The sequence below is a fragment of the Lycium ferocissimum genome, chromosome 7 (assembly GCF_029784015.1).
Source record: "Lycium ferocissimum isolate CSIRO_LF1 chromosome 7, AGI_CSIRO_Lferr_CH_V1, whole genome shotgun sequence".
Lineage (NCBI taxonomy): Eukaryota > Viridiplantae > Streptophyta > Magnoliopsida > Solanales > Solanaceae > Lycium > Lycium ferocissimum.
This window is the reverse complement of record NC_081348.1, coordinates 10847347-10960734: the sequence shown is the minus strand read 5'-3', so window position 1 is coordinate 10960734 and position 113388 is coordinate 10847347. Positions and strand designations below refer to the sequence as shown.

The window sequence follows — 113388 nt, the reverse complement described above, 5'->3', positions numbered from 1 at the left end:
TTTTGGGAAAAAGGACATAACTAACTTCACTAAATATTTATATTTAATAGCTATAGTTTAGATTAATTACATCCTATAGCTAAGAATAATATGTTAAATACAATTAATAGCTACATATATATATATATTTAAAGTGGAATACTTTATCATAATTATTTATATATTTTTTTTTATCTTTACTGTTTATGTTCTCAGCCTACGACCGCCGCCGGAGCTCCGGCGAACGAGCTCCCGCCACTACTATGCCGGCGACGATGACGATCGCCGTCACAATGCCTTCCACCGTTCACTGCTCATCTTCATGCACCATTCAATATGAACCACCGCCAATACCAGATCTGAACGAGCTCCGGCCACCACTGCGCCGTGACCGCTGCTAACACCGGATTTGAGAAGTAAGTTGTTGTTGTTGTGCTAAGGTTATGTAACGGCGTCATTGATTATCATCATCTCATCGTCCCAACTAGAAAGCTCCAACTTTGAAGCAACCCATTTTCTCAAATCGGAGTAGAGTCTTACAACAAAATATGGTTGTTCAAGCTCTCTCCACAGTAGCAGCTCCTTCAAAGCTCAACTACAGAGTACCCACTTCATCTCTCTGCACAAAACATCCATTGGAACCTAAAATTTGCAGACCCAATGGTGTGGTACTCCAATCAAATTGTCTCTTCAGTCTTACCCGAAATTGTCGAAATATGCTTACCAGATAATTGTCCAAGTTCATCCCTTAAAAGTGAGTAGTCAATTAACATTAGGTAATTCCAAATCCGGTCGTTTTCCAGTGCCGGATCTGGAAAATGGGTATTCATTAATTTTTTTTAGCATACAATCCGGTGTATTCATTAATTTTTTAGCATACAATTTAGTGTTTGGGGTGTATTTTATTTTTTGTATTCTGTATTCGTTAATTTTTAGTGCAAAATTGTGTTTGGGGTGTATTTTATTTCTTGTATTTTGAAGGTTTTTTTTGTATAGAACGGTTTTAAAATATAATAAACTGAATAAGGTGTAAAAATAGCTACAAATCAATATAGTTGAGTTGAATAGTTGACTTGAATACAACTTAGTTGAATACATCTGACTTGAATACATCGAAATCTGACTTGAATACAGCGAAATCTGACTCAGCCGAATTTTGAGTACAATCCGAATTTGGATACAATCTACTGTAATAGGCGTGAATACAATCTAATGTAGCTACGAAATGTAATTAGCTAAAATATAGCTATGCTACATGTTTTACCCTTCAAAGTTTGCTGTTTATGTAACTTTCCCTTAAAAATATCTCACCCGTCATTAAAGTTTTCAAATATACCCGTATCTTAACGGAAACCCGCAACATAACCCGATTTTATTTTTAAAGCTGCTCTATTTAAAACCAACTCAACTACATAAAAAACCCATATGCGACCATTTTGTTCCCGAGTCCTACATCTGGATTCTCTAGGCACAGAAGCGGGCAACCCATATGCGTTTTTTGTTTAGTTAGGTTGGTTTTAAATGAAGCGGGTTTAAAAATGAAATCGGGTTATGTTACGGATTTCCATTAAGATATAGACATATTTGAAAACTACGGGAGGGATATTTTTTTACCCAAAATTAGTTCAGAGGATATTTTTAGCCCTTTTTCCAAAGTAGAAGGGCATTTTTGACCCTTTTCCCTTAAAAAAAATTGTAGCATAGGGAGACGTTGACGACTTGAGAAAAACATGTAAAAGTATCAGTCAACTCTAGATGTTGAGATTGAGAGAAATGTATACATTTTGCATAGTTATATTAGTAAACATACTACAATAAAAACCTCTCTATAACAAAGATCATTGGGTTCGAATTTTTTTTGCTATTATAGAGAATTGTTGTTATACATCTATAACAACATTTGCCATTTAAATAATAGTTGGCTGTTATAGGAAAAAAATATGCATAAAATCTATTTTTTTTATTTTTTAATGTTGTAAAAAAATAACAAATTATTTAAATTTTAAATCTCAAAGATATAAATGCTTCACTAACTAAACATTAAAGAAAATTAATGCAATTTCAATAGATTCATAACTGAATGTATACAGTTTTAAGCTCTAAGGCACACATTTTAAATCTACAGTATTTGAAAAATGAAATTGTTTCAAGATTGATGGGAGATATTTTATTGTAGCTTGTTTCCCAGAATCCATTCTCTTAGTGGTGATATAACGCTTGAATTTACGAAGGTTTACGTCTAAACCTTCGCTCCGTTGAAGAGAATCTAAGAGTTAAACTGTTGAATCTTCTAACCCAGTCCAAGTAACAATATGTTGAGGTTGTTCGTCGGCACTTTCATTGCCATCTTCGGCTTCCATATTCTCTTGTTCTCCCACTCTAATGACATGAGCAATATCTCTTTATCAATGAAAGCTTCAATGATAGGAAATGTTGCATCAAACTCCACATATCTATTCATATGTAATATTCTGTCATAAATATAGTATATTAAGGTATCAAATTAAGTATTTGGTCAAAATTTGTACTAGTTATTATTGGTAATCATAGATATTCTATTTTTATAAAGATGGTTCATAATTACATTCTCCGAAAAGAAAGGAAAAAAGGTAGTTGTTATATGGGAGTTGATTTTACAAAACGCATACTACTATAAAGTTGGTTATTGTTGTTTTAGGTAAAATGCCGTTATACGTAAATAAAATATAACATAAAAATTAGTTAAAAAATCTTAGGTGTTATAGAGAGATCTTTTGTATACGTGAATGTTGTTATTGAAAGGCCTGACTGTATAATGATGAGGAAAAAGAACATGTTCCCGAAGGGCTACTCACTATGACAATGCTTTTTTACCCTTACAATAATGAGGCATAGGATGTATAACAATAGTTACTACAAGACTAATGAGAAGACTATAGTCAGGCATGATATATTCCACTGTATTGCTTTTGCCATGTGTAGATCTGTCTTATGTCCTTTTCTTTCATAGTTGAACCTTACTTATGAAATTACTTTGGTGTTCTAAGGTGATGGCAAGCATATTCAGTCAGTTAATCAGATATGAAGTTTTGAAGAGAAAAATAACTAAATTAACATTTATCAACCTCAGAAGAAATGAAAATGCATGTAAACTCAATATTTATACTAATACCTTGAGTAGAAAAATTTCATAAAGGTCGAAATCTTTGAGAGATGTATATCCAAAGTATTAATGACAACAGAAGAAAGCTTTACCAAATTTAAAAGACAAATCAATAACGAAGGTACCTTTTAGAATGAAGGTGATTTTTGTAAGAAGTTAGACCAACTTAAATCAAATTTGAGATACCAATCTAAGAGTACCAGAAGAATCGACACTCTCTTATGCTACGCGTGATTTTGCAATATATCAAAAACAGATCAGGACAACAGTCTTAGAACCTCAGTAAACAGAATCATGCATTAATCAAGTTGATACCTAAATAAAGCATCTATATTTCCTGTGTTTGAAGCTACTACATAGTAGTTAAAGTGTTCCAGTCTAAGGCCAATGTGAATTGATGGGTAAATTTTTCCAAGCTATAACTCCAAGAGTTACCTAACCTTGATGACAACCGTCATTTGTCTATCTAACATATAACAAAATTCTGGAATATATATATTGATAATGTGAATATATGAATATATTTGTCAAATATAAGCAGATGGAACTAAGAGTAATTAATCTCATATGCTAAAATGAAAGTCTATTCAAGAAACCTAACAGGAAGCGGCATATTCATTTACATGTATATCTGGAACATTAAGGACACAAAAAGAAAGGTTAAATAACCTACATAATATATTTGTTACTTCAAATTCCTTAGTTCCCAATATTTGTTCCCTCTACTGATCGGTGTTGTATAGCCTAAGAATCCAAAAGTCACAAAATAAAGAAGTTACTTCCTACAATTAGGCAACATAAAGATAGCTAGGGAGAAAATCTAAGTTACAGGAACTTTTCTTTTCCCTAACCAAAACTCACTTAATAAGGAAGATACATCTTGCAATTATGCAACATAAGACGGTCGAAAAGAAAATTTGAGTTACATTATATTTCAATCGTGTCAATTCAAAAGTCAGATCAAAGCCCAACTGTAGGCACTTAATCTAAGTTACCTTATATCCCAAACGTGAATCCAATAGTCAAATCAAAGCTCACTGCAGGTACTTAAGTAGACTGACCTTTACATCTTTTTTCTAGCGTAAGTGATTGAATTTTCAGCCCTACGCTTGAAGATTCAGATGCAACAACTGCTTCTTCCATCTCTGCCTCATTTATACTTGGAGGCTTCATCTTTTTGGTGTTCCTTTCTTTGGTGCTCTGTGGAAATATTTGTTCCTTTTCTGCATAAGACATAATTAACAGAGCTATATGTGTGAAATTAGAGCTTCTTTAGAAGGACTTCCTTAATTGAATTTTGAACAGTCGGTCCGACAACATCTCATGTACATGGTCAACAGGCAGGAGTTGGTTCTGAAAACTTAAAGGGTCATTTGTCATATTTAAAATAACTAATAAAAATGAAGTGGATATCAATTTTTATATAGATGATGTTTTGGCATGGTAAAATGATTTAACTGTGGCTGCACAACTTTGATGGAAATAGTAAAATAAGATATGTATGAAGTATTACTAATACATGTAAAAGGAGTAAACTTGAAGAAGGTTGTGATACATATCTGGTCTGCTGTCATGGAGAGCATATTTTTAGCTAGTTCACCAGAGATATATGTTGATGTTGAACCACTACCATCAATCAAATCAATTTGGAAGGTGTACATGTACCATTGCGAGTTATAATACTTGTACATGCATGCTATATCCTGTAGAAATGGTATTTATATGTAAGGAGAAAGCATATATCGGGGTACTAATTGTATTTGTCGATTATACTGGTGTATTGAAACTGTCTATAGTCTCTCGTGTGCTTTTTCTGTTTGCACCCTAAACATTCAACCACACAAAACTTCTGCAGGTTGTTTGATATAAACAGTTTTGCCTCAACGAAGAAAACTCCAATTTGTGGGGAAAATGAAAAATCACATTTATATTACTTATCACTTTATTTCATGAATAAACTTATCCACTTTTAGATATTTGCAAAACTTACAGAAGTTTTGTGATGATATTTATGCAATGAAGATAACTTGCTGATGAATAGGGGATACTATCAGTGAGGTGGATGACCCGGAGAAACAGCCTGATGCATAGCTTGAAAGCAGGTTGCCCTATCGTTAGATCAAATGCAATATGCTCTTCAAGTGCAAGTTAAAGCTAAAAACTAATAGTGAAAAGTCGGTACCAGTTGATGACCTCCAATGCTTATGGGTAAGTAGGATCGATGCGTATTGTTGAGTCGAAAGTCTGCAGCGAAAAACCTGTATGGCACAATGTTTGTGTGATGTTGTATTTCAAGTAAAATAAATATTTTAGTGAAACTTTTGATACGTCCATACCATATAAGGGGATATTCCTATACTCCTCCCAAGGATTATAGGGAACTCCTTATCATTTTCTATTTTAGCTTGGAGTTCAGTTCTTTTAACTTCCCCAAAGTCCTCCCATAAAGTGAGAAGAAACTATTTATTCCTGAAAATGCAGGGAATACAATACTAATTTTTTTAGCATCCTTTGTAAGGTTATATGTACATTTTCAATAGGAAAGGAAGGACATATATTCTACAATGTTGTACTTATTGATTATTGATGCAGGCTATGCGTCCACCAAACACAGTATGTGAGGGACCTGATTGAGTATCAGTTCCGTTATCCAACGCAGTAAGTACAAAAGGCAAGATATTTCCGTGGGAAACTCCTTGCCCAAGGGATTAAAAACCACAACCTACCCCAGTAGGATTTTAACTCCACTACACCGAGCAACTTCAGGTTATAACTCTATCATAAGCTAGGAACTAACACTCATAATTCCTCACCTTTACAACATTGCTTATGTAACCTTGGAACTAACTCCCATTGTCCCTCAACCCTTGCAATACTTCGATTGGAAGCAACACCACTTAGCTAACTCTAGCTAAGGACACTAATGTAGTTAGACTAATCCTAGCCTAATGTACCACTCAACAGCTTGAGGAAACACACTTCCAACAAGCATCCTTTGAGACTTTTGATCTACCTACAAACAGCTTCCTTTAAAGAGAAGAGTAGGTTTACAATTTAAGCACAAACGAACAAAGACTCACAACAATATAAAGAACTTAGACTAAATCTCGTGTCTGGATGAGGTTCTTCAACTTGTAGGTGACTTTGTTCTTGAGAGATATTGAGAACTTGTATCGACAGCTTTAAACGATTTAGATTAGGTTTTCAAGTCTACCAAATATGTTGTCATCATGTTGTATATATAGTGGGAGCATGTGCGGTGAAAAGAGACCACTCTTCAATTTTGACCTAAAGCATGGGTCAACTCATTGCTGTACTTTGTGTGCAGTGAGTGGCACAGCTTTACAGCTGTCTCTGCTGACAGTGCAAGGTGTACAGAAAGCAGATTACAAACCAGGTCTCTATCTAGTTCTGAAACAGTTTGACAATCATCAAAACACGAATGCACTTGGAACTATAAATTATCAACGACATTAACCTCTCGGCACCTATTATGATTGAGACCTGCATATTTTGGTGGGCCACAACGAAGAACGTTTTCCAATATACCTACTAGTAATAAACAAGATAAATAGTGTGTTCACGTATAAACATATATATTTCAGTGTACTAATACTTAGTAGGAACAGTATACCAATTTCTACAGAAGGATGAGGCGTCATATGAGCAATGCAGTAAAAAAACTGTGATATTCAGTTTGATTGATGGCAGGAGTGGTTTCTCATGCTCATCAGTTGGCTCGACATGTTCGACTATAGTTTTGTAATCGAGTACGCCGTAAAATATGTGTATGAGTATGTCGTATAAAGTGGACGATACTCTCACTCTTGCAGTGGAGATCAGATATGTGTAAGAAAGTATCAACTTGTTGGCATAATGTCCAATATCATCACTATACAAAACTGTCTGATTTATTGCTCCTGTAAAATTTAGCATGCATATGCGATGCATGTAAATTATATTTTTATATAAAGAAAGTTACATGTTATTACTACAGATGAAATTACCTCTTTATCTTCCAAAATTAGATTTTGAAATCTGAGTTTCTTCTCCTGGCTTTCTCGCTCGCTGGTCATGTCTACAATTTGGACTTTGCAAGTCCAATTCAAAGTGTCTTGTTATTCGATCGATGTTGAATCTTAATGCTATATGTCTGGCAAAGATATAACTTTACAATAGTATCGAGAAGAAGAGTTATACAAATAATTAGTGCTCCCAACAATCCAAAAACGTGTCATCTTTTACTCAAAAAATACAACAACAACAACAATGACTCATCAAGCACCTTCAGGTGTGGCTGAGTTGGTTTGAGGGGAGGCTTCCCTAAGGGAGGTCGCGGGTTCGAACCCCCCCTAATGCCTTCTCAGTCGAGCCTGTCGCACAGGGCTTGCCTAGTGCGGTTTACATCCCCTGTGGGGTTTGCGGAGCTAATCCATCTGGGGGTTTAAAAGAAGGAGAGTTTCCAAAAAAAACAATGACTCATCAAAAACAACAATTCTATTCTAGATTCATCATTATGAATGTCTCTTCAAAAGAAGGAGACAATGACAAAACTAATATGTAATCCCTAGTACGCGGTTACACTTTTAATACATGATTTCCTAAATGTATTTGCTGTAAGTTAGAGGCAAAAACTACCAAAATACATCAGAAGGCAGTAAGACGAATGAACATGGACGTAATAGGATAGTACGAGCTTTCAAGGAGTACGAGCTTTCAAGGAACATGACTTGCATATTGAAGCATCAGACTGACATAACAAACTGGGTACAAAAACCAATACCTTTACCTCATATGAATAACATTGAATATAAGAGAGAATATTGATCAGTTGGGTTTTTTCTTTAATAGTATCTAACAATCAAGAACACTAAAAATTCTGCAGTAATATTTAGTGTACGTAATTTAACATTTTGGCTAAAGATTTATATATAAGATAAACTTTAATTAGCGATGAGTCAATTTCATTGTAGAAGCCCTGTAGGAGTTGATTGACAGAAGCTCATTCTGAAAAAGTTAATAGACAGAAGCTATTATTTAAGAATTCTCTTTGAGGATAACATCTTAATTTTTGGTAATGATAATCTAACCAAATTAGGAACATGCAAGTAGAATTATACGCCAATCCCAACACAAAAGCATCTATCCACCCTAAAAGAAGTAATTTTGTTACACAATCAAAATCAAAAACTGTTGTATATTTTAAACAATTGTATGCAGCCATGAACGAAATCTAAAACTAATGGACATTCACCAAATTTCCACAACTATTGTATGCAGCCATGCACAAATCTAAACCTAATAGAGATTCACCAAATTTCCACACACTAAATTTTCATTACCAAAAAACCATAAGTGAATTAAACAAAAAAGGAATGATGAAAGAACTGACCAAAAATAAGAAACTGAAACCAGAGAAAAAACACTAATACAATGGAAGAAAGGAAGAAGAAACAACATTAAAAAAGAGAGAAAGGAAGGCTCAAGAACATACCTATTTCAATCTTGACACAGTGTTGAATATCTTTTTTTTTTTTTTTTTTTTTTTTTGAAAGAATTGAACCAGAGACCGAGTTCAAAATTAGATTGTTTGAAATCAGCTTTGACCTTGGACTCTTTGATTAAACAATGATGCGATTGCTGTTGTACACGCGTGGATATAAGGCCTTTCCACTTGTTCAACAATCAAATAAATTGGGCCACAAATGGCCAACATTTTAAATCCCTTGAATGTACTCTCAAGTCTCAAGGGTACTTTTTGTACAACTCATTAGAGCTATGTTCGTACACATCCTTGTTGGCTTCTAAATTATATATATATATATATATATATATATATATATATATATATATATATATATATATATATATATATACATTAACTTAAGGTCTTTAAAAGAAAGAAATTCATAAACTTTTTATTTCCCTAAAACGACGATCGAACGTTTACGTATCATCGATGTATTATTTTTCATTATTGTATGCGTAGAAAAAATTATCGGGTTACATATAAAATATTGACGTTTAGGTCTTGACACGTAATCGTTGGTCGAAGTATGAAAAAAACACTAAGTGTTGCAAAGAAAAGATTTATTAAAATAAGATGTTTAGATCTTTTTATAGAAAAAAAACACTAAGTGTTCCTTAAATGTGTTATTTTTTAATGCGTAACTTTATTTCGAATATGTTGCAAAAAAAAAAAAAATCGCCTAAATCGGACGTCCGAGCACAAAAAATCGCGTATATTCGAAATAAAGTTACGGCTTAAAAAATAACATAATTAAATCTAAAACCCTAAAAACAAAAACTTTTAAGCTAATGACAACGAGTCTTCGAACAAATGGACGTATGTATATAGATAACCTCAACCTAAAGTTTTCAAACAAAACTTACTTCGAACACTTCGGCCCTAAAATGACGATCCTAATCGTTCATCGATATCGCGATGTATCGCCATTATTGTGCATTTAAAAAAAATATCGGGTTCTATATAAAATATTGGCGTTTCGGAGCCTTGACACACGACTAATCATTGGTCAAAGTATGGAAAAAAAACACTAAGTGTTGCAAAAAATAAAGTTGGCCAATTTTTTTTATTTTTTATTTTGTACAATTTCTATGTAGCATGAAATCTTCAATATAAAAAAGTTAATCGCCCTATAACGCAGCATTTTTTATCACAAGCAGCGACTTAACCGCGCTAAGCATTTGATTTAAGTCGCTTTAATGCGCTAGGTGTGCCACTTTTGTCACTTTTTTTTTGTTGTATTTTTGGTTCAAAAAAAATTTTTTGGGGTCATTTTGGTTCTGGACTCTACAATATTGGCCATCCCCGTCTCCCACCCCACACTTTCACTACGAATTGGCCATATTTTTTAATTTACTCAAAATGACCATATAATCCCATTCATTCTTTGGAAAATTACCCTCATAAGCAGTGATCGCTCTACTGAATTCATACTCGTCTTCTTTTTCTCTAGAATGTCAGATACACATTCAACATTAATCAATGATTTGCAGCGGAAGAAAAACATATATTTTCCCATAAAAATCAGAACGTTGGAATAAAAGAAAACGAAAACCCAAGTTGTAAAGATTTACACAGTGTATATCCATGTATATTATTGTGTATATCGATGTATATATTTCTTATATTCCTATGCATGTATATATGCACTATACACAAATATATACTGTATATATCCATGTATATATGTTCATATCCTTGTGTATATCCATGAAAAAGTTGGGAGGAAAAGAGAGAAAAATAAGAAAAAGAGTATTCTCATCACAATTTGTAAAAGATCTTCCTATTTGTAAAAAGGACCATCAATCCTCCATTACACCTCCTCCCATCATAATTCATACCAGATTTGAAGGAGAAAAAAAAACTGACGGAGAGCAAGAGAAAGATAGAGATGCAGAGATAAAGAAAGAGAGATTGAGGGAAGGGCGTTTACATTGGACTAAAGCAAATTGTGGAAGAAGAGGGAGTGAGCTAGATCGAGAGAGAAATATGGAGAAAGATAGTGAGATAGTGAGAGAGGGAGAAGAGGAGAGAAGGCGCGCAGCAGGGATGTTGAATGAATACAATTGGTATGGAATGAGAAATACATCTAGGGTATAGCTATATAGTGTAGCCATATTTTTTAAAACGAGCAGATCACGTAATAAAGAAAATATATGGCTATAATTAAATGATTTTATTTGGGTTGCTGGTCTAGTTATTTTTTTTTTTCTTTATCATCATATCATCAATTCTTATGTCTCCGAGGGCATCCATATTATCTTGTTCATGCTCCAGTTGTCAGGCATAGGTGTGCGGGTGGGTGTTGTTAGACCCAGATCGGTGGATAGAATAGCAATTTATATCCTTAAATAGGGCGAAGTGCATAAAAACCCACCTCTCGTTTGACGTTTATTCAAAGTTGATTTTTTTTTTTTTTTTTTTTTTTTGGCAAGTTAGCTTTTTAGGCATGCTTCGGACGGTCGCATTTGAGTTTGACAACTTCAGACATTTGTATCTGATGTGGCCTTGTGAAAGCTAAAACATAAGATGTTTTGCTGAGTCTGTGTGTGTCTAAATTTTTGTATGTGCCTAAATTCACAAAGAGCAAACTAATTAAAGAAATCTACTCCAAATAAGCTCAAATTTGAAACATAAGTTCCATATATCATAAAGAGCAAACTCCAATCATCAAAAGAACAACAATCTAACAAACCCATTTTGTAATAATAGTGATTTGCATTGTTTTCAAAATCCATTTGATTTAAACTCACTTTTTATATTTGAAATTTCTTCAAAGAATTATATTTCAATTGCTATAAATTCAAAAAAAAAATACTATTGTAGAACAACTACGAAGAAGAAGAAGTAGCAGCACCAGCACCACCTGAGTCACTTATGTCTGAAGTATACCTAATAGCGGGTATTCATGCAAAATACAATAGGTGGGTACCAGCTAAATAGGGTGACTAAAATAGGGCGCCCATGAATTTTTACTCGTAATAGTCTTGAAAAATCCTTATCTTTAATTTGCACATCTTAATTTCCGTGGACCTGTGGTCTAATGTAAGCACAAACATAAACACCTGATACTCTTATATAGGGATACAATTTCCTTCTATAGAAATAAAATGGTGATGAATAACTTTTACCCTGCATTGGTGGACTTGTTCTTTGTTATGGCTAATGGGGTGATCCAGGTCAAACTTTGAAACAATAAGCAGCTGCTACAGTTGGTTGTTAGTGTTTCAATTATGCCTTTAAACTATAGTAACTTTATTTTATTGCTTTAGTTTTTTTTTTTTTTTTTTTTTTAAAAAAAAAAACAAATCCTAATTAATAGTTTGTTAGTTAGCTATCTCTATCTTCTAGTAATTTATTAATTGGAAATAAATTGTGTGGAGATATTCTAAGCTAGGGTAGTGATTATCTTTTTACTGTTTTTCGTTATTGTAATTCCTCTATAAATATAGAGCTTAACAAAGCTAAATAAAATAATTTCCCTTGCCTGCATTGCCAGTATTTTTCTGTAAATCTTTTTCTGTTATTTCTCTAATCTTTTTTGTTTAAAAAACAATAGTTAGCACTTAACACATATATAGGTTCCTTTCTTGGCTCATCATATTAGTTTTAATTGTCCATATGAACACTTTCCGAATTTATTCACCTAAGAAAAGACACCGATTTAATAGAAGTACAAGAAAAAGCGACACATGCTCTCTTCGTTTTCATTCACTTGGTTGTTGGTTGGCAAAGTGTTGAACAAAAACTGGACTAGTTAGACTGAGAATTTGCCATGCAGACTCATCCATCTTACTAATACCACATTAAACATGTCTTTTGCACTTTTCTTTCGTTGAACATATTATTCTAAGAATGTTTCTATTGATGTCATCGTCTAGCTAGACTGAGAATTTGCCATGCAGACTCATCCACTAATACCACATTAAATATGTCTGTTGCACTTTTCTTTCGTTGAACATATTACTCTAAGAATGTTTCTATTGATGTCATCGTCTAATTTCTATGTTCACAGACTCCAGTCGGGAATCTTCAATGTTTATAATGATTAAAGTCTAGATTGGTCAAGCATATTTAACAAAGTTTATTCTCATTTTATGGCTTTTTGCACGATATGAGGTGTAAAAAATTTGAGCTTTGTATTGAAAGCAAACCGCAACTTAGTTAATTAGCTTGTGCAAATCCCCCGTAAATTGATATTGTTGAGAACATAATTAAGTATTTAACACTTAAGCTTTCAGATGATATGGTCACACATTTCAATATGGTATCAGAGCAGGCAGAAGTCTTGGAATCAAATTTCACCGCCACTCGTTATCAAAAACAATTTACACGTGTTTGACATATGAAAAAAAATAAATCAGGCCCACACGTGAAGGTGTATGGAGAATATAATTAAGTAAATAAAGTAGGTCGTCTACATTTGCTAAGCCTTCTGCATTGATATTTGTCTTGTATAAATTAGTGCTCCCTCAGTCTCAATTTATGTGATTTAAAATAAGTAGATATTTATATGACTATAAATTATTTCATTAAAAGTATCATAAAATTTAAAATTATATTATTTTTAAATATAAAAATATTTCATTTTATTTTGGAACAGACTAGAAAGAAGATTGGATTACATAAATTGAGAGAAAGTATAGTATTATTATAAAATAATCATTTTGGATCTTGTAGCAATCAAATGGTGACATGTGAAATAGTGGGATAAAATAGTAAAGAACATTCTCAGAAAATCCCAGGTAAGTTCTGGCTATGATTAAGCTTATTTCCCTCAAAGCCATCTTCCAGCTTGCTCACTCTCTGGCACGAACTCGATTACAAAAGAGGGTTTCTTTTTCAACACTCCAAAAGTCGAGTTTGAGTATTTTCTTGATTAGAAAACTGCTAAAAAGACACTTTCCAATTTATGGGTATAAGTACTAGGATTATAAATTCTCTTTTCATCCCTTTCATACTAGGGATAAGTGGTCTAGCAACGTCTATATCCCATTTTGCGTCATTCAAATTATTGATTGGATAAAGCTCAAATGGACAAGAAAATGTCAACTTCTTTCACTCAAATCACCTTGACTCCTTGAGCATTTCAAATAAAATGGGAAAATTGGACGTTTTGTTGAGTGCTTTTGTTAAGAAAATGGAATTTAAGTCTACCTCATCTTTAATATAGTGAAATTACTTAGATTCAAAATGTCGAATATATATTTGAATTTTTAATATAAAGAATTGAGCCAAAGTTAATGATTTCGGATGAACTCATAGCTTTAATTGTATATCTGCCCCAATTCCGTTAAAGTAAGCTCATAAAACAAAAATTGTCCATGACTAAATAATGAGATTATAACTCATACTTTCAACCAATGTGGATTGAGGACCAACACTGATTAAACAAGTACAAAGATGTTTGGCTCCGATACCATATCTAAAAAAAAGAAATTATGAATCATTTCAACCTTAAAAACAAACTCATGAGCTAAATACCGGTAACAAAATTCATATAAAGAAACTACAACATATCCCTCAAGCAATGTAAGACACTTTTAAAAGTTTTTTTGCCTCGAAAACACTCCAAATGAGGAAAAGATTGATTGAAAAAGACTGGTGGGAATCTACAACACAACAAAATGCACCTTACAAGATAACGCCACGCAACACACAAATCACAATGCACTACTATATATTTTTTTAAAAAGATTATGAATAGGACAGTATTTTGGCTTCGGATGAGAGCTTTACTTTTGTGTGAAAGGGAATGCAAGCTTGCTGGACGGCTGGACCATTTGCTTCATTTTCGTAATTTTAACACTTTGGTCTCATTTTTATATTCAGCTGGGAGACAATGACAGGAAAATCGACAGTCTGGTACATACATTGTTAGAATACTATTTTTCAGTCACTTTGTTGCATAAAGTGAGAACTCATATGAATTCTGAAGGCGGTGGATTTTTCTTTTCCTAAATTTCAAAGAATCATGCCCAGAATCGAGGTATTAGCTAGCTAACAAATTGAATAAATTTCTTGCTTTTAGATTTTCATTAGGATGTCAGAATATTCTTATTTAGTTAATTCATAGGCAATGACAATCACCAGATTACCGTCATTTATAGGAACCTTCTTTCTTCTTTCTTTTTTTAATTTCTTATTTGTTATAAAATTGGAACCTTCCTGTTAGCCTATTACGAGTCATAGCCTGTTTGATTAAGTTTTTAAAATTTGCTTATTTGAAAAATATACTTTTACCAAATATTTTTAAAAGTAACAATTTGAGTTTGACTAGTCAATTTGAAAAACAATTTTAAAAATATTATGGCACTTGTGCTTTGACCAAACTTTTAAAAAGTGTATCTTCAGAAATTAATTTTTCCAGCTTAAATATAGTTTCTTCTACTACTCAGTAAACTTATTCTTTTTTCTAAAAGCTTTGATCAAACGCGTCAACTATCTAAATAGTCATCTTTTCAAAAGAAAAAACACTTTTGGTATACTTTTTTATTTTAAATAAACTTGCAGTCGATACCACAAAAAGTAGTGCGCAGTTGCATGCATCAGCTTTTTAAAGAAAAAAAAAATTGAAGCCGCTTTTGTTTGCTATTAGACCGTCATTCACGATTTAGGGAGAAATGTATAAAACAAACAACAAATGATTAGTCAATTTTAATAGGAAGAGTGATTCAACATTTTAACCTCCATTATTTTTAATTTTGATATGTTATAATTAAATTCTAAAGATTGCTATCATTAGATTAAGCCAATAATTGTCGCAGAGAAGAAGCCATGAGGTACTTCTCACTTGACATACGAGCAGTGTGGGATATGTGATTGGTACAGACCGATTTCAATTAGAGAATAACATTTTTTAGCGCGGATTGCCTTCAAAGGCAATGGTATTTAATTTTTGGCCCTCAAATTGTTGGTCTTTAATTTTTGGCTTTCGCTTAAAAAAGTGATCAACAATCCCTGAGATTTCGATTCGAACTCCCGCTCAATCAAAAATTAAAAAGAAAAATCACAAGGCAGAGTTTGCCTACAAATTCCCTTAAGGTAGGCGAAAAACTCTGTCTTCCGATTTTTGTTTTTTTAATTTTTGACGAGCGGGAGTTCGAACCCCGACCCAAAAATTTTTAGGTGAAGGGCAAAAATTAAAGACCACCCCCGAATAAGGGAAATCATGCAAATTGCCCGGATAATCCCGCTCTCCCAGCCAAGTATTGTGTTGATGATGAATTGATGACGCAGCAATACATAGTTTCAACTTAAAACTCTTGAGCTTAAAACTCTTGATTTAATTATAATGTTTCCTAAGAGTTCAATGATATATTAAAAAAAAAAAAAAAAAAAAAAAAAAAAAAAGAGTTCAATGAATTTTTTATGAAAGAAAATAGAAAGTCATTTATGGTTAAGTTATTATAAGCTAACGTCATTTTGTTCTCCAACCTAAAGTATACAAAATTGTCTAGAAAAAGCGAGATAATAACAAGTGAATGATTTCTTCTACAATGATGGAAATGTTATCTCAATCCAATACCACTAACCTGAACCATGAAAAAAAACTTGAGCTCAAAGAAACAATTCAACTGGTAGAAAAATATAATTATTCGAATTGCAATATCGTGAGTTTGAATCTTAATAACCTCTTAATCATTCTTTCTCATCGACCACACTCTAGTCTCTTGGTGTAGGAAATTGCTTGTTGTCTTTTTGTTTCTCAAATATGCATTTATAGATAAATCGCAGGCAAACTTCAAAATTCTCTGAAATAGCTTGGACCTGAGATAAAATTAAGAGCTAGCTAGTTTTGTTGACGAATTTTGACGTGTGATTTTGAAAGACTACAAAGGAATACATGAATAGATAATTCTATGGAACGAGAAACTATTTACGATAACCCCTAATCGATAACTTAATGAAAATCCATATATAATATAAAGGCAGGCAATAGATTTATCTTTTTTCTCATTTTTTTGGCAATTTCTCCTACTTCTCTATTTACTTATTATTATTATTCTACAAAAATAAATGTGTCAATTACTACCCCTTTATTCATTCCCATTCTTTAATGTTTATACGTAAATGTCTCAAAATTTACCAATCCACTCTTTCCTATTCTTTATTATAAAAAAATTAAAAGTCTCAATATTTATTATTTACTACTCCAACCTAACCTTTCAAGAAATTAAATTTCTTGGAGATTTTTCAAGAAGTTTAAAAAAACTCAATTATCTTTTTTCTCAAATTTTTGACTCAAGTATATTATTTTTCCTATTTATGTGCTATTGTCAATCTCATGCATTGGTCGTTCATGTGTATTAACCCAATCCGTACTCATGTTAATTGTCCGCTTTTACCAAAAAGAGAATCTGTATGAGCCCAAATAAAAACCTATACTAATAGAATGAACTGAAAAGGCACAGTTTTATTGACCTTAATGAATTATGACGATAATGGTGTATAAATTCATTATCATCGTTTTTTCTCTCTGTAAAGCTCAAGTACAATCTCTTTGGGTTGCATATTTTATCAAAACATAGATCATTCTTTCTTAGTTTTGAAGATGCTAGAAGTTGTAATGTCCAATTATTGTTTATTTTTAATATTCTATTTTTGTTGATCTTAGTTGAGATATGGTACTTTTAAAGTGTGTTTGATTTTTTTTTTATTTTTTTTTTGGGGGCTTATATTGTAGAAATAGAAATATCAATTGTGCTCAGTGTAGTAGTTTTTGATGTTTCCTTTCTCTTTTTTTTTTTTTTTCTTGTTTCAGTGATTTTGGTTTGTGTTTTTTTTTTTGTAGGTTGATTGGCTTGTGTAGTTACAGCATTTGAATTATTTTTCTTTATGAGGATATTGTTAAGTCATCTTTTGATTGGCATATTTCTGGAGCAATTGTGAATTAGAGGATGTTTAAAGTCACGAGGAATAGTAATTGATGTATCACTACCTTCTTGATAAAGTTTTGATTGATCAAACTATTATATGCACCTACAAGTTAGTATCTCTTTTTTACCTGAAAAAAAAGTTTATGCCTACAAATGTGATTTCACGTGATAAAGAAACGAACGTCAAATAGTTTTATGTTTTATCATTTATTTTTATTAATTTTCCTTGCACTTAAAGTCTTAAACCATGTACAATAATTCAAGTGCATGTCAAAAAGTCTTTCTTCAACGATCTCTTTTTCCATTTCTTTAACCTTCTTTTACTTCCTTGCTTTTTAAATAGTGGGTGAAGTTTTTGTCTCTATAAAATAAAATTGAGTAAGGTGTTGTTCAAGGAAAAAAAAGCTTTTGAAAGATTCATTTATGTGAATTCCGGTCAATTTTGTTGTATACTTTTGGAAAAGACTCTTTCTCTCTACACAAACAAAATTAGTATGTGACTTCCTATACCCTATTTATGATCGGAATTTAGTAATACAATTTTATAAAATTTTAGTAGTTGTATACTCATCCAACAATGTTTTTGTTGTGCAAGTATTAAGTAATTTTATAATATTTTGTGGTTCAGAAATAAAACAAGGGAGGTGATTATTGGAGAAAATTGGTGGCAGTAGAAGTGCATAATATTTATCATGAAACAACTGCGCTGAACGCCATCAAATTCACTAGTGATAAATAATATTATCCGTTTGATTTATGTGAAAACTTGATTTATTTGGACCGGAGTTTAAAAAAGTAGAGATGACTTTTAAACTTGTAGTGTAAAATGAGTCATATATATTTTGTGTGATTATAAATTATTGCATTTAAATTGTTTCCAATATAGAAAAAAGGTCATTCTCCGTATTTTTTTATTTGGACTAATAAGGATAAATTGAAACAGAGGGAGTACTATGCTATTACAAACTAAGTTGCACAAATAATTTAGTTTTCCTATACCGTCATATGTTTTCAGTTCTTTGTCGATATCACCCGTCGTTATTTGCGAGCTACTGTAGGTAGAATTGTTTGTTTTCACACCCACCCTTCGTAGCCCAAAAGCCTAAAATTCAGCAAGGACGTGAAGGCCATATCTGGGCAAATAGAATGCTTCATTGGCCAATAATTTGCTAATTATCGCAATATTGTGCCGACCACTCTGTCAGGGGACATTAGCATAGTTTTTTCCCAAATTTGCAAGAGTCCATTCTCACAAGTCAAAAACATGTCCCCAAATATAACCAATAGGGTGACCTAGTCAGTAGTGTTTGCTTAGCTCCTAATGCCAATCAACAACAACAACAAGCCCAGTATAATCCCAAACTTATGTGGGGGTCCGGGGAAAGAGTAGAGTGTCTGTAACCCCCACCTTGAAAGGTAGAGGCGGTCTGTTTCCGAAAGACCCTCGGCTCAAGAGAGAGGAAAGAAGACAAAAAGGTCGGATAGGCCAAGCATATCGAAAACAATATGAAAACAAGAAATAACAAAAGCGAAAAAAGTCATGGTGAAACGTTGACAAAAGAAAGAAAGGAGCATTAACTACTATAGATAAATAAGATAATCAAAGTACAACGGCCCAACAAATATAAGCGACGAATCAAATGCGAGAAATCAAATGGCAATAAACAAATGAGCAAAACTACAACTACTATGGTGAAAGGATAAGCCACCTAACCTTCTATCCTAATCTCGAGTCCTCCACAACCTCCTATCTAAGGTCATGTCTTCTCGTGAAGTTGTGCGAAATCGTGCCATATCCCGTCTAATCACCTCTCCCCAATACTTTTCGGCCTCCTTTACCTCCCCGAAACCGTTCCATAGCCAACCTCACACACCTTTCCGCACCGGGAGCATCTATGTCTCTCCTCTTCACATGCCCAAACCATCTCACCTCGCTTCCCCGCATCTTGTCCTCCACCGATGCCACTCCCACCTTGTCTCGATATCTTCATTCCTAATTATATCCCTCCTAGTGTGCCCACACATCCACGCAAAGATTCGCATTTCCGCGACTTTCATCTTCCGAACGTGAGATTTTCGATCGGCCAACACTCCGCCCCCCCTCGTACAACAAAGTCGGTCTAACCACCACTTTGTAGAACTTGCCTTTAAGTTTTCTCAAGTGGCACTTTCTTATCACACAATGACTTCCGGGAGCGAGCTCCATTTCATCCACCCCGCACCAACACGATGTGAAACATCGTCGTCGATATCCCCATCTCCCCGTATAATAGACCCAAGATACTTGAAACTTCCTTTCTTTTGAATGGCCGGTACCAAGCCTCAATTTCTATCAAAAGTCGTGGAGATTAAGAGCTAATCCCCACGCGGTACGCCACCAAGGTTGAACTCGCACTTCAAGTATTCTCGTCTTGGTCCTACTCAATTTAAATCTTTAGACTCCAACGTCCGTCTCCAACCCTCTTATCGTTAACTTCATTCATCAGTCTCGTCAATCGTGACTACGTCATCCGCGAATCTACATACATTGAAAGCACCTCACCTTGTATTCTCATCTTTTCCATCTAAGGCTAATAGAAAAAGGCAAGAGAACGATCCCTTCTCGCAACCCCATCGATATACTCCGAGTCTCCTCCTACCATCCTTAATTTTGCCTTCTTAGCTCCATCATATATGTTCCTTTATCGCTCGAATGGACATAAAGGGCGGCATTCACACCATTTAGCCTCCGAGCATCTCTCCAAGACCTCGCTGCACTTTGTTGTGGGCTTCTTTTCCTAGGTCGATGAATACCGTGTGCACAAGTCTCGAGAACATTGAGAAATTGAATAGACAATTATATCAAACCCACCAATCTCCTTACAATATGAATGGCTTAAAGTAGTCGATGCGCCCGGATAGAAATCCAATAGCCGGTTCTGAGAAATAGACACATCTCCTCTCTGATCGGACGGAATTCTCACACCACAATTTTCCCACACTTTCATAGTGTGACTTAGCAACGACAACAACCTCTGCTCTTGCTATATATGGTTGTTGCGGCTTTGAATGTCTCCTTGTTCTTAAAAATACACGGAATCATTGTACTCCACTTCCATTCTTCGAATCTTCATTGTCTTGAAAATGACATTAAACAACAGTCTAACCACTCCAAGCTGTTTTTAGCCTTGTTCTCCAAAATTCCCCAAGAATCTCGTCGAGTCCACCTCCTGCTTCCTCTTCCATATCCTACGAACGACTCGGCTTCCTTTAACCTCCTCAACCTTTATACTCTACAATATCCAAAGTCGCGACGCCTATCGAGTGCTCCAAGTCTCCCAACACAATGTCTCTGTCTCTCGGTCCGTTCGAAGTTCATGCCATCTATGCGTCTATGTATCTGCGAGTTTCTGTGCCAACACTTGGCCATCCTCGTCCTTGATGCAAAATTGATCCAAGTCGCGTGCCTTCCTCTCTCCGCCTTGGTGAGCTTAAATAGCTTCTTATTCTCACCTGTAGATGGATAATTCCTCTAGTTCGCATAAAGGCGTTCAAAAAGTTCTTGAAGTTTTAGAGAAAAATTCTTCTTTCGCCTCCTTTCTCGCCATCTTATACTTTTCCCTGTTCGTCCGCTTCTCTTCATCATCCTTGCTATCTACCAACTTCACATCCTAATGCCAATCCAAATACAATAATGCCACATTGCATTTAATTAAAAGCTACGTTTATTAACTCCCGTTTTTCTCTTTTCATTCTGTTTCCCACCTTTCTGATGTTTCCATTTGGATTTGGAGGGACCCCTCCATGCAAGCCCAGTGGGCTTTTAGAGAGACGTGATAAGAACGAGAAGAAGATAAGCATACATGTCAGCACTCAGCAGTCAACATTCTGTCCTATCAGAAAATATCCCCCATAGTATACAATTACAAATGTGTTCTCTTAGAAAAAAAAAAAAAAAAAACTTAGAAAGAAGAAATCACAATTGAACGTGACTTTATGAAAAGGTTTATTTTGTGACTCTTACAACAAATAGGAGTATTAGTTATCTCCCCAAACCTCATCTGGTGGAATTATACTAGGTATTTTATTGTTGATACAATTAATATTAGTTATATGAAGCTTCTTTTTATCGCATAAAAGATGAATCCAAAGTTTGCGGACCCAAAATTCTAAGATTTGTGTCCACGTTTTGGTGAGATAAAAGAAGCCTCGCACAACCAGTATCAATTGTGTGAGGCACATAATATTTTTTTTTTAGTTTTGTGGGCTCATTAAATTGTCAATAGATCACAATTCCGAGTAATAATATAACGGATTAACATATTAAAGCGTGATACACCTATGTTGTGTTTAGAGAAAAAAATCGTACAAAAATACTCGGATAAAAATCTCGGTACCGAATTTACTATACATACTTATAAACTTATAACTTTGAAATTTAATATTTATTAAAATTTAATTATATATATATATATATATATATATATATATATATATATATATATATATATATATATATATATATATATATATATATATATATATATATATATATATATATATATATGGAGAAATACTAGCTCAATTACTGTATATTTGAAATTATAATTTAGAATTTAATAGTTTAGTAAAATTTTCACATATATACAAATATTTTATGGTGAAAATATGCTCAATTCTCTTGTATTGTAAATTTAGTGTAAATATCGGCTGTGACTTATTTTTTAATTTTTTGGTTCAAAAGTTGCCCTAACTTTTTTTGTTGTCCGGTTTGATCTTAATTCCAATATTGGCTAGTATGTGAAAAACATTACAAATACCTTCTGTACTAAAAATCAGAAAATTAATTAAAATAGAGAGAGATTAGGACATCACGGGCCGTCGAAATGGTCCCTACAGGCTACAGAATCATTCTCTTTTTTTCCTTCGGTTGGGAGCGCGTTGCTAATTTTTGGATAATTTACGAATAGGTCCCACAAGTTTTAGAAAAAGTGTTGGCAGCCGAACTACTTATAGCCGTTTATCAACAATCAAACACATCATATTCAAATTCTTGGAGGAGACAGAGCCACACAAATTCAAAATGGATTACAGGTAGACAAGTACTAAACAGAAAAATAACAGCTCTTTGGGACTAGTTTCTAGATATGCATAATTTGTTCCCCGTTTAAATTGAAAATAAAGAAACCGTTGATTGCATTATATACCCTCCACCTTTTAGTTAATTACATACTTAGCTCATTTTCGTATGTTGTTAGTTGCACATTTAGGTGGCCCTCCGTATAAGGCAGAGCCATGTGGTTAAGGATATATATATTTTAGATTAATTGTTTACTCCTAATGTTTATGTGTAATAGATGTTGAATTTTATTTTATTTTTTAAATGTTTTTTTTTATCATATGGGGGGAGGGAAGGGAAAATAAGAAAAGGGATTACAATGTGGGGATTCGAACCCTCACCAACAAGGTGAAAGTTTAGGTAGCCAACCAACTGAGCTACTAGATCCCTACAGAGATGTTGAATTTCTTTAGCTTCTATGTGTTTATTTTCTTACTAGTGTCGTTTGGCGCGTGCTGTTTATTTTGCGAGCAATTTACAGGATTTCCCTTCGCTGGGGGTGGTCTTTAATTTTTGCCCTCAAATTGGTGGTCTTTAATTTTTGCCTTCGCTAAAAGTTCCTTGGCTTCGGGTTCGAACTTCAGCTCAGTCAAAAAAATTTAAAAAAATCGCAAGGTAGAGTTTGAATTCGCAAGACAGAATTTTGGCATGAAGGTAAAATTCTGCCTTAAGGCAGAGTTTTGAAGGCAAAAGTCTGCCTTGCGAATCCAAACATCTGTTCCCTTTTTTTTTTTTTTTTTTTTTTTTTTTTTTTTGACCGAACTGGGGTTCGAACTCAAAACATAGGGGTATAAGGCGAAGGATAAAAATTAAAGACTACCCTAAATGAAGGGCAATCCGCGCAAAAAAAGGTCTATTTCCTTACTAGTGTCATTTGGCCCAGGCTTACCGACATTAAAATTCAATTTGTAGATATTTTTAATTTTTTTTTTTATGCTCTTGGTTCTCTATTTTTGTAATATCAATTTGACAATTTCGAAAGATCTCTAAAATATTAAAGTACAGAAATGTATCTGAAAGCTAATTGAAAATATCTTCTTAATTTATATTTTTTTTTAAAAGAAAAATAAAACAATTGAAAGCTCTTCTAATTTCTACTTTACTAAAAAAAATTAGGATTAAAGTCTTTGGTGATCCAAATCAATCTTTTTATATGTTAACTTGATCTCATTTGTTTCTTCGAATTGAGCCATATTGGCGAACTTATTTTTTACCATAAGTAATTACTGTACCTAATTAATATAAAAAATATGTAATGCGAAAATATTGTCTTATGATGATACCATTAAAGTTAACTTATAAATAACTATAAATAATTAAAAACGTTGATACTGCAAGATATTTTTGTAGATGTTCTTTTCAAATTAAATCACACAAAAAATACTAAGAAGTCAATAAAATTAAATTGTTTATATTTTAAGCTTTCTTTGTACTTCCAAAAGATGCATGTTAAAAAATAATATATTTTTTTCTCTTCCTTAATTTAATTAACCATTTTTTGAAATGGTCAAACTTAAATATTTTGTGCTAAATTATATAAAATATTGATTATTTGTTTTAAAAAAACATACTTTTGAAATTGTCTAGTATTATTATTTTTTGGAGATCAAATCGTATTTTCTTTAACTATAGTATTTCTTCAAACTTTTTTCATAATATATATATATATATATATATTAAATTATTTTGTTATAGTTCATCTTTTAATATAGTAATTTATTAGATAAATTTTATGTTAAAAGTCTGCACATGTAAATTTTGACTAATGAACTACCGTAGATTAGAAATCATTTTTCAATTGAGACGAATAAGACGAATAGACTATAATTTTCATTTTTGATACATTTTTAAAGTATTTAACATGATATAAGTTATTTGTGTTTATTTTTTTAATTTAAAATTTAATCCTACTTTAAGTGAAATCTTTGTTAACTACTTATGTTTGCTTGCATGTACGACACAAAATTACAGGAAATAAAAAAACATACGTTTAATCGGACGAATGAAAATTTAAAATAGAAAATGATAAATGGTAAATAACATCAATAAATAATATATAATATTATAAGAATAATATTTTAGTTCAATAATTAAGCCTATTATTAAGATATAATTTGAATGACAAGATAATTCTCTACGTATTTATAATAAACTTTTAAGGAAAAACATTATTGAAAACAAATTAATAATATACTCAAACATGTGTGTGTTGGGATCACTATAATCTTATCCATGACATCATCATTTTAGTGGCTTGAAAAAGGACTTTAAAGTTCTTAAAATTTAAAAAACTGTGTGAACATTTATAAAGTCATAAAAACTTCAATTATAAGTAAAAAGAGACAAAAAATCATGTGAGGGCTATAAAAATTTGTGATTCTCCCTTATATATAGTAGTAACGTTTTAGATTCTCTTACTAAAAGCTCCACCAAATAAAAATATCAGAAACATAGTACCCCCTTGAGTTTTTTTCTCTGAAAAATTCAATTCAAGTTAACAGCAAACAGGCTCCTTTGTGTTTCACATCAAGCAAGAATTTACTCTTAAGTTTTATCCACTAATATTATTCGTTGAACATGCTAATTAAGAATTGACAACCTGACCAAAAAGCAGGTAACATGTAGAAATTACTCCGAGCGTACAAAAAATTATTCACACCATTAATGAATAAAACTGAATTCATTTAATATTACTAGTATTGAACAAATTAATAGGTAAACTTCAGCTTCTGGTAAATTTCATAGCAAAACTCAAGAACATGTCGGAGCTCGAAACAAGCATATATGTTGCAACATTCTATTGCCCTCCAAAATACTTGTCATTTTAGAAAATCATGACAGAATTAATTATTTTCTTTCACCTTTATCCTTACTCTAATAAATGTGAATAGAGATTAATTTGGTGAAAAGAAAAATAATATTAATTGAGTTAAAAGAATAAATAAAGAGAATTTAGTCAAATTATTCTTTTAGTTAAAATTTTCTTAAGGCCGTGCTATAAAGATAAGCATGCATGACAAGTAAAATGGACCGGAAGGAGTGTTCATAAAATTAAATTTGTTTTCCTTTTGTGTATATTTTCTTTTGATCATTTCATTAAAAATATAAGTTCGTTTATCTCTGTTATAGTAAGGAGTGAGGAAGAAGCAGGGTTGGTAGGTTAGTTTGTGGCAAATAAATAATGCTTAAAGTGGGTAAACTAACTTTAATTTTCTCCTTCTTAAGCTAAACAAGAATGGCCAATTATTAATGCTTAGTCACTCATCAAAGTTATTTTCGTAGATACAGATTCAAGACCTTAAATCAGTAAATACAAAATATTCAAGACTATAATCAGCTAGTTTAAGTAAAAGGCAGTGCAATGTCGTACCTATAATTAATAGACGGTGGTGAGAGTTGATGAATTCAGGCAGTTTGAATTATGGCCTAACAAGAAATTAAATTAATTTGTAAATAATTGAAAAACAAAATTATTGCTATATATCCGTTAATTGATATGATTTGTGAGTTGAAAAATAAAGCTGAATAGGCACAAAAAGAATATAAGAGTCTGCGTGCATGTCAGATAATTGCTAAATCATAGAGGTGGAAAATGGAAAAAGATGGTCTACTTTGTTTAAAATATTTATTTTATATTTTTCTAAGATCCTAAAAGATTTATTTTAAATAGTTTAAGCGCGTATTGATTATGTCCTACTTTTGGACATGTACAACTTGGACCTATGTGGTAGATTCATTTGAAAATTCCGAACAAGGGCAATCTTGGAATTTCACCCATGCATCTTCTTGCTATATTTAGACTCGAGAGACTCCAAGAAATGAAGAAAACAGAGAAAGAAAGGAAAGAACAAAAAAAAAAAAACATCAAAGAAATATAAGAAGAAGAAGAAGAAGAAAATTGCAAAGTAAATTCAAGAGATTATTATGAAAAGCAAAACCCAAATGGGAGAAGTGATAATATATGTTGATGATTATGAATTCTTTTCTACTTCAACATATTTATGTAGAATTTGCCATGATGAAGAATTTGAAAGCTGTAAAAATTTAGAAGCTCCATGTGCATGTTCTGGAACTGTCAAGGTAATTATTATTTAATCTCTTATCATTTAAATTCTCTTCTGGTAAATTAAGTTTCTAATTGAGCTGGTTAATTTGATAAGTATTTTTTAGTGATCACATATTTGGACTTTTGATTTTTCAGTATGCGCACAGAGACTGTATTCAAAGATGGTGCAATGAAAAAGGGAACACAATCTGTGAAATTTGTTTACAGGTAACAAAATTTCTCTTTTTTGATAATTCGAATTCCAAGAAATGAAATTAGTAAATTGGACAATTTCCGTACAGAGCAATTATTCTCTTCTTTATATTTATCTGAAACCATTTTTCCTGGTTTAAGGTTGCTTCCTCTGTTTCTTTTTCCCCTACAGAAATGGGTCAGGCTTAGCACGTTTTTTTTTACAGAACAAATAGGCTATTTTATAATCATAGTAAAAGATAATTTCCAAGTTGCAATTCTAATGGGTGAATTTTTTTTTGGTACTACTGTTTTATTTTGTGCGAAAGATTTGGAGTACGAGGTTTAAATTATTTAATTTTCAGTATTCATATAGGCAACAATACGTCAGGTTTAATAAAATTAGTATATCTGAAAACTACTAAGTACTTTATAATCGGCGTAATTAATTATAATGTTACGTAAAATAGGACGAACCCGATTGGGCCAGAAACGACAGATAACTCACATATGACAATTGACAGCAATCAGAACACGCCTCTTTTGAATATAATTACAAAAAATGAAATATATATATTAGATAGTATATATCTCATTCGTCTATACTTATCCACTTCTTGACTTGTTGCTTATTTCTTGACGTTCAGTTTAAGCCACCCAATTTTCTATTAGATTCTTTTTAATCTAATTTGCCTATCTATTTAGATTGTTCATGCATTATTTTAAAAAGTTTAACTTTTATTCAACATGTAAAATTATATCGACAGTTAAAAGTTCTCAACATTGTTAATCTACTTATATATATAAGTTGAATGCACTTTTGAATGTCTTCCTCTTTAAAAGTTGCTGACCAAATTAAAAGTTTCTTTTATGTACTCTGTATGTATATGAGTAATGGTATAAAAGTGATGACAATTTTAACGTTGCAGAATTTTGAACCTGGATACACGGCTCCACCTCCTAAGAAGAAGGCCCACTTGGTTGACAATACAGCTGCAATTATTAGGTATTCCACCAATCTCCTTCTTGGATTTTTTTTTTTTTTTTCAAATAAAAGAAAGAAGACAAAAGGACCCTATTTAGCACAAATATTATTTTAGACCAGCATTTGTTGTATTTAAGATATTTCTTTTGTCTCCTTCATTGTACCTGATAGACAGTTAATACATCCCTAAAGATACTGCCGGGGATGTCTGAACATTGTTTTTATTAAATTAATAAGTAGTCGTACAAGTTTAATAAGCATAACATTTGCCATAAGGGGCAAAATTTAAATGACCATTACTAAAGCACTTCTTACTTAATGAATTTAAGTTACATGCACAGACAGTGCAAAACTGTCGTTGGGACCGTATGTTAGTTACGTTTTTACCAAATAATCAATTAAAGATTATCATAAAAATGTACTTATGATTATCCTATAAACTACTTGATTGTGTAATTATTTTTTACGCTGTCGGTGAATAGATTTGTTGAAATGTTTGAAACAATGTTGTATTTATAGAGGAAATGTAGAAGCAGATATAGAAAATGGAAGGGAAAGAGTGGAGTCAGATTCAGAAGAAGGAAGAGAAATGTTGGTGAGAAGTCAGTATTTTGAATGCTCACAAGCAGCGGATAGAAGCGCCTCTTGTTGTCGAACTATTGCTCTCATAGTAAGCACTTAAATTTTGTATCAATGCTTCAGTTTTAGCCCATCTCAACTTGTTTGGAGTTGAGTTATAGTTATTATTTTATCAATTCTTCAAATTTGTTTTATATAAGGTCCAATTGGAACTTGCAGTAATACTGGCTGTTCAGATTGTGAAATCTTGACCATTGACTTGTTTTTTTGGAAATGTAAACTAATGTAACCCACTATTTATTGACAGCTCTAAAACTCATGTGTTTGAGTGTTGCTTCATATTTATTATGGAAATTAAAACCAACATTCAATTTATTCACTGCTTTCTTCTTGCGATTTGCACCCAAAATCATGAACCTAAAACAGCCAATTTCGGTTATCTTCATATGCCATATGCATCATGCACTAGTTCGTGATCCTACGTGGTCTTTAATTTACTTCATTATCTAATTAATTGATCATTAATATGGTATTTATTAATTAATATGGTGGATCTCTTCATTGATTTGATTTTGCAGCTAACGTGTACCTATTTAACACTCTGGCATTGATTTAATTTGACAGTTCACAATTCTGCTTATGATGAGACATACGTTAGAGGTGCTTAATGGAGGAGCCAGGAATTACCCCTTTACACTTCCAACAGTAAGTGAACCAATTTTTTTGATTGTGATATTATGTACTAGATTAATAACTTGGCACCAACTTAACTTTTCTAACAACTACTACTGCTTAACAACCTTATTTGTCCTATTATTTGCAGCTGCTAATTATAAGATCCACTGGAATACTCTTGCCCATGTACATTATACTCCTGTTAATCACAAGGATTCAGATTATCATTAGACATCAGTATCTGGTAAACTCATTTCTTTATTTTTGTCAACTCAATCATTTTCAACCTGTATGTTAGCTTCCATAAACACAATCTTATTTTTTTGTCGTTTCTTTATTTAGGATTCAGAAGACAGACTATCCAACTCTGACCAAGACAACTAGTACAAGTGTCCAATTGCATATTCTTTTCATTAACAGTGTAATTTGTATTTCTAAGCATCATCCTGATGCTTATCTAATTGGTTTTTCCCCATACACGTGGGGTAATTAAAGCTTCAGGACAGATTCCTGGGCAGTTACATCATTATTAATACAATTACATTGCTTCTTTTAACAAACAACTACTCCAACTTACTACTATTACTTATTAGCTTACTGACAAAGACAAATACGAAAGAGAAATACTTGTATATTCCAGTTAGGCCAACGACCTCGGCCAAACTACTCTTGCGATCCAAGTCATATGGAAGAGAAGCCAACTTTCTAAAACGGTTAGATATTGCCAACAAACTAGGTTGTTTTGATTTTTAATTAATTTGTAAGAAATCACTTTCATGGATGGAGACAACCTACCCCTCCATGCACCTATGCCAATTACAGTCTTATTAACTTGTGAAATCCGCTACCTATATGTCCATGCGGGCAAAACTTTTCATAGTAAAGATAAGAAAGAAACATCGGAACATCTTAACTTTTTAAGACTTTAATAAGCTGACCTCGCCAGAGCATGTTTCTTTACAAAATTGGCAATTGAAAATAGTTGCAGCAGAATCCTCCAGAAACACTATGGAGTAAGAATGCACATATAGGCACTGTACATTAAGGTTGCCTTTTCAATTTTGTTCAAGGAGTATTCTTGCCCTGTTCTGCAATCCATTCAACTCACCAAGAACCACACCCTTTTTGTCATCAAGTTTATTATGTATAACTAAATTTATCAAATTTCGGAGCAGTGCTGCTGTCTTTCCTGTCAAATTCTCGTAAGGGGTTTCTTCAGATTGCTTATTGTGGCCATAAATCTCAAGCTCTTCAGATTTTGCAGCAGCTCTCTGAAGCACATCATCAGGAAGTCCTGAAAAGAGAGATATAATGAACGTGGCTTAACAACCTAAAACTGAAAAATAAATGGAGACCTAAGTTCACAGAAAACAACCCTCATTGAACCACAAAGAGAGATCGAGTCCCCTGAACCTTTATGAGGTGGAATGAAAGTGATACACAAGCAAGACTTCATGATGCAGTAGAAAGAATTGAACACATACCAGCCAGCCGTGCAACATTGACACCATAACTTTTAGGGCATGCACCTGGTGTCAACCTGTAAAGAAAAGTAACTTCCTCGAGACCTCCAGACCCTTTCCCAATTTGGCATGCCATATGGCACAGCGAGACCTGCGCAACCAAAGAAATATCATTCCAAATAAGTGCTACTGAGCATCAACTTTAGCAGCTTAATAGTCGAAATCAAAACAGCAAAGAAGCTAATGAACATCACCAGAAGGTATCAGATTATTAGCTATCTGAATCTAATATGCTGCTAGCTATTGGATGAAAATGTTCAGTCCAAATGTTTGACCCTTGAAGCAATGCATCTCTTTTCTTTTTAAACGATGCAATTTAAAAATGGCAATTCAAAGGCAAGTGAAAGATCAAACACAGTACCCTGGAGTCTTTCTGATAATCAACAGATAATCGATGATAGTGGGTAGAAAACATTCCTCGACATTGCACCTTGTGAACAAAGTGTTCGAGGACCGATTCACTGCCAACAGGACCAGAAACATAACAAACATAATGATCTTAGGTGAAAATGATTGAGCAAATAAGGCAGAGAATAAAATCCACAATATAACAAAACCAATAATGTTTTTTTGTACAATTGGCACATACGCTATTGCTTGTCCATCAGAAGTAGATGTACCACGACCAAGTTCATCGAGTGCCACGAGTGAGTTACGGCTTGCCGAAGACTGCAATTATTGATAATTGGTCAAAGCAAAACAAATGTTAGATTACTTCATGGAGACGACAGTGTGAAACTAATATCAACAATCCAGTTCTGGTCTCCCCATTTTGCTCGTAATAGCCCCTGTCTAAGGCCATCTTAGCAAACACCATAATATAGGGCGATTATTAATCTATTTTCACTCTCAATTAAATAGCATTATATCTTACAAAACTGAATGGCAGTCAAGCAATAGATTGATAACAGCCTTTTAGTTGACATTAATATCAACCTCAATTTGCTCTTAATACCACATCTAAAGGTCATCTAAGCAGATAACCATAATATAACTTGATTATTTATTTGAGTTTACATAATTCTCTCTCCCTTTCACTCTCAGTCGAATGGTATTATATCTAGCAAAATCAGAAGGTAGGCGAGCAATAAATTGATAACAGCCTCTAGAAACAATAAAATCTCACCAGCATTGAAGCAGTTTCCAAGAGTTCAGTCAAGAATGTACTTTGGCCTGCCATAATATGATCTTTGGCCCCCATTCTTACAAATATACGATCAACAGGTGATAAGTCAAACGATGATGCTGGTACATCAGCTCCTACCTGAGAAGCATCAAGAGCTTTTAGCCATGAATAGATGAGAAAACTCTAATCTTCTTCTGGCATAACTCACCTGGGCCAAGATTACAGCCATGCAGACTTGGCGCAAAAGTGTTGATTTCCCTCCCATGTTAGGACCAGTGAGAAGGATAAAGCTGGCACTTGGAGGACCCCCAAGGGAAACATTGTTGGAAACAAAGGTTCCCTTATCTAGAGAATCGCTTCTAAGAACAGGATGTCCTAAACTTTCAGCAAGAAGAACTGGCACGTCATCTTGACTTGGCACTGACTTGATGTTTGGACGACATGTTGGTCCCTCGTAATAATCGCTTGCAATTGATAAACTGATCAAAACATCCAATTCTGCAAGAGATAACAGCCACATTTTTTATGTAAAAGATCCTAATTGTGTTTCATTAAGCTCCATTTGTTTTATACCTGATAATATAGCAGATGCTCTTGAACTAAAATTCTACCAAATATAAATTTACACTTCATGAGCAAAAAGCTCCTTCTAAAGTAAGAGATAATAGTTATGTTCATCATCTAATGCTCACTAACCTCCAGATTTTACTCTAATTTGAAGTCAAATGAACATAGAACCAACTTTTTTTTTTTTTTTTTTTTAACTTTGAAAAATTGGTACAAATTAATATGACCTCCCTCCAAGTTTGTTATAATCACAGAGACCTTTCCTCTTTTCTGGAATGCCGACGCCCTTCTGATAACTGTTGCTTAAAAGACATCTTATAAGATTAAGAAAAGGTAATTAGTACTATAAAAGAATCACCTTTTTTCCTCATAAAAATAGTTACCTATTAATTTCAGAATACACTATTATGGTTTCTTATCTTTCCTCAACCTTCACTTCCCTTGTTTCTTTGCATATAGAGATGAGGCACAAGCAAAGAGAGACTTCTTAATGCACTTATATACACATACACATAGAGCTTTTTATGTTCCTAGTACACTGTTCAGCTGGGGCAGAGTACTTGTATTGAGTGGGCAGACTGACCAACCTACTATAGATGAATGCCATCCTATTACATCACAAACGGGAGGACCAAGCGGATCAAAATAACGAATTTTCCAGCTCCAATTTTCTTAAGGAAAGAATACAATCAAATATGCATGAAAAGCAACACAGGTAACTTCCATGGAACATCATGTAGCTGCCAAAAAGTATGCAGAGAAAACTGAGAACCTGAAAGTAATCTATTCTTTTTCCACCATAAGCAGGTATGATTTTGTTTTTCCGAAAGACTTTGATGGATTCACCATTACGCACTAATGATATTACTGCTCCAAAATAGGTAAAGAAATAGAGGAAAAGAGAGACTTAAGGTAATATCTGATTTCATGTCCAAATTAAGGGTCAACAATACCTGCAGTGATACTAACAAATTCTCTCCACTTATTATGATGTTCACAAAACCGTCCTATCAACCTCCGCAAAATGCTTTTAAGCTTGGATTCCTTCTCTGAAACAGCTTGTGAGAGCTCTCCAATTAATTTCTTTAAGACTGGATTCCAGTACCTGAAATAACCCTGCAAGGAAAATAGAAGATCAGTAATGGCACATGGCTGGAAATATTGCTTCTGCAACCTATTAAACCAGTTTCAGCACTTCAAAAAACAAAGCAGGTGCATAGCTACTGCTAACCAACAAACCAAGGAACTAATCTACTACTTAGTGGTGATCTACTTGTTTAAATCTAGAACGAATACCAATACACCAAATAGTAAACTCCTAGTGTCGTTCCTTTGAATTCTAAAATCGCCACACCTTTACAAAGATTAAAGGAATCTTCATGCTCTTCATCCAACTCAATACAGATAACCACATAAAATGAGAGAATGTCACATATTTTCTGTGTTTGTAAGGAGGGACAATATAACTCATAAATAAACTAGAAACACTGCAACTGTTGTTAAGATGCTAAGTTGCTCGGACTCTTCGAAAGTGTTGCCGCACCCGTGTCAGATCCTCCAACAATACACTACTTTTGAAGGATCCGACACGCACCCGACGACATTTTAGGAGAGTCCGAGTAACTTAGTTAAGATGCAGCATCAACTGCATGCATGCACAGCTCAATAAGATAAAGAACATGGGCTAAACAGTTTGATTTAAATTAGCAATCTTCTACAAAATGGTTTTGAAACCATCATCTATGTCGACTCGAGCTTCATTTTAATAGTAACAGGCACCACATGCAACTAATGAACCAGCTTTAGACTTTCTAAATCTCATTAGCAATAGGTAAACTTTTACATAGCATAGCAAGAAACCCCATGAACACAATTTCCGACTGTTTATATGTTCAGCATTGGCCATGTATAAATATGCATACTAACCTTTTTCGATGACTGTAATTCATACTCCTTTGGAATGCTCCTGCACAAACTTTCTGGTACTTCCAAAAGGTATACATCTTTTCCTATTGTCACATAATCTATCTGCAACATTCACAAATATATGAAGTGGATCTGGATAACCTCCTATTGCTCAATAGGATATTTAAACTATGTTCTTACTGATGAGTCTCCGAGCAGTTTCCTCTGTTCCTTCAAGTGCTTGGATAATTTAAGTTCAACCTCTTGAACTTGTTTACATGCAGCATCATACTCCTCATCAACCCCCTCATGAGGTATAATACGACCCGAGTTATTTGCTTCCACCCAATCAAAAGCATCCTTGAAGTGCTTGAGGACTGAATCTACATCTGGAAGACCTTTGCCTATAAATCCAATTAATCCATCAGATGCCACCAGAATTTGCAGCATGACTGAATAATTCAATTTGAATAGTACCAGGTGTTAATAGATGATGTAGTAGCTTTGAGTCTGTGTTTCCCAAGATCACCCCAAGTGAAGAGCATGCATGCACCATTGATTCACACCCACGTAAAGCTGATATGAACTCTTGCAGTTGTTTCTTTGCTGCATCCTCGTATAAAGTCACTTTATTTGCATTTCTTCCATTTGCTTCACTGCACCGATGCAAATTAATGAGATAAATACTTGTGAGATGACTACAGAAGAACTTGTAAAGAAAAAAGATTGTTGAATCTGAGAATTGTCATCTTTACCTGCTACTGAAGAGGCGTGCAAGCAACCGCTCCATATCAGGAAGCCTTGACAACTCTTTTCTAAACTCAAGAACAAAAGGTAGATTGAGCCCCTAGAAAAGCATTGAGCACATTATAGCATCTCATATTTCATAGCTGCTCCATTTAGAAGCTATCACAATATACACAAGGGAAAAATACAAAAAGGAAAAGGAAAGTTGGTAGGCAAAAGGACAAGCAAATTCAGGTCAGTCCGATTCTTGTGATGTCTTCTTTTTAAGATATATCCAACCTTTAGAAAGTACCTACTTGATATATGGATCGACAGCTTTCACCCTCCCAAGCCAAAAAGAATTATATAATGCCACAAGCGAAGGACCATAAATCAAAAAGTGCAAAATTTCACCATCAACAGTACAAACACTGAACCTTAGGAACCTGAATGTACCTTTAATCCGGCTACAGCATCCTGTCGTTCTCTAATGGACTCTGGATGATACAAGGGTCTTGCAAGCCATGATCTGAGCATCCTTTTCCCAAATGCAGTGATACAATGGTTGATTTGAGCGTACAATGTCCTATATTAACGAATGAATCAACTTTAAGTTTGACGACAATATAATCAACTAAATGAAAGTACGCTAGATATACCCTGAAGAATCTCCATTTCGACTGTTCTCAAATATCTCAAGATTCTCCAACGCAGCTGCATCAAGAACCATATTCTGTTTTCGAGTACTATCACAAAAACCAGAATGGGGAAGTAGCTCAAATTTCGCAAATTTGAGCAGGGATTCATCCAGAAAAGCTTGCTTCAAGTAGTATAGAGCTCCTCCAAGTGCTGAAAGTGCATAACTCCCGTTCCCACCAAGGTTTACAAGCTCACATAAAACATCTGGTAGAAAGTTCCTTTCACCATCTTCCTCAGAGATAGTGCTTTCATGTGATCCCATTTCATTTGGAGATGATGACAGCATCGAAGAGCTCATGTTCCTATAGACTCCCTTCACCTCACAAATGGTTCTCTCAGCATCCCAAAATTCAGAAAGAGGAACCAACTCATTGACCAGCGGATTTCGTGTGTGCCGCAGCAGCACTCTCTCAGTCTCAATACTAAGCAATTTAGCTGGCTTTATTATTTCAACTGGTCTCAACTCAGAAAGGAGACAGCACAATGCACTACAATCTGAATCATCCTCAAACTGGTAAAGAATTACATTAAATTACTAACATATCATTTCAGTATAACATGAAGATTAACCAACATAGAGATGCAATAGTACAGAGATGATGACAAGGTTCCTCCAGAAATTAAGAACTTTTAAATAAATACAAATTTACAAGCTCTGCTATAAGTGTCTCAGTCTACTGGCAACAGAACCTCAGACAAGATTTACATCGGAAAAAGGCGATGCTTATGCTAGAAACCTAAATGAGTGTCTGGTGGGGGGTTTAAGACAGTGGGAGAGGTTTAAGGAAACGAAAGAGAAACCAATTAATGAGATTACAAGGATGGAAACTCCAGAAAGCAAAACAGATGGATGTGTGTATGTACAATATGAAAGAGTGAGGTCGACTACTGCAGAAACAAGAGACGGAAAGGTGCCAAGTTGGTTGAAGAATATCAAACATCATCACTGGTGGAACTTGGAATTAAATATATAAAAGAAGCTTTTGTTTAGAAGCATTTCAAGTAACGTAAAGACGTATTATATACTATTGTGCTTTCCTCTACCATCGGAGTGATGATTGAATTAAGTGAGCTGAATATGAGAAGAAATTGCTCATGTTTTGCCGATTCAATGAATATGTCATGAAGTTTTCTTTGTGCTCTTACTTTCAATTATTCAAGAGACATGGTTTGAGCTTATAATTTAACTACTGTTGAGGGTTGCCAATCTATTTTTGCAACCTATTTGATATTATTGATTCGCCAGTTATAAGCCCTTCGTCTGTGAGTGCACACATCACTATATGGGAAGGCTGATTAAAACTAATTTAGATGCTAGTGAACATTCTCATGAAGCTAATCCAATTGCATTGAGAGAGCATTCACGAAAAAATTATCACCCAGAGAAAGCAACCTTGTAGAATCAGACTGATTTGACAGCAAACACGCTACACATGACTAGCAACAAAATAGCACAAAACTTTTTACCAACAAAACTACAGAAAAGTTAATAAGCTTTTGCTCAATACCTGTCCAATAATAATCTTGCTTGTGCTAATATCCACCATACAGACACCATAAGTATGCTTCCCCTGTTGGAATGCAGCAGTTTGAGAGCTTTCAGTCACTGCCATCATATATGAAGCATCAGGGTTTGCCACAAGCGTTTCTCCGTCGGTTAATGTTCCTTTAGTGACCACTGCACATATTTCACGTCTGACAACCTGGAATAGGGTATGATGTGTCAGCTACAGAAAGAACTGAGAAGGACATAAAATTGTCATCATTATGACTGCCACAATCTTATGTAGCACAATTATGACCTTATCTTTAGATCCCTTCTCTCTTCGACGAGTCTCAAGCTGTTCAGGTGTCTCTGTTTGCTCAACCACAAGAACCCTATAACCCTGCACCATCAAAACAACTCACAGTAAGAAACCTGCCACGAAAAAGACAAGGCAGTCTAACAAGTCTCGGAACCATTGACACGAATACTGAACGTTGCACAATTAGAAATTACAACCTTCTGAGCCAACTTCTCTACATTCATTGAGAAGTTCTTTTCTGGAAATCCACAATGGGGTTGCTCTCCCTGGAGATACAGGCAACAGTCAGCTAAAACTTTAGTTCAAGATGCACAGGAACTGAAGGATAAAACTGAACTGTCCTATTGCAAGGAAAAACTGAGAATATTCTACAACGGAACATGCAATTTAGCCACGACATGATACAGGGTATAAACCAATCTCTTTCTGAACAGGGAAAAGCAAAGTGAAGCATAAACTCTCTTTAAGGCACATCTACACACATTGATGAAAATTCTTTTATCTTTGGTTTTCTTCCATTTTTCAATTTTTGAGTGCATAGACTCAAGTTACCTTCATATACTGCAAATGAAGTTCCTGGGCTCCAATATGTGCATCCATTTCATAAAGCTCATAGAACTTTCCCATCTGATTCATAAATCATTGGGTAATTAAAATTCATCATATAAAGGCAAGTTGAAGAAGAAGAAATGAAAAGGTTGCACAGCAACTTCAATGGCAAAAAGATTGAGCCTTCAATATGCTGCCACCATCATTACCTTAAAAAAGAGAACTTTATCCATGTGCTTCGACTTGAACTCCCACCATTGTCTCTGAGCATCATTTACACCATTTAATTACTCATTCTGATAGGGAAAAAATTCCAAGAATATCTAATCACGAGAATCCAATTACCTGACCACCAGTTAAACCTTTTAAGAAACTAGGAGGTAGGTAGAGAGTCCTTGGGTCATAATTGGTGTCCCCTGGGGACCTTCTATTTGCATCCTTTCTATCTCTGTTTCAGGACACAAGAAAAATTCAATAACAAGGCCATAACAAGCAAAATGGTAAAACATCACTGATCTCCACCTAGATCAAATAAAACAAAACAAATAATGAACAGATATTGCAAGAGTACTTACTTTCCAAGGAAAGGGAATTTCTCTGCTTCACGTTGTCCAAATCTATCTGCTGCACCGCCCAGTAGTACATTGTCATTGTTGGATGCCTTGGCACCTGCAAGGAAACAGAGCCACCTCAATTTTGTTTCGTATAACATTTAAGCCTTAATTTTTTTCTTGCCAACACTAACACCTAGGGAAGAAATTTCAATCTAATACACTAACAAATTGCAAATCGAAAGGTATGGCCGAATTAGGCAACCTCATTCCTGCCTTACTCAAGTCCAAATTTTCATTTCATTTGGATCTAACCATCAAAATATAGTCCAGATTTTTCCTTTCTTTTTGTCTATTTAATAAGTGGAAGTTTCCTCTCATTTCCAATCTAGTCCGTTTCCTTTTGGCTTGTTCCAACCATTTTACACTTACCTCGCAAAAAGGACCATCTTTGGCAAGACCAGCAAACAATTCTTTTTTCTCAATACAAAGTCAAAGAGTCATACATACTTGGGAAAACTCATGTAATAGAAAAAATATGCATTTATAGCAGGACAACTGTAATATAGGAAGCAAATACTTATATGACAATCATTATCATAGCACTAGACAACACCATAACCACCAAATGTCATAGAATATTCAACAAGTAAACCGAAGTTACAATCACTTACAATCCACGTTGGTTGCAACAGGCTCTTTCCCATTTACTCCAATCACAGCAGAATCCACTTTGCTATTACCACTCGTCTTATCTACAACAGTCTTACTCTTCTTGCTCGAACTCGGAGTACTTAACTTCACCTCTACACCACTCTTCCTCTTCCTCACCACTGCCTTATTCGCACTCCCTTTCCTACTTCTACGCCCCACAACATCATCATCATCCTCTTCTTCCTCAATCTCCAAATCCATATCCTCCAAAACATCATCGTCTTCTTCGACTTCAGACACTTTTTGTTTATCCTTTCCCCAATCTTCATCCTCCGAATCATCATCCTCAACGCTCTCTAAATCCTCCATTTTCTCTTCCTCTTCCACCACAACGGAAGAAGATCTGCGCAACCGCCTCAACTTCCTGACAGGTGTTTTCACCCATTCAATCTTTTCTTCAGATAAATCAATCATTTCCTCATCCCCATCATCATACTTAACCAAATGCTCACCAGAACTAGTATCAAAAGACACCACACATCCTTCATACCAATTTTTATCCAATGGCCAGTAAACCTTAACTCTTTTGTCAACTACCTCTTGTCCATATGATGGCTTAAGTTCAACAACAGCTGAAATAGGCACAGTAATCTTCCGCTTCCCGTGTAGAGGTGAAGGAGTCGTAGGACTAGCACAAGGACTGGAGGTACTAGGATTAGGTTTAAGTTTAGGGTTAGGTTTGTCTTGTTTTGGGAGAAGTGGTGAAGGGGAAGGAGAAGGTGAGGACGATGTCGTTTTGGAGAAGAAAGCAGTGATTTGGCTCTGTTGATTGACTAGTGGTGATCTGCCATTGCTGGACCGGCCCATTTCTGTAAATAGTGTGTGTGAGTGGGACTGAGTGTAAGTGGAATGATAGTACTAATAACCTTCACTATATATATAGTGCTTGTCCCAAATGGCGGGAAGAGTGAACGTTGAGTGTCACAGTTGGCGGGAAGCCCATCTTGGTTCTTACTGATTCAATAGCAAGTGCAATTCATTTGCTTATTTTTCGGATACGGCTCCCCCACCTGCAATCTCACTATCGCAATAGTCCATGAAAAGGTCCCCCATATTTGATTAGCTTCATTTTTATTTTTTTTCAAATCACTTAGGGTCGTATGGTTCGCAAACAATTTAAACCGAAATTGTAATGCTGGGATTATAAATAAATATTAAATAGTAACGAAATTATTTAGTGAATAATTCAAATTAAAAATGATATGTATAAGTATATATAAACTACGTGCTTGGTTCTGCAATAGATAAACTTTTAATTCTAATTTTAATATTGGCCTCCTAAAAAGATTTTGTATTTGATTGTTTTATTCCAAGATTGTTACAACACACCGAATGTTTATAAAATAATTTTAAAATTATAGTATAACTAATTCTAGAAATGATCATACTGGAAATAAATATCCAACAAAATAGAAATAATCCCACGTTCTATCCAAGGGGTCGTTTGGTTGATGATTTGGAATGATTAGTTTTTACCTCCGAATTTGAATGTGATAACTTAGTAAGTTTCCATATCAAAGCTCAATTCAATTAAGTTTGTACTAGGCTGGACAGAAGCGGAAATAGTTTGGGAGGGAGCATGAGCGAGTAATTAGTTTGAGTTGGGCGGGCAATTAGTTATGTTTTCCCATTATGTATCCACTCCATTTTTGTGTTGGAAAAAAAAAAAATCATATATGGACACTTCTGAAGATTACTCTAGTTGAGTCGTTACATGAGCAGCCAATATCCTACAAAATCTCGTGCCCTAAGTTGCCTCGCACCCCTTTCTTCCCCACGCCCCACCATTTTCCCTGTGCATCCAAAACCCTGTTCCGTCAAAAACCCGACCCGTAAGTCCCCTCAACCCTAAAATAACCCTTTCTCAATCAAATTTTTAACATTAATCTCCCAATCGCGAGCCACACAGAATTAAAATCCACTAGTTTTCAGCTAAATTCACTTTGACCTATTGGTTTCTCTTTACAATTACGACTCTTTATTTTTTGCCGAGTGTTTAGAATGGAAAGTAGTAGCAGCAAAGCATCAGTTCAGCAACCCACCATACCTGATTTATTTATTATTAATCTCCGCATAAACAATCCCGCTATTATAGCCCCCTCATAACAATTACCATATGAATCAAATGACCCCATCATCAAGTTTTTGTCTCTACTATAATTTAATCCTACTCTCTTATGATTTTTTATCCATTTCATTGATTGCTAAGCCACAGTGTTGCACCCTCGAAATTATTTGAACGTCAAATGAATAGCTGAAAGAAGGTGGTTTCATTTTTATTTACTAAACTGGAAAGTGTTACTTTAGTTTAGCTCTACTTATACGCTCCTAGTTTGATCTACTAATGTTAACGGATTGAATGAAGGAGGACGACAACAGCTAATTAGATTTTACTTAAGCTTAAGAAAGCATCGAAATTTCCAGAACATAAATTCATAATATATGGATCGAAGTGGGTAAGTTATCTTCTTCAAATGTTTTCGACAAGTATGACAACTATAAGATAAGAGGATTTTAGCCCGAGAAAACTGCATTAAAAGTTGAAACAAATAGTCGTCAGGTATTTTCTGAAATGAGTTAAAGTTCTAAAGCCTATATTCATTGTTGAGATATTTATTGTAAAATAAGCAAAATACTAAAGGAGAGATTTAAATTAAATAAAGTTGGCCAAAACAATTTCCCCTCGACTATTGGAATGATGGTGAACTTGGCGCCGGGCTTGTCACGTAATGGGTCAGCTTCGCTTACATTCAATTTCAGTTGGGAAGTTTAGCTATTCGAATCGAAACAAAAAAGGACTGAATCCCAAGGTATTGTGAACCTTAGGTAATTCTGATTTTTGAGTAAAACTCTCAAGGAGAAACATATTACCAACTACATACAGCTCTGGTCAGGTAGCAAACCAACAATTCGCAGAATTGCCCTTCTTTTGGGGTGGTCTTTAAATTTTACCTCATATTTGAAATCTTTAAAATTTGCCCTTCGGCTAACACCCATAGGTTTCGGAGTTCGAACCCACGCGCGGTCAAAATTTTAAAAAAAATTCGCAAGGCAAGTTTAAATTTCGCTATGCCGGACATTTTGTTAAAAAAGTTATGCCACACTTATGCCAGGATTGGCATAAAATGCCCTTCACAAAGTTATGCGGGTCCCACATAAAAGTTTGCCCATTAAAAGTATGCCCCCAAATTGTGAAGGAATTATCAAGTTATTCAAACCTTAAAAAAGGATCATAAGTATCATAATTCCTTCACTCATTTAAATAAAAGTTTGCCCATTAAATCATACTTATGCCTTATGAGCAAACTTTGTCTTGAAGCATATATATGTATTTTTTTTTTTTTTTAACCACTTAACCGTGTTAGAACGAGTTACAAACATCTACAAACCTATGTAAATATTGAATCGTGATGTACTTAATTTCTTTTTCAATTCCACATAATATCTTCCTGATGCCTTCAAATATGTACACTCTTTAGAATCTAAACAAACGGATCACTTCAAGTCCATATTTCGAGCCAATTAATCCTTAAAGCATCTTTATAAACCACAGAGCTTTTTTTTGGTCCAAAACCACGATTATGAGTAAACTACCGGTTGCCTTATAAGGCAAAGTTTAAATTTTGATGCCCCTCCGTGAGGCTTTTAGTTATGTTTAACTAAAAGTCTGCCGGTCTTGAGGGGCAGACATTTATCTTATGGATCCGGCATAACTTTTTAACTTTTTCTCAAAGATTGTATCCAACAAAAATTATTTTTTTATTTTATGCAAACCCTTCATGTATTCGCTCATCTTTCCAAGCAAAGAGCCCACAAATATGAAGGGCAAAATTTAAAGATCACAAATTTGAGGGCAAAATTTAAAGACCACCCCAAACGAAGGGCAATCCGTGCAAAAAAATGAAAAAAGGATGCCACACTATCCAGAATGTAATTCTACTTGGTGCAAATTGTACTTCAAACCCATCATATAATATCATAAACTCATTTAAACCTAAATCATACAACAGACAACTCTAGAGTCTAGACCAACCATTTCCAGAGCATAGCTGCTGAAGATCCATTCGACAAAATTGGATCCTTCAGGCAGTCGGAAGAAGGGAAGAAAATAATAAGTGAAGGGGAAGCAAGCCCTCATAAATTTGATAATTTCTTGGTAAACCAATCTGAAAGACGCTTCATTTTCACTGAGAGCTCTCTATTTTTGGCAAAATAAGCCTCACCATTTGCTAGCATCACAGAGAAATCATGCTTCATTGCTTCCAAGCTTCTATAATAGTTGTTCTCTAACCTTGACCGGATTATATCAGGTGATAGAGGAACAGGAAACCTGCAAAGAGGAAAACATTTGTAGTGTTGGGTCCATTAATAATTGTGCATGCCATGCAATCCTATAACAGACATAGGTTCGAAGCTTCAAAAAGTTGTTATAACAAAACACATCCACCCCCTTTACCGCAAAAAAGAAAAAAGAACATAGAAACCTGAAGTATAAAGAGAATATAATCAAAAGAGGAAGAAAAGAGGCTAACATCTAACTTCTTAACTAATATTCTTAACTCCTCTTTTTAGGGAGGAGGGAGGGAGAGGGTAAGGGGCAAGGTTCTGAGTACAATATGGAATTCCTTATGGAAGTACAATATGGAATTCCTTATGGAAGTTCTTCAACATTTTCAGAGCAACACAAGTAATGTAAATAGTGTACCTATTCATGAAGTCCAGTTTCACAGCAACATGTTTCAATTTTAGAATCCCGAAAGCATCCTGTAACATGCATAGCAGTGTCAGGTCTGATGCTTTGAACTACAAAGTTCAGTTGTTAATTCAAGGCATAATCAATTTAAAAGATTGAAACCTGATTTCTGCTTGCTGATTGCAGTAGTTCAGTGATAGAAGACAAAACTCTATTTCTGCTTTCCAAGTCAATTTGAGGTTGCTCGCATGCACTATCTATATCATGTAGTTCCCAGGGACTATGATGATGGGGTTCTGGTTCATCTTTGTATAGTATACCGCATCTTTCCCATGGACTGTCAGGAAACTGGTCAGACTTGGCTTTCACAGAAACTACCCGACCTTCCCACCACCTACCACCTTGCTCAGTCTCATCCCTCCACCAAACCAGACACTTATCTCTGTATGACCAATTTCTCTCCATTGCAGTCTCATACCTTGATCTCTCAATTAGAAAGTCAGGGAAGTTAACTAGTTCAGGCAGTGTAAGCTTAAACTTCTGTCCAAAGACAGGGGAAGAGGTATCTACGAATTGAAGTGTAACTTTACAGCAGCTCTCACCAGAGCCAGGAAGAGTTGCATAAGAAAGATGTTTTACCAAACAAATTTCCACTGCTTGGATTGCAGCTGCATTCTTTGTCCAAGGACCAGGCTCTGATGAATTACTGAACTCTATATATTCTTGGTGCCCCTAATGTCAAGAGATACCAAGTTTAAATCAAATAAAGCTTAATAATTTGATATGAGAATCACTAATGCAACAAAGAAATTATTACATGAAAAATATAAACGGGGTAAAAGGAAAGAAGAGGCAATGATTAATCAATAGAAACTAAATAATTCACCTGTCGGAAGTACACTACTTCATCGCCCAGCTGAGGAATGTAGCGATAACCCTCCTCCTGCTCTGATAATAGCAGCCAATTCAGTTTTTTCACTGCCTCATTCAAGCTCGTTCCAGATGAAAAAACATTTTCCTCCCTGGAAGAACCCTCTTTAATGTTTCTAGATGACCGGCACTTGGACACATTACTTGAACTCCATCGTAATGGCAGAGAACCAGTAGCCTTCTTGGTCAGCTTTTCTGCATTTCTTGATGAACCTACGGAGACATGGCTCTCTCTTATTTTTAGGGCATCTTTCCCAAGTGCTGTGTCTCTCGACATTGCAGTAAATCTCAAGGATCTCTTTCTACGTGCTGCATCAGTAGCCGCATGAGGGAATTCAGAACCTGTTTCGTTATGATCAATAAAAGCATTAGAAGCACTTTCAGAAATTGCATGACTACTACGTAAACCGCTTCTAGATCCATGAGACTTGTTTCTGCCAACAGTATCATCCACCAGTACATCCCATTGCCATTTCTGGCCGAATCTATCACGGCCATTACTTGTTTCTGGAACCTCTGGAAGTTGGTTTTGTTCCAAATGGGAAAAGTTTTTGGATGTTGATTCATCCCCACAATAAGCATCTGTAGGAATATTAAATTCAGAATGAGCTTGAGACTCCCTGGACATTTTCTTTGATTTTATCTTTATTATGGTTGTCTTCACTCTAGGTTTGAGGTTTATTTGAGGATTGCCGTCGGTGGTAGTCAGCTTGTTTGCTCCAGGACCGACGCCTGTTTGCTGCAGCTCATGACTCGGTGACGATGACCAGTCAAATAATGAGGAACTTTTAGCAGCTCCTGAGGAACATACTGCGTTTCCTGGAACATTTCCATCCAGCAATCTGCTAGCTTCAAACTGTTCCAGATTCATTTGAGCCTCAGCCATTATATTATCACCCAGAGCCAGACTTTGGATATCTGGACCAGCAGAAGGTTTTCTACTGACATGCTCATTCGAAACATCTTTGGGTTCCTTGGCATTAACCATACGTTCAGTTTTATTGTATTTCCCAAACAGCTCCATGTCAATTTCATCTGCAGAGGATGATCTTGGCTCCTTTAATTTTAGGTTAACGAGATTATCTTCAATTATCTCTTCACTAGCCTGCGAAGAACATGGCTTAGTAGCTTGGTCACCGCACTGAGCTGCAGTGTCTTTTGATAGCTCAATCTTAGGATCACGGATTTTCAATTTCAGGACTAATCTCCTTTTGTTCTCGCCATTTGTTTGAGGTTCAGTGGATTTAGGAGGCACATCCATAGCTCCACCTGTTGGATAGTTCTGCTGTTTGCTTGGAAGCTTGTCATCAGATTCAATGCTCAGATCGCTTGACGAGCATTCTGGTGATTCCGTTTCCACTGAATCATCCTCAGAGCTAGCTTCATCTTCATCATCTGAAGAAATGTCAGAATCCTGACGTACAATTTCAGTATGTGCAGTTCCTCGGTGAGGTCTGAATGACTTTGGTTTAGTTGACTTCCTTTTAGTGGTAGCTTTCTGCCCATTTCTTGATTTCCTAGTTCTAAGACTTCTATATGAAGTGCCAACATCTTCATCCTTAACTCTCTTCCTAAGACGTCTTCCAGATGATGCGACTTCCACCTGAAAAAGATGCAAATGTTGCTCAGCCAGGGTAAACAAATAGGTAATCTGTTTGTGAAAGTCGAAGCTTACTTCTGATACAGATTTTTTCCTTTTTGATCTGCGTAGGCTATCTTTCCGACTCCGTCTCGTTTTCTCTTCTTCACTACATACTGAACCGCTAGAAGAGCCGTCTCTTAGACATTCGTGCTCTCCTTCAGTAGAAAGTTCCTCATTCATATTATATTCTGAATCAGTCTCATCATTCAGAACACCATTATCTGGCTCCCAGAAAAGGGTATCCACAAACTCGGGCAGAGGTTCAGCTATTATGTCCAAGTCAGCCACTGGTAAAACCCGGTATCCTAGGCTCAAACCAGCATCTGTGCCAACAGAAAATTTAATTGAAGAAGGACGCCACTCTGTACCCAGAGCTCCTAGGCGGCGGCGCTGGTACATACTCTGGTATGGTTCAGGATATGGAAGCATACCTAGTAATCCCATTATTTTATAAATGGGGGAAAAAGAAAACATTCATTACCATCTTCTTGAAACTGACCCAAAAAAAAAAAAGAGAACGAATGACAAAAGCAACTAATATCTACTTGCGTCACAAAGAAGATCTTGCATGTTCCTCCGATATGGAGCTAGCTGTGTCTCCTGCAACAGGTAAACAGAGGCCTGTTGTTTATAACTTCAAAAAAATTGGCAAACTTATACAGGACGCAACAGCTGTAGGTATCTACTGACTGATTAGACATCGATGTATTGCCCAGACAAGTTTGACATGAAAATTATTTAGTAAAAACAAAATGGTGGAACTTAAAAATGGTAAGAGAATAAATCTTTAACTCACTTCGCACAATAAACATGACCTGCTTTGACTATAGAGATTAACAGTATATTGTTTGGAAAGATAATAAAATGGAATTAGATACAGTGTATAAAATAATAGTTTCCACTGTTCAGACTTGGACTAGTCATTTGAAAAGATTTCATACAGAGTTTAAAATAATGTCAAGTGATATTAGTTTGAATGGGATGGGTGGAAAAAAGAATGACATTAGGAAAGAATTTTGCAAAGGACAAAAACGAAAAATATCTCACAATCCTGGAATTGAAGGACTGAACTAGTATGTCAAAACCAAAGGTACCTGATCAAGAACGTTCCCCTGCGCATCCTGGATAAGGGGCCGGTAATCCCCCAGGAAGAACTGTTGAAAGTTAAAGCCTCAAGATTGCATACAGTAACTGTAAATTAAAACTATGATGAGAATGAAAGAAATCGCCTCATATACCTGATCATATTTAGCATCCTTTTGAGACTCGCCTTGGCCTGTATTTAATAAATATATTTGTCCAACATCATCAGAAAGAACAATTGATGTTCCATCCCTTTTCACAAAGAAACAGCACATCTCCACACAATAAGTAACTTTGACATTTTAAATAAAGCAAAGAGAATTTGCACCAGTTAGAAAATCTAATAGGAAATGGAACTGAATGAGTTATTAATTCTGAAGCCAGGATAAGATTTGCGTTCTTCTATGGCCCCAAAGCAGAAAGCTCTGATGAGTCATTTATATACGCGAACAAACTTTACAATTCAAATATCAAAGATACAGAAATATTATGATGTCCTCTTTAAATTACTTACTGTGAAAACTTTCCATCAACCAACTTAAAGCGTCCTATATCATATGTGCGGATGGGGATCCCCTCCCATATCTGGAAATAGAAATAGCAAGAGGTCAACACATCGAAATACTTGTGTAAAAGCATGTTATACAATAATCAAAAGAACCAGAAACCTACATCCCACAAGATGGTTTTCCCATCATAACCAGCACTCATTGCGATTCTGGGGTTGAAAGGATGAACATCCAGAACATACGTCTACAAGAATCGAACAGTAAGCGTCAATTACACTAGATATAACTTTTTTAATAGGTGTGGGTGGGGCATGGGGTGGAGGAGTCAAATCAAGAATTAGTACCAGAATTTAGTGAATAACATATTTTTTAGAGTTCATTATGACCAAGAAAGTTAAAATAAACTGCCATAAAGAATTGCATGACTCTTTTATAGTGCGCCAACCAACAAATTAGACAACGGTGGAGGCAAGCTGAGAAAGAAATAACCAGCGCAGACATGCAACTAGACGGAGCTAAAGCGGAAGTTTCTCAAAAATATATAAACAAGATGACTGAAAATGTAATACTAGCCTAAGCAAGCATTTTGAAAGCAGAACTCAGAGATACCAGCCTAATCATAGTCAAATAAACTTACAGACTCTGCATGACCTGTCAAGGAGTGCACCAAGCTACCATCACTAGCATTCCAAACACAAATTCGGCAATCTGCATAAGTTCACCTTATGAGTTCGAAAATTTCAAATTCAAGCACCAGAATATCTCCTCTTCGACAAAGGAGCATAATATGAATTGACAACCAAATGGAGGTCTTTTCCTTTCTAAAAAGAACCAAGAAAACTTTGATTTCAGAGCCCACGAAGTTGGAGCTTGACCCTCAACTAGTAGGAAGAGCATAAATCAATTTTGTGTTGCTAGCCTTGCAGGTGCTTAGGCAAATATGCACACTTCTACATGTCCAGTTTGCCAGGAATTGACTAGTTGCACACATGGGAAAACAAGAAAAGCACGAAATCCATTCCGGATATGACCGGACATGGACTTCCAGAGTAACTCTTAAAAGACATGCTTCACTGCTCCTTTGATCAATGACAAAATTATACTGGGAAGTCAATCTACAACTTCTAAGCCGTGTTAGATTGGTGTTATACTTAAAAGATCATGAGGATTTTTTATTTTTATTTTGATCAAATTTTCATTCATAAACATGGCCAAGTTGGCTGTATACAAGGGATATACCAAAAGAGAAAGAAACTACAAAAGAACATGATTCTCTACAAACTCCACCCACTCATCTAAACAACTAGGAATAAGGGAACGGAGACCACTCCTTAATTGAGAGAAACTTGACTCTACACCTTCAAAAGCTCTCTTATTTCTCTCTCCAAACTACCCACATTAGAGCAAGTGGGACCATGTTCCAAGCCCTTCGTCTTCTCTTCCTTCTCCCGCTCTTCCAACTGAACATCAACTCTTTCAGGGTTTTTGGCATTGCCCACGGAGTGCCAAACCACCTAAACATATCCCACCATAGCCTCATAGTGAGGCCGCAATGTAAGAGAAGATGGTCCACATCCTCGCCCGTCTCCTTACACATGTCACACCAACTGACGCACATAACATTCTGCTTTCTAAGATTTTCCGCTGTCAAAATCACTCCTCTAGTAGCTAGCCAAGTGAATAAGCAAACTTTCCTCGGCACCCTTTGGATCCATATTGCATTACATGGGAAAGCCATCTCCTACCTAACCAAGAGTTTCTCATAAAAGGTCTTCACAGAGAACATTCCATTATTTCCCAAACCCCAACTCCAAACATCAGTATTATCAACCGGATTGACCTCCCCATGTAGTAAGGCTAGCAATCTCTCAAACTCAGCCACTTCCAAATCTTGAAATTCCCTTCTAAATCTCAAGACCCAGAAAGTTTCTCCGCCTTGTGACACCCTAATTTGCTGAACTGACAATTCTCTTTGACAAGATATTCTGTGCAAATTGATATCTCTAATTCTCCAACCCCCTTCCATAGCCCCATATTTATCAACTATCACCCCTCTCCACAGAGCTTGTACCTCTACCCCGAACCTCCAAAGCCACTTTCCCAGTAAAGCTTTATTAAAGACCTTCAAATCTTTAATTCCGAGACCTCCACATTTTTTAAGTGACAGTCTCCCACCGGACCAAATGATGTTTTCTTGTCCCATCCGCTGCATCCCATAGGAAATTTCTCTGCATCCTTTCCAACTTTTCAGTAACCGAAGTTGGAGCATGAAACAAGGACATATAGTAAGTTGGGATGCTCGATAAAGTACTCATGATCAACACTTCTTTCCTGCCCTTGGATAAATATTTTTTCTGCCACCCTGTTAGTCTCTTTTCGACCCTTTGAAGAACTGGGTTCCACACCATAAGATCCTTGTTCAACGCCCCTAACGATACTCCAAGATATGTAGTTGGGAGAGCACCAACCCAACAATTCAAGACTTGAGCGAGCGATCCAATGTTATTCACTTCCCCAACAGGAATAATCTCACACTTCCTCAAATTAATTTTAAGGCCAGACACCTAAAACCAAGTTAGAACTTGGCCTAAATAATCCAACTGGGTCACATCTACACCACAAAAAACCAAGGTATCATCCGCGAATAGCAAGTGAGACACCGAAACTGTCCCAACACCCCCTACCGCCGCGTCAAAACCCTTCAAGTAACCTCCCAAGACAGCTCTATCCATCATCCTGCTCAATGCTTCCATAACTAGAATAAATAGCATCGGTGATAAGGGGTCCCCTTGTCTCAAACCCCTTGAACTCCCAAAGAAGCTGCACGGGTTACCATTCACCAACACAAAAAATCTCACTGAAGAGATGCAAAAGGAAATCCATTTCCTCCACTCCTCCCCAAATCCCACTTGAAGCATAATGAAATCTAGGAATTTCCGGTTCACATGGTCATATGCCTTTTCAAGATCAAGTTTACACAACACACCTGGCACTCCTTGCTTTCTCATTGAATCCACCACTTCATTTGCCACCAACGCTGCATCCAAGATCTGTCTGCCCTCCCCAAAAGCATTCTGCGAAGTAGAGATAGTCTCGTCCAGCACCTTCTTAAGTCTTATGGAAAGCACCTTAGAAATGATAACCCTCCATAAGGCATCCAATTGTCCTCAGCTCACACCATTATTACTTGCAGAATGAAATAAGTTTCCTATGCATTTCTTTTCATAACTTTCACATGCCTGCATTACTTTTGTTTTCGACCATGGCTGCATTACCCTGGTTGGGTGTAAACTCACGCCCATGCCAGGCACCAAAATGTCTTAGAATAAATCAACTTGACACGGTTTCCGAAGTTTAGATATCTTGAAAGTACCTCAAATGCCCTTCAATAACATTTTATCAACCAAAAATTCCAACTACCCAATACCTATTCCAAATAAGGACTTCTGTGGATGCAAACCAAAAAAAAAGATTTAACATGAAGTTGACGGTCATTATACAGTAGTTACTCCATACTTCCCAGAACTAGATGTCTGATAGCATTGCGTGAAAAAAGGGCAAAATTTGGCGGGTGCTCTACAACAGTAAAGCAAGATTGAATTATTTAAAGGCAACAATAACCCATGGAAAGTAATAAAGTTGGAAAATATCCATAGCTCCTGTATTCCCTGTCAACAACTAGATGCTTCAAATCACAAAAGACCAAAGAATTTTGGGGAAGAAATGAAACTTTCCTCCCATAATAATATTTAAAATAATTTTAACGGAAAAAAAGTACGAACTAATGCAAAGCTTTTTAACTGAATATGCAATTAAGAAAAAATACCCATTATAGCAGCCAGTACAAAGCGATTATCCAGGCTCCATACTATCATGTTAACACCACGAGGAGTAGGGCGAAATCTCTGACGTGGCCCTCCTCGAGGAGGCTGTGGTGGCATTGGTGGGGGAGGAACTTTAAGATGATATGCCTTACCCCAAGAACGTCCATGTTTCCCCTGAAAGGATTAGAACATTAATAGTCAGAAAGAACCAGCAGAGTAATATGTCACAATAATGTAGGTCCGTTAGACTTAGTCCCAATTTACAGATGTAATGGTGTGATGTATTAGTGTCCAGCACATCTGGTAAAGCACAGCATTCATTCTGTAGTATGCCTATAGAAACATACAGGCATAAATTTGCGCATGTATTCTTTCTCTTTTTTTCTCACAAATAAATCCACAAAAAATCTGGAAGTTGACCAACAATTATCTCAACTTATTCCACAAAAGAAACCAAATTTATGCAGCCAAGAACTCACATGGGACGACTTGCGTGGTTTTGGTGTCCAAATAATTGCACTTCCATCCCGGGAACAAGTTACTATGTTGTCATGGCTAAACCTGAAATTGTGTTTTAACGAGCATGATCATTTACGCAGATTAACACAATTTTATCCATCAATCAGGTTAACCAACCAAACTCTATTTTATGTTCAACCATGAGTTAACTATAGCCGATAAAAGGATACTAGGACCGTTTGAAATCATTGGAACAAGGGAATAAGACATTCACAAACCAAGAGTTCCTAAATTTTGGAATATTGTCCTCCACAAAGGAATCAGATGTTGAAAATCGTGAAGCAACTGCACAGCCACTGCATAAAAGAATAGCAAGTGAGATAATGATGAACACGTTTAAGGGTGACAACTTGGCTGCACCAACCTGAATTGCACATAGTTGACATCATTTTCATGACCAGATAATGTATCTATTTCATGATTTAGCTCCTCCGGGTGATCTGGGGAGAATTTACAAGCACTCCAGACCTGAAGACAGATAAGTTCGTGAACCCATACAATTTCACCATCCCACTAATAGAAAAACATTGAAAATAAGTGAAAATGCACCAAAAACTTTCACATGTTCATATTCTTAACATTTCTTGCATACTTCATACAGTAAACTCTATGTTTAAGTGTTACTGGAAGTTTCTTATTGTCGGGTTGTCAATCATGTGTTTTACCATAAAGTAAACATTAATTAGAGGACTTTGATAAAGAAGCACAGAACATCTATTGAATCTGTCAGGTCCTAAGAGGATTAATACAATATTACATAATTTTAAAAAAAAAAAAAAAGGCAAACTACACTAAGAGCTTATTGACTGGAAACAAAAATTGCTCATATCCCTGCTATCTTAATAATGAGATTTGACAATGTTATGATAGAGCATAATGTTTGATGTTTGTTCATACCCTAGCTAAAGTATCAGAGCTGCCAGTGACAAAGACAGTTCCATTGGCATTGTATGCACAACACAAAATTTGATGGCTATGCGATGTATTACTTGAGGACTGAATGTTGGTTGCTGCGTTACCACTGTTCTTCACTGCATAAATTAAAATCCATTCACAAGCTCGCTAACCAACTGTACTAAACATTATCAGACAAATAACTTGTTCTCAGCTAACCAGAAATGTTATCCTTTGGCCTTGGCGAGTAAACGCGTGGAACACACTGAGAAGACCTAGCATCCCAAATGCGACAAGTTCCGTCATCTGATGACCTACCAATAGGAAACAAAAACCCGAGGGAAGGAAGTCAGACATTTATGAAGCAAGTTACAATAAATCCCGTAATACTTAGCACGAAACTTTAACAGACACGAATACAGATTAAAATGATTTCTCAGTTGATTCTACAGCCTAGTGTAAAATCTTTACCAGGTTTCTTGTGTTTTAATCATCTTTATTTCTTTGTAGCTTAGTCTAAGGCTTCCAGATCTTTCATCTAATGCTTTGAGTTGGCCACTAACTCAAAGGAAGTTTATAGAGGAATTTAAAAATAAATTATAAGAAAAACCCCTCTTACATTTATCTTTTGCTTTAACATATATAAAAACACGCACTACTGGCACATAACTCCACATATATATTCCAGAGTTTCTTAAAACAACAAATTGTGATGTAAGAATTCCACTATTATGAAGACCAAACAGCTTAATATAGAGTGGCAGTATATCATAACCAGGCAAGAGCGAAATTTGTGTAAGATTTTAGGAGCTATCTGTGATCAATTGAAATGTGCTTATAGGTCTCTATAATTATCGAATATACAAAATACCCCATGGATAAAAGAGGAAATAAAGTAACGAATACAAGACCTTGGTGTGGAGTATGTTCGGAGTGGAAAGGATGACACCTATGGGAGGTGCATATAGGATCGAACACCAGAGAAGAGAAGGAGAAGCAGATCAAGTGAAGTAGCTCCCTATTTGCTTAATTGCTTTCCAGATAAGTAAAGGTAAAAGTAGCTCGCTTAGAGCTTACATGGACAATATGGAAAGGGAGAAATTGGAGAGCATCTGAAGGAGTAGAATACTCTTTTGTATAAATATTTTGAAGAAGTATTCAAAAATGTAGAGGCACCTGAATGCACAAGAACAATTGCAGATAGTCCTTATGCCAGAATCTCCGCCCCATTTCATTCCTAGGGTATAGATTGGTGGAACATTTTTAATCTTTGCATAATTTTGGAGTGTTGTTGACATTCCAGTCATTGTTGATTCTTTTTCAGACAGTTATTGTTGAGGACTAGATGAATTTGTAGAGAATCATGCTTTGTTGTAAGACTCTCTACCCTCTGTATACACCTCGTAAGCGGTATTTTCCATCACATCACTAAAATTTGAACTTCATATAATCTCATAGAACAAGGGCAAAAAACGAGAGAATTTAAAAGTACTTAGAAAAAGAACAATAAGTTTAAATACTATAATTACTAGCTTACTACTCCCTCCGTTTCATTTTACTTGGCCCATGTTGACTTGACACATCCTTAAGAAAGCTTTTATTAGGAGTGTATTTTACTAAACTAACCTTATTAATGATGTTTTGGAACTCTAAATTTGACTACTAGTACTTTATATAGTTATTTAATACTAAGGGCAGTATGTGGAAATAGTAATAAAACTCTCTTGATTTGCTAATGGACAAGTAAAACGAAAAATCTATTTCTAGTATAGGGGCCAAGTAAAATGACACGGAGGAGTAATTTACTATAGGCGTACCTAGTTCCAATCAAATTACATGTATGGATTAGTCCACAAATTTTCCTTCCATTTCTTCTGCTATCATGTTAGCTTCTTATATCATATTACTCCCTCCGGCAAAAATAGATGTCCCAATTTGATCCAATGAAGAGATTTCAAGGAGAATGGTTGCAAGATTAAACCAGTGTATCGAATAATGAAGTCCTCATAGAAAATGTTTAAAATGTGTAAAAAAATAAAAAGTGAAGCAATTAAAACAAAAAAGGTCAGCAAATGACTGTTGTTTTTCCACTTATCCTTTTTCTTGTCCTTTTTTTCATAATGATGGTGTCCCAGCTTGCGCGCACCTCGACTATTCCACCAAGTACCTGCTAGTGCTACCTCCCACCATCATACCAGCATACATATCGGCTCAACAAACCAAAACCCCCAAAAAAGAAGAGGAGAGTCAAACCAAATTTATTGCATGAGGGAACAAGCTGAGTACCATCTCACGTTGAGATGGAAGCTCCTACGGTTCTGCCACACACAGAGACACCAAATCGTAAAGCAAGAGAACATAGCATGGGTACTTTTTATTTTTTGAAATGGTAAAGGTAGCATGGATACTCTGGTAAGGGTCAATTAGTTGGTTTTACTAAATCGCGTCAGTGAAACAATCTGAACATCCAAGCCAAACGGGTGGAGTGGACCAGAATATTATGAACTTCTTCGGGAACCCTTAAATAAACAATGACAAGTATGTTTTCTAACACACTCCCACGCGTGTAACCCATTCTAGCTTTACACGTGTATTGAAGACTTGTTTTTTCCTTTTTCGTCTTTTTTAGGCTCAACAAGTTACGTAGTGGGTGTAGAGCAAAGTTATTGGCGCAGCTGAATTGAGAGAAAGTGAGAGAATCCGAAAGGGGCTCGATGGGCTGAGTTGAAAGACAAGTTCCGAGCAATACAAGAGGTAGAGAGATGACGGCAATATAGTAGGTAGAGAGACGACGGCAGTGAAAATGGGCTCCCCATAGCTCTGATACCATGTGAAACAATCTGAATATCCAAACCAAAACTTTAAAGCAAAGTGAGGTGGTCCACGACATTATCAATTTCTTTGGAGACCCTTATACAACCAATGAGGGACAAGTGTGATTTCTAACAACCTCTGCTTTCTTGGGGGTGGAACAGAATGGGCCTCAATCAGTTAGAAAAAGTTTTGGCAGAAGTTCTGGAGATGCTAAAATTCAAGAAAGAATTAATATTGCCATTAAAGGACAAGGAAGCAGATAATCATATAAGGTGAAAGGGACATTGGAGGTAGGGAATGATGATCCTGGTAAGAAGCTGGGAGAAGGTTCCGTACCAGTTCAATTTTCAACATGAGGAATGATGTTCTAGAAGGTAGGCAAGCTAATCACTAGGAGATGTCCACTTCAGTTAAGAAGTAGTATTCTGATTCTGATGATGATTCTAATGAAGCTACAAAAACCTTTAACACAGCAATTTGGAAGCTGAAACCATCTAGACAAAGGTGGAGGGTTACGCAGTGCCCCACCATAGAATTGATATATCAGATACATCAAATGCCAGATTTGGAATACCAATGAGCTAAAGCTTTTGGGCGTGAAAAGTTGGAGCCAGTGAAAAGAAAGAAACGGAGTTGTTTATGTCAGTTGAAGGATATATAACATCTCTCTTAAACAGAGTGCTATTCTTTTTTGACTTTTTCTACTTCAAGTCAGATTGTGTTTGGTATCACACAATTTGCTATAAAAAAATCTACAGATGCATTATCACTAATTAATTGACTACATAAGGAAAAACACAACATTCAATGGAAAAGGATTCATAAGACAAAACAAAACTAGCGAAATGGGTGATAAAAGTGGTGAGATCAAGGCATCAAATGACGTTCATTTTTAATTTTAAAAATTAATTATAAAATTAGAAGGATACAAGACCACGATCACCCATGTGGCAGTCATGTCTCAGAAAACAAAGATACTCCAATAATTTCCAAATTCTGAAATTCAATAGTTTGTTAATTCCATAAGCCACAGTTAATCTGTATGGTTTAATCAAATAGGGCTAGATCTCTTACACACAATAATGCATCATGTCCCTTCAAAGAGAAAGGAGCAACAATAAGGATCAAGGCTTAAAGGTGGCTTACGATAGAAGCTGATACACAGAGCTAGTCTTTGGAGTAAATGCAATGGCAGTAACAGCTCCAGTGTGACCACGCAAAACTGAAATAGGTAATCCATCTGGCAAGCGCCACTGAAGTACAGATAAAGTAGATAAGCTGCTCAGTCTTCAACAGTGGAGAAGATCTTCGAGACCAAAATTATTACTCTTCAAAGAAAGCAAAAAGATATCTCTGTCAAGTGGAAGGAGAATCTTACTACTCGAATGCTGTAGTCATTTGATGCCGATGCCACCAATGCATTGTTTGAACTGACGGCTAAATCAGTGATGTCACCCTATTAGCATGACAAGCAAATAAGTGGACAAAGGCAGAGTAACAAATTCATAAGGAAGAGCTCAAGCTGAGGACAAACTTCAATGAACTTACTTCATGTCCTCGGCAACTAGCCAGGCATAATCCAGTTTCCATTGACCAAACCTTGACAAGGCGATCATCAGATCCAGTAATCACATATCTTCCTGAGCGGTCAAATATTGCTACACAACACAGGGAAAAGGCAGAGAAATTGAGCTGAAGGCTCGTATGTCTTCTTACTGACAACCTTTATATCTCTAATATGATAAACCTTAAAAGCTATTAAATGTCTCTATGATTTCTTTTTTAAAAAAAAAAAAACAGCTACCTTTAAAACTATTTTTTTTGACAGGTGCTACCTTTAAAACTATTAGTAGCACTCAATTTCTGGAATACTACGTAACGCAGAAGAAGTGTGTTTTATTGAGCATAAATGACGTGCCCTGAATGAGAACCCATTTGAGAGAAAAACTTTTAAGTGTCTAGATGCAGAAACAAACTAGAAAAGTTTTAAAGTTGTACCACAATAAACAGCATCCCTATGTCCCCTTAGTTTCTTTATGTTTTGCATCTTTTGGACCATAGTTGACGGCTTTGCGACAGCATAACTTGCAAGACGGATAGATGGAGCACGATGATGTTTTGGGAAACCACCTCCAATCTCTCTCAAAGTTAAACCATGCACCTGATTAGCCTGCATGTGTGGCCAACGGAGGTATGAAGGAAGTGATTGTCCTTGCTTATTGACTCTATTTCGCTCACCTGTCCATCAATTATTCGAACATATATAAACAGAATGTACATATCGTGCTACTTAAGAGAGGGAGCAAAAAAGGAACAGGAACAATGTGCATAAGAGATCACAGTGCAAATGACAAAACGAGACAAGTTTGTAAAGAATTCGTAGTTTGGAAAGCTTTCGTGGATAACTTAGCTCACTTGGACAAATTGATGATAGTAAATAGTTCAAGATCAAAGATGTTGAATACATGCCAAAAGAGTTTTAAAAAAGTACATACAGCTGCTTTCGCCTTTCAGTGAGACGCCTTATAAAGCCATAGAAAAGCACAAATTCAAATGCAATACAATCCTCAAAATGCTACTCAATAAATTGTGGCTTTCTTTTTCTAGCTTATCCTCTTTTGGCCAAACAACTACCAAAGCTATAGTTTAAGTGATAGTGTATGTCAGTCCAAGCAGTGGCGGACCCAGAATTTTACACAAGCGGGTTCAGTAATAACGGACCTTAATCGACAACAAGGGTGGTACCGGCAAGTGAAACTTGTCTGAGGCTCTTTTTTTGGGTCATAAACTAATAATGCTACCATAAAATGATCAAGTTTAAAAAGTTGTGGTCGACATTCCTTCTTTTTTTTTTTTTGTTCAAAAAAAGTTGTGCAAGAAATTTAAACCGTCTAACATACTAATTACTTTAACCAAAAATGTTAGTAGTAACAATTATGTATTTAACTTAGCAATACTATTTCAACGAATTTTACAATTTATTAAACTTTGACTATATGTTTACCATTTAAAGTTTTATTGACTAAGAAATTTGAAACAATCTAATATCTTTTTCTTACTGATAAAGAATAAAGTAGTTAATTTACAAACTACAAACAAAAAATTATAGCTTAAAATAAACTATTGCAAACTATAAAAGAAGACACTTATAAGGTAAACTAACAATTTCATTGTAACATAAATAAGCAATTTAAAATAAACTACATATTATAAATAATTTTAATGATTGCAACTGCATATTTGAGCAAAAATAATGTAAGATTTCACTTTGTAGAAAATTTTGACCTTCCGAAGTAAAATAGACGGCAGGATATTTCCTACTGAACTTGCGTAAAGAGATCAAATATAAATAAAATAAAATAAAAGTAAAATAAAACACACTAAGGTAAATAGGCTAACAAGGCTACCCAAGCAAAAAAAAGGCTAACAAGGCTACTAGCTCTTTATAATTTTAACAAAAAAGGAAAAAAGGACAAAGAAGAATAAAGTAACAAGAAACAAGGCACATAGGCCTTAGCACAGCAGAAAAATGAAAGGCGGAGCTGCTCTCCAGTTTCGAACTCATGACCAGCAATAAAATTTGAGCCCGCTTGACCATCAGACCACAAAACAATGTTGTGTCAAGTGGATTCAACTAAAGTCTATACATCATTTTCCAGAATCTAACCTATAGAAAATATTAAAAAAAATAAAAAAATCGATGAAGTGGGTTCATTTGAACCCTCCCGACCCTACGTGGGTCCGCCCCTGAGTCCAAAAGTAGAGAGATAAGTTAATCTTGTAAAATGCTTGGATTCCTGTTAGTTCAGTATCTGGTGATACGATATTGGCGAAATGTTGAGTAGTGCAGGTAAAAGGTTTATATAGCTTTTGGCCAAAACGAGTACCAAAGCTATAGTAGTGCACATGCCAGACGGAGAGTAGGAAAATTAATCAAGGATGAAAGGCGTTTGTTTTGACCCAAAGAAAAAAAGATAAGGGAAAAGACAACCGAAACGTGTGAGGTTAGTTTACAAAAAGAATATTTATTAGATCTTAGACCATCATAAATTTACTTACAAGCCAAAAGAGAAAAAGGCCCAGATCCAAGTAGCGTGGGGACATCAGCAGCACCTGGGGCATCTCCCCCACCACATTGCAAAGGAGGACTCGAACTCAGCAGCAGTTGTTTAAGCAACTTTACCAAGTGATCTTTTTCAACATGAGGATACCTATCATCAGCAAGCTATAGGTTTAAACGACAGAAGGAATCAAGACTATCAATTAATTAATTTAAGCAGAAACAGATGGATATTGTAACATGTTAACCAGGTCAACTTTCTGAGGAACCCAGCACGCGATATCATAACCATTTTGAAAGCATCATTAAATATGAATAATTCAATTCTATATAAGCAAAAGGTTCTAGTGAGAAGGCATTATATAGTATAATAAAGAAGTAACTCATAATTGATTTTTTGGTTATAAAAAAGAACTCATAATTGAGTCTTTAAGAAGAAAGTTTAAAATCTGTAGGACTCAATCAGAAAAGCTTGACATTCTTTACCACAATTAAATTACCATATATTCCCTAGATCACATGTCGTCTTATTTCACAACTGAATCAATCTAAAACTTAAAGAAGCCCTCAAGTCATGGATCTATCAATAGGTAATGTAGCATCAATGCCCAACCAAAGGGTGACTGCCATAACAATCAAAAAGACAACTATCACTGCTGGTCAATGAAATGGATATTGAAATTTATTAACAGTTAACACTCTCTAGAGAAGGTACTATTAATCCCGCAGGTACTGGACCATTAAAAGAATCTCAAGTAATTTATTGGACACCAAACAAAGTATTCGACATATAGCAAAGAAATTTCTTTTAGGTAATATTTCCAAACGGGTGGAAATGTATCACCAACGATTGATGGTTATAAAAATAGCTAAGCATATTACATCCAATAGTACCTAGAATTACTATTGAAAAACAAATGTAAGAGCTCAATGGGCCATGTGGGTTCTCCATAATATTTATAACTCATAACTTAGCCAAATAGCTCTTAATATGAGATCATTCAAATTAGTATTTGTTTTTTTTTTTTTTTTTAATATTGGGATAGGTGAATCTTACAGATCAATCCACAGATCACAAGATGGGGGAGTTCTTTGAAATTTGAGGTTCACGATTTTATTTTATTTTTGTATTTTTGACAAGGTAACAGACAGTATATGAATCATCAACACAAAGTGTTGGAAACCAAAATGAAGTGGATCCGAACCAAAAGTATAAACTAAGGCCTATATCATCTCATACGGACCCTAGGATGTCTATAACAGAAACTGGATCATCTATATACCCTGGTTTACACCAATAACAAAACATAAGAATACAATTCATCTTAATCCTTTGTAAGGAACTACTAGTATCTTCGAAACATCTAGAGTTCCTTTCCTTCCAAATCAAGAGAATTCTACAGGATTAGAAATCTACAAGATCAGAAGATAGGCAAATTCCAAAGACCGATTGAAGTGCTCTATAAATTCAAATTGACACATTCTGACGAGGATACTGGAGAGGGGAAAAGAGAGCGGACTGTTCACATAAAGTCTTATTAAACACAGATAATCGGATAGAAAGGACACAGCTTCCCATATCTATTATTCTGGATCCAAAGAGTGCCCAAAGAAGTTGTTAGAAAGCTTGCTCATTACAACATATTTGGATCTGATCTATTTTAGGTTGTCTAAGATATGACAGTGATGAGTCCAGTCTCATCAGTGATGAGACTGGAGCTCAAAGCAAACACCAGCACGAAACCGCAGCAGATATATTTAATTTCAACAGAAGACAACGACAACAACAGCATATCCAGTTAAATCCCAAAATGTGGGGTCTGGGGAGGGTAAAGTGTACGCAGACCTTACCCCTACCTCAGAAGGTAGGGAGGCTGTCTCCGAAAGACCCTCGGCTCAAGAGAAAACATGATGAAAATTAATTTCAACAAAAGACAAACACAATATTTTTACAAGGCACACCTTATCACCAGGTCATCATAATTTAGAGGGAGAGAAAAGCCGTCATCATCTTCATCTCCACTAAGTACACCTTTTCTTGAATACCAAGCATGATATCTCCTAGGCAGAAGCTCGTGTTCCATAAGTTCATCATAGAGTATCCCAAACGTTTTTCGGCATGGCCCAGATGATAAAAAATGCATAATCAGAAAATAAACTTCTCTGAGGTCAATATTTACATCCTTCAGTGTGGCATGTTCAACAAATCTCTCTTCTTCTTCAAACAGAGGTTTTGTGTATACCCTATTCAGGAAGCTTGTAGGTACCATACTTGATGATGAAGCGCCATTTCTAGATGTACACTTCCCTGAATCCATCCTCCGTTAGGAAATAAACTCCCCACTTTGAGTATTCCTCTTCAAAGAGCAAGATCCATGACTCTACATTCTCAAAAACCGAAATTATAAAGCATACTCAATCAATTTTCTAGGAAGTAAATGCAGAAGTGTTTTTTTTTTTTTTTTTTTTTTTTTTTTTTTTTGTTGATGGAGAGGAAGTAAATATAATTCATAAACACTTCATGAAACATATTCTAACCATCACGGAACAAGCGTGCACAAAGGTCACAACACAAGGTCAAAGAAGCACTTAGATATGATTAACATGTTATTTTCATGCAACAAATATGTGACACAACACGACAATAACAAGAAAGCACCCACCCCCACCCCTCTTCCTTTCTATTTCATTTCAGCTTCCGATTACAGCTACATGGAAGTTATAGGACATAGTTTAACTTGCTAATTACAAGTATAACACAACAAAATTAACATATGCGCGCACACTAGCAGAGAGTAAAAATAGTGAAGTCAGAATTGTGGCAAACCAACTAGTAAAAACTCTTCAACAATTTCAAACCTTTTTCAGGGGTATAGGAAAACTTAACCTGAAAGAACTCTAGGATTTGTGTGATACTTCAACAAACAACCCTAAGTAGGATAGTATGTCGCCAACAAGTTAATGCAAGAGTTCCAGGATTTTATCATTCAACGAATGCAAAAAGGGTGAGGCGGAAGGAACGAGAAGAGGTGCACAAAGCATGTTACGTCCAGTGTTTGGAGAGTGTGAAGCGACAAGTCCCTGCCTAGCTTAAAGCGTGAAGCGCAATTTTCAAAAAAAAAAAAGACCAAACAAATAGAGTCAATATATATTAGCAAAAGTTCAACTTTTTTTTTTTTTTCTTTTTGCAAAAGGTAACAAGATAAGCAAAAGTTCAATTTAAAAACCAAAAAGTAGGTATCACAAAATCCTTCATAGACCATTGGACAAACAAAATCAAAACTATTAATGGATCAACATCTTATTCTCATTCTTCTACCTCTACAAGATTGTCAAATTTAATAGGAGAATATTTTTTAGAATTACGCATGATATTTCCTTAACAGGTACGGGTGCATTTTCATCTTGACTAATAGAATAATTTAACATGGTAGTTCCAAATTGCAGAGGTTTGGCTTAGTTTTCTTAGTTTTCATAATCAACAAATTCCCGAGGGTCAGTGATGCACAGTTCAAAACTCGGTGGATAATGGGTCCAACCCTCTATCCTTCTCCACATTACCAGGTTTTGTCTACAACGGGGTTCAAACGAATGGACGTGTGCCTAACCGATACATGACAAGTTGCGCTTTTACCACTACACCAAAGCCCTTGGGCACTAACTTGGTATTTCTTAACCACATAAGAACTCTTTCTAGGTTAGAGGGAGGAAGGCTCTCCATCTTTGTATCAGTGCAGTAGTCACTGAAGAACATGTATGCCTGCATCATCCTAATTATGGACAATCCTCAATAACTCAACTTCTCACCAACCAAATAAGAAAATAGATAATTGGTCCACTTTCCAATGGAAGAAAATACTCTTAAATTCAATCCACATTAGAGAAAGTTACTCCAAGTTCAATCAACATTGTGCATAAAAAGTAAGAAAAATCTGGAACAACATGCAATACACTTCTAGCACCTGCTTCTTGCGTGAAATGGTTCTTTTTAATTATTAAAAGAGGACTTGGACGTTCTGCAATTCCAATTTAGGAAAGTGCTCGTTTGCATTTATACTTAATTGATGATCGTTCATGCATTTCAGTATCAACCTTGTACAAATCCCAAGGTGGAATTTCAGAACCCCTCTCAGGAATCCTCCATAAATCACCTCCACAATTGGTATCATAAGGACAAATGAGACTAACACGAGTAGACATTGAAGAAAAATTGCTAGAACAAGAAAAAATATTAACATAAGCACATAAAAGCAGGTCCTAAGCATGTGCCCACCACAGTCGAAGATAGAATTTATCAAAGACAAAAATAGCAATTTGACGTCAAATAGAGCGTAATTGTGTATCAAACATGCATACTTTACCTCTTCTATTACATCCTTAGCCCCTTGAAGACTTCTTACAGAAGAAGTCAGTAACTTGGTAGAAATAGATCACAGCTAAAACAGAACAATTGATGGTCTTCATGGCAGGTCAAAAAATTGCTTGATACATACACTTCGCTTGAAAGCACCACATCAACCTGTGAAGGCCGATATTGACAACCTTATCATTTTCTGATAATATGAGCTTAATGAGCCACTATAGTTAAAGTGCAAAAGCATGATGTGTTAAGTACTTTCTACTAATCTTTTTATAACTTAATCGCGGTTTTTTCCTCTTATTTTTCGTTTTGACTTGTATTGTTTATCAGTGAAAGCACGAATTCAGTTACTTAACCTACAGCAGCTCAAGAATAATTTGACTCACTAGAGCAGCCAATAACCTACAGCTGCTCAAGAATAACTTGACTCACTAGAGCAGCCAATGGTGTGGCCTAGTGGTCAATAAAATGGGTTGAGAACCATGAGGTCTCAAGTTCAATTCTCAATGGAGGCAAAAACAGTAGGTGATTTCTTCCCATCTGTTCAAGCCTTGATGGACAGCGTTACCCAGTACCTGTGATGGTGGAAGGTAGCAGGTGCCCCATGGAACTATTTGAGGTGTGCGCAAGCTGGCCGGGCACCATGGTTATTTAAAAAAAAAAAATACTCTCTCCATCTACTTTTACTTGTCCACTGTACTAAAAATAAATTTTAACTTTTACTTGTCCACTTTAGCATATCAAGAAAAAAACAAATTTGTTTTTTGTTTTACACTTAACATTAACTACTCTTCCCCAAATCATTTCCTAAGTCCATTGAGACTATACTCCAATTAATATGGGTATTACGATAAAATATGCACTTCATTTGTTATTTCTTAAGGGGAGTAAAAGTCCATTTTGGGCAAGTACAAGTGAACAGAGAAAGTACTAATAATAATTGACTCACTAGAAAGTCAGGGTGGAGATTCAGAAGATACCCTCCCTCCCCCCCCCCCCCCCTTTTTTTAATCCCTGATATACCAGAATGGTGCAACTATTGTTCCCATAGATTTAATCACTACTGATTCTGGAGGACATTATTGTAAGTTTCTTTTTCCTTAGCATAGTTAATACTTAGTACAAGAATCTGATCACTTCCCCGAGCTCATATGGCAAGTTTGAACATGCCTGTCACACACTTTGGCTCCACCAAAAGGTACTAATTTGTTTAAGAAACCATGCATGTCGAAGCAATTATTTGACTACTTTGCTGATAAATTAGATTGTTAGCAGTGTTCTTGTTTAAGCTTCAAAAGGTACAGACATTGGGAGCCAAACAACAACTAGGGCTTGCTCTAACACCTTATCGGACTGAACAAAGCAGGACAGACGACTATTTTGGTAAAATTTAAAGCGTTGGAATGTTGTACAATATAAAAATTCCCTAGAGGAGGGAAAGGCATTGTAATCCACTCAATACCCCCTTGCATATTAAAAGTAAATGGACATGACATCTTTATTTTACATCCTTTCTTTTCATACATCCACTACAAACTCTGGACAAAGGATACAGTACCACTAAAAATCCCCTCATTGTGTCTGCCTCAGGATCATAATCTAGGGTTTTTCTCCATAACCAATAACTGCCAAAAGACTGGCAAACATTAACATCTACGCATTTAATAAACCTCAGCAAAGTTTTACAGAGAGAAATTAAATTACTTTTCTAGTTACTAAACCACAAAGATCATCTTCTGAACATGTAATACATTAAAGAAACGGCTTGATATTTTCTGGATATATTCTAAGTATCGGGTTAAACTCAATAAATTAATACTACTCGAACCATAGGCTACAAAAGAATCCCTCAAAAAAAAAAAAAAAAAGTATCGCAAGTGAATGACAAGATGATGAAGAGGACGCAAGAAAGAAGATAACAATTCAACAACAGGGGCAACATAAATGATGCAATCAATCAAATGACCAATTTCTAAATGAACTATGTCCTAATCCCAAGTAGGTTGTGATTGACTATATGCAGGGATGGAACTAGGGGCTCAAGGAGGATTATCCGAATCCCTTTTGCTGGGAAATTAAACTTTATATGTAAGGTCAAAATTATTATTTTTATGTTATATATAGTGGATATTGAATCCCCTTGACTTCTTCTTGTGTTTAATACTTTATATTTTGGATCCCTTCATTGAAAATCCTGGCTCCACCACTAGTTGACGCATCTCATTCCATTTATGATCGATATTTGTCGTTCAAGGCAAATTAGGTTTCTCCGGAGATTCTCTAAATCTCACACTTACCTGTAAATTAACATGCAATACTCTAACTAGACTAAACATGAGGCACATACCTAGTAATATATAACATCAAGAATCCTCTAACTCTGTCACTACTTGACCTGTTCCATTTCAATTATGATCAATATTTTGTCTTTTAAGGCAAATTAGGTTTCTCTGGAGATTCTCTAAATCTCACACTTATTCGCTAAAACTAACATGCAATTCTCTAACTAGACTAAACATTAGGTTTCATACCTAGTAATATATAACATCTCCAATCCTCTAAACACAAATAATAAATCTGCCTAAAACTCTAAGTCCAGTCAGATGTTTTTTCTTTTTTTGTGAGAATAAACTTTCCAGTGCCAAAGTTTATAGGAACTAACACTATATTAGCATCTCATCTTCTTCCCCGAGTTTACATTTTTTTTTTTTTTCACCAGAAATGAAAATAAGCTGCAAGCATAAATTAAGAAACCCAGATAATGTTATCTCAAAGTAAAACAAAGACACAGTTTTTATGATTAACCTGTGAGAAAAATAGGGCAACCTTATTCCCAGAAGAGCTGATGATTATCAGGCAAGAAACTGATGAGCTATAAGGATTAAACAGTGTACCTAATTGCTGTAATATTGATTGAGATGCAGATGCTTTGCCCTGAGCCTACAATATGCAAGAAACTGTGTTCGAGAAAAATGGAAAGTTAGCTCCTTTTGGGGACAAGGAAGGAGAGAGATTTGTTAGCAAAATAATAAAAAAGGGAAAGACAATAGAGTACAAATTATGTCGATATGGCCAATCCGTTAAGTGGAAAAGAAAACACCCACCCAAATTCCTTAGCTGTTTGACGCCGCAACGCAACTCCCACTTTGCTGGTAAAAAAGTTAAAACCTTGTCTTTTCCTTTTCTTGTTTTTATTTTGTTTCATTTTACAAAATGAACTTACTACACATAATTATAATGCATAGAAGTACTTGTTTCGGTACAAGATCAAATCTTTTTTTTTCTATTGGATATGTTAATAACAAAAAAAAAAATTGTGTTATACACAACTTATTCTACTTGTGTGTCAGACTTTATTTTGGGGTTCTTTTGGGGTGGTCTTTAAATTTTGCCCTTCATATTTGAAATCTTTAAATTTTGCCCTTCGCTAAATCTCATAGGTTTCAGGTTCGAACCCCCTTCGATCAAAATTTTAAAAAAAAAAAATTCGCAAGGCAAAAGTTTAAATTTCGCTATGCCCACCGTAATACGATTGTGAAGGAATTAGCAACGAAGTTATGCGGACCGCATACTTATGCCTTGGGCGACTTGACATAAGTATGCCGGTTCGACGTAACTTTGATAATTCCTTCATAAGTTTATGCGGATCGGCATAAAAGTTTGCCCGTTAAAAGTATGCCCCCGTCGGCGTAAACTTGTTAGGATTTACCAAACTTATGCCGATGGGGGCATACTTATACCTTATGGGCAAACTTTGCCTTGAAGCATATATATGTATTTTTTCAAGCATATATACCAAAGTTACATGGAAAAGTATTATGCTACAACCAAATGTCCATCCCGATACAAATTCACACTTTGGTGGCAATACAAGGTAGATTAGCAAGCTGTTGATGACTTGAAATATTTTCCCATCTTCGTAGGCGGACCAAGAAATATTTTCCCATCTTTATTTTGAATGCTCCATCACAAAAGGATTGTGGTACAATTGTTGGTATGGCCGGGGTACACTAGAAGAATGAGGGGCTGGCAAGATGAAATCACATGGATCTCGCACATTGCTGACACAAATCGTCCTTTGCTCCATTACTTGTTGCATTTTTGGTATGCTAGTGGCATTGGTTTGGAGAGAAAGGAACCTACTCGATTTCAAAATACTCGGTTTCTTCTTTGATAGACTCTGCAGAGAGATTGCACAACATATTCACATCCAATGGTGAACAATTTCAAATGGCGAGAGAGCTCTTTGCTTTATGAATTGCTATCCACTAGCTAAGTGTAGTTGATTAAAAAGCGTTGTTGTTTTTTAATGTAATAGTTGCTCTAGTTTGACTTATACAAGTTAGTGAGTAGGAATTTTACCATGTACAGTTGAAGGTCGACTTCAACTTTGTCTTTGTACAAGTTTTTTGGATGGAATAAAATAGACTTTCAACAAAAAAAAGTTTGCCTTATAAGGCAAAGTTTAAATTTTATATCTTTTCCGGCAGACTTTTAGTTATGTTTAACTAAAAGTACGCGAGGGGGCGTACTTTTGTGAGACGGACTTTTAGTTATGCTTGATCCGGCATAACTTTAACTTTTTCTTAAAGATTGTATCTTGGATCCGGCATACACTCCTCCCTAATCTGCTTGCGAAATTATTTTTTTTTTTATTTTTATGCTTGAGCGGGGGTTCAACAATTTCATGTATTCGCTCATCTTTCCAAGCAAAGGGCAAAATTTAAAGACCACAAATATGAAGGGCAAAATTTAAAGACCACAAATTTGAGTGACAAAATTTAAAGACCACCCCAAACGAAGGGCAATCCGTGCAAAAAAATGTTTATTTTGTCTCATAAGTTTGTGGATCTAAATTGTGTGGACCCAAAAGGTAAAGATACTTGTAAAGTAAATTTTATAGATATAGACAAAAAGATAATCACACAACTACTATATCAGTTATGTACTTTTTTTTTGCGCGGATTGCCCTTCAAACGCGCTGGTCTTTAATTTTTGCCCTTCTACCTAAAAAAAATGGCCGAAAATACCTCGAGGTTCTGGGTTTGATCCTCGGCTCATTAAAAAAAACCATTTCGCAAGGCAAGGTTTCGCGAAAGTTGTTATGCTGTAATTCCAAGTTAGGCGTTATAAGGCATAACTTCTGTAGTTCTAAGTTATGCCGGACAAGAGGTAAAAAGGCATAACTTCTATATATAAACCATGCCTTAAGGCATAACTTGCCTTACGAATTATTATTTTTACGCTGCTGGGATTCTACAGAAGTTAGGCCTCAAGGGCTAACTTTTGCAAGGCCTAATTTTGGTTTTGCGAAAGTTGTTATGCTGTAGTTCCAAAGTTAGGCTTTATAAGACATAACTTCTGTAGTTCTAAGTTATGCTGAACAAGGGGTAAAAAGGCATAATATAATATTTTTTTTGTTATTAAGATATCCAATAGATAAAAAAGGTTGATTTCATAGTGAAACAGGTACAGACTTCTATGCATTCTAATTATGTGTAGTAAGTTCATTTTGTAAAAAGAATATAAAATAAATACAAGAAAAAGAAAAGACAAGGTTTTAACTTTTCACCAGCAAAGTGGGAGTTGCGTCAAACGGCTAAGGAATTTGGGTGTTTTCCTTGCCGCTTTACGGATATAGAGAACGTGCCTTAAAAGGCATAATTTGCCTTACGAATTTTTATTTTTTTTATTCTGCTGGAATGCCTTAAGGCATAAATTGCCTTACGAATTTTTTTTTTTTTTGCTGGGATTCTACCGAGGCCTTAAGGTCTAACTTTTGCAAGGCTTAATTTTCTACAAAATTTTGCCTTGTGATTTTTTTTATACTATGCTAGAGTTCGAACCCATAATCTCAGGGGTATTTTCGGCCACTTAAAGTGCCAAAGGACAAAAATAAAAGACCAGCAATTGAGAGGCAAAAATTAAAGACCAACCCGAATAAGGCATTTATGCGAATAATCTGTTATGTGAGATGCAAACTAAAGTTTTTGCATCAATAATGTTCAGACTAGCTTGACAATATCTCAATTTTTTAATTGTACTACTTTTATTCACTGTCTCTATGAACTTTTTAAAAGTCAGCTAATATGAACTTCTCTTTCAAATTTTGTAAAATTTATTTAGAAGTCAAATCTTTTTTACCTTTTTTTTATGAAGTAGCTTATTGAAATGAGCATGTAATTTTAAAATCAGCTCTAAAAGTTTTCACACTCGTAACTTGACCTTAATTTCAGTTAATTTACATGCTTATACAGATTATCTCCTTTTTTTAGCAGATCTTTTGCATCAAAACTCTTTATTCTTAACTAATTCCTCATTAATCATAGAAATTATAAATCTTTGAAACAAATCTTGTATACTCAACTATATCTAACAAAAAAAACACCAATATATGCTATGTTGCAGCATTACATATAAGTTGAGTAGAATCCGCCTTCCAGCAAGCAAGGTAATTTCAATTGGAATCTTAAAATGACTTAACGTTTAAGTCCTTTACTGGGCCAAGTTTTTCTTCTACTTAAGAGGTTCAATCCTTAAAATGAACAAGCCGGAGTGTATAGGAACATTTTGCCTCCACATTGATATGGCGGAGAAGGTAGGAGGGGCATAGAACTACTAGGAATAAATAATAATCCACTCTAGCAAATTCTAGTACAGATTGACAACTCTGGTCATACACAGTTAGCCTCCCATGTTGATCGGCTGTAATAATTTGATCTAAATTCATTCTTGATACAATACTAGTTTTCTAACTGTAAGTAGTAACCAAACAGCAGGGTAGATTTCGTGATACAAGCTTGTAACAGTACTGGATTCACATTGATCAGTGCCTATCATGCATCGATGAATCTGATGTTAAAGCTGTCAGGGTGAATCTGCCACACATTTAAGGCTGCATATTCTTCCAAACATTCCTTGAGTTGAGCTTCACTGTATCCCTGTTCCAAGATAAAGCAGCAAGACATCAGAGGAGAGAGAACTCATAACAAAATGTCATTATCATGTCCAGGGAGAAAACAATTTAAGCCAGAATATAGGACTTGTTTAGTTGGATATCGAATGCCAGCAAGAAATGTATACAAAATCTCGAAATGAAAGAATCAAACAAGGAAGCCTGGAAAAGATTTTGATAAAGATATACATCCCAACTAGTTTAGCATGATCTTAGCTGATTGCTATTACTTGCAGAAAAATGAAAACTGATTTAGTTGGTTAAAAACATGGGTGGACCTGAGTATGAGGAAAGAAACTACGTCCCTGTAACTAATTCTGGCAAATTCTGGGAATATACTGGTACTATATCAATAGCCAGCTTGAGCTATTTAATCTGATCTGATTTGTTCTTTCTTTTTTCACTCTTTAATATGGGGGAATGACAGGGTAGGTGGAGGGAAGTTCAGCAACAATAAGATGAACTAGCAGGTTTTAGCTATGCATCAAGCAACACTTTTTCCAAAAGCAAAAAGATGTTCTATCAAAGTCTAACTCAACAGAATATAAATAGTTCATAAGTAGTTAGCATATGTAGCAATATTATAACCCTATACGGGCTTTATCATTCTGCATTCATCCTTCCCAAAAGCATGAAAATCAATGCAGTTGGACACCACTTCATTGAGAAACCATAGCACAAACATTTTTGACAAGCTTCACAGATCATGCAAACTATTTTCTTGTTCTTTGCTATGTTCTAATCACAAGTATCCACCTTGACTTCTTGACAGCTTTATCATCAGATAATGTGTAAGTGTGAAATGTAACATTTGTAAAGCTGTAATCTATCATGCATGTGCACTAGATCCAAGTACATATTTAAAGCTACCAATGAGGTTAGTGCTTCCAGCTTGATCTGGCATAAATTACCCACAAACTAACCTTTCTGGAAGTCCAGTTCAGAGCCTGGGCATAGCTTAGTTCCAGCCTGTTCATCCTAGCAGCCTCATCACGCAGGATTGAATAAATGTCGGATATTGCATCCAGGCCAGATTTTTGGCGATCATCTGAATACAAGGAGAACTTCGACATCTGCATTAGCCGAAGCGCCTCATCCACATCACTCTGAGCAACTTTCTCTGAGAAACGTAGTCTGGCTAGTGCCTAAACATGAATAAAGTGTAAAGGATAATTAAAAAGGAGGTATTGTTCTGATATTCGTTTGATTATTTTGCCATCATCACTGTCTATTTGACCTTGTGATAAAGGAGACATAACTATATTTATGACCAACTTATTATCACTTGAGTTGTAAAACCTACAATCAGGACAGCGAGGTCCAGAATTGTCTTGGAAAGTAAAGCCTTATATTTTCAAGGACCCCATATTTCCTAACAATAGCTAGCCCAGATTTCTGCTATTTAGCCTTTCAAACCAAGGAGAAAACAAGAATGTTTCCTCCCTCAGTTTCTTCCACCTGGCACTTGTCATTCAGTACAGGTTTTCCACTTTCAAATAAGAGTTGAAGAGAAAAATAGTCCCAACTCTAACTATTAAGAGTTGCGATACTTAACTCTGTAAATTGACGCAGAAACTTACAGCTGATATTCTCAGGATGCTTAGAAGTGTTCTGACGGTTGTATAAGAGTGAGGGGTGTTCGATTTTGCTTCTTCTTGCCTGATACTAGAATATGCACCAGCAATATACTCCTCTAGCTCCTTTGGGACAGCGGGAGACAATCTCCTCGCAGCTGAAATATAAGCCCTGAGGAAAAAGGATGTAGGTTGCTCAGTCAATTCTAAGCCTCACTACTAACTAGTAAAGAGATGTTCTCTCTTGCAGGTTAAAACGCCAGAGAGATATTTTTGTATTTACCGAAGCACAGATGGTTCAAGTGGAGTGAATCCGAGAGCAGGAGATTCTTTGTTCTGATGAACATAAACAACGTGTCTAGCCAATTCAAGATCGGCATCCATATCTGCTCGATCTAAGATTAGCCATAAAAGATCAAATCTTGATAGAAGAGCTGGAGGAAGATTAATATTTTCAGCTGGCGTCCTTCTCATATCATATCTTCCCCTAAAAAGGTTTTGAACAAAAATTGTGAGTGTTTTAAAGTTTGTGCATTACCACAGCCAACTGCCTCCACAAATAAATCAGATGACCATCTGTTGCAAAACTTAGCATATATTTACATACAGCAAAAGTCAAAATTCTAAAAGATGCCAGTTTTGCTTCTTAATGTATTCAACAAGCAAAGTAGGGAAAACAGTAAATAGTTACCAGGCAGGATTAGCAGCAGCAAGCACTGCAGTCCTTGCATTTAGAGATGTAGTGATCCCAGCCTTTGCAATACTAACAGTCTGCTGCTCCATTACTTCATGTATAGCTGTTCTATCAGACTCATCCATCTTGTCGAATTCATCAATAGCACATATACCCATATCTGCCAATACCTGAGAAAAACATTGTCACAGAATACTTAAGAAAAGATGGTTGTGTGATCAACTATCTGATGATACTACATCACTGAAAGATGCCTGATACAGTTCAAACTCCTAATGCACATTGCTCACACTATGATATTATCCAAAACTCGATTCAGTAGAGGGGAAAAAAAATGATTTGTTCTCACCAGTGCTCCGCCTTCAAGAACCATCTCATTAGTTACTGGATCTTTCTGAACAGCAGCAGTTAGACCAACTCCACTGCTACCTTTACCAGTTGTGTAGACACCTCTTGGTGCAACATTGATTATGTGTTTGAGAAGCTGGCTTTTTGCTACCCCAGGATCACCCATCAAACATATATGTAAATCACCTCTGATCTGAGTTTTTTTGTCATAAAGATGAATCAGATTTTCTTAATCTGAGGAGATAAGCAAAAGATGGATTTCAATTTAGGCCGGAGCAGTTACCTTCATACCATCCTTTAATTTCCGATGAGGAGCACCTACTAGAAGAAGAAGAAGAGCTTTCTTGATATCCTCATGCCCAAAAATTTCAGGAGCCAAGGAACGAGACAACTTGTTATATATATCTCCATCCTCAGCTAACCGTGCAATCTGCTCTTCCTCATCTCCTCTAAGTTCATAACTGCATCCGAAAACTTATTAATCATATCTTCATTACTAAGAAATTTAGCAAGAATAAAACCTTGTATTTTCTATTTCAATAGTGAACAAGTAACTTTTTCTCTATGAGCAAAAGGTTATGCACAAATAAAATTCACAAGTAGTGCCCTCTAAAGTCTAAACATTCTAAATAGGAAACTATCCTACATTAGCCTCGTTTCTTTTGAGCCGAGGGTCTACTGGAAACAGCCACTCTACCCCACAAAGGTAGAGGTAAGGTCTGCATACATCCAATGCTCCCCAGACCCCACTTGTGGGGTTACACTGGGTATGTTGTTTTTTGTATTCTAAATAGGAAACTAGAAAAGATAGAGATTTGATCCGAAGTAGTCTGAACCTATTCCAAGCAAAATGTTTCAAGAACACTCAAAGAACACACTAAATTATACTCCCTCTGTTCCAATTTATGTGGCACCATTTTCTTTTCGGTCTGTCCCAAAAAAAAATGTCATCTTTCTATATTTAGAAACAATTTAACTTTATGAGATGATTTACAGCCACACATTTATATAAGGCTTGTTTTGGACCACACATTTGAAAAGTCTTCCTTTCTTTCTTAAACTCCGTGCCAAGTCAAATGGTGCCACACAAATTGGGATGGAGGGAGTATTAGGTTTCGAAATTCGTTTTTCTTTTAGAAATGTTTTGAATTTAAGCTCAATCTGGAATCAAGTTTGAGTCCTCAGTGTGCTAAAAGCAGACTCCAATTCATCAAGGAAAAGGTGATGCATTTTAAATTCAGTTGTGTTTTTCCAGTTGCTAGTAGAAGACAGAATCCATCTCAAAAAGGACTACTAGCAGAACATGAAGACGAAAAAAACTTCAGCAGAAAAGGGAAAACATAACAATAGCTTACTCTTCGTATTTTTTCTTGAAATGGGTGACAGACATAGCTTCCAAGTAAGTATCTGCAATTAACCCAGCTCGCATAGCTCTAAATCCTGTGTAAGGCATAGGTAGAAAAATGCCCGACATTTCAACAACGTCACCAGGAGATACCTGCAATTTTTAGAAAAGCAGCAGCATGTGTTACACTTAAGCAGGTAGTGAAAGCTTTAGAGGAACCCCTTCAAGAAGATGCTCACTGGGAGCTTTAAATTTGTGGGATCATTTGATGTCACCGACTAACTCAATCTAGAAAGCAGTTTACTGTCCTTAACATTTACTCAACATAGACTTACATCTAGACAAGCTCCTTTCGAAAACACTTCAAGGAAAACTATAAATAAACAAAAAAAGATCACCAACCTTCCTTGTAAGTTCTCCTCTGAAGTGCACAGTCATTGATCGGGGAATGTGACCTTTGGGCACATGTTCAGCCAACTCTTGAATTTTGGCCTGAATCAATGTCAGAAATGTTAAACAACTGTGCTACAGATTTGATATTATAATCAAGATTTAATGCAAAAAAACAAACCTCTTGAAACTTCAAAAACTTTGATGCCCGAAGTTGAAGGATGAGGTTCCCTTTTGCTTTATTTACCTTGCAGCGATAGGATGGGCACTCAAACAGAGGCATGAATACTCTAGCAGTTACTTCCTGTTCATCAAGTGCATTAAGATAGGCGCATTAGATCTGAAACAGTGCAGCTTCGACATGCTACTTAACACTGCTGTGGCTTAATTTATTGCTAGCATTGTGGCTCTCCTACAGTTGCATTTAGCAGGTCAAAAATAGAGAGATTAAGTTGCAGACAAGCACAACTAAAATTCATACCTGATAGATTTCAAATCCACATTCTTCACATGTATATACAGCCACCTGCATCAGCGGCTTGACATCGGAACAGCGTGTCACAATACCAGATATCCTGACAAGCTGACCAATATATGAAGCCCTGACCTCCCTAATTGTAAATGGCCGACCTTTTGAAGATGCTTTGATGTACACTTCACTGGATTTAACAAAGACAAACAGTTAGGCGGTCAACCCATTCAGAATTCTCACTTCCAGACTTTTCTTAAGAAGTTAACTATAAGGCTTGACCACCCACAAGCTATGTCTTTAACATAAATAGGTAGTCTCAAGTTAAAGGCAAGCTCTTTTCACCTGGGAACTTGACAGCCTAGTATACTAACACTAATAATTTATCACACATATCGCCACGTTGTTTCGAGATTAACTAAATAAGTCCATCTAATTCATAGCATGCAGTTAACAGAAGTACTCCTAATAATGCTAAAAGAGAGAACAAACGACATTCTTATTATAAGGTAAGGTATTTTATTGAAGAAATTAGTACCAACTACCAAGAAGGTACCATAAGGTTTACAAAATTAAAGGACTAATGAGTTAGTACACAAATATAAAGTCCAGCAGAGAGAACAAGAGACATAATTATACATACAGGGAAAAAAAAAAGATAGCAAATTAATTCATAAAGTTAGATTCTTTTTGCTGCTTACTAGAATCGCTTGATCTCGGGGGGCATTTTTTGTTTAGGATCAGAACCATCAGTGTTCTCAGTTCCTTCCTCCGATCGCTGAGTCATCAAAATATCATGATCATCGTCTGGAAGGGCCTCCGTTGGCTCTGGCATGAGCTCATCAATGGCACTTGCTAATATCATGATATATCGTTTAGTATTTTCAGCAATTCTACGAATAAACTCCTCGTCCAAATCCTTGTACTGAAAGAGAAGTTACAATTCATGTCAAAGAACTAACAACTTCAAAACATAGACAAAAAGATCACTAAAAAGTGGACAACCAACATGAAAGTGGAAAATAGTAGAGGGTAAAATCCAAAAATCTACAACAAAAAATAATTCAGAGAGGTATTTGAACTTACATCAGCTAAGTCTTCAAGTTCAATCTCAATAGCCTTGGTTTTACGATTAGCAACATCTTGCTAAAGTAAAATTTAAAACAGAAACAGGGAACAATTAGCAAGTATTCTATTGAGGCAAAAAAAAAAAAAACATTTCCAGTATTAATACATTCAGCGTACAGAAAGTAAAGTTTTTTAACTGGAAAGTGAGAGGGAACTCACGAGAATGTTGATGTATTTGGCTTCACCATTAGCATCAGCGAAGTTTGATAGAAAATCTTTGGCTAGATCTGTAAAATAAGAGACAATTAATGACAGCAAAGGATAATCGAATCAATCGAAAGGCGGATCCAGAATTTGAAAGTCTAATACGGACACATACAATCGAGAGAGAAATGTTACCTTTGTCGCGGTTGAAGTCAAAGTCAGTCATGGTGTTGTTTGGATGGGGAGGCAGAGAGAGCAGTTGGGGAGAATATGAGGGTTTGAGGGTTGGGTTTTGGGGGGAAATTGATAGTAACACACTAGGGATTTTTGGCGCCAAAATTGTTGAGGTGTTTTGGCGGGAAGATAACTGACCTAGGTTATGATCACCTGCGCTGCGGGTGTACGTCTACACTAGACCAAAATAAATGTCATCGGTGATTACTAATATTCCCTCCATTTTTAAATAAATGAATTTAACAAAGTTAATTAAGGACATTAATCAGAACGTATTTTTGTTAATATTACTCTTTTGCTTCTTCCTAAACTTTTTGATAGTCAATGTTGTGATTTAATACTATATATGCTCCTAGAAAATGTAAAATAGTTGAAAAACTCATTAAGAGAAGGGTAATTTTGGAAAAATTAATTAATACATCTTTGGACTTTAAATTTTTTATTCATTTTGGACTATAAAAAAGTGTCAGAAATTCATTTATATTAGAATGGAGGGAACAGTAATTTAGTTAATTAGTTTCTGATTTTTATTACTCCTAGATTCTAAAAATGTGATACTTTCTTTATTCATAGAATGGATTTATTCGTATAAAGTTTCACTGTACTTATTGTTCAACTTGATTGAGAAAGCCTTAAGGGCAAAATATTTTGGGAAGGAAGATTTGTTTAAATTCTCGGAAGGAAAAATATATTGTTATGTTAAAAAATATATGAACTTTTTGGGATGCACTATGATAGAAAACTGATTGATAAAATCTAAATGTATCACAAGGAAGTAATATGGATGGCCCAGCGAAAATCAAAATCAAACTTTTTTGGGTTTGAAAACTGATTACTAAAATCTAAATGTATGACAAAGGAAGTAATACGGAAGTAATATGGATGGCTAAGTGAAAATCAAAATCAAATTTTTTTTTTTTTGTTCACTACCTAGTGTTGCGTATCTTGATTATATTCGAATTCGCATCGCATAAGGCCCATGAAAAGAGCTCCCTATCAAGAATTTTATACACAGGACTCATTTGATAAACTTGGGTATGGAGTGCTAGAAAAAACAAGAACTATAATATATCAAAGCAACACTAATTTATTTCTTAAAGATGTAGCTTATCCTAAATTAACTACTCCATTTGTCAACTGTCCATAATGGTTATCAATTTGACCAATTTCGTTGCAGGAAGAGCCACGTGTTAAACTATGAAGAAATTGCACAGGTTGTTCCCGTGCGGGATTAATCTTCTAAACATTATCTCCCGTTTATTTTTTAACTTTGTTGCATAATGTATCAACAATCAATTTTTACCACTAATTTATTTTCTTAAAGATGTAATTTTGAAAGCTGAAATTCTTGCTTGGGGTGGAATTTGAAAATTAATGGTTGAATTATTGTTAAAATAGCTTAAGTATTGATTATTTGTGCTTAAATATTTAGTTCAAACACTAAATTAGTGATTTACTACTTAATTGTTGGTCTTAGAAAGTATTGAAGTCATTTTGGTGTTATTTGATTAAATTGATGATTGAGGATAGAGTCCGGAGCCAAAATGGCTTCTTTTTACAATTTGGGTATTTCGTGCAATGTTGCAAAGGAAAATATTAAAGGAAAATGGTTATTTTAAGTTATTTTAAGTTTTTAGCTTAAAATAACACGTGTGTGTGGGTTCGAAACTATGAATTTGCATTGAAATGGTGCACAGGAATGTTTGTTAGTGTTAACATGTTGAATAGGCCGTGCGTATTGGATTAATCTTCTAAATTAGATTCATCTAAATGTTTATAATTTTTTTTAACTTAAGTACAACTTGCACAAATAGTTATTTATTTATTTTTTATTATATACACCACAATCGATATTTTTACCATTTTATTCTTACATTTTTTCTCCTATTCTTCTTCTTCACCAAGAACACGTATTTCTCAATTTTGAAAGCTGAAATTCTTGCTTGGGGTGGAATTTGAAAATTAATGGTTGAATTATTGTTAAAATAGCTTAAGTATTGATTATTTTACTACAACCATTGTTAATCATCTAAATATTTAGTTCAAACACTAAATTAGTGATTTACTTTCTCAAAACTTAATTGTTGGTCTTAGAAAGTATTGAAGAATACAAAGTGGGTCTTCTTGATTTTGGTGTTATTTGATTAAATTGGTTGTTAAACACCACGAGGCACGAACCCATTGAGGATAAGATACTTCTATTAGTGTTTATTGGAGGATTATATAGTTTCTTTGGGATATAACTTAATTACCACAAACTTGAGATCATTAGATCAAAAAATCTAGTATTTGTTAAGTTGGACATATCGATTGATTCATACTTATGGAATTTGGAATTGAAAGTTGGATTCAAAAAAATGCACCTTGTTGAAATGCAAGTGAACATACTTTGGAGAGACGTCGACAAATCATGTCAATCCGAAAAGTCGGATTATGTTTAGTTATCTTGGTACAATTTTTCACAAGATAGGCCAAATAAAGAAGACGTTAACACAAAAGTATAAAAAACATTAAAAAAAAAATTGTTGTCAACCGAAATTTGTTGAAAAACAAATTAAAAAAAAAAACAAGCATTTTAGACGGGTTTAAAAAAAAAAAAAATGCATGCCATTTTGTTAATCCGGAAGCTCATTTTGGCTAAGGATAAAAGCTATTAGTGTTTGGAGGATTTGTTTCAAATTTGAGATCATTAGATCAGATTTGGGGTAGATTGATTGGAATTGGAATTGAAAATTCAAAAAACACAATGTTGAACCACGTCGACAAATCATGTCAATCCGATCGGATTTGTGTACAATTTCACAAGATAGGCCAAATGTCGTTAACACAAAAGTCATGTCAACGAACAAGCTGATATCAAAGTTTGTGAGTTATCTAATAAGACAACTAGGTTGAATATAGCATAAAGTCATGCCGATATATCAAACTTGCGTGCCATCATTTTAAAATGTATTTTTTTCTTTTATAACTTCTAAACGATATCACGAGTGAAAACTTGAAATCAATCTTTTTGTAGGTTTGAATTGCATATATAAAAGAGAGAGATTATGAGAATCCAATAGGGTCTGTGAGCTATCCTACAGAATTCGTAATGACTTGCACAACTTGAAGGTATTTTAGTCCGATTATTTTCATTAAATTTAAAAGGGTTATTTCTGCATAAATATCAAAACCAGGAACAAAATCTAAGTACTAGCACAAAAGTATTCTATTTGTGCAAATCACCCTTAAACTATAACAAAAGTACTGCTCCACATCTTTGTTCTCGTATGACATTATTTTATTCGAAGAGTCAAACAAAATTTTCATGTATTTCTAATTATTTGTCTAGTTTCTAATTACATAAAATTTTGTTTTAAAGAGGATTGAGCAACAATTGAGATAAAACTAGAAAGTTCTTCATTCGTACACTCCGAACCCCTTCATTCATTTTGAGACTGTGAGTATAAATTAGGATTTAAATTATAGTTGCAAAAAAGATAAAATATATTAACAGTAGTTTGATGATCAAAATTGGTAAAGTTGACAATGAATGAATGAAAGTCAATTTAGCAGTTGATTTGGGACTTAGGCAATAAAAAAATAAAAAAATGAGCCATTGATTTGAGGTAAATAAAATGAATACAAATTACAATATCCACTCTACCCCTTCTTTCATTTGGAAAATCCTGCAACCACGTTAATGGCTGGCTCCTCAACAATCCAGCGATGCATGAACTAAGCTGCAATGTGATTGGTTTCAAAACCAGGAGAACTGATTGGCAAACTGGCAATGCTTCTATTCTATCAAAGAGATGTATGTGCATGTTGCATGCTTATTTAGACCGGATTTAGCAGGGTTCGAGTGAATCCACTATTTTCAGCTCGAATCACTTAGACATATGTAAAAATGAATAAGAAATGTGAATATCTAAGAGATCACACCCATTTTGAACTCGTTGACTCTAAATCTTTGAGTTCGTCCCTGCCTAGAAAGGCTTTAAAGCAAGGTTTTTATTCTAATATATACCTAGTATTGAGCGTTATGCTTTACCTATCAAAAAAAAGATGCATCGAGTGTTATGCTTTCTGATTATTGCAAGCTCAGGGGTCGCAGCAGGAAGATGCATTTGAGCTCCCAGTCTCCCAGATAATTATGAAGTAGAGCTCTATTCCGAATTCTTTGCCAACTTTGCTTGGGTAAGCCTGTCCAAGATGGCCGGTTCCAGAGGAATGGGATCAAGACAACGTTCAGCAGCAGCAACAATCACCTGTTCAGCAAGAAACACCGTCACATTTTGCTTGATAAAAACGGTTGAAGCATTCAACTTTCAGTATATGCAGTGATAACCAACTGGATGATTTCTTCTACAAAGTCAAATCTATTAGGGAGAGGGGGAAAGAGGTGCGGAAGAGTCTAGGGAGGGAACACCTGATCGACAACAACGAAACACAGATGATAAAGGAACCTTTTAGGACTGCTCGAAGGTGGTCATTGAAGTGGAAAATATAGGTAAAAGCTCATTAACAGAGTCGCTGTTAAATACAATAGCTGAGATTCTGTCTTTACCTCATCCAGCAAAAAATCAACAGCAGCTTCATCTTCAGCAGTATCCTTAAGAGAGGTCTTAAGAAAATGAATGTCCAACTGAATTTGTTGAAATCCACTCCGGTTAAAAGTCTGAAGTCGGACAAATTCTTGTAAACTCTTCAAGAAAAGTTTTATAATCGTAGTTATAACTGATTCCTGCACATTAAATAATTCTTAGTCCACTGCTCTCCAAAATTAGTGCAGGTTGTTAAGTTACAAGCACTAGAACCAAACCTGTGTGTGTTCAACTTTAGTAAAAATTTCCATCTTCTGCTTAAACAATTTTGCTAAATGGGACTCAAGAAGCTGACTCCTAGCCTTTTGGGTATTTGATCGTACCAGTCTATCATCTCTCAATGGATTACTACGAGAAGAATTGGTACTCCCATTGCTGTCTGTGCGCCGATGCTTAGGGTGGAGCCCTTCAGGCAATATTTGCTTTACTTCATTAAGGATTGTATCCAGCTGAAAATGAGATCAAACAGAAAAAGTTTAATTTTCTACTGAACTAGTCATATTAACTATTATTGGAGAAGAAACTATAGTTATATCATATGAAGTCAAAAGGTGCAATTTTATCCCTCTCAGTGCTTCAATTTCCTATTTACAAAAACCTCATCCTGGAACAGGAAGAGAAGACGACAACTGCAGAAGTTACCTCTTGGAGAAGCAGATCAACGAACATATGAACTTCTCTGGGCTCTTTATGCTATACAAAGATGGAACAGAAATGGGAAGGTAGGCAAAATTAGCACAAGCCATAATCTTGATGCTTACAAGTGATTAGTGTTAGCTGACCATGTTTGCTTACCTTAACCCAATTGGGGGTTGTAAATCTCTTCTTCAGCACAATCAAGATTTTCTGAGTTTTCAAGCTTATATACTGAAACAGGAGATTGAAATAGAATTAAAACTCAGTATTTCGTTAAACTCTAACTATTAACTATTTACCAAGGAAGGTAATAACAAAAAGTATCATAAGCTTCAATTTTTTAGCATGGATAGCGTATTTCACAAGAGAGTTCATCATGCACGGCAAAAAGATAATATGGAATTCAAGAAAGTCAACAAACCTACAGCGAGTGTAAATGCAAGCCAGCCAGAAAATCATCATAAATTCCATGTACCCAAGCATAAAAAAAAGTATGCTCTAACCATATAAAGACGACAAATGGGTTCTTAACAACCTACCTGAATAAATGAACAATGGCATTTAGCAGTTCACGAAGGTGTACATTTTTTCAAGAAATGAGCAAACATATAGAGCTGTATTGATGGACGGATAAGTACTTGCTGGTCATGAAGGATAATTATTGTATTTTAAAAGACAGCCCATCATGCAGATCTATGTGTAGTTGGAGTTAGAGAAGGAGAGCAAATAGTTTCTTCTTTTTTTTTTTTTTTTTTTTTAATGTTAAAACCTAGCCAGACCCCACTTGTGGGATTACACTGGCTATGTTGTTGTTGTTGTAAAACTTTTATAGTTCTCGAATTTATAGGTTAATATATGTGTACTAAATCCATCTTATATCTGAGTTAATCCATTTGATCAAAAAGCATATCTTACCGCTTTATACTGGATTATTTAAATTTTGCTCTCCCTCTATGAAACTATTATAATATAATTAGCATGCACAAATTTGCTTCTAGTTACATATATTATCCATTTGATTAATCATGATACATGGACATGATGTATACAAGTTGAGTTGAAAACAGAATATCAAAGTCGTAACTTAAGTTATCCACTTGACTAGGGAAACATGAATAATAAATGAAAATGACTGAAAACATTTGTGTGCTAAACGCAAAATTCATGCCTGAAAAATGTTGTATATGAGATACAGGAAAAGACAACTTTTTTGCAACTCATCAAATGCAACAAGAATAATGGTTTTGCAACTGAACAGAAAAACAAAAGAAATGTTGTTTTTGCATACTGCAATACCTCTCTGTCACAATAAAAGATGGCAGTATACATTTGCAATGGCACAAGTTTATCATTGAAGGTCTAAATGGGTATCAAAGCTACTAACTAAATACAAGCATGAAAACAACGAATATTAGACATGGTAAGCTTCCTCCATAGAGCAAATAAGCTAATCCATACACTTCTACCAAAAGCCAACCAGTAAAACAAACAACAAGATGTTTGTAGAAGAGAATGTCAAGAATCAAGAGACATACATGCTGCAAGAGTTCTTCACCAGCTGATCGAAAAATACGACAAATTTCTGCAGGAATAAAAGCTGGGCTATTTTCAAAGCCCCGAGTCCCACCACGAGAAAAAGAAGATATTTCCTGAAATTTTGAAAAAATCAAAAGTCCATTTAGATGGGCCAGACAGGTAGCTATACTGAAGTAACAATCAGAGAACCCTTGCCTCGGTAATTCTGGTAATGGCATTTTGCTCAATGAAAACGGAGAGCTGAGCCAGCAAAAGAACAAGATCAGGAAGTACTTTATCACCCTGCATTCCCTCCCCAAAGGTTAGATCCTGATTAGCTGAATATTTCTTGCCCGAAAGCACGAGAAATTGATCATTTAGCTTCCTGAATAAGTCCTGAAATCCTTCTTGCACCCACTCAATGATCAAGTCTGTCAACCTTAATAGCACTTCCAAGTTTTCATCAAGAAGTCGACGGGTATCCTGTTATATGAAAAATCAAAGTACACGTACAACAAAGAACACAATTGACTGGAAAACTAGAGAATATGCTGAAATCATGATGCTATGATGCTAGTTTTACCCGTTGCTACTTTCTGATTTATAGCCTTTTCATTTTATATTTTTTGGGAGGTAAGCTCAGTGATTTTTGCAACAAGTCTTTTGTTCAGTTGAGTCACCTTCCTGATACTTTTGGCATAATAAAACTGTCTGTCAGTTACTTGAGATCAAACCGAAGTGGCCAGTTATAACAGCAGAGACCAAAGTAGGTCAGTAATTGTTATAGCAGCAGAAAAATGTTAATGCACGCTCATTTCATATGGTAACATAATTTCATCAGTAAAGACCCTGGTTCACAGTAGTCCACTACTTCAGAAGCTCTAGATGCATGTCATAGAACAGTCCGCATGAAAGAGAACTCACTTGATGTTACTGATGCATGGTTCTTACCTATCCCTTGTAAAACAAAATAGTTTGTTTCCCAAGGGGTTAGAAAACTCTTTATCTCCATTCATATGTTCACAGAAATCCTTTTAAATCTTTTAACATATTTTCTACAATTCTTAATCGTTCCCTGGGTAGAATCAAATAGTGAAAGAAAAACAATATGGAGGCTAGGGTATGGAAACGATCAACAGTTACCAACTACTTTAAGAACCATTCCCGGTGAAAACTAAACGGACGGCTTTGATAACCTTTGAGCCAACACATGAATTATTTGATACAAGGATTCACGAGAATTTCTTATTCATATAAAGCCACAGAACTACTTTTACCAGCAAGGTGTCCATGCTGCCTTGAACTAATGCCTTTTTGCTGGTCTCTAGGGCAGCCTGCAAAGGATACTCTTCTTCAATTACACCCTTTTGACTATCATGGACTTTTACAAGAGTACCTGCCAATTTAAAAGAAAATAAAGCAACAGTCAAACTCAGAATAGTTGAGAGCGGTCTTTTCTATGAAGGAAATAATTTATCCTCTAACGGTAATTAAGATTTTGGATTATCACAAATAATATCATAAACGAGTAGTTACACATTGTGCATTAAGTTCTGAATGCCAGATGATACAACACATAGGATAAGACCTCAGACTTCTTAAGAACATTGCCAGATTTTATCCTCTGAAAGACAAATGATAATCTGAATTATTTTGAATTATCTTCTTAATAACCTTTGCTAAGTCACGTCACGATTCACAAGATCCTATATAGGACAGAGTAGCTATCCAAGAAGAAATAACAAGGAGGTTCTGTATTTACTTTTTGCAAATTAGTAGTTTTGTGTTTTTCACATCTTTCTTAGATATTCCGTTGAGTCAAGTTTAGATTGTTATCCGGCAGTACCAGTTTAACAAGACATACCTGAAATATCTAGCAGAAGATGACTGAATCTTCCAGCAACATATTGTTTGATAGCATCGTGAGCAGCCTGAAACCGCACAGGATTTATCAGACTTTCCAAACCCATCACTGTAACAACAACCACAATTCGAACAACATGAATCCATAAAGTGGTAATTGTCTATTATAAGCAACCTCAAACGTAAAATCACATATTCCGGCCTCTGGCAGCACTTCATCCATCAGAAGCACATCAGTCCAAATTACTCCTGAGGAAAAATGTGAGTAAAAGAAAAAATAAAATCAGACCAAAAGTAGCAGCCATTAAATGCAAAACTGGCGTCTACGGAGAGCCTGAGTTAGCAAAGGCGAAAAGGTAGAAAAGCGAGGTGTAGTAGGGTTTGAGTGCAAAGCTTAAATAAAGCACGATTGGTGAATAAAGGTCCAGAACAAAGAAAAACTAATAGATAAAGACACACACACACATATCAATCAATAACAATCAAACTAAGAACACAAACAACAATTACGACGGTAGAAGAATTGAAATACGGTAGTTAAGAGAAATTTACGAAATTAAGCATAGAGCGGGTTGAACCATGTGTGTTTTTCTCAAGTGCTAAACATACATAGCAGACGGCAAATGGTAAGAGATAACTATGGTTCTGAATCCCTAGAGAAAGGTGAACGAGAAGGACCTAACATTGAAAACAACGTAAAGATCAACACTACATGTGATGATGAAGTAACAGTGAGAGGAACTTACGCAACATGGCAACAAGGTATGCTGAAGAGAGCTGCTTCTTAATCTGCTGTTTTGTGGCTTCAAAGTGCCTAAAGTTTTCGAAAGAGGTGCTATGTTATACTGATCAGATGTCGAAAACTAATGCACAAACGATATCCAGAAAGCAAGATCAACTTCAGCCGTGAAGGGAGGAGACACGAAAAAAGAAGTGCATCCATACTTTGTAGCTAAGTCTTTTGCAAGTCTAAAGAGCTGTTGTTCGGAATCAGGGAAAATAACTCGATAAGCGCGGACAGCCTCAGCAAATTCACGAATAGAAGCCTAAAGTTGTGAACAGGACAATTTGTCAAGTACAGTACGATAACTAGAAAGGAGAAAAATAAGTGATACTCCAAAGGTTTCTGTCGGAAGCATTTTTAAGCTACCATATCTGTATTCTTTTGGTATTGCCACACACTGACAAAAATCATTATTTCTTTTTTTGTTTAGCCGAGATATGTGATACCGGCATGAATGGATGCCACCTTTCTCGATGACGGTATTCTCTTTCATACAAATGTGAAGATCATGTTGGATGAAGTTTATTAAATGTTTATAGATGTTATAAATTCATGTTATAAATTCTTTTCTAAGTACTAAGACACAGTCTTTATCTTGCATTCCTTCTCTTTTTCCATTTAATTGGTTTAGATTGAAAAGATAATCCCCAGCACGCTACCACCACCATGAGGAGGGCGTGGTTCTCTAAGAAAACAAAAGGAAGAAAATGAAGAATATTAGCCACATTGTGCATAATGTTGCAAGTATAGAATTCCCAAGCATATTAATTATATTGCTTTGACATACCTCAGGAGCACTAGAAGACGTCGATACAGGAATCCCACCAAGGTCTGATGAAGCATATCTTATTTCCTTAGATTCTAGATTGAGATCCACAAGGAACTGTTCTAACTTCTCAAAGAGTTGCACCTTCAAATTATTAACCTGCAACATAGACATATAATTCCAAAGGCAAAGTCACAACAAGACAATACAACTTCCAGCCCTTAAATTGGACTAAAAGTCTGAAGAATATAAGATATCACGGTTTTATCAAGAGGGATGCACTTAATTTTATGTCCAACAGACGAACTTGAATAGTTATTCTCAAGTTGTGTCCACCAGACTGAAAACCAACCAAGGCGAGTAGACTCCTCTTTTTATTTCTCTATTTTACCACTGAGAGAAATTATTTTTGCCGCGAGCCTGAAACATGTTCCATGTTAAGCAACCAGCATAAAAAACAGTTGTATATATCCCTATCCCGAGTCTCCAACTATAGTAACTGGCCTCACAATAAATTGAGTAGTTCTGGTGTTCCCTTTACTATTATTTGAGCCATTCTTCCCATTCTCCAACCTCTACTGGAAAAGAAAGACAACGAAAAAAAAATATGGAAAAGGACCAAAAATGCCCCTAACCTATTAGATTTGGCTCAAAAATACCCTTCTTCCACCTATTGGTCCAAAAATGCCCCTCCGTCTACCTATTTGGACCGAAAATGCCCTCAACGTTATCTTTTGGCTTAAAAATGCCCCTAAAACTAACGGTTGACTAGTTGACTAGATGGGGCTTTATAAAAAGCCACGTGGCAGTGTATGATTGGTCCAGATACTAATTCAATGTGAATTAACTTACTCAACTCATATGTATTAATCCAACCCACCCATATAATTAAACCCGAATTCCTAATTATTAACCACCACCCCGACATGTTTCATCTGCATTGTGCCTTAACCCTATATAGGAAATTCATTTCGACCAAGGCGAGAGTAATTTGTTGTAGGAAGTGAATAAAATAACTTAAGCCCCCTAGCTCCCAGATAAGTCTCTTCTTCGTTATATTTTTGTGACTAATTTCCTATAGCTTTACTAAATATTGTTGCTTCTTAGACATAAGAGTAGCAGTAATAATATAATTTTATCAAACTAATGTGATGATCGTCTGTTATATCTGTAGATCACAAAATATGAGCGACGTATATTAGTCATCACATTCCTCGTGAATATATGAGGAAGAAGAAAGGAGTCGAGTGGGCTTTTGGAGGGGGGGGGGGGGGGTAATAATTAGAAATTTGAATTGGGTTGTATCAATATATTGAATAATATCTGGACCAATCATACACTGCCATGTGGCTTTTTATAAAGCCCCATCTAGTCAACCGTTAGTTTTAGGGGCATTTTTATGCCAAAAGATAACGTTGAGGGTATTTTTGGTCCAAACAGGTAGACGGAGGGGCATTTTTGGACCAATAGGTGGAAGGAGGGTATTTTTGAGTCAAATCCAATAGGTTAGGGGTAATTTTTGGCCCTTTTCCAAAAAAAAAAAATGCAGTGATCTGTGTATATTACACAAAGAAAGAATATTCTAATTTTGAGGTGGCGAAAAGTGAAGGGAAGCCTTGGCGCAACGGTAAACGTTGTTGCCATGTGAGCAAGAGGTGACAGGTTCAAGACATGGAAACAACCTCTTACAGAAATGATAGGTAAGGATATGGCCCTTCCTAAGACCCTGTGCAATGCAGGAGCTAAGTGCATCATGTCACCCTTTTGAGGTGTTGAAGAGTTGTTAAACAACAAATTTAGGTTGACATCTCTAATTAATGAATGCCACCAATAAATAAGGCTAATTGTTTTTCCTGTTATTAAGGAGTGTGATCATCTTATCTAAAAGCTTAAGTTGTTCGAGAGAGTACACTTACGTCTACTTAATTATATCTTCAACACGTGCTGTTACGTGCTAATCAGATTCTTTTTCATGGGCCAAGCATGAAGAAATTCTTTTTGATAATGGGCGGCGATGAAGACTTGAACCCAAGACCTTTGTCTGCTCTAACACGATATTAAGAATATTGACCATGAGCCTAGCTCAACCCCAAAATCTAGCTCAGTATGTCCAAGACCATATAAAGAGGCAAATAACCCCATCCCACACCAATGTAGGACTCTTAACACTCTTAAGAGAGAGCACACTCTTACCTACTTCGTTATGCATTCAGCAGATGTAAAAGGGTAAATTATTAAAAAAGTTCTCTTTTCTCAAACTTTGTCAAAAATATTATTTTTGTTATCCATATTATTACTGTGACACTTTATTATCATGATCAAAGTAATTAAATTTACAGAAAAGATAAAGTGACTCTAACAAAATGGGAATGAGGGAACTCTTTAATTACATATTTACTTCAATATAAGGAGCTGGAGATTCTTATGAAAAATCAAAGAATTCATCTCAAATCAGTTCCAGACCAAAGTGAACCATGCACCAGAAGACAAGAAGAAGATAAAGCCTATGCTGCTCGGACTCTTAAAAAATGTCAACGGGTGCATGTCGGATTCTCCAAAAGTAATGTATTTTTGGAGAATCCGACCAGGGTGCAGCATTGAAAGTGAAGAGTCTGCGCAACTTAGAATAAAACCGGGGAGAAAGGGGTAGTCGTGATACTGACCGGAAAATCTAATTGCTTAAGGAGCATAACAGCCTCTGCCCTGGCTTGTATGGATTCTGAATCTGAGAATACCTTCCCCTGAAAAGCAAACGAAAAGTAATATGCATCGTGATGTCCAGTTCATTAAATTCTTGACAGCAAAACCAAATAGCAAGGTATATGTCCAGAAAATTGCACTCCCTACTTTATGTTTTTCCACTGCTCCTTTAAAAGTAGTCACAGGGATCTATGTGGTTCGCAGGAATTATACAAAAAGTATAACTACCCCCACCAAATAAAGTGGCTACCCCCAACCAAGTAATCAGAGCACTTACAGACCTGCAAGGCTTTGATAATGGTAGCAACTGCTTCCTCTGAGGCTCGTTTGCAGTCCTGGAATGAAGAGTCCCCATATATCTAGGACAAAAAGTTACTGTCAGCAAAACTTATAAATGCAATTTTATCACGAAAAGGGAAAATGTGTGGACCCAAGGATCCCTACAAACCTTGAAAATGGGCATGGCTCCTATATAGTATTTTACTGCATCAGCATAGGCTTCTGACTTGATGCACTTTGCTAACCTAGCAGGTAGATCGTATATGAACTGCTCGTTTCCAAAGAAGAGGAAATCTGTGTCACTCAACCATGGACAGGAACTATACTTACACTACACATAGCAGCATAAACATAAAACTGAATTCTACCTACCTCAGGAAAGAAAGTGATGTGATGAGACTGAATCAAAAGTCTATACCGCTGCCAAATAATAATGCACTTTCTCCATCCCTATTTATATGATATTTTTGCAATTTTGGGGCGCCTATGTTCAGCATGATACCATTTCTACACAACTTTTAAGAATTCAAGTAAATTAAACTATTGATGGTAACTTTGATATGATATTTTCTCCCAAAGAAACTATTCAACCATGTTACTTTATTGTTTCTTCCATTATACTAATACTAATATAAAAAATAAGTGAATTTAAATTTTAAACTCCTGCCAAATAGGGTCACATAAAATAGGATAGAGGGAGTAGTGTGTTGTTCGATTAACATCAGGTACAGTTTAAAACTTCATCAATCATTCCATTGACAATCACTTCCACATGCCCCTCGTACAATCATGTCATCACATACAATGAACAAATTAACCAGCTCCAAAGATCAGGCCAGTAAATATGAAAAAGTTGATTATTTTGTTCCGCTTTATCATCAGATACGAAATTGGTTATTCCTTTATGCTTCAATTAATATATTAAACCATTTACATTGTTAAGAAAATGGACCTTGAAAATAACTCAACCCCAATAGCTAGCTCACAAGGTAATAATTGTCCAAAACTATATAAGAAGACAACAACTCGTTTGCTCAACTAATGTGGAAGCATGCCCCTTTCCTCCCTGTAGATGACATGCCCAGGCCTGGCAAACTAGAATGGGGATAACATGGGGATCAAGACTTATAGTGTAGTGGTAATAGTAGGATCTCCCATAAGATAGGGAGGGTTCGATTCTCACTACCCTTTCCCCCTTCCCTATCCCTGATCCCTTATATAATTTTAAGAAAAAATTTAACGAAAGCACGTGAGGGTCCAACATTGGAAACACAAAAACATGAGTGGGTCTGGCTTTGATACCATGTTCAAAAAATCCATTTGGTCTAACTCAACGGAAAAGCTATCTCATGAAGTGGTGAACTGAGGATTGTCAGCATAACATCAGCCCATTCTCTCAACCAATGTGGGACACTCTAACATACAATTCACTGCCAGTCACCATCTAATGCCCTTCAGTCATAAACATTACATAATCAACCAGCTCGCAGATCAGGAGGTTAGAAATGGAAATGGCTTCTTTCTTTTTCCATATTCAAAAAAACAGCAAGACTCATTTGGTTCTGAAGAGTGCTGTATGAACACCAGAGATTGAGATCTGCAGGGTGGTGGGTACTTCGACTGCCTTGTATCAGGTGAAGAGAAGGGGGTAGTAGGCTTAGTAGGGCTCGAACCTACAATATCACCGGAAGTTCCTTTTTTGTGGTTTGTGCTGTAATTAGAAAGATGTTGCTATTCTAGGATGTGGGTTCCAGAAAGATTGACTTAGAGATACAGAGAATTAAAATCTTCTAGCTTAATACCTTACTTTAGTACCTGAACTTTCCGTAGAAGATTGCGGGTCCGATGCAATTTCTCAATGTGCTCTCTCTTCTCAAAAAGAGAAGTATTAACCCCATCACTTCTAGATTGGACGGACATTATCTGCAAGTAATTGAAAGAAATTTAACACTTCGCACAATTCCTTTACATCTTCTACTTCTTGGGTCAAAACTAAAACCAAATAAAGCAAATGACTCTATGGACTACTAAAAAAGGAAAGAAAGAAACTATAAACCTTTTCAAGAAGCTGTTCCATGTTTGTTTCCATGCCGACAATATTGTTCTTCATCCTGAAAAGGAAATCATTAATGAGTTCTGAATCAACATGCCAAAGGAGAATACGACAAAATAAAACTCTGGCAATCGTGATTTCAACATATGATCTGAGGCTAAGCATAACAAGTGCAAGAAACTGGCAATGTTATTTCATTTCTTCTGAATTATTCCGGATCCATGAGACATCTAATAATGTCATAACAAGCTCGCCACACTAAGATTTAGCTTCAGTTGTACCCCAAGTGTCTGACACTAACAGGAAGAAATAGCTCATATTCTATAGCTGCTTTCAAAGAAAAGGTTTACCTTTTAATAGCATCTGTGGCACTTACAAACTTGTTGTAATTTTCATATACCAACATCTGCAAGTCAGTATCCAGATTCTTTATCTCAGCAGCCATATCAACATGCCTCTGAAGCAGACCTTCCAAATTGGACTTCTGCACCTATATATTCAGAAAAATCACGCTCTCCAGTCAATCTTTTCAAAGATAATAGCATCATTAAGAGAATAGCTTACTCCAGGACAAAGAAAAAGATTAATCACAATCTCTCTGATAAATACAACATAAGCGTGAAGTGTGCGCACCAGAAGTCTTTCAGAAGAGCACATTAAGTTAAAGGCAAATAACCATGCTCTCCACATAAGGCTCTATGTAATTTCTTTAAAGAGTTACAACAGTTGTGTTTCCAGGTAGATATTTTTGTTTCATCAGTAAAAGTATGTTTCCCGGTAGATATATGTTAAAGTCTCTTTCTTTCTCTTTTTTTTTTTTTTTTTTTTTTTTTTTCTGTTTTTTTGATAAGGCTACATAAATGTTACACCTAAATGCAGATAGGTACATTGAAAGACATCTTGTCAATCGTAATAAAGGGATTAAACATTGGATCATAACATGGTCTCATGTAGTACAGGGAACTATACTTCAGAGATTATGAAAAAGGGATACACACTATGGAGAAAGGGATCACTATAAACCACCTTTCAGTCTTTCACAGTACTCTTTTCATTCCAATTTAGATGACACTCTTCCAATTTTGCAGACTTTAAAATACAAGCGACTGTGAATCGCAATAAATGGACTAGACATGAGATCATAACATGCTTGCAAAGTAGTACAGAGAACTCTAACCCTCCTATGACTAAAATGGAGATACATACTAGCAAAAATTAGTCATTGTAAACCAACTCTCATAGTACTTGTCCTAATCCAGTTAATATGACACTCTTCCATTCAAGAAGACTGTAACTAATACATCAAAAGAAAGACTTTGTAGGCGTTTGACCATGCAATTTGGAGCTTAAATTTGAAGTTTTGATTTGAAATCTATCTGACATTTGAACAAAACTTCAACTTCAATTTGAAATCCTACTAAAGGTAGGACTTCAATTCCCATAATAGGCCAAATGGGCCAGAGAACTCAACATTGAATTATAACATGGGAGCACAGTAATATATGGAACTATACCACTGTGATTTCAAAAGGCGAATACATGCTATGGAGAAAAGTGCCACTATAGGCCATCTCTCATAATACTCCCTCCACTCCAATATATATATAGGGAAGCTTACCAATAGGTACAGTTCGGCTAAACTTATTTACCAATATGGCCGAAAATATACAAAAACTATACACTGATTATGTATACTCTATGTATAGTATATGCATGTATATTAAACGTATAAATATACAAAACCTATACATTCGGTCATATTTTGTAAACTAGATCATCCAAAGGCATTGGGCTGTAATTTTCCCATTTATATATCACTCCTCCACTTTTTGAGATGTGTTTAGATATTTTACAATATAATGCATACGTCAAATATTTCGGAAACAGCCTCTCTACCCTGCAAAGCTAGAGGTAAGGTCTGAGTAAATCCTACCCTCCCCAGACCCCACTTATGGTCTTACACTGGGTATGTTGTTGTTGTAATGCATACGTAATTACCATGTAAACTCACTATCAATCAAACAGTGTCATATTATGGGATAAAACAAAAGGAGAAGAGAGGCATACAAGAAGGTTCATGTATTGATCAGCATCAAATGTAGTGGTATTGATGGTATCCAATGTAGCGAATCTTGAAGAAGTATTATTACTATTGGGAGTTCTTGAAGGAGAAGTAGGATCAGGAGAATAGAAACTTGATAACAGATCCCTCATTCTCTTTGCTTTGTCGTCCAGTGGTACATCATCTACGCCCATTTTTGTTGAAAATCTATCAAACACAATGCCACTGTTCTTCGTCTGCCAATTGTTAAAATGTGAATTGATGATAAATCTGATAGTTTGTGGTTTTCTAATTCAATCGCGCCTTTAATTTATAGTAGTAGTTACAGACTTTACAGGCAGAGACTTATTCAAAAGGGTGTTTGGATGGACTCACAGGAAATATTCTAACTTTTGGCTCTTTTTTTTTTTTTTTTTTAAACTTAAAAGTAAATGCTTAAAACATTTTTTATTTTTTTCAAACACCACAAAAAATAAAAAATAAAAGCTCAAAAATGAAAAAGCATTTAAAATAAGTCAATCCAAACAACCTCTAATTCTAATTTTGGTTTTGAGCTAAACTACTGCTTTTAATTTATTTTTTTGGTCCTTTTGACAAAGAGAGGAAAATGACAAAAATGATTCCTTGGGATGGTAGGTATGAAGTAGTCTCTTAATATAATTTGAGTAGTTTTGATCCTTTAATTTTACTAAAATTGGACACATTTAATCTCCATTAAATAATTTAAAAACTCTACTAATTAGATTTAATTGGAAGTATGGAACAAGAAATGATTTAATAAGAACTCCTATTGGTGTAGTTTTTGTAATCTTTGCTATTTTTAATCTATTTTTTGGAGTTGGTGTAACTTCTGCTATTTCTTATCTATTTTTTGTGATTGTGCAATTTTTGGCATTGTAATTTCTAATATTTGATAGGACTTTGACTTTTCTTATGTTTCTGGTTAAAAAATTCACAGTTTCTATTAACTCTAACAGCTAAGAGTCCTTAAACATTTGATTAAGACTTTATTCACTTTTGAAAAATTTAAAGCACTATAAATTGATCAAGAATATATTTAAGGGATATTTAAATCCACCATCAAACATAAGCGACTGTATTTATAGTTTCTCACAAAAAGCACATAAAATAATTCATAACTCATTCTCTATTTTATCTCTTATTTTTTATAATTATTTTTTCTTTAACTACTATAAAAATCGGTTACTGATAACGTCCAAATCCACCCTATTAATTAGAATGAGCACAATCGTATGCAAATATAATTTACCCAACTATGAATCGGGGTCGATTCCACAGAGAACAATACATAGGCGATTAGGAAAAGTAGGAATTATCACCAACAATAGCTATGCCAAACACTTAAAAGTTATTTAGAGAGAAAATTATAACTAATTGTGAAAACGTAAATTAACCTAAAAAGTAAGTAAAACGATCAATGGCCACAAGAATTGATACAAAGGAAACTACGCTCAAGTAACGATCCAATATATTTCATGATTTACAAATAATGGTGAGTTTATATTACTTAGCCTCGGATAATGACTCTAAATTAGCTTCTTCCAAAGACTAACTAGACTACCTAATTGAATATCCCTAAAGCAATTAGGAGCATTAAGAACACCCGAATATGGCTATAAGTGGTGTCGCCTATCCCTGATACGCTCAAATTACACCTATTAATGGTATAACGCGGACGTTGTCAAATATAGTAACCCAACAAGGTTGCCTTTCCGAGAATCCAAATAATATGGTGTGAAAAGTTTACTAAAATCGTAGATGCTAAATTTTAGGTCTAATATCTTAATCCGATGAGTTTTGGCAAAGGTTGGTTTTTTATAACTAATTGCTAATCTATTGATTTGGTGGAAGTTTATGGTAAAACAAACTAAGGTTGTGTCCCGAAGATAATGTATGATCAAAGAGTACCGATCTTGATATACTTCTAATGGATCATTATATGAATGCACTTAATCTCATGTGAATCTCTACTATTTCCCAATAAATAAAGATTATGTCTTTCTATGATTTTCCCAAATATAAGAAAGTGGTTATGAAGAATGATTAATCATGCCAAGTAAATTCTTCTTATTCCTAAGTGAATTTATTAAACAAAGTTTAATGCTTTGAGTTCTTGTTGTTTATTCTTTCCAACCCTAATTATTTTCCCAAATAAATCAAGGTTTGTGGCTTTAATCAATGTTTGCAACCATTAATTATGAATGAAGAATGAAGAATAAACAAACCCTAATAATCCATTATTTGTATATCAATCACAACCCAATCACAAAACACCCATCAATTGGGTTCACAACCCTAGTAAGAGAAATTAGCTACTCATGACAAAGAGCAAAAAATAAGAAATTGAAGAATTCATAATTGCTTACTTTGAATAAAAGAGGAGTTGAGAATAATTGGATTGATGTTAGAACCTTCAAAAAACTTGAGAGTATTTTATGCGCATGTTCTAAGTCAAAAGCTAGAAATATGAGAACTCCAAGTGTAATAAAACCCTACAATGGACTATTTATAGGTTTGGAAAATACACAAGTTACGATTTGCACTTTAGTCCGTCGGTACGAAATACGGTCTCGTAAAAATCACTTTACGGACCGTAAAGTTTCAGATTTGCAAATCTGTCGTCTTCTCAAAATTGTCCAGTGCAGTTAATCTTCCAAAATACGGACCGTAAAGTTTTACGGTCACGTTATTTTCGCTTGGTCGTCTTTCACTCTTGCTAATCTCGGACTTTTACGCCAAACGCTTGAACGACTAAATACGTGATGAAATACGGACCGTAAAAATATAAGGTCTAAATACGAGATCGTAAATCACCAACTTCCCAACTTGACTTTTTACGCTTTATAATCCTTTAATACGACCATGGAATATGGCACGTATTGTGGAATACGAAATTAAACATTTACGAAATGTATAATACACTTCTATTTAATAACTAGTTACTCTTAAGTCTTATATTTCAAAAAACACTAGAAAACACGTAAAATCACATAGACTCGCTTAAAAACAAGTAAAACTTATAGCTAAAAAGCATCGATTGTGGCGTAAAATCACGCCACATCAATCCCTAGGTCGATTTCCATTAGATGAACGTTAACGCCCCCAAATTCTTGTTAATTATTCTTTCTTAATCCCGAGTTTGCCTCTTCCGAGTTTAAACCGAAATAAATGGGCTAGTTCTAGGGTTAGCAATTCCCTTAAGAAACATTAAAGAACAAGAATAATTAAAACAATATTAACTCACTTCATTAGGAATAAAAATCATTCAATACATAAGCAAAACAAGAGTTTCAATCTTTTGCAAACTTTAACAATGTATACTTTTTTAAACAAGGTTCAAGTATAGAAATGAAATACTACACACTTGAATATTCAGTACATAGCAAGGAATTGAAGAAATGAGTAAAAAAGTAAGAAATTTCTCATCAAAACTTCAAATCTTCAATCCCCAAATGTGGATGTTCGAACCCTAGCTCTCCAAGTCTTGTAAATGACCAAAGATAATGATATTTTCTCCCAAGTCATCCTCTTATAGCTCCCAATGTTGTCCCCGCGCGTTAAAATATGACCAAAACAGCCCATATTTTCAGATTTGCAAATCTGTCCCGTTTTTGCAAAATTGTCCAGTTTTGACAGTTTTGCAAAACTGTCCATTGGCCTCTTTTTAAGACTTTATTTTCGGCTGGTTTCTTCATCCACTCGCGAAATCGTGGCATAAACTAATTAAAATAGATGTAAATTGATATTAAATGCACTATTTTAAAAATCAAACATAGCAAAAATATAAGATTAAAGATGAGATAAGTTGGTAAAATACCAACTTATCAGTTACATATGACTTAGTCACGCTATATACCTTATATATTTTAAGATTAAACACTTAATTCCTGTAATAGAAATTAAACATTTTAAAATGTATAATAGAAATTCTATTTAATAACTAGTTACTCTTAAGTCTTATATTTCAAATATAATCACTCGGCTTAAATCTCAATAAAATGGAAATCTTACGCAATAAATTGAATATCCTTGTGATCTTTTTCACAGAATTGTCTTCAAAACTCAAATGGGCAATTTGCGCGATCACCCTTATTCGGGGGCGGTCCTTAATTTTTTGATCCCTCAAATTTTGAATTATGGAAAGGTTTACTTTATGTTTTCTCTTTAAGATATCCCAAAGTTCTGGGTATAGTGGTGGCCATGAATAGGCCTACATATTATGTTTCTCTTTAATTAGACTTATTTGGACAAAAGTAAACGTAAAGTTAGTGAAAGACAATTCCTAGGGCAGACTATGTGTGCTCAGGCGGGAGAAACCTTGGTCATGGATATTGAAAACAAAGGAGAGATAATATAATTATCGCAATATTCTTCGTTTTCTTTCAAACAAAATTCTTGTTTGTGTACATTGTTATGTACCCCAAATTGAAGTTTCTTCTTTTGCACTTAAGATATTTTTTTTTTTTTAATACACAATGCATGACTAAATATAAGGGTCAATTTTATTTTAAATTATTATTTTATTTGTACCTCATAATATCAGAATAAATACAGTTACCTATCAAACTGACCTAATTAAATATAATTATTCATCTTCACAAGTTTAACCACAAAGGATTATCCTTCGTCATTTTGAGTTCTTGCAAAGGACTGTCCATCATCATTTAGAGTTCGCATATTGTTTTTTCTTTTAATTTCATATATGTGTGTCCCCGCGCGTGTATGTGTGTGAGAGTGTTGTATGTGCGTGATTTTAATTTTTTTTACTAACTGACATGATACACGTGTGGTGCACAAGATGCACATGTAACATGTGGTAATAAACTAGTTTTATTAAATATGCTTGAGTTCTTTTATTAAAGTTTGGAGGACGCATATTAGGGTAGAATGCTAGTAGGTAGACCTGTTTATCCTTTTGTAATATTAGTGGCAATTTTGCCCTATAGTTTCTTGTCCTTTGATTTGTGCTACTATTTGTTGTTTCTTGTACTTCAATTATCTTATTTATTTGTGGTAGCTATTATATAACACTCCCTAAATTCGGGTTAGGTGTGAATGTGTTAAATGAGTATTAGTGTGACATTTTAGCCATATAAAGTGTCATCTGGATTAGTTTGGGTGGAAATAGTTGGTTTGAAATCAAGACAAATAGTGAGGTGCATAAGATTTAGTAGAATCGACTAAGTTTACGATAGGTCTGTCTTCCAACCTGTTTATGTATTGCCATGCTCAATCATGTTTCAGATAATTGTATTCATGTATATCATTACGATTGTCATGAACCTGTTCGTAATCCATGGATGCTCGTGTTATTTTTTGCATGAGCTCTGAGATATCAGTTATGAACTCAGATTGTTCTATTCTATGAATTTTTTCTAGTTTTCATGTCTCAAAAATTATGAACATATATTTATACAAATTTTCATGTGAAATTATTTACAAACCATGTTTATGAAATTTATGAGCTTTTAAGCCAACCATGTACATATTCAGTATTTTAGGGAATAACATAGGTTTATTGATAAGGTGCGGACCATCTGAAACTACGTATGCCAACGTAGGGTAAGGATCGCTCCTCCCAGTTAGGACGATACCGTCAGACTATTGATTGGACCATTTCATGTCATGCTCATGTCTCATACCCTTGCAAGGTATGGGATTGCTCTGCTGGTCAGGCCAGGTACTAGACTCCACGTGCTCACGTGGTGATTTCATGTTGTCGGTTATCAGGTACTAGACTCCACGTGCTCGCGTGGTGATTTCATGTTGTCGGTTATACTAAGGCTCTCCTACTTGAAATGATTTACTCATGTTACATCTTTATCATGACATATCATGATCATGCCCATGTTTCAGTTTAAGCTTGCAATTACAGTTTCAGCTACAACTTGCAGTTACAATTTCAATTTCGTATTACTTCAAGTATCAATGTTATTAATTTGGGGTGCCCATTCCTCGAGCACCCCATTTCCTATTCTTTCATTCAGTTTCTTTATATACAAGTACAATTCCAGTGTATTTACGTCCCTTTTGCCCGAGGCCTGCATTTCACGATGCATGCATTGATTTATAGAACGACAGATCGGCTCGCTAGGATTCTCTTGTACCAACTATTGCTGAGCCCCACTTCATTCGGGGTGTTATTGTTATTTCATGTTCAGGTCATGTTCGGTAGTAGAGGTATGCCAGGGGCCTTGTCCCGGTAAAACAGTTTAGTATTCAGATTCATATTCAGAGGTTTCATAGACTAGTCAGTATTTCATGTTCAGTATTTAGTCATGTTTAGCCTTATGGGCTACACAACCATGTTTCACACTATTTTCCGCACTTATGTTTTAAATAATATTTTCAGTATAATTATGACGTCATATGTTTTATTTAGACTATTCATGTTTTAACTTATATTCCGCATCAGTACATGTCCCATGTTGATTCAGCACGTCATGTGGTTCGCCCAGTCACATGCAGTCAGGCACTGAGTGTCGTGTTAAGTCCTGGCCCAAGTTCGAGGCATGACATACTGCTCCTTTTTTTTTTCAGACTGTTTTATCATGATTTTTTCGCTTTTGTTATTTTCATTTTCATGCTGCTTTGAATTGTTTGTCCGTATCTGACTTTTTTTTTTTTTTGCCATGCTTTCTTTTGAGCTGAGGGTCTTTCGGAAACAGTCTTCTTACCTTCCGAGGTGGAGGTAAGGTCTGCATACACTTTACCCTACCTACACCCCACATCGTGGGATTTCACTGGGTATGTGTGTTGTTGTTGTCTTTTATTAAAGTTTGACTTTAGGCTGCGAATTTATTTTGTCTTCCATAACCACGTGAGGTCTCTAAAAATACATTTTCACTTTTACTTGTCATTTTTAGCATATTAAGAGAAGAATTTTTTTTCCTTCCTGTTTTACCCGTAGTATTAGTTACTCATTTCAAATTATTTTTCAAGTTCATTAAAAATATGCACAAATTAATATAGGTATCATCGTAAATTATACATTTCATCTATTATTTCTTAAGTGGTGTGAAAATTCCATAGTTGACAAGTAAAAAAGAACGGAGGGAGTAAATCAAATCAAGCTAAACATAAAACAAAATTTACATTCAATTTTTATAGATTATTCAAGCATTTCCTCTTTTGTCTTTCCTATTCTCCTAAGTACCTTTTTGATCAACACTGGACATGTTTGGGAATAATGTGCACTCTTATATTTGTTTATGAAGATTTTAGGTGATATTTATGAATATATAATTTGACTAATATAATCGTTGTAAATTTTGAAATATTCCGACTTCATAAACTGTATGTGCTTAGATCTAAATTTGTCTACCTAGCAGGGTACAATATATTACTCAGTTTTTTCTTCTAAACTAAGAATTGTAGTTGCTTGTAGCTGTTGTACTTCAAACATTTGAGTTTGCCACAAACTAATTCTTAACGTAAACGCTTCAAATTGTCTACCTATTAAAATGAAAAAAGAGAAAAAGTCCCGAAAGATATTCTACTCATTAATATTAGTCGAATATCTTTCGGGACTTTTTCTCTTTTTTTGGTTACACCGAAAGCCACTTACATGGTGACTCTCCAAACATGCTCTTAATTAACTCAGTAATTAGTCGAATATATTTCGGGACTTTTTCTCTTTTTCATTATATTAAGAGTTGTTAATGGAAATACAACTTCTGGGATTTATAAGAGTTTTTCTTTAATTCTGTGAGTTAGACGCTACCCATATCTGTTTCAAGAACATGAGAAAACATTCTTTCAAACTCTTTTTTTTTTTTTTTTTTTAAACAAAATAAAAAATATTCTCAAAAGTCTCTAGAATTTTTTTGCTTTTTGCAGAAAAAGAACTTTTCTAATAGCTTCTAAAAGCAAAAACCATACAAATATACTACTGTACTTGATAGAAAAAAGAGTATAATTGAGTATTAATGGTATAATTTATGTAAAGATTAATCTATGCTAATAAAAATCTTTTCCTCTAAGATCCTTTTTTTAAGTATAATGTTTCTTACTTGAATTATTGACGCTTATATTTCATTTTTTTTTTTTTTGGTTTCCCATCCGGTATTCGATACCCTCGTTGGGGCCCGACTAATCCGGATTTGTGCCGGGTAGTCCCACATTGGGGGGCAAAGCACTCCCTAACAATGGGGACTTCGTACCCAAATCAAGACTGAAGCGCTTAGTTAGAGATGGAGTAATCTTAACCACTACGCAGACCATTGTTGGTGCTTATATTTCATACTAGTGGGCAGTTGGCACGGGCCCAATGTTGTATTGTACGTAAACAAATTGATTATCTTAATTTTTGAAAAAAATATGAAACATAGAATATGTTATTATCAAATTAGTGTGATACTTAACTCATAAACAAACATACTCGTACTCAATGTAAAATAGTTCGTTGGCTACCTTTTTTTATCCATTTAGACGGTGCTTTTGAATGAGTGATGTATGATGATTATTTAATGAAGGCCAAAGTCATGATGGACACAAATCCTCACCGATTTTAATTTAACCACGTGAGGTCGTACCAAATGAACCCTTCAAGACAAGCGTTAATGTGCCATTTAAACACAAAATAAATATGCAAAAGAACACACAAATGATGCGTGTAATTCACACGCAAAAATAACAAATAAGATAGAGCCACGTGGATTTTAGCTTTAAAAAATAAAAATAAAAGGATTTTACAAAAAAAAAAAAAAAAAGAAGTAAAAACAATAATAGTCATCTTCTTCAGCGCCCCCCCCCCGACCGACCCCTCTCCTCTTCTTCAAACCCCACCACCCCTCTCCTCTTCTTCAGCCCCCCACCGCCCCTTTCCTTCCTCTCTTTTTCTTCTTCCTCCACTAGTTATCCGTCGTCCTCCCACTCCCAACTAATTCTTTTTCTTCTAAATAATTTACTTTAAAAAAAAATAAACATCAATAGCAGCAGCAGGAAGAAAGAGGAAAAGCAAGAAAAGTAAAGGGGTGTGTTTGGATGAAGGTTTTTTTTGTGTGTTTATTTCAAAGGACTATTGATTTTTTTGGTCCATTAATGGAGAAATGTTGTTGTTGGTGCTGTAATGGTGGTGGAGAAGATGAAGGGGAGAGAGAGAAAAAGTTGTTTTTTTTTTTGCCTTTTTCTGTTGACACTTGTCAACTGGGATCCACATCAATAGCATTTGAAATGCTTACCACGCTCCTAAAAAAGTGGACAACACACACGGTGACATGTGTCTATATGGCACGATGAACGTCTTCTTGGAGGGTTCGGATAGTGGCTTTTTCAGTTGAGGGGTCCAAGTGAAAAATATGGACAAGTTTGAGGGTCTATCTATGACTTTAGCCTTTAATGAAACTTTTAATATACCATTATTCTTGATTATCATACATTGTTGTGGTGTTGTAGGAGATTTTTTCTGATTTTTGTATTTTTGGCTCCCTCTTATAAGATTTACTTGAGTAAATAAGGAAACAAAATAAATAGATTACTCTTTATTTGTATATATAAAGAAACAAATAAATTATTTGTATTTCCATGTAGTTTTCAACCTTTTACACAACCACTGTAGTTAAAGTAAATCAAACATTACCTGAAGGCAAATGATTACGGTATGTATAAGACTATATCCAGTAGTGATTAAAGTAGCATTATACAAAATTAATCCCAAGGATTTTTTATGCATTATACAAAATTAATCCCAAGGATTTTTTATAACGAAAGTGAAAATGAAAAAACTGATGGAGGTTAACTGACTTGGATATTTTAATTCTTTCACTCTAATAAACAATGGATTGAATAGTTAAGTACAAAAAAAACTTTTTTTGCCACTAAAAGGACAAGTTATTACAAAAAGTTGTAGGCACGCAACAGTAAAAACAAATGACATAAAATAGAAGCTGGGGTCTACAAGTTTTCAAGAAATTCCAAACAAATGCAAATGGGGCCAGAGGTGTAGGAAAGCTGAAGGACAACAACCTTTTTGGCTGGCACGCGTAATAAATAAAACATTGGCTGATATTTTTGTCCAAGGACGAAAAAGTACATCTGTATTGCAAGCTAGCACAATATCTTTAAGCTCCAAAATTTACAAAATACCGAAATTATCCTGAAAAGCTTTTGGATTATGTGGTGATGTATGCTGAGATAAGCAAGGGGCAATTTGGTCAACTCTCTCAAATATCTATATTTAAGCTACAGTAAATTGCCTTTTCAACCAATTACATTGCCCATTTCAACTGAAATGACTGAAATGCCCCTGAAATGCCAAGCAGGCATGTCGACGTCCTATGTGCTTATCCCATTTTATTAGATACTAGAAGATTGACATTTTCTCATCTCTGTCAAACTTAAATTAGAAGAAAAGTAAAAAGGGGAAGGAAAAAAAAAATGAAATGAGAAAAAAAATTGAATTCACTCTCCTTTTTTTTTTTTTTAACTTTAAAGTATGATTTGTTTTAGGAGACTATTCAGACATATTTAGTGGTTGTAACATTAAAATAAATACACTTAATCATTAAAATTTAGATAATTGAGATTCAGCTTTAAAAAATAAACTGATTTAATTGTTGAGATATGACTAATTAAGACTTTGTTACAGATTTTAATCATTCAAATCTATTCAAATTATTTAGTGGTTGTAACATAAAAATAAACTCACTTACTGATTAAATTTAGATCATTAAGATTCAAATTTAAAAAATAAACTGATTTAATTGTTGAGACATGAATAATTAAAGATGAAAATTTCAACAAATGAGGCCTTAATCGGCTTAAAGGACAACGAATTGGATTGGATGGTCAAAAAAATAAAAACGTTGCCCACAGAGAAAGAAGATACGGGGAAGATTCTTATGGATATACCCACAGTATTTCTTTTTTGCTTAGCTGTCATCACTACTTTGTCAATTTACACGCCAATCACATTACCTGATTACACCTATCGCACTACTTTTTTCTTACATAAAACATTAAAATATTTGTCTGAATTTACGAAAAAACCTACTTCCTCTCCCTATATAAACCCCCTCTCACCCGCCTTTTAGACCTTCTTTTCGCCCACTTTCGGTTCTACACCTATAGGTACGTCTCTATTATTTTTCTTTCTTTGCCTTTTCATTATTTCCTTCTTGTTTGTTTTCTTTCTTTTCTTTTTTCTTTTGTTTGTATTTGAGTTTTTTTTTTTTGGTTTCTGTTTTTGTTTCTCTTGCTCTTGGTCGTACACGTGTTTGTTAAAATAATGAATTTTGGGTGGCTTGAGATTTTTTGTAGAATTAGTCTTATTATGAGTAATCCTGAACCCTTTTTAGAATCAAATAGATCTAAAAGGATATATAAGATTCATATAGCCGATCTTTCGGGTTAATTTTTATCTTTTGGGTTGATTGATACTCATGATATTGTTGAATTTGTTTATTTTTAGCAATTTTCCTAATACCTAGATGTTCTGTTTTCTGTTTTGCAGATTGATTTGCGTTTTAATTGTTGAAAGCACTGTTTGGATTTGGAGACCTACACAACAATCAAAGTATTACAAATTTGTTAATTATTTATTGACCCATAGATTGTGGTTTCACAAATTAGTCTTTATGTTAGCTTCAATTTCTACATGACCCTTATGCGTCGAATTCGCATTATGCACTCTTTCTCCGTAGTATTCCTGTACTGGTTCTACGTCTTTTCATGAACTAGCCCCCCCTCAAGAACAATAATTCAAATATTCATTCGCGCGCTTTAAGGTATTAGAACCACCAGATTCAGAACCAAATTTTGGTGATTCCAACAAGAACACAGTAGTTTACATTACCCTTCTTTGAATTCCTATTGTTGTTAAATTAACTTCCCATTGAACGATACGAAACATGGCTTCGACTCAGCAACCAGCTAGTTCGGGCTCTGATGGCCAGCGATATGCTGCTAATAATGACGAGAGAAAACGAAAGAGAATGGAGTCTAACCGTGAATCTGCAAGGCGGTCACGGATGAAGAAGCAGCAGCATTTGGAGGAGTTGATGAGCCAATTAACACAGCTGCAGAATCAGAACACTATTTGGCGCGAGAGGATCGATGCTGTTGGAATAAATTACCATGGCGTCGATGCGGAGAACAATGTGCTGAGGGCTCAAATGGCTGAACTGACTGAACGGTTGGATTCACTTAATTCGCTCACTCGTTTCTGGGCTGATGCTAATGGACTTGCAGTGGATATTCCTGAAATTCCGGATACTTTGCTTGAGCCCTGGCAGCTCCCTTGTCCGATTCAACACAACACAAGCTTCTGCTGATATGTTGGTATTTTTGAGCATCCGCTTCGCACTTTTGAACTACCCTGATGTTAGATGGGGTTCTTGCTCGACCGAGATCCCTTTGATGGCTACTTTTTGTTTATTTGCAGTGTGTCAGTAGTTCTTATTTGTACTAGCTTGGTGTTAGTTTGGCTATTATTGATATTCCTGTGTTTTAGTTTTGGTGAGTTAGCTGTTTCTAGCATTGTATCAATGATATTTGCTCTCTAGTTTTTATAAATAAATTTCTAGTAATGTGAAGTAGATGACCCCTTTTTGTTTCTGTAAACATTGCTTTCTTCATTCAACAAGTTATGAGTAATTTCTTTTCTGCTTGTCACATTTATTGCTTGGATATTTTTGGATGTTGATGCTATAGGTTAAGGTGTTTCACAAACAATTCATTTTATGTTTTTCAATAGAACAATACACTTTTAAAAAATGGAACATGGAGTTTATAGTCACCACAGCCCTTCACTGTAGATAATCTTGTTCATCCAAGTCGACAGTAGTCTTGATGTACTAAAAAAAAATCAGAACAAAAGAGAGAGAGAGAGAGAGAGAGAGAGAGAGAGGGAAAGACAAGAAAATAAATAGAACTCAACTATTTCTTCCAAGAATTTTCAGCAAAAAGAGTTTGCATCTGCCTGTTTTTGCGACCAAAGTAGTGCAACTTTAGCATGGATGCTTAACTTGTGGAAACTCATGCATAATTTTATTACTTATTTCATCTCGGTGAGGTTATTAACATGAGGGGGTGTGAATTTTCCAAGATGTGACATCTGTTTCTTGAATCAAACATATTTGCCATTTCAGTCTTCTAGGACTGTGTACAAGGGAGGTATTATTAGTTACTTTGCACTCTTTTGTTTCATATTATGTGGTGTTGCTTAATTGAGCACGAAATTTAAGAAGGAAAAATAAAAAAAACTTTCGGCATTATATACCCGAAGTTCTTACAAAGTTGTCTTAAACATGACATGATTTTTTATGGTTATAATTACAATAAAAAATAGAAATAGCTCATAGCTAACATAAATATTTATAATTTGTCGTTAAATAGGATCAATAACAGATAATTGTTGTTTAGCAGCAGAAATTATCCGTCACTAATTCTTGATTTTGTTTTCTTCATTAAGGGTGAACTGAGTTTAAAGCAAAAGAGTTTGCAAAGTGGGGGCCTGCGTTAGCGCCGCACCTACCCAATTCTTCCAACAAAATTTTCTATGTACTTATAAGTTCCAGAGGGTAACAAGTTAATCTCCTGTGCGGCATTTCTTCGAGCAGGCCGTGGACACTTAATTAACCAGATTTTAACGTTAGTTCATCGTCTATCGGATTTGTTTACTGATTTTCCAATTGTATGCGCTTAAAACAAGCCTGCTCTTATACGGGCATAAGTTGGTATTTATAATATCTTAGGAGTCTTTTAAGTCATGTCCGTTAAGAACTCATGTCCGTTAAGAACAGACTTTACCATTCTGAACAAAAGCCACACCGTTCCATTTTATTGGCTTTCCAGATACTATAAGGTTTCTTGCACAACTCATTACCATTGTAAAGCCAACTTAAAGTAACCATAAAAGTAAAAGATCCACTAAATAATGCAGCTGCTCCGTTTTTTGCTTTGCCATTTTGGCCGATTCACTAAAGAAATGTGGTGACTCCCACATCAAAATACAAAGAGTAAGCCCAAACTTCTTAAATATAAAATGCTAGCACAAGTGAAGCAGTAAGCTCACGCAGCCACACAGCGGGCACAGAGAGCACTATTCTTTCGTGTGTTACTAAATAATACCGTGTGCTCGCTGCAACTAGCGTTATACGCTAAGTTTTTTCTAAGGTGATTTTTTCGAATGAAATGAATATTTACAATGACTAATAATAATGTCTCAACTAAAAATGCTTATGAGATAACCAGCGTCTCAGTATAGCCAAACATTTAGCAGGCCTCCACTCTGGAGTCCCTGTCAGATATTGAGATATTTTTTTTAAAAAAATCAGCTAATAGAGAAAAAAATTAAAGAAACTTGAGGAACAATAAAAAGGATAATTCAGTGTACAAACCATTCCGCATTCATATAGAGTTCGGGAAGGGCCACACACCCCCTTGGGTGAACAATAAAAAGGATAATTCAGTGTACAAACCATTCCGCGTTCATATAGAGTTCGGGAAGGGCCACTCACCCCCTTGGGTGTGATGTAGGCAGCTTACCTGATGCAGGCATCAACAATTGATCGCAATGCTCGAACTCATGGCTTATAAATCATACAAACAATTTCCACTACTAAAAAGATTAGGGATTAGCAACAAACAAATTTTTGCAACTAATCAACAAAATTCGCCTCTAATCCTATTTAACGATATGTTAGCGACAAATTATCAATTTTTTTTTTTGTTAACTACGAGCTTTTTACAGACAGATCATTCGATAAAGTTCGTAGCTAATTTCCATATTTCTAAAAGTATTTACATTGTTAGTATATATAACTTAAAAATACCTGGTTTCAAGCTCAAAAGGCAAGGGTCCCAGAAATCGTGGTAGATACTTGACAGGAGTTACATGTAAGAATAATACCTCTTTAATGAGAATTTAATGTGGCCCACATATTATGGTAACAAATTATTTACCTTGTCTCCCAAATAAATGATAATTATAGCAGATAATATTTTATTGGTTATGCATATCCGCAAGTTTCCTTGATGAGAGGAAACATTTATTAGGTGTCCATAGGGTAACCATATTTTATGGAGAAGTCCCTAGGGTTAAAGTTACTGCCTAAGAGTCCCCAACCTACCTATAAATACGCTTGTGACTTCATCAGTTCAGGATTCTGAAATTGTGATAGGCATAGGCCAGAAGGCTCTAGGGTTTTTACTTTTCTTTCAGGGTTACTATTTCGGTGCTAGAAGAAAGGCGATTCACACTTGAACAACCATGGCTAAAGGTAAGTTCCTATTTAGTTTTTCGCTTCGTTTGGCTCTGTGTATGTATTAGAAATACTACATGTGGCATCAGAGCCTACCTTTTGCCATGTTATTCGGTGTTCAGTTCTAATTAGATTGGATCTAAACGGGTAAGAACCCATAACTGTAGAAATCTGTTCTTAGTGGTTTGTTGTGGCCTTTATTGTGTTGTTCAGTATCTATTTGTGTTCATGAAAATTGTGTGTTACTCCATAGTATTGAACTCTTAAAAGGTTTGTGAAATTATAGAACGGGAATTTCAGTTTTGAAAACAAATCTTCATGCCGGTTTATTCAATTTGATTTTTCTAAAGCGATGATAATGAATACTTACATGATTCTTGATTGAAGAGTGGCGACAGTAGCCTACGCACATGAAAGATCTAGTTTTGTATTTAAGGAATATGACGTGGAATCATAATTTAGTACCTTGACAACCAACTATGTGTACTTATGTAAATTTTTTGATTATTTTATTTTCTTTATGCGTGAATTCTAATGATTGGAGGAGTCAAAGGTGAGCTTTTATATTCATTCACATATAAGAATTAGTGACGTCACTGGCTATTTGAAGTTGAATCCATTATTTGGTAAAATCTTACTCACGTATTTAGAACTTCAATGTTATCTAATTTCATAACAGTGATAAGAGATTTTCATTAAGTCCTGAAACCAATAGCATGATAATTTTGAGTATGCCTTTTCGTTATGTTCTGATGTTGACAAACTTTAGTTACTGTTTAAGTTTTATAATAGCTTAATTATAAAGATCAACCTTTGGGGTAAGCGTTATGCTTATATCCAGTAGCCCATTGATTATTAAGTTTAATTATTCGAGATGTCATTCTGAGTTTCTTTTATCTCATGTGCTTGAAAGTAGCCACAACATTTTAAGTACTTGATATAAAAGAAAATAAAGTTATCTAATCACATAAAGTTTAGTGATTAAATTTTTAATGACATCTATTTGGTCCAGTTATCTCATTAAAATGCTAGCTCGGCCCCACAGGGAGGTAACTATTTTGGTGAGATTAATTGGAACGAGATAGTAAACCTTTCTGTTTAAAAATTATCCTATGCCCACAGGTACAAATTGTTTTCTAGTTTAATTTTGGTTTACTAGTCTAATAAAGTTAAGTAAATTCTGTGCGTGTGTTGCAACCTCTGCCCACAGGAAGGTCTATAATTTACTTAGAGTCGGCATTTGCGCGATTCACTTTGATGGTTTGTACTTCATAGCTTATGTGTGCATCCTTGTTTTGCAGTTTTCACAGCTTTTGCTACTGCGATCTTTAACGAGAATGCTTGAATTTTGATGTTGTCTGGTGAGAACTTTACTGAATGGAAGGAGAAAGTCCTTCTCACTTTAGGGTGCTCGGATTTGGATCTAGCAATCCGTGTGGAATAACCACCTAAACCCACGGAATCAAGTACACCAGATGCTAAGGCTTATTATGAGCAGTGGGAGCGATCCAATCGCTTGAGCTCGATGCTCATAAAGGCTCATATAAGCCAAAGCATTAGGGGTTCCATCCCTAATAGTGATAAGGTCAAATCTTACATGAAGGCTATTTAAGAACAATTTGTAAGCTCTGCCAAGGCGCTGGCCAGCACCCTTATGAAGACGCTCTCAAGTATGACCTTTGATAGAAGTCGTACAGTGCGCGAGCACATTATAGAGATAAGAGACATTGCTGCTAAAATCAAGTCCCTTGAGGTTGATATGTCTGCACCATTTCTTGTGCATTTTATCCTCAACTCTCTTCCTGCGGAATAGGGGTCGTTCAAGATATCTTACAACACACATAAAGATAAATGGTCAATCAATGAACTCCTGACCACGTGTATTCAAGAAGATGAGAGGTTGAAGCATGAGATACCTGAAAGTGTTAATTTGGTGACTCATGATAAGAGAAATGCGAAGAAGGGCAAAAGTGTTTCTATGAAGAAGAAATGCATTGTTGATAAGATTCTTGTCGTTTCTGCAGAAAGAAGGGCACTGGAAGAAAGATTGCCCAAAATACAAGAAGTGGCTTGAGAAGAAAGGTAATTTACCTTTGTATGTTACGAATCTAATTTCTTGAAGTTTCTGATAATACAGGGTGGATCGATTCTGGCTCCACAACTCATATTGCCAAAACCATGCAGGGTTTCCGAACTCTAAGGAAGCCGATGGAAAGTGAGCAAAAAGTTTGTTCTGGCAATGGGATGCCATCACATATGGAAGGCATGGGGACTTATAGGCTCATTTTGAAAAATGGTTTTCAATTAGATTTAGAAAAAACCTTTTATTGTTCCATCGTATTTTAGAAATTTAATTTCTCTTTCAAGACTATCAATTGCTAGTTATGATTTCAATTTTCATTATTCTTCAGTGAAACTTTTGAAAGATAATAAAGTTATTGGTTTTGGAAATTTGGATGGAAGATTGTTTAAATTTGAGCTAGACCCCACGATTGAATGTAATGTTTTAACTCTGCATGATGAAGAAATTGGCACTAGGCAATGTATTATCAATGAGAACTCGTCAAGTCTTTGGCACAAGAGATTGGGACATATCTCTATTGACTGAATCAAAAGGTTGGTTAATGATGGAGTTCTAGAAGCTCTTGATTTTTCTAACTTTGGGACTTGTGTGAACTGCATAAAGGGTAAGCAGACAAAATAAATCCACTAAAGTTGCCAAAAGAAGTTCTCAATTGCTTGAGATCATACATACAAATATTTGTGGACCTTTTCCTACCCCTTTCTTGAATGGTGGAAGATATTTTATCTCGTTTATTGATGTCTATTCAAGGTACACGTATCTCTATTTTCTATTTAACAAATTAGAAGCACTTGATGCTTTTAAAGTTTACAAAACAGAAGTAGAGAAACAGACAGGAGCTCAGATCAAAATTGTAAGGTCTAACAGGGGTGGAGAATATTATGATAGGCACACAGATAAGGGACAAGTTAAGGGTCCATTTGCTGAGTTACTTGAAAATGAAGGTATAATTGCCTAATATA

General features: G+C 35.2%; 6 protein-coding genes and 1 non-coding gene across 9 annotated transcripts; 3 read left to right on the top strand and 4 right to left on the bottom strand.

The window, feature by feature from the left end:
- The first annotated feature begins 26438 nt into the window (after window positions 1-26438).
- Window positions 26439-29664, top strand: LOC132063341 (uncharacterized). Its single transcript, XM_059455840.1, has 7 exons — window positions 26439-26705; window positions 26827-26898; window positions 27792-27868; window positions 28367-28517; window positions 29051-29131; window positions 29250-29345; window positions 29444-29664. Exons 1-7 carry the CDS (start codon window positions 26550-26552, stop codon window positions 29483-29485), a joined length of 675 nt encoding a protein of 224 aa, XP_059311823.1. The 5' UTR covers window positions 26439-26549; the 3' UTR covers window positions 29486-29664.
- Window positions 29665-30002: 338 nt separating this feature from the next.
- Window positions 30003-40180, bottom strand: LOC132063340 (DNA mismatch repair protein MSH6). The gene is made up of 21 exons (XM_059455839.1): window positions 39227-40180; window positions 38577-38670; window positions 38347-38449; window positions 38211-38264; window positions 38005-38079; window positions 37650-37718; window positions 37450-37533; window positions 37156-37350; window positions 35608-36158; window positions 35405-35534; window positions 34978-35069; window positions 34700-34878; window positions 34424-34626; window positions 34244-34345; window positions 33271-33433; window positions 31959-32248; window positions 31751-31888; window positions 31214-31293; window positions 30986-31085; window positions 30586-30715; window positions 30003-30395 (listed from the first exon to the last, which is right to left on the bottom strand). Exons 1-21 carry the CDS (start codon window positions 40071-40073, stop codon window positions 30157-30159), a joined length of 3918 nt encoding a protein of 1305 aa, XP_059311822.1. The 5' UTR covers window positions 40074-40180; the 3' UTR covers window positions 30003-30156.
- Window positions 40181-42077: 1897 nt separating this feature from the next.
- Window positions 42078-67445, bottom strand: LOC132063338 (uncharacterized). Of its 3 annotated transcripts, XM_059455836.1 has the most exons (26): window positions 67400-67445; window positions 64596-64753; window positions 62197-62615; window positions 60234-60385; window positions 58173-58412; window positions 57723-57832; window positions 57553-57630; window positions 57321-57427; window positions 53580-53674; window positions 53364-53497; window positions 52831-52934; window positions 52685-52762; window positions 52427-52508; window positions 51950-52121; window positions 48761-48831; window positions 48287-48367; window positions 48129-48199; window positions 47770-47866; window positions 47626-47685; window positions 47077-47131; window positions 46565-46962; window positions 44846-46492; window positions 44122-44691; window positions 43972-44030; window positions 43185-43596; window positions 42078-42192 (listed from the first exon to the last, which is right to left on the bottom strand). In XM_059455836.1, exons 3-25 carry the CDS (start codon window positions 62550-62552, stop codon window positions 43401-43403), a joined length of 5013 nt encoding a protein of 1670 aa, XP_059311819.1. In that variant the 5' UTR covers window positions 62553-62615; window positions 64596-64753; window positions 67400-67445; the 3' UTR covers window positions 42078-42192; window positions 43185-43400. The 3 variants fall into 3 exon arrangements, with proteins under 3 accessions (XP_059311819.1, XP_059311821.1, XP_059311820.1); XM_059455837.1 differs by lacking the exons at window positions 42078-42192; window positions 43185-43596 and adding an exon at window positions 43615-43888 and having other exon boundaries at window positions 43926-44030; XM_059455838.1 differs by lacking the exons at window positions 60234-60385; window positions 64596-64753; window positions 67400-67445 and having other exon boundaries at window positions 62197-62315.
- A 3762-nt stretch (window positions 67446-71207) lies between these two features.
- LOC132063337 (DNA replication licensing factor MCM7) lies at window positions 71208-77989 on the bottom strand. The gene is made up of 15 exons (XM_059455835.1): window positions 77837-77989; window positions 77657-77724; window positions 77456-77515; window positions 77071-77294; window positions 76382-76559; window positions 76082-76204; window positions 75913-76002; window positions 75521-75663; window positions 74449-74626; window positions 74167-74358; window positions 73815-73987; window positions 73407-73610; window positions 73130-73295; window positions 72473-72694; window positions 71208-71535 (listed from the first exon to the last, which is right to left on the bottom strand). The coding sequence occupies exons 1-15, from the start codon at window positions 77865-77867 to the stop codon at window positions 71431-71433; spliced, it is 2157 nt and encodes a 718-aa protein (XP_059311818.1). The 5' UTR covers window positions 77868-77989; the 3' UTR covers window positions 71208-71430.
- Window positions 77990-81374: 3385 nt separating this feature from the next.
- Window positions 81375-95461, bottom strand: LOC132063336 (vacuolar protein sorting-associated protein 51 homolog). The gene is made up of 20 exons (XM_059455834.1): window positions 95125-95461; window positions 93408-93547; window positions 93061-93115; window positions 92820-92927; window positions 91174-91272; window positions 91007-91084; window positions 90689-90766; window positions 88047-88184; window positions 87421-87521; window positions 87222-87289; window positions 86651-86724; window positions 86477-86543; window positions 85890-86008; window positions 84829-85095; window positions 84633-84746; window positions 83257-83328; window positions 83104-83154; window positions 82680-82910; window positions 82425-82601; window positions 81375-82125 (listed from the first exon to the last, which is right to left on the bottom strand). Exons 1-20 carry the CDS (start codon window positions 95311-95313, stop codon window positions 82024-82026), a joined length of 2328 nt encoding a protein of 775 aa, XP_059311817.1. The 5' UTR covers window positions 95314-95461; the 3' UTR covers window positions 81375-82023.
- Window positions 95462-106375: 10914 nt separating this feature from the next.
- Window positions 106376-107752, top strand: LOC132063335 (bZIP transcription factor 53-like). Its single transcript, XM_059455833.1, has one exon. It carries the CDS (start codon window positions 106990-106992, stop codon window positions 107410-107412), a length of 423 nt encoding a protein of 140 aa, XP_059311816.1. The 5' UTR covers window positions 106376-106989; the 3' UTR covers window positions 107413-107752.
- A 1404-nt stretch (window positions 107753-109156) lies between these two features.
- LOC132065838 (U5 spliceosomal RNA) lies at window positions 109157-109273 on the top strand. Its single transcript, XR_009416811.1, has one exon. It is a non-coding gene; the product is annotated as a U5 spliceosomal RNA (small nuclear RNA).
- The last annotated feature ends 4115 nt before the right edge of the window (window positions 109274-113388 follow it).

What these genes read in the sequence shown, in the direction of transcription:
- LOC132063341 (XM_059455840.1), top strand. Translation starts at nt 26,550, where the DNA reads ATGAAAAGCAAAACCCAAATGGGAGAAGTGATAATATATGTTGATGAT. An exon ending in CATGTTCTGGAACTGTCAAG is followed by an intron (nt 26,706 to 26,826) that starts GTAATTATTATT and finishes TTGATTTTTCAG; the next exon opens with TATGCGCACAGAGACTGTAT. An exon ending in TCATTAGACATCAGTATCTG is followed by an intron (nt 29,346 to 29,443) that starts GTAAACTCATTT and finishes TTCTTTATTTAG; the next exon opens with GATTCAGAAGACAGACTATC.
- LOC132063340 (XM_059455839.1), bottom strand. Translation starts at nt 40,073, where the DNA reads ATGGGCCGGTCCAGCAATGGCAGATCACCACTAGTCAATCAACAGAGC. An exon ending in ATTTGTTAGTATCACTGCAG is followed by an intron (nt 32,249 to 33,270) that starts GTATTGTTGACC and finishes TATCTCTTGCAG; the next exon opens with AATTGGATGTTTTGATCAGT. An exon ending in ATTATCAGAAAGACTCCAGG is followed by an intron (nt 30,716 to 30,985) that starts GTACTGTGTTTG and finishes TTGGTTGCGCAG; the next exon opens with GTCTCGCTGTGCCATATGGC.
- LOC132063338 (XM_059455836.1), bottom strand. Translation starts at nt 62,552, where the DNA reads ATGGATTCAGGGAAGTGTACATCTAGAAATGGCGCTTCATCATCAAGT. An exon ending in GCTCTGATACTTTAGCTAGG is followed by an intron (nt 52,935 to 53,363) that starts GTATGAACAAAC and finishes ATCTGTCTTCAG; the next exon opens with GTCTGGAGTGCTTGTAAATT. An exon ending in AGGGGAACGTTCTTGATCAG is followed by an intron (nt 47,132 to 47,625) that starts GTACCTTTGGTT and finishes TACCTGTTGCAG; the next exon opens with GAGACACAGCTAGCTCCATA.
- LOC132063337 (XM_059455835.1), bottom strand. Translation starts at nt 77,867, where the DNA reads ATGACTGACTTTGACTTCAACCGCGACAAAG. An exon ending in GCATCCTGAGAATATCAGCT is followed by an intron (nt 72,695 to 73,129) that starts GTAAGTTTCTGC and finishes ATTCATGTTTAG; the next exon opens with GCACTAGCCAGACTACGTTT. An exon ending in TGAACTGGACTTCCAGAAAG is followed by an intron (nt 71,536 to 72,472) that starts GTTAGTTTGTGG and finishes ATCTTGGAACAG; the next exon opens with GGATACAGTGAAGCTCAACT.
- LOC132063336 (XM_059455834.1), bottom strand. Translation starts at nt 95,313, where the DNA reads ATGGGCGTAGATGATGTACCACTGGACGACAAAGCAAAGAGAATGAGG. An exon ending in CGTCTTCTAGTGCTCCTGAG is followed by an intron (nt 87,522 to 88,046) that starts GTATGTCAAAGC and finishes TCACAACTTTAG; the next exon opens with GCTTCTATTCGTGAATTTGC. An exon ending in TTGATTTTTTGCTGGATGAG is followed by an intron (nt 82,126 to 82,424) that starts GTAAAGACAGAA and finishes CTTGCTGAACAG; the next exon opens with GTGATTGTTGCTGCTGCTGA.
- LOC132063335 (XM_059455833.1), top strand. Translation starts at nt 106,990, where the DNA reads ATGGCTTCGACTCAGCAACCAGCTAGTTCGGGCTCTGATGGCCAGCGA.